This window comes from Oncorhynchus tshawytscha, linkage group LG30, assembly GCF_018296145.1.
Source record: "Oncorhynchus tshawytscha isolate Ot180627B linkage group LG30, Otsh_v2.0, whole genome shotgun sequence".
NCBI classification, from domain to species: domain Eukaryota; kingdom Metazoa; phylum Chordata; class Actinopteri; order Salmoniformes; family Salmonidae; genus Oncorhynchus; species Oncorhynchus tshawytscha.
Genome location: NC_056458.1, coordinates 6,204,578 through 6,342,364, shown reverse-complemented (window position 1 = coordinate 6,342,364; position 137,787 = coordinate 6,204,578). Strand labels below are relative to the sequence as shown.

The 137,787-nt window shown below is 41.3% G+C and overlaps 2 protein-coding genes and 2 long non-coding RNA genes across 7 annotated transcripts; 2 read left to right on the top strand and 2 right to left on the bottom strand.

Annotated features, from left to right (window-relative positions):
• The first annotated feature begins 12,061 nt into the window (after positions 1-12,061).
• LOC112228924 (zinc finger and BTB domain-containing protein 20) lies at positions 12,062-60,705 on the top strand. Of its 3 annotated transcripts, XM_024394704.2 has the most exons (7): positions 12,062-12,309; positions 14,934-15,040; positions 16,319-16,469; positions 16,638-16,792; positions 41,672-41,852; positions 43,825-45,369; positions 46,635-60,705. In XM_024394704.2, the coding sequence occupies exons 6-7, from the start codon at positions 43,845-43,847 to the stop codon at positions 47,162-47,164; spliced, it is 2,055 nt and encodes a 684-aa protein (XP_024250472.1). In that variant the 5' UTR covers positions 12,062-12,309; positions 14,934-15,040; positions 16,319-16,469; positions 16,638-16,792; positions 41,672-41,852; positions 43,825-43,844; the 3' UTR covers positions 47,165-60,705. The 3 variants fall into 3 exon arrangements, with proteins under 3 accessions (XP_024250472.1, XP_024250473.1, XP_024250471.1); XM_024394705.2 differs by having other exon boundaries at positions 16,319-16,792; XM_024394703.2 differs by lacking the exons at positions 16,319-16,469; positions 16,638-16,792 and having other exon boundaries at positions 12,067-12,309.
• Positions 60,706-72,344: 11,639 nt separating this feature from the next.
• Positions 72,345-79,896, top strand: LOC112228925. 2 transcript variants are annotated; one of them, XR_002950108.2, is made up of 4 exons: positions 72,345-73,039; positions 77,757-77,815; positions 77,983-78,136; positions 78,212-79,896. It is a non-coding gene; the product is annotated as an uncharacterized LOC112228925 (long non-coding RNA). The 2 variants fall into 2 exon arrangements; XR_002950107.2 differs by lacking the exon at positions 72,345-73,039 and adding an exon at positions 77,117-77,663.
• Positions 79,897-82,987: 3,091 nt separating this feature from the next.
• LOC112228151 (ADP/ATP translocase 2-like) lies at positions 82,988-115,283 on the bottom strand. Its single transcript, XM_024393275.2, has 4 exons — positions 115,089-115,283; positions 85,542-86,025; positions 85,308-85,448; positions 82,988-84,337 (listed from the first exon to the last, which is right to left on the bottom strand). Exons 1-4 carry the CDS (start codon positions 115,197-115,199, stop codon positions 84,180-84,182), a joined length of 894 nt encoding a protein of 297 aa, XP_024249043.1. The 5' UTR covers positions 115,200-115,283; the 3' UTR covers positions 82,988-84,179.
• A 3,865-nt stretch (positions 115,284-119,148) lies between these two features.
• Positions 119,149-119,653, bottom strand: LOC121841425. The gene is made up of 2 exons (XR_006080451.1): positions 119,386-119,653; positions 119,149-119,264 (listed from the first exon to the last, which is right to left on the bottom strand). It is a non-coding gene; the product is annotated as an uncharacterized LOC121841425 (long non-coding RNA).
• Between the last annotated feature and the right edge of the window lie 18,134 nt (positions 119,654-137,787).

The window sequence follows — 137,787 nt, the reverse complement described above, 5'->3', positions numbered from 1 at the left end:
GGTTTCCAGCATTATCAGGGACTCAAGGTCCTCTCACAGTTCCTAACCGGGCCAGTTCATCTTTGATGGAGTTAGACAGACCCTGGTGGAAAGTGGTCATCAGTGCCTCTGTATTCCACTCACTCTCGGGAGCTAGGGTGCAGAAACTCAATGGCGAAGTCAGCCACTGGTCTGGCCCCTTGGCAAAGGTTGAACAGTCGGCGGACCACTTCTCGTCCGCCTACTGGGTGGTCGAAGACTCGTCGCAGCTCATTGCAGACTTGTCGCAGCAGTAATATGGAGCTACAGGACGGTGGCTGCTGTTCCCACACCGCATTTGCTCACGTCAAGGCCTTGCCCGAGAGTAGAGAGATGATGTAGGCAATTATGACCTGATCGGTGTGGAACGAAGAAGACTGTAGCTCGAACACCAGAGAACACTGAGTGAAGAACCCCTTGCATCCTCCCGGGTAGCCGTCATACCGCTCGGGGGCTGGGATCTTGGGTTCCCGGTGCAGGTTCCCGGGAGGAACCACTATGACATCTGTAGCTCTGGGCGATGAGACCTGGGCATTTGCTCCTCCTGGGTTGGGGGCGTGCCGTGGTTGGAGGGACTCGGCAAACACCAGAAGGGTCCCGGAGATTTGGGAGAGCTGTCCTTGCTGCCGTCCTAAGAGTGCTCCTTGATGGGCTACCACATTCCGGATCTGGGTGATATCTGCTGGGTTCATGTTGTGGCAGAAGCTTGTTGTAACGTGGTAAGGTTGGACCCAGGTGCAGAGAAGAGACCAGATGAAGAATCAGTGGTTAAGGATAAACATAATACTTTACTGAGAAACAGTAGTCATAGGATCGCAGTACACTTAAAAAAAAAAACACTAAGTCTCGAAAACTCACTCAGGAAACGCACACGGTATACAATTCAAGCTTCTGCAAAGGACCACAGAAAACACATCTCAAAACACAACAGGGACACAATCATGAAATAATAAGATACACCTGAGGCCTATAAAAGTCTCTATGGTGGTCTCTGCCACCCTCTGGTCTCATGAGGAACCATGACAGTCCCTATGAGTGACAGAACATTGAGCCAATCACAACGCAACTAGAGAACATTACCAAACCCTACGCTCTATTTTCCAATGGCTTCCTCACCACCACAGAAAACACTGAGCTAGGCTGAAACACCTGCATTTTGAAGCTGCCTTACTCAATTAAGCAAAACAGAGACCATGTTTGTATGCAGCTTTATGAACTCAATGATTTGTATTTTTTTTTACATTGTTTGCAAACTGATTGTGACATGCAAAACAGGCATCCCCCCTCAAAAACAATAAAAATATATGTATGTACACTACTGTTCAAATGTTTGGGGTCACTTAGAAATGTCCTTGTTTTTGAAAGAAAAGCACATTTTTGGTCCATTAAAATAACATCAAATTGATCAGAAATACAGTGTAGACATGGTTACTGTTGTAAATGACTATTGTAGCTGGAAATGGCTGATTTTGAATGGAATATCTATATAGGTGTACAGAGGCCCATTATCAGCAACCTTATATCCAATGGCATGTTGTGTTAGCTAATCCAAGTTTATAATTTTAAAAGGCTAATTGATCAATAGAAAACCCTTTTGCAATTATGTTAGCACAGCTGAAAACTGTTGTCCTGTTTAAAAAAATAAATAAAACTGGCCTTCTTTAGACTAGTTGAGTATCTGGAGCATCAGCATTTGTGGGTTCGATTACAGAATCAAAAGGCCCAGAAACAAATAACTTTATTCTGAAACTCGTCAGTCTATTCTTGTTCTGAGAAATGCGAAAATTGCCAAGAAATTGAAGATCTCGTACAACGCTGTGTACTACTCCCTTCACAGAACAGCACAAACTGGCGCTAACCAGAATAGAAAAAGGAGTGCGAGGCCCCGGTGCATAACTGAGCAAGAGGACAAGTACATTAGAGTGTCTAGTTTGAGAAACAGACGCCTCACAAGTCCTCAACTGGCAGCTTCATTAAATAGTACCTGCAAACACCAGTCTCAACGTCAACAGTGAAGAGGTGACTCCGGGATGCTGGCCTTCTAGGCAGAGTTGCAAAGAAAAAGCCATATCTCAGACTGGCCAATAAAAAGAGAAGATTAAGATGGGCAAAATAACACAGACACTGGACAGAGAAAGATTGGAATAAAGTGTTATGGACAGACAAATCTAAGTTTGAGGTGTTCAGATCACAAAGAAGAACATTCGTGAGACGCTGAAAAGATGATGGAGGAGTGCTTGACGCCATCTGTCAAGCATGGTGGAGGCAATGTAATGGTCTGGGGGTGCTTTGGTGGTGGTAAAGTGGGAGATTTGTACAGGGTAAAAGGGATCTTGAAGAAGGAAGGCTATCACCCCATTTTGCAACGCCATGCCATACCCCGTGGAAGGCGTTAAATTGGAGCCAATTTCCTCCTGCGAGAGGACAATGACCCAAAGTACAGCTCCAAACGATGCAAGAACTATTTAGGGAACAAGCAGTCAGCTGGTATTGTGTCTATAATGGAGAGGCAAGCACAGTCATCAGATCTCAATTCTATTGAGCTGTTGTGGGAGCAGCTTTACCATATGCTATGTAAGAAGGGCCCATCAAGCCAATCCAATTTGTGGGAGGTGCTTCAGGAAGCATGGGGTGAAATCTCTTCAGATTACCTCAGCAAATTGACAACTACAATGCCAAAGGTCTGCAAGGCTGTAATTGCTGCAAATGGAGGATTCATTGACGAATGCAAAAAATCATTATTATTAACCTTGTCAAGGTCTTGACTATATTTCCTATTCATCTTGCAACTCATTTCATGTATGTTTTCATGGAAAACAAGGACGTTTCTATGTGACCCCAAACCCTTTTGAACGGTAGTGTATATATTTATTTATTTTGCTAGAAAGGTTCTGCCCCACCTGCCCTGAATGACGGGTCACCACTGTAGATACACCACAATGCTAACCTAATTGACAGAGTCAAAATAAAATATTTCAAAATATGCATCCTGTTTGCAACAAGGCCCTAAAGTAATACTGCAAAAAATGTGGCTAAGCAATTCACTTTTTGTCCTGAATACAAAGTGTTATGTTTAGGGCAAATTCAATACAACACATTACTGAGTCATGTTATGGGTATGCTTGTAATCGTTAAGGATTGAGGAGTTTTTCAGTATAAAAAAGAAACAGAATGGAGCTAACCGCAGGCAAAATCCTAGAGGAAAACCTGGTCCAGTCTGCTTTCCACCAAACACTGGGAGATGAAATCACCTTTCAGCAGGGCAATAACCTAAAACACAAGGCCAAATCTACACTGGAGTTCGTTACCAAGAAGACAGTGAATGTTCCTGAGTGAACGAGTTACAGTTTTGACTTAAATCTGCTTCAAAATCTATGCAAACTTCAAAATGGTTGTCTAGCAATGATCAACAACCAATTTTATAGAGCTTGAAGACTTTTCAAAAGAATAATGGGAAAATATTGTACCATCCAGCTCTTAGAGACTTACCCAGAAAAACTCACTGCTGTAATTGCTGCCAAATGTGACTCTAACATGTATTGACTCAGGGGCGTGAATACTTATTTAAATGAGATATTTCTGTATTTCATTTTCATTTTTTTTTTTCAATAAACAGGTTTTCACTTTGTCATTAAGGGGTATTGTGTGAGAGATATGTTTTTTATCCGTTTTGAATTCAGGCTGTGGAACTGTCGGGTTCACCTTTGGGTCATAATAGTAGCTATTCCAAATGTTTGATGTATTATAATAATTGACTATGCTTATGTTGTATTAATATAAGGGGAGGGGTTATAAGACCCCTCCCTCCTTACATTTATAGGGTCCTAGACTACAGATTAACAATATATATATATTCATTATAAAGGTTTAGTATTGTTCCAGTTTTTTCTAGTCTCTGCCTCTTATAAAGAAACGGTCTGAGAAATGTGTGACTGTGAGACAGAATTCTGCAGGGGAGTGTAAGTGATAAGAGACTAGTCAGACATTCCACTATAAATCAACTTGGGGAGTGGACATTTACTGCTGAGCTTTTAAATATCACTGAAACTCTTGTTTATATAGCTGTGTAGGCATGGGTTTGTTCTCATGAGTAGAAGGTAGTGACGTAGGCAGTGACATCACTAAGATATATGACTGTAGGCATAATAAAACACCTAGGACCCTTTTCTTTTTTGCAGAACTTACTCGGAAACATGTGTGCTATGTTCCTGTTGTCAACTTCTGTCTGCAATTGCATTAATAAAGGTTTTTGAATTATTTAATTAAAGATATTGTCTGAATGCTAATTTCACCAATGAGCCAATGATTGACAAGGAACAAGGAACGAACCCCAACATAACGAAAATTCAGGGAGTCAGGAAGCAGGTGCAGATGGTGAGTTTAATAATAACGAACATGGAGCGTTTACAAAACAAGAGAAGTGTTTGGACATGAAAACAGAACCAATACTGCCTGGCGACTGTTTTTTTCTTCTTCGATGAGGTTTAACGGCGGTTGGCATCCAATAAATGTTGCATTACTGCCACCTACTAGACTGGAGTACAACTCCATTATATTTTGCTTGACAGAAATAATTAATAAACATATACCCTATCATCTAACACAACACACACACACACACACACACACACACACACACACACAAATACTTCTAATAATAAAAAAGAACACCACCCTCTCTCGCACAGGACATTTATGATCCCCAGCCCCATGGGCACCCCTACAATTAACACATACCACTACTTTCCCCAATGGTACACATTCCTTTGTCTCATGCCCTTCTGCACACATCTCACACCTAGGAGCCTCCCTCCTACACACTGCTGCCAAATAACCATAAGCTTGACACCTGTAACAATGTAATGTATTCGGGTCAAAGGCTCGTACAGGTTAACTTATATATCCTAACATCACTTTGTCGGGCAAAGAATCAACACTAAAACTCAACAGAACAATGACTTTTCCGTTTCACCACTAACGCCGCCCTGTCTGCGTCGCACCAAACGACGAGCATCACAAACACCAGGAATCTTCCCTTCAGTTGGTCAACTTTTACTGGTACCCCAGTAATCACTCCTTTCAATGGCACCCTTTTCTTGAGAGCAAAACAATTCACATGTCTTGTCCCTATTTGTTTAACGCAGAGTGCCTTCTCCCTCTGTCCAGCAGAGAAACAAACAATTATCACAAGACCACTTCTGGTTACCCTCACCGATTCCACAGCACCCAACTCTGTTTTCACCCACCCCGAATCCACAAATGGATCAGACAATAGGCAAGGGTCCACTTTTCCAAAAACTTCACTCCTACTGTCACAGACTCCTGACCGTCAGTGCAAGCCTTGGACTCCGAGAACTTCACCACACCTACCACCACCGATAGCTTTTCTTTAACGAAACGCGGAGGAAGAAACTGGGGGGAAAAAATAGAATATTAGGCATATACAGTGCATTCAGAAAGTATTCAGATCCCTCACTTTTTCCACATTTTGTTACGTAACAGCCTTATTTTAAAATGTATTAAATAATTTTTATTCCTCATCAATCCACATACAATACCCCATAATGACAAAGTGAAAACAGTTTTTTTTTTTTTTAAATTTGGGAAAATGTATTTAAAAGAATCCCAGACATACCTTAGTTACACAAGTAATTCAGACCCTTTGCTATGAGACTTGAAATTGAGCTCAGGTGTATCCTGTTTCCATTGATCATCCTTGAGATGTTTCTACAACTTGATTGGAGTCCACCTGTGGTAAATTCAACTGGACCCTGTTTAGAAAGGCACACACCTGTCTATATAGTTGACAGTGCTTGTCAGAGCAAAAACCAAGCCATGAGGTTGAAGGAATTGTCTGTAGAGCTCAGAGACAGGCTCAGATCTGGGGAAGATTACCAAAAAATTGCTACAGCATTGAAGGTCCTGAAGAACACAGTGGCCTCCATCATTCTTAAATGGAAGAAGTTTGGAACCACCAATACTCTTCTGAGAGCTAGCTGCCTGGCCAAACTGAGCAATTGGGGGGAAAGGGCTGTGGTCAGGGAGGTGAACAAGAACCCGATGGTCATTCTGACAGTGCTCTAGAGTTCCTTCCAGAAGTATAACCATCTCTGCCGCACTCCACCATTCAGGCCTTTATGGAAGAGTGGCCAGATGGAAGCCACTCCTCATTAAAAGGCACATGACAGCCTGCACCTATAAACTCTCAGACCATGAGAAACAAGATTCACTGGTCTGATGAAACTAAAACTGAACTCTCTGGCCTGAATGCCAAGCGTCATGTCTGGAGGAAACCTGGCACCATCCCTACAGTGAAGCATGGGGTTGGCAGCATCATTCTGTGGGGATGTTTTTCAGCAGCAAGGACTGGGAGACTAGTCAGGATCGAGGGAAAGATAAACGGAACAAATTACAGAGAGATCCTTGATGAAAACTTGCTCCAGAGCGCTCAGGACCTAACACTGGGGCGAAGGTTCACCTTCTAACAGGACAATGACCCTAAGCACACAGCCAAGACAATGCAGGAGTGGCTTCGGGACAAATCTATGAATGTCCTTGAGTGGCCCAGCCAGAGCCTTGAATTGAACCAGATCAAACATCACTGGAGAGACATGAAAATAGCATTGCAGCGATGCTCCCCATCCAACATGACAGAGCTTGAGAAGATCTGCTGAGAAGAATGGGAGAAACTCCCCAAATACAGGTGTGCCAAGCTTGTAGCATCATACCCAAGAAGATTCAAGCCTGTAATCGCTGCCAAAGGTGCTTCAACAAAGTACTGAGTTAAGGGTCTGAACAATTACGTAAATGTGATATATACGTTTTTTATTTTTAATACATTTTCTAAAAAACAGTTTTTGCTTTGTCATTATGCGGTATTGTGTGTAGATGGATGAGGGAAAAAAACAATTTAATACATTTTTGAATAAGGCTGTAACGTAACAAAATGTGGAATAAGTCAAGGGGTCTGAATACTTTCCGAATGCACTTTATGTGTTAATACACACAGGGTAAAAAATAGTGATGAAAGGACTCAAGAAGGTTCAGATTACTGTGACAGTATTGTGGCCTTGATGCCCAGAAGCTAGGCGAAACATGCAATAGGCCTAGTTATTCTACCTGTATGGTCTCTAGGCCTATATCTAAAAACATAAAGGAGTCTAACCTGTTCAAACATGAACTGAAGTGGCTCCTCTGGCCTGTCAAAAAACAGGTTTTTAATAATCTCCTGTAGAGAGATCACAAAAAAAGACTGCAATCACTGCATGCCTATGTTTCATGATCACCAACTTTTGTTTCACCTCAGAAGGTGCTTATTTTTCTCACCTGAAAGATCTGAAGAAAGTTATGGCTTTCCATGTATTTTACAGAGCGCTCAGATGGGTTCATGTAGGATGGCACAGAACGAAAAGACAGATCAGCAGTATCGATTATAAGCACTTTGTTGTTCCTGGATCTGCCATCTGAGCAGAGAAGTTATTAAATTTCCATTTTGCAATACTGCATATGACACTCCAAAAAGTGTATAGGTTACAGTGATGCAATTGGCACGAACAATGACCTCTGGGGAATGAAAGAGTAAAATGGTCTGGCAAATTGTCCATAACCTATTTTTCCACTGGTGGTTGATATGCATTTGAAAGTGACAGGTTCTGGAAGAAAAAAATAATGGGTCTATAATTTTGTCTTCTCTCATTAGCCTACCTGCCGAACACCTGCCCTCACCTTCGTTAACAGAACTGCAGGAAAACAGTGCCCGACAGGCGGGGGTGAAGGACACTGTCTACTGGTCACCCCCGCCTCCCACTAGCACAGTAGGCGGAAGGTTGGGGTGACACCATGTGCTAGCTAACTAGCTTGTTTTTTTCCGACACCGTGTCATGTGCTAGCTTGCTAGTTAGCCTATACTACTGCTGGCACAGCAGGTGGAAGGAGGGGGGAGCATGTGCTAGCTTGCTATTGTGCATTAACCCCACCTACTGTACTGGTGTGCCACCGCCTCCCGCCTGTCCTAACTTAAAAAGTTACAAATAGAAGTATAAAGAGGGCTTCCCAAATTCAGGAATGTCCACATGCAGGAACTCCCCAAATTGCACTCTTCGCGACACCGAGCAAGTGTGGGTAGCTGCAGCCCAACATGGCGACCAGAGTAAGAGTGAGTGGGTGTATCGAAAGGAGTGGGTTTATGGAAAGCGAATCAGCTAATTGGGCAAATCTGTTGGCACTCCAGACTATTTTGCGTGGCGGATTGGACTGCACAAGTCGACATGAAGTGCTTCCTACTCTCTATCACAGTCCTGTCACCGGCGGTAACTAACGTGGCATTTTTTCACTCACATGATTTTATTTTGAGTAGGACAGCTGCCTACACAAGAAATAACTAATATTGATAACCATCTAGATGTCACCTTGATGCATACAGTACCAGTCAAATGTTTGGACACACCTACACATTCCAACTCATCCCAAACCATCTCAATTGGGTTGAGGTCAGGTGTTTGTGGAGGCCAGGTCATCAGATGCAGCACTCCATCACTCCTTGGTCAAATATCTCTTACACAGCCTAGAGGTGGGTTTTGGGTCTTTGTCCTGTTGAAAAACATATGATAGTCCCACTAAGCAAAAACCAGATGAGATGGCGTATCGCTGCTGAATGCTGTGGTAACCATGCTGTTTAAGTGTGCCTTGAGTTCTAAATAAATCACAGACAGTGTCACCAGCAAAGCACCATCACACCTCCTCTTCCATGCTTCATGGTGGGAACCATACATGCAGAGATAATCCGTTCACCTACTCTCACAAAGACACGGAGGTTGGAACCAAAATTCTCACATTTGGACTCATAGGACCATAGGACAGATTTCCACCGGTCTAATGTCCATTGTTTGTGTGTTTTGGCCCAGGCACGTCTCTTCTTCTTATTGGTGTCCTTTATTAGTGGTTTCTTTGCGGCAATTAGACCATGATTCACACAGTCTCCTCTGAACAGTTGAGGTTGAGATGTGTCTGTTACTTGAACTCTGTGAAGCATTTAATTGCGCTTCAATCTGAGGTGCAGTTAACTCTAATGAACTTATCCTCTGCAGCAGAGGTAACTCTGGGCCTTCCTTTCCTGCGGCGGTCCTCCTGATAACCAGTTTCATCATAGCGCTTGATGGTTTTTGCAACTGCACTTGAAGAAACTTTCAAAGTTGTTACCGAGTGACTGACCTTCATGTCTTAAAATAATGTTGAATTGTCATTTCTCTTTGCTTATTTGAGCTGTTATTTTTTAACAAGGCACACCTGTTAATTGAAATGCATTCCAGATGAAGCTGGTTGAGAGAATGCCAAGAGTGTGCACAACTGTCATCAAGGCAAAGGGTGGCTACTTTGAAGAATCTAAAATGTAAAATATATTCTGATTTGTTTAACACTTTTCTGGTTACTACATGATTCCATATGTGTTATTTCATAGTTTTGATGTCCTCCCTATTATTCTACAATGTAAAAAATAAATAAAAACCCTTGAATGAGTAGGTGTGTCTAAACTTTTGACTGGTACTGTATATTTCGTCTACTACTCAATTGGGAGGGCATGAACGGCAACAAGAATGGGACACAGTGCCCTTAGCTCTGCTTGACAAGCACTACTGTTCGGCCCTTGGGAAGTAGCTACCTAGTATCCAAGATCAGGGTGACAGCTGCACACGCATAGAACGCATTAAGTACACCCGCCATCAATACTTTTAATCAAAAATAAACAATTGCCAGTTTTATAACTTAAAATGAACAATTATTTGTGTAAACCAAACAGTGAAATACGACTCAGACTCATCCTCTGGCTTAAAAAAAAGTCCAAACTCTCACGGTAAGGTAGGTCAATGTAAGAGACTGAAGAAAAAAAACACTGATCAATGAAAACCATCAAACCTATAGCAGAGCACTTTTGACTCACACACTTTTTTCCACACGCCCACTAATTTCCTTTCGACACACCCACTCGCCCATAATCCAGTTGCCATATTGGGATGCAGCGTCCAAAGATTTTTATAACTAACCCAAGATACACCACAGCCTGTCGTTTCCAACGGGAACAAATGAGTCATAGTGGGCAGAACAAGCAAGAATAGAGGGAGGGGGGCAAGCACGGAGCTAGCGAGATCCTATTGGCTAGTTATATCATTGATTTGTGTATTTCCGTTAGGGAACATTTACTCTGTGAGGTGCGCTTGTGCATGAACCCAATTCAGCATTGCACTCCTGAACAACGCAATTTCTTAAAACTTTGGCAAAGGGTAAAATCTACAAAACGTAGTCCACTCGTGTTCGTATAGGAATGTAGTTTTGGGAACAGAAAACTGTATTGAGATTAAACTTTTACTCGATTAGAAAATGTGCATTATTTCGGCCAAAATCCATTTCGCTCTATCTTCTCCCACTGCCGGCCACTGAGCTTCCTCTCATCACCATATTTGTTGGTGAGCGGAAAAGCCCAACCCGATGCTTCACACGTATACATCTGGTGAAATGTTTGGCTCATTGTTCTATCTGTGGCTACCCCTTCTCACGCCGCGGGTGTCCTCCCTTTAACCCGCAATGAAATTACATTTAAAAAAATATATCCGCCAGATGGCGCTCATAATCAACCAAATGCATGTCTCACAAAATCCGGAAATCTACAATTCGGGATGAAAGTTTACCATGAGAAATGGCGATTGTTTGAGTACATTGTAGTTATGAGATGTGTCTTGCGGGACTAAGCAAAATAGGAAATACGCGTATTTAATGTTAATGAACTACGTTTGCTCAATGGTTCACGTCATGTTGTATTTTTTAGTCTAATTTCATAGTAGGCCGAAGCACGCGTATTATTTAGGCTACGAATCACACCTAATTATCCTACAACAGAGCATTATGCATGAAACAGAACCCCCTGATAAGCATCATTCCAAGAGAGAACGTGATAGCCTACTTCGGGTTCTGCAGATATGTTCGACATCTCATGGCGTTGCCGGTAACGAAAAGCCCATGATGTTCAGAATATACAATAAACATTAACTTCAGCTTTAATTAAGGCTGATTATTCAAGTCTAGACATCAGACAAGCGCGCTCGCACACACACACCTGTCACTGTCTAGACAGGGAGGGGGCATGAAGGCCGGAGGGGGGTGTGGGGACTTGAAAGATCCACTATTGCTATATTTTATGCCAGTCAGAACATATCTGTGAACGCATTGGAGAACAAAACAATTTAATATTGCATTACTCAATCTGATTGGCCAGCTAAACCGTCAGCATTTTTTTAAAATCTTGGCTTGAGGTCAGCTAGGGACGTTAAAAAATAAATAAATGAGAAAATAGAAATGCGTAGAAAGTAAAAGACACGGCAGCCAATCTAGCTTGTTGGTACTAAAAATGATAGGCAGCAACGTCATCCAATATGAAGCTGCAAACCAATCGGTAGCAGTTACTGACAACGACTTTGTCCAATGCAAAGTACAGACACATGATAGACATAATTCTTCAATTGACTGCCCTTTTGATCAATGGAATATTGAAACTAGAGTTATTCTCTTTACATTATAAACCAAGCGTCATGATTCCAATATAGGCCTATATAATTATATATATATATATATATATATATATATATATATATATATATATATATATATATATATATATATATATATATATGTATATATATTTGTATTTTTTTAATAAAAGCGTGTAAGAGGAAATGAACCCTTGATGACTTGAATGAAAATGATTTCCTTAAATAACATTCTGCGAAGACGTACATTCTGCATGGATGAACATTTCAAGACACAGAGAGTGGAATTTCATTAAAACTACGGTCTTCGGTTGTTCATATTGGATCAAACAACCCTGTCTGCGTAAGAGGACATGTACTATTTCGGAGCCACAATGCCATGGAGACAGTTTCACCGGCCCACTGCACTCCGTAGAGAGGGTGTACGGCTCAATGATTGGGGCAAAACCACGTTGACCGATTTATGTTCCAACCTACATCGCTCAAGAGAGGCTCTGTTCCAATCGTAAGTGAAAAGGCGTGCCTGTCCAAAATATTCAACGTATAGTTAAAAAATGGGAGGGCGCACTTGAACTCGTTGAAGTCCTTTATGAAGGTAGGCTGCAGCGTGTGTTTATTGATGAGATGAAAGAAGATGGAAGTGAGAAATGAAATAAAGTAAGGGAAAATATTAAACAATTCGAAGCCTTGCCGGGGAAAAACCGGGGAAGCTGTGAATCGCTGTCGCCATTGGAAAAAAAGCTTAGGACAGCAGGTAAGAAATAGGAAAAGTGAGGGAAGGGGCTGGTGTTAAAACGGTCTATGTTAGGCTATTTATACGAATATATTACAGTTATTCCCTATATATGATATATACTAAACTTAAGTAAGTGAAGTAAGTGAATCTTAAAACATACAGACAATTTTACGCTTAGTTCCATTGCCTCCATTTCTGGATTTCCCAACCAGATTTACAGCAGAATCAGTAAAACTTTATTTCCTTCCAGCATTCCAGAGCCTTATTGAATTAGACCGTAAATGCAGAATGATATATGATATTGTGGGGTCTATTGATTACAGATAGTATGGATTTACAATAGTCAGTTTACGTTACACCCGACAAAAAAGACGCTCTGCTCACTTTCATGACGTCCTAGGTTGCCCATCTGTCATTATTCTCAACATCAATGCTTATTTCCTTAGTTTTACTCCTTCCTATTCTGGACAGAGATATGAATTGTGTTGACTGTTCTACTTCGGACCGTCACGTTATTATGAATGGGGCTCCATGGTTAAGACTGTATAAAACAAATTAGACAACATAAGGATAATTTACAATGAACATCTGGAGTTTAGTGCATGCGGTGTGGTGCGTAAAGCGGAATAAACTGATATATAAGGGTCAATCATTTGGGAGAGAAGGAAAAGGAGCAGGCATACAATTTAAAACCACTATGTTGTATCTCCGTCTGTTGGCTGTTTTCTCGGACTATGTCCAAATGTGTCCAGCCCCCTACCAAGTCAACACTTGTTGGACCGAACAATGGGCGAAATAGAACTAAAATTGCAATAAACCCCTCAAATATTTTAGTTTGGCACATGCTGTACCTAAATTAAAATTAGGATGCAAGGTGTCAGACGTTTGTCAAATTAAATTATACATTAACATCTGCCTGACACAGAAAGGTAGCCTACATATTCAGCCAATATCCTAGGCTAAAACTATGAAAGACACTGCGGCTTTAGTTTCACCGATAGAATAAAAACTGTCCATCTGCTCTGGATTTTGGTGCCATGTTTTACAAAATGAATGCCCTCTTTTATTGTCACGATCTTTGTTGCGTAATTCCAGCTATATTGACGATGACCGTATAGGAAATTAGAAGAATATCATATAGAAATATGATATCATTAGGCATAGGTCTATAGTCCTATGGGAGACTGTCCGGTTAGTTTGATAAATGACGGCACAGGGGTGCTTGAAGCAGTGAATTGGCTCATCAAGATGTTTCATTAGTTTTAACAATTTTATTGACGGTTGATTTGACAGTTGATCAGTGGGGCAAAACGTCCTATCCATCTCTCAAAGTTGTTGAGACTATTGCCTCTGCACCGCATGTTGGATGTCAGCACCAGACTTGGTCAACAAGGTTAGGAGTAGCCACAGCCTATATAGTCTATTAGAATGAAACATTGTACAAATGTTGCAGGTTGAAGAGATTTATGGGTAAATAACAAACTTTATTGAATCAGTCAGAGATGGTTCACAATGTCCTTTTCGGATAATTACATTTTAAAATATAACTTTCGGTTTAGCTTGTTTCCCATTCACCCCCCTATAACAGTCTTCTAATGGTCATAGACTACTGTGGAGGCATGTCTGCCCTATATAGAATAGGCTTACTATATATAGCTGGAATATACCGGTAACTCCACAACAGAAACCTTGCTTGGCACTGTGAGTTGTAATGGATAACCAGCCGCACGTTTTTAAGCACATGTGCACTGGCTGCTGCAGGCATGAGTGTGTTGAGTTGCGCATCTTATCCTAAATGATCTCGTGAATCATAGGCTGTAGACATAATGAAGAATAGTGTTGAACTGTAGGATAGCAAACACGCATCGAATAATCCTTTTTTTCCCCCAAATGCCTGTTGACAAGTAGCCTACGTTTACTGTTCAATACACATCTTGAGCTAAGATAAAACTCATAACTGAAATGCACATTATGAAGTTTATAGCCTACAAGTATGTTCCCTCCCATTTTTGATATCCATTTCCCTTTTGATGACGAGATTGAGATATGCAGTTTTATGTTAAGTACACTGGTTTGATATGGAAAGTTTTCATTTAACACATCCACCATTGTAGTGATTGAGGCTGTATGGAGAGTGGGCCTATGCTATGATGGATGAAATTATAATTATTGTAATGAGTGCAGTATCACACATGAAGTATTGCAATTCAAGCCTGTTGGTTGGACATTTAGGCCTACTCTTTAGAGCGATTTTGGCATCCAACACAGCCTTTTCTGCTCTTCGGTTTCAAGTTAAATCCAATTTTCTTACAGAGTTCATTAATTCAACCACAACACATAGTAAACAGGCCCAGTTGTCCATAATTGTCACATTTTCATTGTAATCCCAATAATAGTGTAACTACATACACATCGTTACATAGTACTTACAACTATTACAACACATTTTCAGGTTGTGAAAGTGAAGAAAAACCTCACTGGTTATTCAGGCTACAATTCAGAGGGGCAAGCAGAGTTGAAGGAGTTTGTTTGTTAACTATGTCTTACAAGAACTCTTCATATGAGCAATCACAAAACAAATATTTTAAATGCAAAATGTCAAGTTTCGATTCATGATAATTGATTCAGTACTTTGTCCATAGCGATACGTCTGGATTGGCTCACGAAGACACTGCCAGGACATCAAATGTGATCTGTGATGTCATTGCAAGGTGGGGAGGTTTTGGAGGTGTCCAGTTTAAATTGAAAGGTAAGCCATGTGCCTATTTGTGCTCACAGAACAAAAGTTTGATGAAAATGTAATGGTATACCCTTCGGCTCTCACCTGATTGCTTTGTGTGGCTAATTCCATAATCATGCAATGATTAGATATATATTTTTTAAAGAATTGTAACTATCACAAAGCCAGAGGAAGACATTGTATTTGCCGTTTTAATATTGCTTCCTGTCCTCTTTTGCTCAAGCACATAGTAGAATGGTTTCAGCCTCTCAGTTTTTGTAGTTCCAGCTTCCAACCAACTTAGGCCTGCTGTTCAATCAAAGCTGCCCCCTATGCAAATACTGTAGTATGTTCTACAGTGTTAGCAAGCCCAGCTGTCAGCTCTCTGGCAAATGGTCACTAAAATATTGACATATTGAGACATTTGTAAATGCATCCTCTCCACAGAATTCATCCACAGAAGGCCTCCCTTTCTCTTCAACACAGCAAGCTTTTAAACTGAAGATGTAGAAAACTGTAAATTAGCTAAGCAACAGCTGTGTTGTTCTCATTTGCTGAATAAATCAGTAAGTGGCAAACTAATGCTCCCCGACACATTATGTAATGATATTTTAGCATTGGGCTATACTCAGAAACATATATTGGTGTGGTATCTAGGGCACAGATTACAATATTGTGCATTTTTTGAAAGCCCATTAAAGGCTTTTCAGGAGCACGCTGTAAGATGTCCTGCTGCTAATAGCTCCTTTTAGCCCTGAAATATATCCTGAAAATGTGATGAAGAGTTCACATTACTATGTCATGTCCTCTAGTCTACATGGGGGGGGCAAGCATAAGATATTCAGTAGTAATTGTCTGAGCATATATGTAACATGATTTAAGCTTAATAGTGCTATTGTGCCCAAATTGTGTAACAGATTTCTCTTACAGCTTTGAAAGGGATCTACTTCCCCAGAGTCAGATGAACTCATTGATGCAATTTGTATGGCTCTGTGTCCAGTATGAAGGAAGTTAGAGCTAGCAGATACCCATAGACGTCCAGTCATTATGCTAATGCTAGTTAGCATTGGTTCGTAAAAACAACTCTAACTTCCTTCATACTGGACACAGAGACATAAAAATGGTATCCACAAGTTCATCATTGACAACATCTCAAAGTATCCATTTAAGGCCGAGCCTACATGCAGAAATGTGGCCACACTGCTACATATGAGTTTGTGGATTGTTTATATGAGTTGTAATTATTTGGAAATTCATATTTTAGTATTTGCTGTTTAACATACTTCAACCTTACTTTGCGTATTGTAGCGACCTAGGCATTAGAAACCATTCATCGACTACTGCCAAGGACATATGCCTAGTAGGCCAAGGAGGTATTGAGGCCATGGAAAGAAAGTTGAGGAGGGGTAGAGTGCAGTGCGCCTTCCATTGCTAAGTGTACCACAATCACTGCTAAGAGGTGGGTTCTCTTTTAATTATTCGTTTTGACATCCCATTCACCAGAATTTCCTAAGTAACTCGAAGAACCGGAGACAGACAGGTCGAGTGGCGAATGAAGGAGCCCCTCCCCTGATATTAAAGAGCCACTCGCCTGACCTCTGATCATTCTCACTTCTTTTCCTCACAGAAGACTTCTACTTAGTTTTCTTCAGCACAACTTGATCTGTTTTCCTGCTTAACTGTTCACCGGTGTGCAGTCAAGGTTGCACCAACAAGCACAGGGTTATCAGATCTCATCTTTTGTCCTGGGTGACTTTCCTTAAAGGATACTTTCTACTTCGGGTAAGAATTAGCTTCACCGCTTTTCTTCCTTCATCTCCTGTTCTAGCTAGTGTCACACGGCTAGCTACGGAGACTTGGCTAGCTTAGCTGCAAGGCTTAGCTAACCTGGCTTTCTCACCGCAAGGCTAGCTATCCTACCGACTAGGTTTTATACCTGCAATGGTAGAATTACTAGTTCGCTCTCTTGTTTAGTTTAACCCACTACCGGCTGTGACTAGATCGACCGTCCTGCTTATCAGTCGAGAAGCCATGCTTTTCTCTGTCGCAAGACGAACATAGCGCTAGCTTCCTTTGGCTAACTTTGTGCTAATTAGTTAGGCTACTTGCCCACTTGGTGAACACTAGCTACGTTCACATTGTTATATGATTAGCTTCACCGACCAGCACTGTGTTAACTAGCTAGGCTACTAGCCCACACCTGTATTTGGGGAGTTTCTCCCATTCATTTCTGCTGATCCTCACAAGCTCTGTCAGGTTGGATGAGGAGCATCGCTGCACAGCTATTTTAAGGTCTCTCCAGAGATGTTGGATCGGGTTCAAGTCGGGCTCTGGCTGGGCCACTCAAGGACTAGTCAGAGACATGTCACAAACACCACTCCTGCGTTGTCTTGGCTGTGTGCTTAGGGTCGTTGTCCTGTTGGAAGGTGAACCTTCGTCCCAGTCTAAGGTCCTGAGCACTCTGGAGCAGGTTTTCATCAAGGATCTCTCTGTACTTTGTACTTTTCTGTACCATCGGGTTCTTGTTCACCTCCTTGACCAAGGCTCTTCTCCCCCGATTGCGCAGTTTGGCCAGGCGGCCAGCTATAGGAATAGGCTTGGTGGTTCCAAACTTATTCCACTTATTCCATTTTGGTACCCTTCCCCAGGTCTGTGCCTTGACACAATCCCGTCTCTGAGCTCTACAATTCCTTTGACCTCATGGCTTGGTTTCTGCTCTGACATGCAAGGTCAACTGTGGGACCTTACAGTATATAGACAGGTTTGTGCCTTTCCAAATCATGTCCAATCAATTGAATGTACCACAGGTGGACTCCAATCAAATTGTAGAAACATCTCAAGGATAATCAGTGGAAACAGGATGCACCTGAGCTCTACGGACAATTCCTTTGACCTCATGGCTTGATTTCTGCTCTGACATGCACTGTCAACTGTGGGACCTTAGAGATAGGTTTGTGCCTTTCCAAATCATGTCCAATCAATTGAATTTACCACAGGTGGACTCCAATCAAGTTGTAAAAACATCTCAAGGATGATCAATGGAAACAGGATGCACCTGAGCTCAATTGTAAAGCAAAGGGTCTGAATACTTATGTAGATTTTTTTACTTCTTTTATTTTACCTTTATTTAACTAGGCAAGTCAGTTAAGAACACATTCTTATTTTCAATGAAGGCCTACCAGAAGGCAAAAGGCCTCCTGTGGGGACAGAACAGTGGGTTAACTGCCTTGTTCAGGGGCAGAACAACAGATTTTTACCTTGTCAGCTCGGGGATTCGATCTTGCAATCTTTCAGTTACTAGTCCAACGCTCTAACTACTAGGCTACCCGCAGGGATTGCTTTTATTTAATACATTTGCAAAAATGTCTAAAAACCTGTTTTCACTTTGTCATTATGGTGGAATTGTGTATACATTAATGAGAACATTTTTTAAATATTTTTTTTAAAGAAGACTGTAACGTAACAAAATGCACCGTATTCCCGGTTCTTTGATATTATCTCACTTAGGGTTGCACATTTTGGGGAATATTCAGAGGTGGAGTCTTTCTGTGGGAATTAACGGGAATACATGGGAATTAACGGGAATATATGGGAATTAATGGTAATATATGCAAATTAATACAATTTAAATGTAGACGTTTTTTGCATTGGATATGTTTACCATATCTTATGGAGACAGAAATATAAACCTTTTACCTTATCATAAGTAGACATAATTGCAAATGGTTAAATCCTTCCAATAGAAATAAAAAAAAACACAATTTAGTTACGAATTGAACTTTAATTAAATTAGTTGACTCTTCACATGGGATGATTTCACTGAACAACAGAAGAAAGGGAATATTGAATTATCCCCAATGATCCATCGCATTTCCCAAAAACATTTTCAACATACATCTGTAAAAAGATAGTCTAGAAACTAAAGCTTTGGCTGTCTCCCTCTCAGGCTTCCATGTCTTCTCCCTGGACCTCCTCAAGGTCCACCTCTTGAACATCAGACTCTGAGGCCTCATCTTCACTGTCACTTTCTAACCTTGTTGAGGATGGCTCATTGTCAGGCTCAAAAAGCCTCAAATTTGCCCAGATGGCCACCATCTGCAAGCAGAGTCTGAATATCAGACAGGATGGCATTGTCTCCCTCAATACATGCAATGGATACTGCTATAGGTTTCAGGAGTTTCAGGCTGCTTACCACTCTCTCCCAAAATATATCATCCAGGAGGATCCTCTTGATGGGGCTGTCCATATTGGCAGACTGTGAAATGGCCATTTCTTGGGAGAGACTCCTTCCCCTCCAGGAGACTGTCACACATGATGACAACATCACCCCCAATGGGTGTTGCTGGCAGCTTCAATGTGGTGCTCTTATTCTTCTCACTTTGCTTGGTGAGGTAGATTTCTGCTATAACTTGATGACCCTTCACATACCTAACCATTTCTTGGCTCTCTTGTAGAGTGTATCCATTGTTTTCAGTGCCATGATGTCCTTGAGGAGCAGATTCAATGCACCCAGCAACGAATGGGTGTGATGTGAGGGTAGGACTCCTCCACTTTAGACCTTCATGTTTGCAGCATTGTCTGTCACCAGTGCAAATACCTTCTGTGGTCCAAGGTCATTGATGACTGCCTTCAGCTCATCTGCAATGTAGAGACCGGTGTGTCTGTTGTCCCTTGTGTCTGTGCTTGTAGAATACTGGTTGAGGTGTGGAGATGATTTAGTTAATTATTCTTGCCCACGAACATTCGACCACCCATCAGAGATGATTGCAATAGGGTCTGCTTTCTCTATGATTTGCTTGACCTTCACTTGAACTCTGTTGAACTCTGCATCTTGCAAATGAGTAGATAAAGCATGTCTGGTTGTATGCTGGGTGAAGAACATTCAGAAGTCTCTTCCAATACACATTGCATTTGAGCATCAGAGGTGAACCAGTTGCATACACAGCTCGAGCAAGACATTCCTCAGCATTTCTCTGACTACGTTCCTCCATTGAATCAACAAAAACGTATGATTCCTGAAGGACCATGAGCTGTTGCTATTGATAAGGTGTCTGACTCATCATTTTCCCCTCGAATAGAAGTAGAGGGACTTTTATCAGAGGTTGCTTGTTGTGAGCGCTGAGGGAACTTTATGCACTTGGCCAGATGATTCCGCATCTTTGTTGCATTCTTCACATTTGGCACAGTATTTGCAAATGTACACAGCTTTTCCATCTACATTAGCTGCAGTGAAATGTCTCCACACAATTCAGATAGTGCCCGTGGCATTTTCCTGTAAAGAGTAAGAAGCACCCAAGTACAATTCCATGTATGTACAGATAAATAGTTAAGCAGTTAGATTAAACAACTCCTTTGTAAGATATATGTTTTAAAATGAAACATGGATGGAAACAGGTGAATTAACACTCCTCAGTTAGCAGGCTAAAGCAAGCTAAAACCCATATGGTAGCCAAAACTAACTAGCAGAAATTGCTAACAAGTTAGCAATTATTTTAACACACTTTGCTGTAGGCTACTATTTACTAGTTAACAAAAAATCATGTATGTCGTATAAAATATATTCACCCCACCCAGTATTGTAATCAAAACTTACCAGAAAGCATGTGGTCCTTGGCTCAGACAGTGTAGTAGTGTGGGATCAATAGCATCTCATTAGTGTGCAATATCTTGAGAATCAGCTGTACATGTGATGGAAGAATGCACTGTGCATGCAGAGGGTTGCAATTCCATTGAATTGGGGAAAGTTTAACCAAAATATGCCACAAGATCTAGAATTGCCTTATGTGTATCCCCCCCCCAAAAAATCACTGTTATAAGCTAACTTTTTAAAAATGAATTTAAGAAAAATTCCCGGGCTTAACTTCCCATGGAAAAGTTTTCTGGAAAGTTTCCGACCCTTTGCAACCCTAATCTTACCACATTCCCATACTCGCAAGAATGTGAGGAAGTTTGGCATGCTTGAGAATGATCAAAGGGCAGGATCTTTAGTATGAGGGGAGGGTCTCACTCATTCGCCACTCTCTCACAGACAAACATTCGGAAAGTATTCAGACCCCTTGACTTTTTCCACATTTTGTTACATTACAGCCTAATTATAAAATGGATACACGTTTTCTCCCCCTCAATCTGCACACAATACCCCATAATTACAAAGTGAAAACAGGCTTTTAGAAATGTTTGTAAATTTATTTAAAAAATTAAAAACAGAAATACCTTATTTACATATGTATTCAGACTCTTTGCTATGACACTCAAAATTGATGTCAGCTGCATCCTGTTTCCATTGATCATCCTTGAGATGTTTCTGCAAGTTGACTGGAGTCCACCTGTGGTACATTCAATTGATTGGACATGATTTGGAAAGGCACACACTTGGAAAGGCACACACATTCACAGTTGACAGTGAATGTTAGAGCAAAAACCAAGCCATGAAGTGGAGGGAATTTTCCGTAGAGCTCCGAGACAGGATTCTGTCGAGGCACATATCTGGGGAAGAGTACCAAAACAGTTCTACAGCGTTGAAGGTCCCCAAGAACACAGTGGTCTCTATCATTCTTAAATGGAAGCAGTTTGGAACCACTAAGACTCTTCCTAGAGCTGGCTGCTGGTCCAAACTGAGCAATCGGTAGAGAAGGGCTTTGGTCAGGGAGGTGACCAAGAACCATATAGTCACTCTGACAGAGCTCAAGAGTTCCCCTGTGGAGATGGGAGAACCTTCCAGAAGGACAACCATCTCTGCAGCACTCCACCAATCAGGCCTTTATGGTAGAGTGGCCAGACAGAAGCCACTCCTCAGTAAAAGGCACATGACAGCCTGCACCTAAAAGACTCTCAGACTATGATAAACTAAATTCTCTGCTCTGATGAAACCAAGATTGAACTCGTTGGCCTGAATGCCCAGCCAGAGCCCGGACTTGAACCCAATCGAACATCTCTGGAGAGACCTGAAAAATGAAAATTGTAAAAATGTATAAAAAACGTTTTTTCCTTTGTCATTATGGGGTATTGTGTGTAGATTGACGAGGGGGGAAAACAATTTCATCCATTTTAGAATAAGGCTGTAACATAACAAAATGTGGAAAAAGTCAAGGGGTCTGAATATTTTCCCAATACACTGTGTTGCATTGGTTCTTCAAGCTACTTAGGAGAATCTCACAAATGAGATGTCGAAAACAAATAATTAAGAGAACCCACTTAACAGTGATTGTACTACAGAGAACTGGGGTTACGCAAGTAACCTTAAGTTACCCTATTATCAGATGAAGAAGAGTTGTTAACACATTTTACTACCAAAAGAATTTACAGTGTCAAACCACAATGATATTGATCACTAGGCTATATTGTTTATTTGATAAACTATCAAACTTCACAATAGTGATACGCTTGAAAACGACCAAACTCTGGCAGCTGACTCGCAAGTTGGAGAGCACGCTATCTGAACAGATCACTGGATAGTGTTAACATTCTTGCCCAGTGACAGTCACTTCTGACTTGTGAAATATGCATATAACTCAAGTAATGCTTGAGATGGCAAACCCGACTGGTTCACCAGGGCTATGTTTTAGCACAAAGGTACACAGTGTATGCTTATAGGCCTACCTCTAATAGTCATGAACCGTGTGAATAGATTGCCACTCCCTTTCCAATGTTTAGATTGCAGTTATTTAAAAAAAAGAACCAAAAGTCCAACAGGAGACTTTGTTGAAAGGCTTTTCTATATGGTGTCAAGCAGTAGGCCTATATTATCTCTCTTGTCTAGGCTTATTTCGTTGACAGTACTATGTAAGTCAGTTTTCTGTGCCAGATCTAACATGACTACTTCTTACAATGTAGAGTGAATCAGCTTGATCGTCAGATAATAAGGCTGAATTACAATCAAACCCACACCGCAGCCAAGGGGCACAATGGAAAATAATATTGTTACCATGTTTATGTATTTGGGATTTATTAGACAATGTTTGAGTTAAATAAAGTGAAACAAAGCCATTATTATTCAAACCATGCATTTTTCTCAGCACATTCAAAAGAAAATACCTCCGTGGGGGTATGATGGAGTAGAACAAGTAAGCACTAACACATATTTAGTGAACTTTATGGTAGATTGCCATTGATCTAAGGACTTTGTAACCTACAGTAGTTTATTGTTTTAGAATCTCTTTTAGCCTTTACAGTAGTGTCTGTATGTTCTTGCTGTGCTGTTCTTGAGTTCCTTAAAAACTGATTTGATTTAGGCAAAAGAGATGGTCATGTAATGACTTTTTTCTCCGTCTTACTCTTTAAACACATCCACGAGGACTCGGGCATTTCACTGATGTGAGAAATGTATCTTGGATTCTAATAGGGAAGTTGTATGTTTGCCAAGGTGCATGTGTGTCCTCAGCTAACCCCGCCAACCATATGGTTTTCTACAAGTCATGGTGAGATCACTGTGTATTCAAAAGGGAAAGTTTCTGAAGATGGTTTTTAGAAAATAAATAAAATGGTTTCTTCAGGAAAATGTGTGGATTATCCCATCGTAAGTTTAGAAGTTTATATTCTACTTGTTTACACCTAGACCTCCTGAAAAGCCTTTTAGACCCCATGCTAGTGAACAACACTTGTAGCCAAAGCTGTAAGACGGACTATATCCCATTAAAAAACACACAGTGACATTGGTGTGCAATGGAAAAACCGGAGACGTATAATCTGCACAACAGCATTTGTGTTATAAAACCAGAGTTGACCCACAAAGTAAATGCTACTTGGACTTTCTACACCTTGTTACTTTTTATTAATAGGGTAGCAATTATTTTTCAGGAAATAGTTGGCAGTCATATCTTTAGATGTTTTGCTTTGCCGATGAAAACAGTTAGGCCCTATTTCTTTTATGAAATAATTTTGGTTTATGCACAAACAAATCTATTTTTGCTTTATGAATATCCACTGAAGAAACAGACACTCCGCATTTGCATTCTTTCTTGCATGAAATGGATCAGGATTGTCAAATGATACTCATAATATACTCTTTACATAAGCTAGCTTCTCAGTATTATTTTTAGAAAGTGTGCTGACTGATTCAGAGTATTTAACAGCTAGGTAGCGAACCTTTTTTTTAGAGAGATTGTGGCAAGTGTGCTTTCTTGTAGGGGTAAGAGAAAACAGGTCACAATGGGGATATGACCTAGTGATCCAGACACATTGTTATTTTTCTTTCAAGAATTTCTAAGAATTTCTGCTCTCTACTTGCTTTTACATGTTGCAGCAGCTTGCATGTCAAGCATAGTAAAACTAGCTTGTCTCACGTGTTGTTTAATCTCTGTTCAATTGTTATACTGTGTGAGATAATACATGACTGTAACCTATGTTCATGCAAGCTTTGGTAGTCTACTGCAGGCCATTTTACATTCTAAAGGACAATTATCGAGGTATCACAATTACATTTTGACAAATTAAATATTTGCTAGAATGACTTGTACATTCTAGCAACTTTGCTGGTCGAGGTTTTTATTTGATTTGTCCTCGTACTATCTGTGTCTGCAACAGCCTTACACATTAGCCAGTAGTTGTGCAAATGATTGTTTTGTCCAAAGCCTAAATTGTGCCGTCAAAGAGGATATAGTTCACTCAAACGTATTGTCATGGAATGTATTGATTTAAGAAATATATTTTATGTAATCTGGTGAAGACGATAGCAGGCGTTTACCTATTTCATGATTTGGTTGTTGCACTTTCCTTGACAACGTTTCTGTTGAGCAACAACAAAATATTTGTTATCACGATTAGCTGACATAGCTCTTATTTAATTTTTTTTAAGAGTCCCTCTGTCATTACAAATTTAAATATTGAGACAATGCCAAATGGTTTATGGTTTTAATGGATTACTAAACTTTTAATACAACACCGTAGTCGTCACAGTTCACTCTAGCCTAAATCACATTGCTATTATTTTCTGAAACAGGAAAAACAACAGCGAGCTTCTGGCCCGTTGCTTCATTCTTGTGAAATGGCTGGCTTTCTTAACTAGTTCTCCTTGCAACACCATTATTAATCTATGGGTCAAGTTTATAAAGACCTTATATTTTCAGGTTGGCAGTTTGCGTCTACCCCTTCTGATTAACAACAAACAATACTTTGTGTAAGTGTTTGTGTGTGTGTGCGTGTGTGTGAGAGAGTGTGTTTGAAATGTTCTCTATCTCTGATGCAATGTGTAAGTTTTTGAAGCTAGTTACAGTAGCTGGATGAGAAGCTGGCCAGCAGGCCATTGGCACCGAACTAAGATGAGTCTGCCAGCATAACTATTATAGAGAGGTCAAAGGTTATAAGAGCTAACAAGACACAATATGACTGTATCTTTTATACAACATACCCTTATTCAGAAGTCTGTGTTGAGTTTGGCTTTGGAGTGTGGTATGGTATAATGCAATGACAGAACGCTTTGTTTGTAAAATCTATGACTGTTTTTTTTCAGAGATTCCTTATTACATCCTATAGGTCAAGTGTTTATATATATTTTTCTTCCTTTTTTTCTTCTTCCAAATGTGGCAGTTGCCATGGACACCTGCTGTGCCAAAATAATGAGACTGCAATTGTGCAAATATCTGCTTCAGGGTTAAAGCATTTTAAAGACGGTCACATGAGTGGTCAAATGGTTTGTTTTCTGAATGGCTTTGTGAAACACGAAACCCACTAAAATGCATATCAAAAGGCAACCAAGCCCGAGATTCAAACAGCATCCTGATATTGACTGCTTTTACAAGTACTGTTTGTAGTCTACTGCAAGATGAACTTGATCAATGGTTTGAGAATAATTTATGGTTGAGCCTCAACTTTGTTTTGAGTTCCTGTCTTGATTAATGTTAAGATATTCAAGATACTTTAGCCATTTGTACAGATGTAGGATTTTGAGCCAGTTTGAAATAATCCTGCAGCAACAGAAAATGTGAATTATTATTATTATGTTATAATTAATGGCCATTTTTGTAGGCGTTGATACATTTTTCATGAGGGAAAATCCAGTCTGAAATTTCTTTAGAAGCCATTTTAAACCTCAAATCCAAGTTTTAAATTGTTCTCCTGCAAGAGGGTGATCCAATTTAAATCCTACATCTGTAAGTATTTATGATAAACATCATGAATGCAAAGTAAATCATGCTAGGAATTAAGTAGAAGGGGTGTTGGCTGGGAGTTGTTGACATGCAATGAATTAAGTGAACAAGTTGTTCAGACAATTTTTTTGTTGTTGCCATCGTTAGTTAGTGCTATAGTTAGTTAGTGCTATAGTTAGTTAGTGCTATAGTTAGTGTTAGTGCTATAGTTAGTTAGTGCTATAGTTAGTTAGTGCTATAGTTAGTGTTAGTGCTATAGTTAGTTAGTGCTATAGTTAGTGTTAGTGCTATAGTTAGTTAGTGCTATAGTTAGTTAGTGCTATAGTTAGTTAGTGCTATAGTTAGTGTTAGTGCTATAGTTAGTTAGTGCTATAGTTAGTTAGTGCTATAGTTAGTGTTAGTGCTATAGTTAGTGTTAGTGCTATAGTTAGTGTTAGTGCTATAGTTAGTGTTAGTGCTATAGTTAGTGCTATAGTTAGTTAGTGCTATAGTTAGTGTTAGTGCTATAGTTAGTGTTAGTGCTATAGTTAGTTAGTGCTATAGTTAGTTAGTGCTATAGTTAGTGTTAGTGCTATAGTTAGTGTTAGTGCTATAGTTAGTTAGTGCTATAGTTAGTGTTAGTGCTATAGTTAGTGTTAGTGCTATAGTTAGTGTTAGTGCTATAGTTAGTGTTAGTGCTATAGTTAGTGTTAGTGCTATAGTTAGTTAGTGCTATAGTTAGTTAGTACTATAGTTTGTGTTAGTGCTATAGTTAGTTAGTGCTATAGTTAGTTAGTGCTATAGTTAGTGTTAGTGCTATATTTAGTTAGAGCTATAGTTAGTGTTAGTGCTATAGTTAGTGTTAGTGCTATAGTTAGTTAGTGCTATAGTTAGTGCTATAGTTAGTTAGTGCTATAGTTAGTTAGTGCTATAGTTAGTGTTAGTGCTATAGTTAGTGTTAGTGCTATAGTTAGTGTTAGTGCTATAGTTAGTTAGTGCTATAGTTAGTGTTAGTGCTATAGTTAGTTATAGTTAGTGCTAGTGCTATAGTTAGTGTTAGTGCTATAGTTAGTGTTAGTGCTATAGTTAGTGTTAGTGCTATAGTTAGTTAGTGCTATAGTTAGTGTTAGTGCTATAGTTTAGTTAGTGCTATAGTTAGTGTTAGTGCTATAGTTAGTTAGTGCTATAGTTAGTGTTAGTGCTATAGTTAGTTAGTGCTATAGTTAGTGTTAGTGCTATAGTTAGTTAGTGCTATAGTTAGTGTTAGTGCTATAGTTAGTTAGTGCTATAGTTAGTGTTAGTGCTATAGTTAGTTAGTGCTATAGTTAGTGTTAGTGCTATAGTTAGTGTTAGTGCTATAGTTAGTGTTAGTGCTATAGTTAGTTAGTGCTATAGTTAGTTAGTGCTATAGTTAGTGTTAGTGCTATAGTTAGTGTTAGTGCTATAGTTAGTGTTAGTGCTATAGTTAGTGTTAGTGCTATAGTTAGTTAGTGCTATAGTTAGTTAGTTAGTGTTAGTGCTATAGTTAGTTAGTGCTATAGTTAGTGTTAGTGCTATAGTTATAGTTAGTTAGTGCTATAGTTAGTGTTAGTGCTATAGTTAGTTAGTGCTATAGTTAGTGTTATAGTGCTATAGTTAGTTAGTTAGTGTTAGTGCTATAGTTAGTTAGTGCTATAGTTAGTGTTAGTGCTATAGTTAGTTAGTGCTATAGTTAGTGTTAGTGCTATAGTTAGTTAGTGCTATAGTTAGTTGTTAGTGCTATAGTTAGTTAGTGCTATAGTTAGTGTTAGTGCTATAGTTAGTTAGTGCTATAGTTAGTGTTAGTGCTATAGTTAGTGTTAGTGCTATAGTTAGTTAGTGCTATAGTTAGTGTTAGTGCTATAGTTAGTGTTAGTGCTATAGTTAGTGTTAGTGCTATAGTTAAGTTAGTGCTATAGTTAGTGTTAGTGCTATAGTTAGTGCTATAGTTAGTGTTAGTGCTATAGTTAGTGTTAGTGCTATAGTTAGTGTTAGTGCTATAGTTAGTGTTAGTGCTATAGTTAGTTAGTGCTATAGTTAGTGTTAGTGCTATAGTTAGTGTTAGTGCTATAGTTAGTGTTAGTGCTATAGTTAGTGTTAGTGCTATAGTTAGTTAGTGCTGTAGTTAGTGTTAGTGCTATAGTTAGTTAGTGCTATAGTTAGTGTTAGTGCTATAGTTAGTTAGTGCTATAGTTAGTGTTAGTGCTATAGTTAGTGTTAGTGCTATAGTTAGTGTTAGTGCTATAGTTAGTTAGTGCTATAGTTAGTGTTAGTGCTATAGTTAGTTAGTGCTATAGTTAGTGTTAGTGCTATAGTTAGTGTTAGTGCTATAGTTAGTTAGTGCTATAGTTAGTGTTAGTGCTATAGTTAGTGTTAGTGCTATAGTTAGTGTTAGTGCTATAGTTAGTTAGTGCTATAGTTAGTGTTAGTGCTATAGTTAGTTAGTGCTATAGTTAGTGTTAGTGCTATAGTTAGTGTTAGTGCTATAGTTAGTTAGTGCTATAGTTAGTGTTAGTGCTATAGTTAGTTAGTGCTATAGTTAGTGTTATTGCTATAGTTAGTGTTAGTGCTATAGTTAGTTAGTGCTGTAGTTAGTTAGTGCTATAGTTAGTGTTAGTGCTAGTTAGTTAGTTAGTTAGTGCTATAGTTAGTGTTTGTGCTATAGTTAGTTAGTGCTATAGTTAGTGTTAGTGCTATAGTTAGTTAGTGCTATAGTTAGTGTTAGTGCTATAGTTAGTGTTAGTGCTATAGTTAGTGTTAGTGCTATAGTTAGTTAGTGTTAGTTAGTTGCTATAGTTAGTTAGTGCTATAGTTAGTGCTATAGTTAGTGTTAGTGCTATAGTTAGTGTTAGTGCTATAGTTAGTGTTAGTGCTATAGTTAGTTAGTGCTATAGTTAGTGTTAGTGCTATAGTTAGTGTTAGTGCTATAGTTGTTAGTTAGTGCTATAGTTAGTTAGTGCTATAGTTAGTGTTAGTGCTATAGTTAGTTAGTGCTATAGTTAGTGTTAGTGTGCTATAGTTAGTGTTAGTGCTATAGTTAGTTAGTGCTATAGTTTGTATTAGTGCTATAGTTAGTGTTAGTGCTATAGTTAGTGCTATAGTTAGTGTTAGTGCTATAGTTAGTGTTAGTCCTATAGTTAGTGCTATAGTTAGTTAGTGCTATAGTTAGTGCTATAGTTAGTGTTAGTGCTATAGTTAGTTAGTGCTATAGTTAGTGTTAGTGCTATAGTTAGTTAGTGCTATAGTTAGTTAGTGCTATAGTTAGTGTTAGTGCTATAGTTAGTTAGTGCTATAGTTAGTGTTATTGCTATAGTTAGTTAGTGCTATAGTTAGTTAGTGCTATAGTTTGTGTTAGTGCTATAGTTAGTGTTAGTGCTATAGTTAGTGCTATAGTTAGTTAGTGCTATAGTAAGTTAGTGCTATAGTTAGTTAGTGCTATAGTTAGTGTTAGTGCTTTACTTAGTGATGGCATAATTGCCTCAAACTTTGATGAATTGTTACCTCATTGCATGTTTTCAAGTAGCTCTAGTCTTTACTTTTGTTATCTCAAGATCACGGGAAACTGTGTCATGTTCTGGTCACGTAATACATTTCTCGTAATCTCAAGAAACGTCTTGTGTGCCTACGCCAACGTCACACTCATTACCAAGACGCTGGACTGTTAGCATTTCCCATAGGAAAACATAGTCCTAATAGATTCAGTAGTGCCATCGAAAGAAAAAGAACGAGGAAAAACTGCCTTAACAAAGCATCTGGGCGCTCAGGGGTTTCCCCCCGCTCTGTAAACGTTACTTTCCTCACAATGATGGGATTCAAATGTTAGATCGAAGGACTAGCTCTATGAGCTCACCCACAAACCCCGGCCCAGCTACTGATCTCCTGGTATACCACAACGCAACAGTTTTTCCCATTACGGCTAATGCTAATGAGTCGATTCTATTGGTTTTACACCCTATTTGGCTACCTTGCATACTTGCATAACTCAGCAAGTCTCAGAAGAAGGTTCACAAAATGTTTACAGAAGAATGCAAATATACAGAACCTTATTTTGTCATGTTTCAAATAAAAATAAAAACTGAAGTACAATGGTTGAACAGACCATAATGTTCCCATTACACTGTGTAGGCTACTTGCAAATAAGCACTTGGTCACACAGCGTAAGCTGTAGTCCATTCAATAAGTTTTTATTTCACCTTTATTTAACCAGGCAAGTCAGTTAAGAACAAATTCTTATTTTCATTGACGGCCTAGGAACAGTGGCTTAACTGCTTCGTTGAGGGGCAGAACAACAGATTTGTACCTTGTCAGCTCGAGGGATTCGATCTAGCAACCTTTGCAATTACTGGCCCAATGCTCTAACCACTAGGCTACCTGCCGCCCCGATCGTTCTACCTATCATAAAATGTTCCCATTATATTTCCAGCTCATTCTGGAGATTTAAAAAAAAATTTTTTTTTAAAGCAATGCAGGCTACAGTTATGACAAAACCGACAACAACAAGCTTTTAACGCAACATCCCCTCTAATGTATTTGTTATAGATTGTTGCATAACGTTCAGTAGTGCTTTCATAACAATTCTGAGATGGTATGGCAACAGTGCTCTTACAGTCCCTAACCTAACATTTTGCTCTCATTTTACTGGAACCACAATGAGTAATTTCAACAGCCTGTGAGCCTGAAATGTAACCACTGTCAAATTCATCGATGTGGATACAAGGACTGATCCGTTTGATCATTTTTAAACTTTTTTTTTTTTAAGCTTATACATTGTTGGCAAAAACTCAAATGACCCCAAAACATTAAGAATAGAGAGAACTTAGATTTAGAACAGGGCAATGTTTATCATCTTATTTATCATTAATGAACTCATTCTGATGTGTTGAGTGGTGGTATTGCTTTGATTTCAATGGCCTGTAGTATTGGCACGTACCAATTACTGTACCTTTTTTAGAAACATGCCCACAGCGCATGTTTCAGCTTCGTTAAGTCCGACACATGTTTTGAAAATGAGAAAAAAGCTAGTAAGGAGGTGTAGACAACTCAGCACATCACGTCATGACAACATGACCTTTTTTTGTTGGAGGGATTTTTAGATATTTGTAGCAGTGTGTAGGTGTTTTGTTAATGTTGATTTTCAAACGTGATGGATTTTCTGCCAACAAAGTTCATTAGCAGAACAAAGGATAAATCTATTAAAACCTGAGATTGAGCTTCCAGTCATTCTACTAAAGAGTGTTTGTGCATTTTGGGTGCATTAAGCATGTTATCAGGTCATTTGTATGTTTATACTTAATAGCACAAGGGTTTGATTTTAAACCACTCAACTGTAATAAGAGATGTAGTCCTGTATATTGCTCATTAATTGAATTACCCAACAGAATGTTGATGGGAGAGAACTGAACAATCAATTGGCCAATAATGTATTCAGATCAGAGTGTCATTTGGAGTATTGTTCCATTTACCTTCTGTTTATTTATGCCGTATCCAGATTTAGTATACTTTTTGGTGAATTTATGTGCAATGTAGCTCCTTACTGTGAATGAATAGATGTGACCTATGTGTATTTGGTTATTCATGTTAGTCAAACAATTTAGAAAATTGTGTGAAATTATAGACATGCCTCGATGAAACCGTAGGGCAGCTGCTAATGGGTTTGATGTCTGTCTGACCAATACCTTAGTTTACATCAACAATACCGTGACAGGAAACAAATTAGGTTTGAATGACGTTTTCCACTCATGACATTTGTGTTTATAATTATTTTGTCTGGTGTAAAAATGTTTTTTTGTTGTTTTTTTTTCAATATCGTCAGTGTGCAAATACCATACAATTGTTGAACGCGGACCCATTGTCTTCGGCTTTATTTTCGGCACGGCAGTATGAATTACATGGCGATGAAATGGTTGAACCAGATTGATAGTACTCAGGTGTAACAACAAAAAAGAAGCAAAACACTATGTGCTGGCATTAATGGATAATAGCTATTAGCAGTAAATAAAATCAGAATAGGTCGGAATATTCTTGTAAATGGCACAGTATGCACAACACAATACACATCCCAGATTATTCATCGCCCAAGGAAGCAAATGGGTTGGTTCATTTCCATGAAACCCCTCCCCCCCATGTAGGCTCACATGTATCAAGGAGAAAATATACGCTTGTTGTGTGTATTGAAGTCACATTTGCATATTCAAGATGTATATTATTCACATGGCTGACATCGTCTCCTTTCACAAACCCGCCTCTCATCTCTGTCCTCAACCCCATCCCCCACCTTTTCACCCCCCCCTAGATGAAACTGATTTCCAAATTCAGCACAGTATTTGTCATGAGGTTGCCAACTAGTTAAAGCAGCTCTGATTAACCTGAAGTCAGACTGGTGATGCTGCTCTCTTCCCACCTTTTTTTTCTTTCCCTTGTGGTCTTTGTTGTGGCAGCAGGGCATGGCACTGGCAGTCTGGAGCATTGTGTCTGATTTCTAGCAGATGAACTGACCTCTGGGGACTTATTGACAGCTAACTACAGAGGGAAACACAGTGCAGGGAGAGAGATAGAGAGAGAAAGGGAGAGCTGTGGCGAAGATCGATATCAGACAAATAAATGCATTTTTGTTTTTAAGAACATATTTCGCAAGTATAGTTGGATTCCCCCTGGACGGGGATGAAAAGAAAAAGCTACAGATTTTGGCAGAGGCATAATGAGTGAAAGAAAATGGCTGCCTCCAAAAAGGATCTAATTAATTTTGAAGGATCATCAGCCCCTTTCGTCCAAGGCAGGGGAGGGAGGAGGGAAGGAGGCAGTGATACAGACCCCTGGACTGATTAGCATTCACTGCAGGTAGGAGCTGGCTGCTGCTCACCCACTGTGTCACAGCTAAAATGGAATCACTGTTGTGAGTGACAGTCTGAGCAGCTGAAGCCTTTGTTGCCTGTATTCACCTCACTTCACCCCTCAGGCAGGTGGCTTTACATGTCTAGATTGCAACTGAAGCCAGGGAGGAAATGTATATGCTCGTCTTGTCTAAATCTAGCCATGCAGAGGCCTTTGTCATCAGGTCATCATAGAATGTCCCTGACCGCACTATTACACCTGCATTGGCTGGCTTATTGTAAACTAGTGTAATTTCCCTCATGATTTCAGCACTTTGTCACTTTTCCAAAGCACTATGGTGAGAATAGAAAAAGGCCGCTTTATGTGCTTTCAAATGTGAGTGAGTGAGAGAGTGAGTGCATACCGTGTGTGCGCTTGCATATGCGTGCATGATGATATGTACATTTTATGACTCTCCTTAAATATAGAATGTACCATTGTACTTGAATTCAAATTCATACTGAGATATTTACCACAAATGATCTGATAGTAGGAATAGGAAGGTCTGACGTTTAGTCAGTGTTGGGCAATGGGCATACTGGATAGGCAATAGAGAAGTCAAAGAGTGACTACTGTCCTGGCAAGTGTGCTTACACATTCAACTTCATCAGGGGTCCGCAAGTGTAGCTGCTGGGACCTTATTGTGATTGTATGGATTATAAGGGGTCACTAGACAATTGAGGATGTCCTATTGGTATTGGTGTGTTTCAGCTGTTGCCATGCATCACTCAACATCTTTTCAGCTGCATAGCAATGGCTTGAGACTTGGTTCATGGCTTCAGGCTTGGTTCATGGCTTCAGGCTTGGTTCATGGCTTCAGGCTTGGTTCATGGCTTCAGGCTTGGTTCATGGCTTCAGGCTTGGTTCATGGCTTCAGGCTTGGTTCATGGCTTCAGACTTGGTTCATGGCTTCAGACTTGGTTCATGGCTTCAGACTTGGTTCATGGCTTCAGACTTGGTTCATGGCATCATTGGAAGGTCTTTTGTAAAGTCCCTATATCCAAATAATATGGCTGCCATGAGAGAATCATCAACATCTTAGCTGTGATTTTAACACAAAAAAATGGCCATAATGTGTCTGAGCAATTGAATTATGATGTAATTTCTTGGATGGCTTAGTTGGCGAGGCTTTCCAAGCTCGTTTCCTTTGAGCTGTTTGACCTAAAACCCTGTGATTTAGTACAAAGCAATGGCTTGTTATGGAACCATGGTGCCATTTTGTCCAACATAGAAAACAAACAACACAAGCTCACAGCTTTATTTACTGTGCCGCAAACTATAATTCAGTAAGACAATGGAGGTAAACATTATTAATGTTGTGGCACACAGCTATCGACTTAGAGGTGATGTTGCATGTCAATCTGCTGTATTGTAACCACCACAGGCATTTGGTTGTTAGGAAACAGGTTAATGAGGTCCACATGTATTCAGTAAAGTCATATTTTCAAGGAAATTAAAGCTTAATTAAGCCTACTATCTCTCTATTTCTTTCAAACATCACACTAACAATCCTACTCCAAACCATGCCTTCTAAAATAAAAAATGATAAACAATGACTCTCTTCTGTAAAATAAAAAAAAAAAGTGTTATCTAGGATCTAAAAAGGTTCTTCAGCTGTCCCCGTTGGAGAACAGGATAACCCTTTGAAGAACCCTATTTGGTTCCAGGTGCAACCCTTTTGGTTTCAGGAAGAACCCTCTTGGTTTCCTTGTAGAACCCTTTACCCGGAAGGTTCCACAAGGAACGGAAAAGAGTTCTACCTGGAACCGAAATGGGTTCTCCTATGGGGACACCCGAAGAACCCTTTTTGTACCCCTTTTTTGTGTTTTAACTAGTCGGGCATCACATTGTGTTCTCTTGGTTTATGATATTTTACTGTATGTCAATTTCTTTGTTTTTCCCAAAGGTTGTCTTTGACTGCTGCTGTGCATCTACAAATCAGTGTTTAATCCTGTTCATCTGGCTGGTCTGCCAGGGGCATAGGCCTACTAATACAATGGAAAGTATGCAAGGATAAATAAAGCCCCCTTTTTTTTTTGGAAAAATAAATATCTCAGCTCAGAGCAGACTGGGTAAGATAACCAAAAGCAGGAAATAAAATCGGATGAAAAGATAAATTACATAAAGTATTTATGGAGACAATTCCGTATTCATTGCCGTCACATGTTATGTCTTCTTTGTCTGTTGCAGTCAGGAACGGAAGTTAATACAAGTTGTGTAACTTTGATGTGAGTACATTTTCCCAGTCAAATAAATGTAAGGATTGTTGGCGCCTTAGAATATTAAAACTGTTGTTGGTTACCCACATACACATCTACTGAAATGTAAGGGTTTTAATCAAGCTCAGTGTTTAACATAATACTCCTACTGTATACTGTATGATCCTATTCATGAAGACCATTCAGCAAAATAGATTGCAATAGATGAAGGACACATATGGACAGAAATATTATTACATTTTTTGAATGGGAAGACATTGACACATTTGGCTGAGTTGACGAGAATACATTTGCTTGTGTTGTACTATAAGCATATCAGTCGCAGCATCTAAACAAGAAGACCACCACAGAACGGTTCAAATTAAATATGAGTATTTATTTATCCATCAGCGAACTTCATGATATGAATAGGTTTATTTTGAGTTTGACATATGGACATTTCCTCCATTTCCTCCAACAGTAAAAACCCGAGGAGGCATAAATTGGCCGTAGTTGGACTCTTACAGTTTGTGGTCGTGCACATAGAGTATGATCCAAAATGATTGACACCCTTGATAAAAGATGAGCAGAAATGACTGTATAAAATAAATAATTGAAACACTGAGCTATATTGTATGGTCAAATGTGTTTCTGCTAGCACAATTGCTCAGATAAATATTTTGTTTAACAAGTAACAATGTCTCTAAACGCTAGGGTTATTTCTTCTTCGTGTCACCCAACAAATGTACATCCCTCGAGTTGGCACTTGGATTGGAACCAGTGCTTTGGTCAGATGACATGAAAATAAAGGGCTTTGGCCACTAACACCACTGGTGGGTTTGGCATCCAAATGAGAATTTATGAGCAGAAAAGAACCCCAATACCTACTGTAAAATATGGGTGTGGATCCTTGATGTTACGGTCAACGGCATCATGAACTTTACCCAGTACGTGGACATTTTAGCCCAAAAAACCTGGTTGCCTCTGCTAGGAGGCTGAAACGTGGCCACAAGTGGATCCACAAAGAAATGCTTAATTTGGCCACAAAATCGGCATTTTGCAATTGCCATTTTAGTCTCCAGACTTGAAACCCATTAAAAGCCTGTGGATTGATATGAAGAGGGCAGTCCCTAAGCGCAGACGAAGGAGATCAAGGATCTGGAAAAATTCTGTATGGAAGAATTGTCTACGATCCCACTCAATGTGACCAATACTTTCTCTTTTAGAAAAAGGCTCAGTGTCGTTATGCTCGCAAGGTGAGCTATTGAAAGGTATGGAAAACAGCGGTGTCAATCATTTTGACACGTACTTTATTTTCATTAAAAAAAAGTGTAATTTCTTGTTAACTCGTGGGAATTGGCCTATATGGATAGGGCTAAATTGAAATGTTTCTTACAGAATAAATATAAAAGTTATAACCATGGTAGCAATTGAAAGGGAACAGTTTGGAGATTATGGGAATTATTAGACCAAAGGTGAGGACACAACAGTTCACCTGACACAAGACTGAACACAATCATTACACTGTTGATTTTATGTGCATTTGACATTTACTGTACTTTTTGCCACATTTGTTGATAACGAAATCTGAAAATACTCTGGGATACATTCAGTATCATGGTAAGAACATTCCTGAAAAATGTGTTGTAGGTGCAACATAAGACAAAATAATTACAAGAGCTTGAGTGAGAGGACTAACTGGTGTCTCCAAGTGGCCACACACCTCTCCAAAGTGTGCACATTTCCCAAGTAATCTCAAAAAAAGAGTCTTCACATGTAATGTGTTTGTTTTTTTGAGCTCTCCTAGCTGTGCCGTTGAGGAACTCGAGCAAGAACACTTGTAGTCGTTTTGTTTGGAACACAACCCTGCATCTCCGCCGTCACACAACGGTCCACTATAAAACACAATATTGCGGTCTTAAGCTTTCACAATGCAATTGAGGGGAACAGATATAGGTGCTCATAGAAAGGAGTTATGAAGGCGTTCAAGTGCGTGTGTCGCTGCAAATGTTCATCACAGTAGACAAACATAGGCTAATTCTGTTCAGCATAACCCCGGGTATAATAACATGTCATCGAACATAGTGATCATAAACGTGGACACTGTATATGACATGAGTTTTATGACATGAAAATGTGAAGTGCACATTTGGACTTCCTTGTATGACATCAAAGCAGTATTTCCTTTTTAATCCTCAACGTCTAATCTTTCAAACATTACATCGAGTCCTCTTAATTTACAGAATTTCCCTCACTCGGTCAGTCCAATTTTTTTTTTGCGACAGTTGCCCAATTAGCTGGAGGGATGGGGGCAGTTTCTTGTTGCGCGCAATGCTCACGTTTAGAGCGTCTTGTCAGTCAAAACCCTACAGAGCTGTGAAGCACAGAGGCCGAGCTCGGACGTTATGTAGAGCATGTTACTGTACCAATTTAGGCATTTATCAGTGCCCATGCCATTTTCAACTTCTATACAGAGACGAGTGTAAAGGGTTAAACAAAATATATTTCTGAGCAAATTGTATTAGTATAAAATAATATCATTTCCAAAAATGTTTTGCGTGCAATATAGCTCAGTATTTCAATTATGTATTTTATACAGTCATTTTTGCTCATCATTTTCAAGGGTGTCAATAATTTCGTACCCCACTGTAAACTTGTATAGCTTAGAGTCTCTGTAAACCTCAGAATCACATGCTGGGTGTAGCTGAATGCCTTTTTGTGTTTCTCCATGAATGCCTTATGTGTTATGGTATATATGATTTGACTGTTTATTTTTTATTTAACCTTTATTTAACTAGTCAAGTCAGTTGAGAACAAATTATTATTGACAATGAATGCCTACCAGAAGGCAAAAGGCCTCCTGCGGGGACAGGGGCTCGGATTAAAAATAAACTAACAATAAAATAAAATATAGAACTAAACACACATCACGACAAGACAGACAACACAACACTACATAAAGAGAGACCTAAGACAACATCATAGCATGGCAGCAACACATGACAACACAGCATGGTAGCAACACAACATGACAACAACATGGTAGCAGCACAAAACATGGTACAAACATTATTGGGCACAGACAACAGCACAAAGGGCAAGAAGGTAGAGACAACAATACATCACGCAAAGCAGCCACAACTGTCAGTAAGAGTGTCCATGATTGAGTCTTTGAATGAAGAGATAGAACTGTTCAGTTTGAGTGTTTGTTGCAGCTTGTTCCAGTCGCTAGCTACAGCGAACTGAAAAGACGAGCGACCCAGGGATGTGTGTGCTTTGGGGACCTTTAACAGAATGTGACTGGCAGGACAGGTGTTGTATGTGGAGGATGAGGGCTGCAGTAAATATCTCAGATATGGGGGAGTGAGGCCTAAGAGGGTTTTATAAATAAGCATCAACCAGTGAGTCTTGCGACGGGTATACAGACATGACCAGTTTACAGAGGAGTATAGAGTGCAGTGATGTGTCCTATAAGGAGCATTGGTGGCAAATCTGATGGCGGAATGGTAAAGAACATCTAGCCGCTTGTGATCACCCTTACCATCCGAAAGTTTTGTCAAGTGGTACTGATCATAAGCTCCTAATATGGTACGCCATAGTAACACCACTTTTGATATTTACAGTTGAAGTCGGAAGTTTAGCCAAATACATTTAAACTCATCTTTTCATAATTCCTGACATTTAATCCTCGTAAAAATTCCCCGTTTTAGGTCAGTTAGGATCACCACTTTATTTTAAGAATGTGAAATGTCAGAAAAATAGTTGAGAGAATGTTTTATTTCAGCTTTTATTTATTTCATCACATTCCCAGTGGGTCAGAAGTTTACATACACTCAATTAGTATTTGGTAGCATTGCCTTTAAATTGTTTAACTTGGGTCAAACGTTTCGGATAGCCTTCCACAAGCTTCCCACAATAAGTTGGGTGAATTTTGGCCTCTTCCTCCTGACAGAGCTGGTGTAACTGAGTCAGGTTTGTAGGCTTCCTTGCAGTTCTGCCCACATATTTTCCTTCCTCGTGATGCCATATATTTTGTGAAGTGCACCAGTCCCTCCTGCAGCTAAGCACCCCCACAACATGATGCTGCCACCCCGTGCTTCATGGTTGGGATGGTGTTCTTCGGCTTGCAAGTCTCCATCTTTTTCCACCTAGCACAACGATGGTCATTATGGCCAAACAGTTCTATTTTTGTTTCATCAGACAAGCGGACATTTCTCCAAAAAGTACGATCTTTATCCCCATGTGCAGTTGCAAACCGTAGTCTGGCTTTTTTATGGTGGTTTGGAGCAGTGGCTTCTTCCTTGCTGAGCTGCCTTTCAGGTTATGTCGATATAGGACTCGTTTTACTGTGGATATAGATACTTTTCTACCTGTTTCCTCCAGCATCTTCACAAGGTCGTTTGCTGTTGTTCTGGGATTGATTTGCACTTTTCGCACCAAAGTACGTGCATCTCTATGAGACATAGCGTGTCTCCTTCCTGAGTGGTAGGGCAGCTGCGTGCTCCCATGGTGTTTATACTTGCGTACTATTGTTTGTACAGATGAACGTGGTACCTACAGGCATTTGGAAATTGCTCCCAAGGGTGAACCAGACTTGTGGAGGTCTACAATTTGTTTTCTGAGGTCTTGGCTGATTTCTTTTCATTTTCCCATGATGTCAAGCAAAGAAGCACTGAGTTCGAAGGTAGGCCTTGAAATACATCCATAGGTACACCTCCTATTGACTCAAATTATGTAAATTAGACATCAGAAGCTTTTAAAGCCATGACATAATTTTCTGGAATTTTCCAAGCTGTTTAAAGGCACAACTTAGTGTGTGTAAACTTCTGGCCCATTGGAATTGCGATACAGTGAATTATAAGTTAAATAATCTGTCTGTAAACAATTGTTGGAAAAATTACTTGTGTCATGCACAAAGTAGATGTCCTAACCGACTTGCCAAAACTACAGTTTGTTATAACAAGAAATTTGTGAGTGGTTGACTTCAACTATATATATATATATATATATATATATATATATATATATATATATATATATATATATATATATATATACTGCATCACCAAAAGTATTTAGACACCTTCTTGTCGAACATCTAATTCCAAAATCATGGGCATTAATATGGATTTGGTTCCCCCCTTTGCTGCTATAACAGCCTCCACTTTTCTGGGAAGGCTTTCCCCTAGATGTTGGAACTTTGCTATGGTGACTTGCTTCGATTCAGCCACGAGTATTAATGATGTTGGGTGATTAGGCCTGGCTCGCAGTCAGTAGTGTTCCAATTCATCCTAAAGGTATTCAATGAGGTTGAGATCAGGGCTCTGTGCAGGCCAGTCAAGTTCTTCCACACCGACCTCAACAAAGCATTTCTGTATGGACCTTGCTTTGTGCCACAGGGGACATTGTCATGCTGAAACAGGAAAGGGCCTTCCCCAAACTGTTGCCACAAAGTTGGAAGCACAGAATCATCTAGAATGTCATTGTGTGCTGTAGCATTAAGATTTCCCTTTACTAGCCCAAATGATTCCTCTTTACAGTTGGCACTATGCATTGGGGCAGGTAGCTTTCTCCTGGCAACCGCCAAACCCAAATTCGTCCGTCGGACTGCCAGATGGTGAAGCATGATTCATCACTCCAGAGAACGTGTTTCCACTGAGTCCAATGGCGGCGAGCTTTACACCACTTCAGCCGACGCTTGGCATTGCGCATGGAAACCCATTTCATGAAGCTCCCGATGAACAGTTCTTGTTCTGACATTGCTTCCAGGGGCAGTTTGGAACTTGGTAATGAGTGTTGCAACCTAGAGAGACGCAATACATAGGGACTGGGAAAACCAGGGATTTGAAAACACGTTCAGTACGGCCTTGGAATGCACGCACGACACACACGCACGCACACACACACACACACACACACAATCCAGTTGGAGACTTTTATATTGGAGAGCAATCCTTTTGCGATTGCTGCAACCTTTTATTAAATTGATTCAAGCTCCTGTGTCCTCTGTAGGTCCGCTCGAGGCAGGTTGTAGACATTTCTGGACTCTAAATGCTTTTCTGATAACGATCGGACTGTGAGCATAACAGTATGTCTATAGCCTTTGACATTTTATTCAGAACTGACAAATATGATATGAGGAGATATAATATAATTGTGGGTACGTCAGACCGAAAGGTGGATGGATCTCCTTTGGCTGTGTGTGGTTCACTGACCAGTGGTTTAGATAACGGCTGAAAAGAGATTTGGCCACGTGATTTCCAACCTTGACGTATAGTTGGCGGTTAACTGTCCACTAGAGTATTAGTCTAGAAGGTCCACTCACTCTTTACGTTGGAAATTTGAACACATCCATTGCATTGCATCCAACGTCGCCACTTCAAAGTTTCCCCAGTCGTCTTTTGTAAGTTACGAATACATTCGCTGGAGTCGGTCTCTACGTATCAAGGTCAGACACTTCTGCCTCAGAATGAGCATGTTGATTTCTGAATTGTTTCTTGTTCCCTCTATAGGGCGGTATTGAAGAGACCACTGTGGCAGAGCGACCTGTGATAGAGGCAAGCAGAGAGGACGGAAGGTATTGCCTAGCACTGGTCTTCTCTCAGCCACCTCCACCAGGAACCTGTAGCAGTGTGTCCCGTGCCTCATCACCAGCCTCACACACATCTTCCCAACCAAGCGTCATCTGACTGTGTGAGTATATTTCTGTGGTCAGTCGGAGAGTGCCCCTCATAGTTAGGCTACACTAGCAGCATGGGTGTGTTTCGCATGTATTAAAACAGACATTGAATATGGTTTTATTCATATATGCCAAATCTGGCCTGCATGTTGCAATCATTAACATTTTCTGTTTCTGATTGTAGTAAGCCTAATTGATGTGATTTGGTTTGTTCTTTGAATTCGTTATTTTCTGTTTCATTTATTTATATAGATTTACGATCATATGTGGTTTCCCAGGAACTAATAATAATAAGTAGTATTCATTAGTCCTTCCCTTGGTTTTTGATAGAATGTCTTCGACAATACCTTTAATAGTAAATAGTCACCTAGATACAAGGCTTTCACCTTCACTGACAGGTGGTCAAAGGTAATCACTTGAGAGCTCTCCTTTTGTTGACCTAAAAGCAAGGCGTGGCCATGAATATACATTATCTAGATAGATCTTGATGATCGTGTTTAACATCAAGGGGAGGTGTGTTTTTTTTTCTGTCACCATGGTTCCATAGTAAAGTAGCCTAATTTCATTGTGGTTTTACTGCTAAGCATAAGATAATTACAAGGGTGATAGTAGTGAAAAGGGGTCAGGTGCTATATGAATAAACGTGTGTGTGTGTGTGTGTGTGTGTGTGTGTGTGTGTGTGTGTGTGATGTACAGTACGTACCCAGTGAGTAAAGGGAGAGGCGTTGTATTATAGCAGTGGTTTTAAGAACCCTTGTGCTCCGGGTGTGGGTTATGTGGATGAATGAAAATATGTAAAACGTATACAGATTGTAGGAACAGGTGTTCAGTCTCACAGAGGAGCCATTCGTTTTTGTTGTTGTTGAGGAGAGTAATAATGAGGCTGTTTGCTGGAGGACTAATGCAAAATCATATTTAGTGGTTTGATACAGATGAGGTTAAGAAAAATCGATGATGTTATGTTGAGATGTAATGGTAAAATAGTAGAACGCCCCATTTACACCACTCAATGAATCTAGCTTCCACGTGTGGAGGGACAAAGCGATTGGATGCCATTGATTGTCATTGTCATATCCAGTCTTGTTAAACTGATCTACAAATGTCCGGGGTAACAGTAAAACATTCAACAAGTAAGTCGCGTGTTGTTTTGTAGCAATTTGTTAATTCTACATGTAGATATCTAAGAAGAGCTTTTAACAACGCGTGAATTGAGAGCAATACTGTAACGGGGGAAATATGAAGCCTATAGCTGAGCCATTTTTTTTTAGATTTGTAGTTTATTATGTACAATTTGTGTTTAGGGCAGTCACCACTCCATTCGTGAGTTTGGCTTCTACATTTTAGCAAAGGAGACAGGCGCAAATACAAACTTAAACACGGCTTAAGCCTAGCTGTGTAACGTCCTGACATCCGGAGAGTAGGGTAGTTAGGAACCACGTCACAGTGCACGCTGACGGCTGATGAACAAGGCTTTATAGACTAAACCCACACCACCACCTACTGGGGGTTTGGAGTCTCATAGAAAATATATCACCAGACTTGTAAGACAGGAACAAAACTAATTGGATGGGAACCATCTTGGTTGTTTCGTTCTCGCTATTGCCCTACAGATCCTTTGTCGTGCTGTTTTGTGCAGACATTCATCCAACTACGAACCAGCCAGTTTACCTCGACTGATAGGATTGTTTCAATATCAAATGCCAACATAAGATGAAAGAACATAAAATAAGATGACCACCGAAATGTGAGGAAATCACATGGGGTGGATGGGAAAGGTCATATGTTGAAGTGGATTAAATTGGGCATATCTGTGCTAAATATCGTGATTATGTCCCTACAACAGTGCAGCTGTGTTGCTTCTCAAAATGTATTTGATAATCAATTTCACGTTTTTTTTTTATTAGATTGTTGCTCATCATGTGGCCCACATTTCTAAAGATTGAGTCATCATTTAAAACGTTTGGTGTTTTCTTCTTCTTTTTCCAGGTGACATCAGTTGCAAGGGGATGACCGAGCGCATTCATAACATCAATCTCCACAACTTCAGCAATTCTGTACTTGAGACCCTCAATGAGCAGCGCAACCGCGGGCACTTCTGTGACGTGACTGTTCGGATCCATGGAAGCATGCTGCGAGCCCACCGCTGCGTGCTGGCCGCTGGGAGCCCCTTCTTTCAGGACAAGCTGCTCCTGGGCTACAGTGACATTGAGGTCCCCTCGGTGGTCTCGGTGCAGTCCATCCAGAAGCTGATAGACTTCATGTACAGCGGGGTCCTGCGGGTTTCCCAATCGGAAGCTCTCCAGATCCTCACTGCTGCCAGCATCCTGCAGATCAAAACGGTCATCGATGAGTGCACCCGCATCGTGTCCCAGAATGTGGGCCTGGCCGGGCCAGGGGGGTTCCCTGTCAACCCAGGAGACTCTGGGCAGGAGACGCCCCGGGGCACACCTGAGTCAGGCACCTCTGGGCCCAGCAGCGATGCAGAGTCAGTGTACATGCAGGCCACGTCCCAGCAGAACCTAGAGCGTGCGTACACATCGCATTACTCCTACTCCGGCCTTTCACTGCAGAATGGAACCCGTGAGCGCTCCCACTACGTAACCAGTATGACAACAAGCTACGACCCAGCCCTCGGCACGCAGAAGGACCAGCATGACCAGGACCCGCCGTGGATCACCCGCATCCATGAGAGGTCACAGCAGATGGAACGCTTCCTATCCACTCCTGAGACCACCCACTGCCGCAAGCAGCCCCGACCGGTACGCATACAGACAGGAGGCGTTCACATAAAGCAGGAGGCAGAGGACGAGTACAGCAGCTATGGTATGGATGAGTGCACAGAAGACACAGAACACGTTGAGGGTGTGGAGAGTGAGCCGAAGGGTGAAAGCTTTGACTCAGGGGTAAGCTCTTCCATCGGTACTGAGCCAGACTCCGTGGATCAGCAGCAGTACCTGCTTGGCTTTGGGAGGGAAGGGGTTGGAGAGGGGCAACAGTGCGAGGGGACCCCAGTGCAGATCGATGTCAATGACTCCTCCCCAGAGCAAATGCATGAGACGGAGGACAGGGGCACATCCCACGGCACTAGCGACAGTAACATGTTGCAGGCCCTGCCCAACCCAATCATGGCCCAGTCCCTGCCAAGTGCCCCACTCTATATGCGCCAGGCCGAATCTCACACCAGCAACCTGAGGATGCCGCTCACCATGACCAGCAACACCCAGGTAATGGGCACGGCCAGCAACTCCTACCTGCCCAACCTCTTTGCCACACAGTCGGCCAGCAACAACAAGCCCTTCCTCTTCAGCCTGCCACAGTCCATGGGAGGCCAACAGACCCAGTTTGTGGCCGTGCCGCCCCCTTGTATGCCCCCATTCTCTCAGCAGTTGATGGTACAGCAGCAGGCAGCGCGGGAACAGCAACAGGCGGCCCAGATGGGACAGGGGGAGAAGAAGCCCTATGAGTGCACACTATGCACTAAAACCTTTACTGCTAAACAGAACTATGTCAAACACATGTTTGTGCACACTGGTGAGTACACTAGCTCCTCTTACCATTTTGCATGTAACACTAGTATATTGCCATGAGTGGTTTGTGGTTCAAATAATTTCCCTGTACATTTGCAAACATAAAATACACAAACGCAATGAATGGTTCTTTAAGTTAACATGTAGCAATGGATAAATATTTATTGTGTGTAATGGCTTGAAGTTTGTAGGATATTTCTTGATGGATGACTAATAGCAAACAAATATTTTACTAGCATAAGGAAAATGACATAGGTTTTCTGTGCATGAAAGAACTATTCATTTTAGGGATTGACATCAAGGGTGCCCCTACTGGCCGGGCAAGTGAACTCTGGTTTCTCCCCTTATTGAATTCATGGCAGTCGAGCAAGTTGAGCCTGCTCTGTGATTTCCCCATTGGTCAGGTAGTTTAAAAAAAACTGAAAACAACCAAACTGCAAATAATTCCAGTAGCTTAAATATGATTCTTTTTGATTCCTCCCTATGTTTTAAGTGAAAGACAGAACATTTCTGCCATTTTATGGCCCTATTTTTTTTACACAAAGAAATGCCATCAATTGTCTTCACTTAAACAATGGGGAGGAACCAGAAATATCAGTTTTAGGCTACCTTAATGTCAATCCCTGATTTTGATTCAGCTGAGCGGTAACAAATGAGTTCTAAGGCTCTGTCACATTGAAAAATGAACTTTGGCAGCCTGCATCATAGCTGATATTTCTGTATTTGATTAATACAGTGAGTGATACTTAAGGTCCTGTATGGTTGCCAATGAAGCTAGTCCTGTAAAATATGACACATTGATTACTATTTGTAATTTAGAGTTTTATCAGTGGGTGGTGGTTGGTGCATAAATATGAAAAATGTAAAAAAAGAGGGATGGCAGCTACCACTGAGCAGGACGTTGGAAGGGGTTCTAATTCTACCAGAATTCATAAACGGGCTCTTTATATTCCAGTTAAGAGCAGAATTATGTTATTTTAAATATTTTCTAAAATATATTCAAGCCGAGATACTTATTTGTAAACAGATGGAGGACGAGTGTGCAGATCAACAATGGCTGCTTGGCAGTGAGGTCAAACTTTGTTAGGGCATTGGTTTTAACTTGTTTTGTGACGGGCACAGTCCTCGTTCATTTTCAAAATGACATTTTCAAGGCTACATTGGAAGAATCGAGTTGCGCTGTCGGTGTCCTTCGTTGTTTAGCACGGTTTTGTGTTTTCCTGTCTCCCATTTTTCCTCCTAATGACTGTGACTTCTGTGTATATCCAGGTGAGAAACCACATCAGTGCAGCATCTGCTGGCGCTCGTTCTCCCTGAAGGATTACCTAATCAAACACATGGTCACACACACAGGGGTGCGTGCCTACCAGTGCAGCATCTGCAACAAACGCTTCACCCAAAAGAGCTCCCTCAACGTCCACATGCGGCTGCACCGTGGAGAGAAGTCTTACGAGTGCTACATCTGCAAGAAGAAGTTCTCGCACAAGACCCTGCTGGAGAGACACATGGCTCTGCACAGCACAGCGGGCACCGTCACAGGGCTGTCGGGGGCAGCAGGCGCCGGTGGTCCCGTCACCATTCCCATGGCCGTGCCCGAACCCGGCGCCGGAGTGGTGGCCCTCGCCATGCCCGTCAGCGGAGGCGCCGGAATAGGGGGTGGGGTCGGAACAGGAGTGGGTGTGGCTGCGGAGGCAAGCTGCCAAGAAGGGACCACCTACGTGTGCTCCGTCTGTCCTGCCAAGTTCGACCAAATTGAGCACTTCAATGACCACATGCGAATGCATGTCTCCGATGGATAAGTACAAATAGATGCACTTCTTTAAAAAAAGAATGAAAAAGAAAAATGGCACTAGATTTTTTTATTTTGGGGCATGAAGAGTAATGAGTATAGACACTGGCACATTAAGTTTCCCAGAAAGGAGTTTTTTTTGTTGTTATTCTAAAAGAAAAACAAGATGGTGGCCTTAAGGCTTTGTAGTTTGATATTGATCCACTGGATGGATCCTTACTACAGGCCTCTAAATGTATGCTTTCCTAAAATTACTGATTTATGTGTTGAACACTACCGAAAGGCCTACGAAAGAAACACACACATACACAAATTCAAACTTACACACCTATATACAGTATAGATATATGTTTGTATGAGTGTATGCGTTCATGTGTGTATGTGTGTGCTTGTGTATTTGTATGTGTGCGTGACTGCTTGTGTGTGTGTGTGTGTGTGTGTGTGTGTGTGTGTGTGCGCGCGTGTGCAAACATTGCCATGGAATTTCTAACATGGTAAATGTGATCCCATATTGACCGTTTTGGGCACTATAGGCGTCCAAGCTTACTGTGGTATGATTTTCAAATAAACAAAAAAAAAATATCTGGCTTGGGCTAAAGATTCCCTCTTAAAAAATATTGTTGGTCACAAGTTTGCCTTCTTATGTCGGATAAGAAAAGGAGAGTAATTCATTTGACACTGGGTTTTTATTTATTATTATGGTATCGAGGGATTAAAATGCAGCTGTTGTGGAGGTACAAGTTGATTTGACTAATTGTACTGAAATGTAACTTCCTGTGAGTGGGTATAGGAATGGTTATTTGGTTAATGTTTTACTGTCCATGCAGTTTAATGGTTCAGGTTAAAGTTGACGAAATTAGGGTTGTTGATAAGACAGTATTTGAGCAAACAAACAAACAAAAAGTAATATTGTTAGGAGTTTATTTCGTTTGCATACACTGCCACTAATATCTTAGAAGACTGTTCAGGCTATAACTTATTAACAGAAGACAGAAGAAAGTTCTTCTTGACTTAATCTGTTTCTAAATGATTGTTTAGTTCTATGAAGAGGATTTGACATGTGCAGTTGTGGCAGGCTTGAGTATGTCACCAGACTTATCATGATTGCTGCTCCCACAACGTGTACCAGACTGTTATCAGCTGTAGATTACGACGCGATTCGTCATTATTACTATTATCGTTCAAATGATTCAAACAAAAAATATATATATTATTTGATAATGGAATGATTTACCAAGGAAGTTTAAGACAGCCGTCAAATGGATTACCGGTGAATTGAGAATGATTCTGTGAACTTGCATTGGACAGAAATATCATCCTATGACCTAAAACTCTTGTCTACCCTGTTCCTAAGGATATGACCCAGCTATTTGAGCAGGTGGAGAAAATGAAATGCACTACTCCTGAAATCTTAGCTCCACCTGGTGGCCCAAATGGCATGCCAAGTCCGGACATGACATGTAGACAAGAGAGACACGAGGCAAAATAAAGCATGATAACATATACCCGGGTCAATAATTGGCCTACTTCATAATATACCACAATTTGCAGATGGACTTTCCAGACAATAAGATACATTCCTGTTTTCACCGGATACCTAGACACAAGTGTGTACAGAATAGATTTGGGAGTAGGGAGCGGGGATACCGTTCAAGTGTCACGTCACTCAAAGGCTCTGCTCTGATATTTGTCTTGTTGTTCTTGCATTTTATCCAAAATAAGACAGCCACGTCTGCCTGCAACTGCAATCTGACGTTTTTGCTAATTTCTTTGAGTAGACACTTTTTTTTTTAGTTACAACAATGAGATCGTAACTAACCACAATTACAGTACAGTCTGAAAACAATATGTTGTAGATAAAAACAAAGTGCTGCATTGCAAATTTTCTTCAAATGCCTGTGCTTAATATTGAATTGTTTTACTTAAGAAATTAAATTCTATGATTTTCGTTTTTTTTTTTTCATTTTCTAAAAGGACATTTTTTTTTTCTTAAAAGCTTGATAAGAGGACTGCATTATTTTCTTGCATAAATGTTGCACTGCTTAAACCGATAAGTGCACTACTGTTACCAGAGATATTTTAGTTTTCGAGAATAATAATCATTTTTTATTGAATGTTTGGTTGTAGAATTCACGTGTTAGAATAGCTTTTGTTCTATTTTTCGATAAGGTAATTCAGCGTTTCTTGGCTTTTGTTATTGCTTGCTACTATATGTATTGACTTGTGCTGTGTTTGTGCAAGCATTTATTTTTTATTCAAATCCGAACCATCGTGTGAGCTTCTCTCTGTTTTTACCCTTTTTAAATGTATTCTTTTCAGGAGTTAATCCCTTCTAACAGCAGTTATCGCACTGCATACATTAGAACAGATGCTGAATTTTCATACAAAAAGCATTCATGCCAAATGATACCCCCCCCCAAAAAAAAAAACCTAACTTTTTTTATATATAGTGTGCGTGGACATAAATGATACACATAAATCATAGGTGTGTTTTAGACATTTCTTTGGGAATAAGAGGGTGGGTGGGAGATTGTACGAAGCTTATTTGCTATTTGTAAATTGTTTCACAAGTGTGTGTCTCTTGTGTTTTGTATGTCTGTGTGAGTGTTTGTGTGTGTTGTATAATCAAACTGTTGGTGTCCCAAGTGGATGTGTAATACCTGAACTGTAGGGCTTCCTTTGCAATATGCAGTGCAGGTACTATGAGAAGCAGCTTTTGCTAACCCTCATGGGCTAATAAACACATTTGTGATGCACATTTACGAAGACATCTATTGATCAAACATTGATACTGGTAAATACATTGCCCCTATTGGAAGAAGTATATGGCATTTTGTGCCTAGTGCTTCAGTTACCTTCATTCAGCTGGTTGCAATTTGAAAAGGCAAGGTGTACCTGAGAAAAGTCTCACAGCTTCACTGTGTTCTATCTTTGTCTCTTTCAAATGGGAAAAACAAGGACGTGATGATGAGGACTGTAATTAACATAGATCACAAAGTTCGGATATCCTCGTATTTGAAACAACGGACCTACTGCATGCATCAGAGCGGTGTCTTCATATTATGTCATAGTCTCCATCTGGTCACTGAATAGCATGTGGTTGTCAAAGCGAAGGAAACAATATACACTCCCCTACGTGTTTTGTGGGAACAGTGAATCTACATGTTTAATTTGTCTCTGTACCCCAGCATATTTTCATACATATCTGTTTTAACGTTTAGAAATGAAAGCATGTTATGTATGTAGTCCCCCCATTTGAACGTATTAGAAGTATTTGGGCGAATTCACTTATAGTGTATTATATTTAGTCAAAAGTTTATTATTTGGTCCCATATTCCTAACACGCAATGAGTACATCAAGCTTGTGACTACAAACTAGTTGGATGAATTTGCAGTTTATATTGGTTGTGCTGTTGTGCTATGCCCACTAGAAATGAATGGTAAATAATGTGTAGTGTATTTTGGAGTCACTTTCATTGTAAATTAGAATATCATATTTCTGAACGATTATAAATTAAGGTGGATGCTACCATGATTATGGATAATTATGAAAGAATCGTCAATAATGATGTGTGATAAAGTTACAGAGACATAAATATCATGCCCCTCATGAGAGGATAGCATGTTTTGAGGGATCTTTGTGCATCTGTAACTTGGTACATTCATGTAAAAGTGTCCAAAAACATATTATTTTCTTATTTACAATAAAAGCGACACCAAGTATTCACTATAAGTGAATTTGTCCAATATTTAAAATGGGGAGGACGAGATACATAAAGTGCTTTCATTTCTAAGCGGTAAATATTCTGTACTGGCGCTACATAAGACAATATTAAACGTTTTAGCTTCGCTGTCCAAATAAATACGTAGGTGAGTGTATGTGACGTGTGATTGGCCAGCAGTTTGTTATCCTCTGCTGCAGAGATCTCTAGGGTGAACATAAGCCTATACCTGCTTCTACTCTATAGCTTCAATTGCCACACTAAGTCAAGGAACACTGAATGCAATGTTAATTTGTCTCTATTTTTGGAGGACTCTCTGTAGGCGTAGGTTTGCTGAGGCAATGTCCTTAACAGATGGCTACAGTATGTAAGGGACTGCTGTGATCTATTTTGATCACATGTTATTGCTCTGCCATACAGTTGTTGTTGGTGTTGGTGGTAGTGTTCAGGGCCGTAAAACCAGGGTCTTAGTCCAGACTGTTTTAAGAAAGTTGAAGCTCATTTACTGCATTTCGATACAGATTTTTTAAATGTTTATCTAAAATGCTATTTGGAGAACAGCAAAACGTGACCCCAGCCATTATCACACTGGTCGCTGTAGCTTCATTCACCTCAGTCCATCTCCAAACACACAGCCTACTGGCTATACAATTAGCCGCTACACATGAACTCAGAACTGGGATTAAAAACTATGATTGAATACGTACAGAGGGATATGTTGGCAGAAAAAAAGTATTTCATTAACGAAAAAGTAAACAAATGAGTTTGTTTTACAGAACAATTGTTTTTGCAGTTTTACAGCTAATTTCCTGTCGTTCTCCACATGTTGCCATGACTTATTCCATGTGAATGATATCTGAGTGAGAGGGACTAACTAAATCAATTGAAATCCCCCTGGGGTGCCCAGACGGTAATTCAGCCACGATTACTACAAGTTTAGATAGCTGGCTAGACTAACTAGACTCATTTACCAATCTAAAAATGTGTTACTGACATGGGCTAATTGAGTGACTGTCAGTGAGTGACATATAACAACAGGAAAACTACTGATGCACAACTACGCTTTGAAATTGCACCTTGTGTATTCTACTATTCTAGAACAGTAAGTTGAGACCCTGACGGAGTTCCATCTTTTGAATTTTTGTCCAACTATGTGGTTTACAGCCCTGGTGGTTGTCTGCTGTATGGAATAATATAGAACTGGTCAACCGTCTAGGCAGAGCAGTACAGTCACCAAATGAGTCCCAGTAAACACAGTGAACCGTGCACCGTGAAAGCAAGTCCAACCTTCAGTTTCGCAAAACCAGAATAATGAATGCACTCTATGATAGCCATGGAGCCATCACTTATTTATAATGAAACCAAGACCAGACAATAGTTGCTTCCAAGTGTATTACCAGTGAGATAATCTAGCATTATTTTGTGATGATCAAGATTATCAAGTGATATCAAGTGATTGTTTGGACCACTTGGCAGTCTTATACAGTCAGCCTAAATGATATTTATGTAACACATGAATCAAATGCACTATTGACTGTAGATGTCTTTCTTAAAGTGCGTCATTTTCTCGTTGTCACAGGTTGTTTAAAAAGACAATAGCGATGTAGATATTGTTTTTTTAATAGACAGCGTTTTCGAGAGCGGATTTGGGCTATAAATCATCCATATTATTCCACGGCTGATGAGAGGTTCAATGGATATACGACATGACATTGACAGTACTGAGGTATAGGCCTGTTGGTTACCCATAGACGGTTGACCTCACTCATACGTGTGTTGTTAAGGCAAACTTGACTTACAAGTAGAAGATTAGCATTAGTGTCATCTTATGATACCATACATTGACATGGCTGATGAACTACCTAGGATTTGTTTTCCAACGGCGCCATTTTCCCCTCTCCCTGGCCTTACTTATAACAGCTCTCTTTTTGTTTCATTCACTTATTGTACCCGTGGCTGATGTCCCATTATTGTGTTCAATGAATAGTCAGAAAGTTGTGAAAACATGCAATGCAACCCTGAAATACACCCCTGTCGTAATTGTCCCATTTATGTTTGTAAGATTGCTGTAACGTAATGTGTTTTTTCAACTATACAATATACTCACAGGTATAGAGTTACGCAGAATTAAGCCTATAGCTCTTCGTTCGGTGTTTTATAACGGTCACTTTCTTATATTTCACATTTTTACTTAAGGGTAGAGACACAGGATCAGTTTTTCAGTGTTTGAATCATCTGTGTGCTTGTGTGTTTCAGGGCTTTACTTTGACCTTTTATCTGGCAACCATTGTGTACCGGTGTATTTGTAATTCATTTTTAGTTAGTGGGCAAACAGGATAGACAGCCATTGAAGACATCACAGCTTGCCAGAAGCACATATCTTCTGGGTGGACACAAACCTCTTTTCAAATGAGAGAGAGAGAGAGGGGGGGGGGAATATAAGAACTAAAGTAGTGATATGCTTGAATGCCACAGCACATGTGATATACACTCCTAGAAAAAAAAGGTGCTATGTAGACCCCCCAAAAAAGAGTTGGTCAGCTGTCCACATAGAATAACTGTTTGAAGAACCCTTTTTGGTTCCAGGTACAACCCTATTGGGTTGCAGGTAGAGCTGTTTCTACAGAGGGTTCTATATGGAACCCAAAAGGGTTCTGCCCGGAACCAAAAAGGGCTCTACCCGAGTGTGCTTCTTGTTCTAGAAGGCTTAGAAATACTCATGCTATTTGTCTAACAGCTTACATCAGTGTCCTCACATTCATTTCATGTGCTTCCACAGTATCTTGCATAGTAACTCAGATAGTAACGAACAGTTACTCTGACAGTAAACCTGCTGGCATACATTATATAGATCAATTCCAACTACATGGTATCAGTTGAATCTAATGGATATACAGTACATGCACCTCTTCATCAACAACACGTATAATATAAACTTTTTGAGATACAGACAGAACTGCAGCTAAATGAATGTGCTTTGAGGGATATAAGGAGTGTGCCTATCTATCAAGTGCCTATTTGTACAGTACTATACGAAATCTTCATAAAGTAGTTTTGCTCTCCTACAGTACATTTTCCAAATATATACAGTATATACACATGATAATCTATACACAAATGATAACAATATTTATACTACTACAACAACAATGTTGGTCATAGTCATAACACAGTGCATCCTAAGAAAGCCTTTTAAAATATCTTTATCCGCCTCAAATCTTCTATTTATATACAGATAGATTTGTGTTTTTATTTCCTGCTGTCATACATAGCTTTGTAACTAATACATAAAGACAAAACCGCTATGGTAAACAACTGGAGTTAATTTACTGTAAAACAGTAAGGGTCATAGCCCACCCAACTCTTCTTCATTAAAACAATGAGTAAGCATGTACAATAATATGATATAGTAGCTGGTCCCTATCTTCATATTTGCCATTACACACACACACAGAATTGTTTTGTTTGTCTAAAACAATGTAATCTCAAAGAGTTTGCCCAGGTTTGTAACCACACCTAAATTGTCATGACTTCTGGCTTATCAGCTTTAGCTATCATTCTTCTGCCATTCTGAACGTCCATAATTACATTTGGGGGGGGTGCTCTTAGTAGTAGCTCTATAGTGGTCACTAAAACCCTTTTCACATTTTCTTTTGATGCAAAATTCCTACCGCAATCAAATGTTGTCCTTAGACATAGCCTAGCTGTTCTCTCAGAATTCAATGATCACGATCTCACTTCAGACCTCCCAGTCAGTTGAGCACATACCGTGTGTTTGTTCCCTGCTTGTAGTTCATATCGATGGATTGCGTGTATACTTGTGTCTTTGTGCTGGTTCGGGCGATGATAGGCAGTCGAAATCCGTTTCTGACCTAGCAATCAACTATGCTTATCTGTCCCTGCACATAGCTACACGTGCACCTGCATTTCTGTGCATGATCAGTCACACAGATGCAGTACTATATTTGATTCAGCTACTCCAGTCCACAACACCACAGCAATACCAGTTAGAAGTGCAAACGCGTTTTACGCGAAGAGTAGCAAGCCTTTGTCCGAGTGTCGACTGTAATAAGTGTCCTTACGAACCAGAATCGGACAGCTGTCCCATATATCAGCCTCTCTTCAGCATTCTTCTCTTTACTATCATTGTATAAGAGTGTTACTCTCTAGAATATGATTTGGAGATCAATCGTCATCTTTTCTTGTTTGCGTATCTCTAACTTGAATTGATAGGGAAAAGTTCATGCTATACATTATCCGAGCCCAATACCCGCCGCATATTTGAAAGATTGACATTCCTGTATTGTCCAGAACATTCCTAACTAGTCTGGCATCACTTTACGTGACTATGTTGTCACAGACAACGTGACCCCCAACAGCCTTACTAGGACACCAGATCATTTACTTTCTTTTCACTATTCGCTGGTCTGCTGGTTATTCTGTCCTGGGACATTTTCCCCTCTAAGTTGGTTTATGTTTAGCTGAATATCCGCAATAAATCCCACTCGTATTGATGTTTCATTTAAATGTCACTGGCTAGCTCAAATTTAGATGATTTACAGGTCAGTCTCAGAAAAGCAGTGCTTAGCATCTCTTGCATTGATGATTCCATCATTGTATTTGCTATAGCTTCTAAACCCAGGGCAAAATATGCCCCTGCGTACACGACAATGGTTTGCTTGCTACCATGGCGTGCTCTTCTGGACCATGGTGTGCTCTGGTGCCTGTCTGATTGGGTTTCATATGCAATATCTCAACCCCCCAGTAAATGTTGTCTTTTAGTTATAGAGAATACTGAGTCATCCAGAAGCTGTGGCGTTTGAAAGGTGCTGAATAAAAGAGCCTCAACAGTAGCTTGCTTAGCACCTTTGGATTGTCTTGGGGCTTTCGGCAGGTCTCTTGAACTTCTAACATGTCCAGAAGATAGTTTATGTCTATGGTAAGATTAAGCAACATGCACTGCACTGTGTTACCCATATGTTTTTCTAAGTTGGTCCCTCTTTCACCTAATAGGTTCGGTTAACACTTTCTGTCCACTTTCGGCTGTGTTCCCCTTCCCCCCCATACTTGTGGTCTCGCTCAGCATGCAATCATATATAATTAGTTTGAACATGCAGAACGTCCATGACAATACGTTGCTTTGTGTTGTTGTTGAAGGTGTGTTGTTGTTGAAGGTGTGTTGTTGTTGAGCCATTAGGGGGTTATTGAACATGTTGGATGACATGTTTTTTTGTTCTTGCCGTAAACACCAAAGAATCATAAGAATATCACAGTGTCTTGAGTTTCAAGCAGAAAGAACATAATCTGTTGTGTAATCGATAACAAAGACTACCAAGGTGTACGTTCCTGTACATTTGTGCGCGTTCAAATCTGGCTAGATGGCTACTGTTCTATTTTATTTTGATACTAAAGACAGGGTGCTTGTGAAAATGCGTTACTGCGTTTTATACTCTGATCACGATCGGTAGACTGTAGTTGAATAGTTGTGTTGATGTGCCTACTGTAGACCAAAATAGCTTTTCTAAAGAAATTCAGCAAAACAGAAAAAATAAATCTGACACGTAGTAGCTGGGATGTAAAACTATAGCATGTTATTACATGAATAAGATTTTTAAATGTTGCATTGTTCCTCTGCTTAAAAGTAATACCCAATATCTATTAGTTATTTTTCTCTCCATACTCTCAGCTAATTGATTTAGGCCTTTCCAATACGCATTTGATTTGGTTTGATTCATCTGTTTGTCTTTGTTTGATCCGTTCATCTGCTATTCCAGTTTTCAGCAGTTGATTTCTTCCTGCCGTATTGTTGATTTCAAAAGCTTTTATTCTCTAATAAACAAAATGCACTGGATTGGTGGAAAACTGATACTCAACTGAAGTGCCATGCACAATTGATCAATTGGCCTGACTAATATTCAAAAGACACAAGTTTCAAAATGTTTTTCAAACATATAGTGGAAGATCCATAGCAAATTTATACCGTTTTTTTTTTCATACTTTGAGATGGACCAAGATGCTAGTTGCTTTTGCACATATTTGTTTATTGGTTTTGCAATGTGTTGATGCCATTGAGTAAAAGATTAGGAAGATTAAATTTACCGCTGCCCATAACAACCAATCCAAGTAACGCAAAGAGGCCTAAATCTGATTTAAAGGCCTTTAAAAAAAAAAAATGTCCCACAATACGATATTAGTACATTTTGATGGCTACCCTAGAGCCTGCTACAGATACATTCTTCCCAGAGAGCATGAAGCCCAATAGCCAGCAGACATTTGATGAATAATCACTGCAAAAACAACAATACAGTGTAATAATATTCACATGAATTGAGTTGTATTAACATCTTAAAGATGTGGACCAAATTTTTTATCAGTTGGTGGCATACGTGATATCGATTACTACATGATATATTTTCTGTCATATTAATTGTTCATATCAAAGAAGAATGTAACCCCTTGGGATTTTTTTGTGGTTGTTCATATTTCACGTATTGATGAGGTATGGCCTTTTGAAGCTTTTTTTCAAGCTGGATGTTCGAAATAGGATTCGTAACTCGTGTCATGCTTCTTTAGTGTAGTAGTGTCATAACGTCAGCGTCTCCCATAGGACATTGTAAGATCCCCCTCAGTGATAAATCGGACATTCAGTGTGCTCTCGAAGTGTAGCTAGCTGTATGTTACAGAAAGCGTAGGTTTTTTAATCAGACAGTCAAGCTTTTTTGGAAAAAAATGCACCTGCAGTCAAATGTGAGGGGCATTTATATATACACATGTATTTAATTAAGAATATTTTGTTTAGGTTTTGTTGCCTGCTTTGGCTTGCGATTTCTTTATCTTCCTGATCAAATACTCCTTATATATAAAAATAATGAACTTGGAGCTGTTGTAGTACAGGTAGTTAACATCACAATTAAGGAACCCTGACTTATATGCTGCAGTAATGTTGTTTTGTCAGTTTTGTTTTCTTTTATGTGTGCTCCTAGTTGGTTTTTATTTTTATTATTGTTATGAAACAACCTTGTTTGAATTGTATGACTGCTGTTTTGAAATAGGTGATACGTTTAAAAAAAAATTTTTTTTTAATGTATGTACAAGGAAGTTTTATAATTTGACTTGTCAAACACTGGACTGAGTTTTCCAACATTTCCAAGTTGAGAGCTATTATATGAGAGACATTAACCGACTGCACAGAATAAAGCCTTATCACACCCATTAACTGACAGATGAAGCATGTCCACACTGCTGGAGAAGGAATAGTGACACCATTTTTAAAAATGGAAATTGCTAATTATATTTGCACCATTTTAATTAAGTTCAATAAGGTGCTGAATATATCTGCTAAATTGTTGCATTTGTCAGGCTTATTCAAATTTGTCCGTCATTATTATACAATAACAATTTCAAAATTCTCTGTTCTAACAAAAGACTGTTCTAATAAGTATATGCTGAAATATCAAAAGGGATACCACTTAATAGCAATTCAATAATCAAACTAAACCACTCAGTATATGTCGTCTTAATGTTAAAGTCTTTTGCAGAGTCAACTACCACTTATCAAACCAGAAAAGAGATTTGCACTAATCATATTTTGGTCTTTGTTGATGGAAAGCAATACAACACAGAACATTTGACACATTCTTCAAGCCACAGTATTTGAAATAAAAGCGCTGTCTGTGTACAGGTGTAATGCTGTGTAAAAGGTTATGTTTTAAAAGTTTTTTTTTTATTTAAAAAAAAAAAGATTTTTGTTTAAAGGTACAGAATGGAAACCTGTTGTCTTTGAGACACATTATGAACTTGGACACGCACATATTGTTGTTTAGAGTTGACATGTTTGACCAATCAGACATTCTGTTTCCTCTTGTGATTGTTTTGGACTAAATGAAATTGCTCTTACAAGCCCTAAGTGAGGGACAGGAAGGAGTTGAGAGTCACAAGATGTCCCATAAACATGCACTCAATTGTAAAATGTCCTCATCAGAAAAAGATGGTGGTAACGGAACCAAAGGTAATAAAAGTTTATGTTATGTAGACAATATTTTCTTTCAAATGATGCCAACATAACACATTAAACTTCCTCCATGTTAAAACATTCAATTTCTTCACTGATTTACTTATTTTTCTGTTTTAAAACACTCATATGTAAAGATCTGAGGTCAGGTCGGAGTACATCTTTCTGGGACATTATTGATAACATTTTTGAAAATGGGAGAAAAAAAAGACTACAACATTTCTGTAGAAAAACACTGATGGATGGGAAATGCCTCTTTCCTTGTCAATTTTAACATCAGTTTAGTCATCCAAAGAATCAAAGTCCACCCAAACATATTAGAATTCATAATTATCCGTAAGGAAATAGACATCAAGAGTAGTGGGGTGAAATATTGTTGAAGTCGAAATGTTCTGAATTGATAATTATAAACCATCAATCATTTATGATAGCAATCATGATAATTATAATTTTTGGTATCTGGGAATAGTAGCTTTCCTGTTATAACCGCTTTGTGGTGTTATTGAAAGGTGTTGCAGTTTGTCTAAATATGAAGCATAAGTATGTGCCTTCTTGTAATCTCCTTGGTGAGCTTGTTATTATTGAGAAGCTGAAGCCAGCCAATAGTGTTTGCACTAAAACCAAATTGCTTTTGTGATGTAGGCTATTTAAGCAAGCTTGTTGCATCACTTTAACCGTACAGTATGCATGAGGGTGAAATTGGTAAATTCTACGGCTAGCGCTCCCATCTGTTGATCTGTTAACTAGTGCAGCTTAGTGAATACCCCGACTATATATCAGCTTTGTACTGCGTTCCGTTTCTGATTCCATCTCATTCATTACTCTTCTAATTTCTCAAGACGCATGTTCCACATGAAATAACCTCTGTGGAATATCCATACTCTAAAAGACAAAGCAAATGACATAACAAATCAAACACAGCTCTCCTTTTTCTTTTCATATGCCACAGCTGAAGAGCTGCAATACTAGTTGTAAGAGATATTCAACCATTCTCTCAACCCACGGGGATGCATGAGTACAAGAGGCTACTTCGAGACTTGGTCAACTTTATTTTGATTGTTTTTAAAAAAAGTTTGTGTTTCTAAGTTATTTTAGTCAGTTTGAAATCATAAGAGAAATAAATAGCTACATGCTTTGAGTCTTACAAATGCACCTTTATTCATGTCAGTCTGAGTGGAAAAGGCTGGTTATGTAATATGTCTGATTTAGCACCTTACTACACAGCATGTTTTCACTATATGCCAGTTTTGCTACTCTTCCGTGCATATGATTTCCAAAACAAACCTTATATATTTTGTGAAAATGTTTAAAGGGATGTGCCAAAGTTAGGAGGCGATCTCCCGAGTGTTTAAAGCTTATAATCTTTTTCTTTCTTCCTCCTTCAGTTATCACAATGGTATGTCAGACCTTTCCTATCAATGTGTGAAAGCAAGTTATTTCAGCAAACAGTATCATTACCTGCCATTTTACAGTAAGCCCTGTATTTCACGTATATTTACCAGTGATGTGTATTTGTTATTATAAAGAAAAATAGCCGTAAAGCTTCATTATGTTACATAATATTGTGACTTTTTTCGAAAAACTGTGAAGACTTATCTTGCATATACTTTATACAGAAGTATTAAGCCTTAATACAAAATACTAAAAAAAGTGTGGAAGAATAAACTGATTGTTGCTAAGTAAGGATGATTTTTTGTAAATGTTACCAGCACTTTTTTTGTAATTTTCACTCTCTGAGGTATTGTACAAGTTCACGCTGTTTGTGAAGTTTGATTATGAAGGAATAAAAAACTAGTACTTTCCTGTACTTCACAGAAAGTAATGTTTTGTGTTTTTATTTCATTAAAGGATTTGACTAGTAGATCAGACATACGGAAAGTATTCAGACCCCACTTTTTCCACATTTTGTTACGTTACAGCCTTATTCTAAAACGGATTAAATTGTTTTTTTCCCCTCAATCTACAAACAATACCCCATAATGACAAAGCAAAAACAGGTTGAGAAATATTTGCAAATGTTACGACTTCTAGGAGTAGTGGGTGCGGAGTCAGGCGCAGAGAGACTTCTAGGAGTAGTGGGGGCGGAGTCAGGTGCAGAGAGCAGAGGGTAAAGGACAACTGTATTTATTCCGGAGAAAAGTAGGTCACGCCAAAACACCAGGTGCATACAATGACAGGCCCAAAACAGGACACAAACAGTCAGGACAAATACAGAAAATATCACATCCACAAAACGAACAGAGAAACAAGCCTGCACAAAAGCCAGCGGGCTTACTGGGTTTAAATAGCCCACAATCATAACCTAAACACAAAACAGGTGCAACTAATCAGACACAACTAAATGAAACAGAAAAGGGGATCGGTGGCAGCTAGTAGGCCGGCGACGACGACCGCCGAGCGCCGCCCGAACAGTAAGAGGCACCATCTTCGGCGGGATTCGTGACAGCAAATCTATTTAATTTTTTTTTAATTAAAAAAAAACTTTTAATAAGTATTCAGACCCTTTACTAAGTACTTTGTTCAGGCACCTTTGTATAACCTTTATTTAAAAGTAACCTTAATTTAACTAGGCGAGTCAGTTAAGAACAAATTCTTATTTACAATGACGGCCAAAGCCGGACGACGCGGGGCCAATTGTGCGCCGCCCTATGGGACTCCCAATCACGGCCGGGTGTGATACAGCCTGGAATCGAACCAGGGGATCTGTAGTGACGCTTCTAGCACTGAGATGCAGTGCCATAGACTGCTGCGCAACTCGGGAGCGATTACAACCTCGAGTCTTCTTGGGTATGACGCTACAAGCTTGGCACACCTGTATTTGGGAAGGTTCCCCCATTCTCCCAAGCAGATTCTCTCAAGCTTTGTCAGGTTGGATGGGGAGTGTCACTGGACAGCTATTTTTAGGTCTCTGCAGAGACCTTAGATTGGGTTCAAGTCCGGGCTCTGGCTGGGCCACTCAAGGACATTTAGAGACTTGTCCGTTCATCTTTCCCTCGATCCTGACTAGTCTCCCAGTCTGAAAAACATCCCCACAGCATGATGCTGCCACCACCATGCTTCACCGTAGGGATGGTGCCAGGTTTCCTCCAGATGTGACGCTTGGCATTCAGGCCAAAGTGTTACATTTTGGTTTCATCAGACCAGAGAATCTTGTTCCTCATGGTCTGAGTCCTTTAGGTGCCTTTTGCCAAACTCCAAGCAGGCTATCTGGCTGCTCTACAATAAATGACTGATTGGTGGAGTGCTGCAGAGATGGTTGTCCTTCTAGAAGGTTCTTCCATCTCCACAGAGGAACTCTGGAGCTCTGTCAGATTGACCATCGGGTTCTTGGTAACCACCCTGACCAAGGCCCTTCTACCCCGATTGCTCAGTTTGGCGACCAGCTCTAGGAAGAGTCTTGGTGGTTCCTTCTTCCATTTAAGAATTATGGAGGCCGCTGTGTTCTTGAGGACCTTCAATGCTGTAGCAATTTTTTTGGTACCCTTCCCCAGATCTGTGCCTCGATTCAACCATGTCTCGGAGCTCTATGGATAATTCCTTTGACCTCATGGTTTGGTTTTTGCTCTGACATGCACTGTCAACTGTGGGACTTTATACAGACAGGTGTATGCCTTTCCAAATAAGGTCAAATCAACTGAATTTACCACAGGTAGACTGAGAAACATCTCAAGGATGGAAATAGGATGCACCAGAGCTCAATTTGGAGTCTCATAGCAAAAGGTCTGAATACTTACAGTTGAAGTCGGAAATTTACATACACTTAGGTTGGAGTCATTAAAACTTGTTTTTCAACCACTCCACACATTTCATGTTAACAGACTATAGTTTTGGCAAGTCGGTTAGTGAGAACATCTAATTTGTGCATGACACAAGTAATTTTTCCAACAATTGTTTACAGACAGATTATTTCACTTATAATTCACTGTATCACAATTCCAGTGGGTCAAAAGTTTACATACACTAAGTTGGCTGCCTTTAAACAGCTTGGGAAATTCCAGAAAATGATGACATGGCTTTAGAAGCTTCTAAATTACATCATTTGAGTCAATTGGAGGTGTAGCTGTGGATGTATTTCAAGGCCTACCTTCAAACTCAGTGTCTCTTTGCTTGACATCATGGGAAAATCAAAAGAAATCAGCCAAGACCTCTGTCACGCCCTGACCATAGAGAGCCTTTTTATTCTCTTTGTTGGTTAGGTTGGGGTGTGACTAGGGTGGGTAATCTAGGTTATTTTATTTCTATGTTGGCCTGGTATGGTTTCCAATCAGAGGCAGCTGTTTATCGTTGTCTCTGATTGGGGATCATATTTAGGCAGCCATTTCCCCACTGTGTTTTGTGGGATCTTGTTTTTGTGTTGTTGCCTGTGAGCACTCCAGAATGTCACGTTTCATGTATTCTTTATTGTTTTTTGTGTGGTTCACTTCAAATAAAAATGTCGAACCGATTTCACGCTGGTCTTTGGTCTGAATGTTATTACGACGATCGTGACAACATCAGAAAAAAACTCCAGAACTCCACAAGTCTGGTTCATCCTTGGGAGCAATTTCCAAACGCCTGAAGGTACCACGTTCATCTGTACAAACAAAAGTACACAAGCATGAACACGGGACCACGCAGCCGTCATACCACTCAGGAAGGAGACGCGTTCTGTCTCCTAGAGATGAAAGTAATTTGGTGTGAAAAATGCAAATCAATCCCAGAACAACAGCAAAGGACCTTGTGAAGATGCTGGAGGAAACAGGTACAAAAGAATCTATATCCACAGTAAAACGAGTCCTATATTGACATAACCTGAAAGGCCGCTCAGCAAGGAAGAAGCCACTGCTCCAAAACCGCCATAAAAAAGCCAGACTACGGTTTGCAACTGCACATGGGGAGAAAGATCGATCCTCTGGTCTGATGAAACAAAAATAGAACTGTTTGGCCATAATGACAATCGTTATGTTTGGAGGAAAAAGGGGGAGGCTTGCAAGCCGAAGAACACCATCCCTACCGTGAAGCACGGCGGTGGCAGCATCATGTTGTGGGGGTGCTTTACTGCAGGAGGGACTGGTGCACTTCACAAAATAGATGGCATCATGAGGAGGACAATTTTGTGGATATATTGAAACAACATCTCAAGACATCAGTCAGGAAGTTAAATCTTGGTTGCAAAATGGGTCTTCCAAATGGACAATGCATACTTCCTAAGTTGTGGCAAAATGGCTTAAGGACAACAAAGTCAAGGTATTGGAGTGGCCATCACAACGCCCTGACCTCAATACCATAGAAATTGTGTGGGCAGAACTGAAAAGGCGTGTGTGAGCAAGGAGGCCTGCAAATTCACCCAACTAATTGTGGGAAGCTTGTGGAAGGCTACACGAAACGTTTGACCCAAGTTAAACATTTTAAAGTCAATGCTCCCAAATACTAATTGAGTGTATGTAAACTTCTGACCCACTGGGAATGTGATGAAAGAAATAAAAGCTGAAATAAATTACTCTCTCTACTATTATTCTGACTTTTCACATTCTTAAAATAAAGTGGTGATCCCAACGGACCTAAGACAGGCCATTTTTACTTGGATTAAATGTCAGGAATGATGAAAAACTGAGTTTAAATGTATTTGGCTAAGGTTTATGTAAACTTCGACTTCAACTGTAGATAGATAGATAGATAGATAGATAGATAGATAGATAGATAGATATCACAAGAAGATAAGACTCACTCATTCGTTATGGACTGGATGGTCATGATTAGAGAGCCAGGAGGTTTTCTAACGTGAATGTTAGAGCCGGGCAAGGGGTCAATTTCATCAGATCTGGGCAGAGAGGAAGAGAAAAAGCGAAAGGGTCTACTCTGGAAAAATATGTCCGTGCAGATTAAAACTTCTTAGGGCTTGGGTCTAGTTTCCTGAATTTCCGCCTGACTGACGTGCCCAAAGTCAACTGCCTGTTACTCAGGCCTAGAAGTCAGGATATGCAAATAATTGGTAGATTGAGATAGAAAACACCTTGAGTTTCTAAAACTGTTAAAATAATGTCTGAGACTATAAGAGAATTTATATGGCAGGCGAAAATCTGAAGAAAATCCCACCAGAAATCTTTTTTGGAGCTCCCAGGCTCTTACTTTGGAAACCTATTGTTTCTTTGTAACTGCATCGCCCATATTGCAATTCCTATGGCTTCCCCTAGATGTCAACAGTCTTTTTTCAAGGTTTCAGGGTTCTTTTTTGAAAAACGAAGTATTTGGAGCTTTTGTTAAGGGACCACCTGAAGCAAATCAGTCTTTCGGCGTGCGCTTACGAATTTTCGTTTCCTATTGAACATACTACTTTCCGTGTAAAATATTATAGTTTATTTACATTTTAGAGTACCTGAGGATTAAATAGAAACGTTGTTTGACTTGTTTGGATGAAGTTTAGCGGTTGCTTTTTGTACTCCTTTGTCTGAGTGGATTACTGAAATCAATGGCGCCAACTAAAGAGACTTTTTGGGATATTAAAGAAGGATTTTATCGAACAAAATGACCATTCATGTTGTAGCTGGGACCCTTGGGATTGCAGAGGAAGATCTTCAAATGTAAGTGATTTATTTCATTGCTATTTGGGATTTTGTGAAGCCTGTGCTGGTTGAAAAATATGCTGATGTAGGGCGCTGTCCTCAGAAAATCGCATGGTATGCTTTCGCCGTAAAGCCATTTTGAAATCTGACAACACAGTTAGATTAACATGAAGTTAAGCTTTTAAATTATATAAGACACTTGTATGTTCATGAATGTTTAATATTATGAATATTTATTTGAATTGCGCGCCCTCCAATTTCACCGGATGTTGTCAGCAGGTGTCCCGCTCACGGAACATCTAGCCCTAAGAAGTTTGAACTTCTTTGAGATAGGGGGCAGCATTTTCACTTTTCGATGAATAGCATGCCCAGAGTAAACTGCCTCCTACTCAGTCCCAGATGCTAATATATGCATATTATTATTAGCATTGGATAGAAAACATTCTGTTTGAATGATGTCTGTGAGTATAACAGAACTCATATGGCAGGAAAAAAACTGAGGAAAAATCCAAACAGGAAGTGGGAAATCTAAGGTTTGTAGTTTTTGAACTCAGCCCCTACCGAATTCACAGTGGGATATGGGTTATTTTGCACTACCTAAGGCTTCCACTAGATGTCAACCGTCTTTGGAACGTTGTTTCAGGCTTCTACTGTGAAGTGGGAACTAATGAGAGCTGTTTGACTAAGGGGTCTGGCAGCAGCTTCGTTTTCAGTCACGCGTGTTCACATGAGAGGTATCTCTCGTTCCATTGCTTTTCTACAGACAATGGAATTCTTCAGTTGGAACATTATTGAACATTTATGATAAAAATATCCTAAAGATTGATTCTATACTTAGTTTGACAAGTTTCTTCGACCTGTAATATAACTTTTTGAACTTTTCGTCCGACTGGACATGAACGTGCGTTTGGATTTGTTTACCTAACGCCCTAACAAAAGAAGCTATTTGGACATAAATGATGGACATTATCGAACAAATCAAACATTTATTGTGGAACTGGGATTCCTGGGAGTGCATTCTGATGAAGATCATCAAAGGTAAGTGAATATTTATAATGCTATTTATGACTAATGTTGACTGCGCAACATGGCAGATATTTATTTTGGCTGGTTTGGGCTCTGAGCGCCATACGCAGATTATTCTTTTTCAGCGGTTGCATTAAGGAGAAGTTTATCTATATTTCCATGTATAACTCATGTATTTTCATCAACATTTATAATGAGTATTTCTGTAAATTCATGTGGCTCTCTGCAAAAACACTGCATGTTTTGGAACTACTGAACATAACACGCCAATGTAAAATAAGATTTTTGGATATAAATATGCTAGTGGAACGCTAGCGGAACCCCAGTCCTAGACAGGTTAAGACTCAGTTGTATTTATGTAAATTGTGCATGGGGTCATTGCATATACTCAAATGTAACACAGAAGATAGTGTGTGTGTGTGTGAGTGAGTGAGTTAATCATAATAATACATTTGCTATTCCCTTGTTTACAGAGTGGGCGTGCAGCAGGCAAACCCAGTGATGCTACTGGTCCCTCATCTACAGTTGGGACACAGACACTCCAGCAAGCATTTAAAAGGCAGGCTGCTTATGCACCAACATTTAAAAAATGCTCAAGACCTCACTGCAGGCCTTTCATATTACATTGCAAAGGACATGATGCCATTTCAAATTGTTGAGAGGCCTGGCTTTCTGAGGCAGATGAAGGTTGCCGTGCCTGACTACAAAGTGCCATCGCGAACATTCTTTTCCAAGACTGAAATCCCAAACCTGTACAACTAGGGTAAAGCTGATGTTGGAAAAAGTTTGGCTCAAGGCACATGGTTTGCTGCACCTACTGACCTCTTGACCAGTAAAAGCAGGGTGGTCAACCCTACATCAGCTTCACTATCCATTACCTCACCCCAGACTGGCAACTGGAATCAAACTGCCTGGAAATACAGTTCTTCCCAGAAGATCACTCGGCTCACATCATCAGAGTGTTTTTTGAGAATATGCTGGAAGAGTGGGGGATCAACGAGAAAGACCTGGTCTGCATAACCACAGAACGCATCAAACATGATCAAGGCGTCCCAGATCTGTGGCTTTGGTGCTTTGGCCATAATTTAAACCTGGCCATCTCAAAGGCTCTGAAAATTCAGAGCTGACACAGCAGTCAAGGCCTGCCGTCATCTGGTCCAAGGCTTCTCACGGAGCTGGAAGAGGAGAGAACTTGAGAGAAAAGCAAGCTGCCCTCAACATGCCACTGAAGGCTTTGATACATGATGTGGTGACCCGATGGGGATCTACACACAAGATGCTTGAGCGTTTCCTCAGCCAACAGCAGCCAGTCTGTGTGACCCTGGCGGGAGAAAGAGGAACATGGCATCAAGGATGAGGAACAAGGAACAAGGATGCCGACATAGGTGTCATGGAGCAACTGTGCCAGATCCTTGAACCTCTGAGAAAGTTTACAGATGCACTTGCCTCAGAGACACGAGTGACACTGTCAGCCATCAAGCCTGTCCTGGACCACATCACCCGTGACGTTCTGGAGGAAAAGGACTACGGAGCCATCCCTGAACAAGGAGATGAAAAGGGTAATGAGTGAAGACATTAACAACAGATACACCGAGAAGGCAAAGGGAGTCATGCACATGGCTTGTTTCATTGACCCCCACTTCAAAAGGAGCCTTTTAGATGCGCCTGAGGCTGCACAAGTTGACACTGACAGCTGTGTCCAGAGGCCTTGAAGCTGGCAGCTGCACAAGTCAGGGAAGAACCACAAAGCACCAGCAGCACCTCCACCACCAACACCCCCACAGAGGCATCAGAGGGGAAAGTCCTGGCTGGGTTACTGAGAAAGAGGCAGCAGAGAGGCGAAGAGGGTCAGATTCCGACCACCCCAGAAGACAGAGTGAAAGAAGAGATCCGGGTCTACCTGTCTCTGCCACCCATTCCAGCAGAAGAGGATCCACTGGTGTGGTGGAGGGGCCATGCATCAGAGCTGCCTCGACCTTGCCAGGGTTGCCAAGAAGCTTTTGTGCATCCCAGCAACCAGCGTGCCATCAGAGAGTGTTCAGTGCCAGCGGGCACATTGCCTCCCCTCGCAGATCACTACTTAAACCGGACAAAGTAAATATGCTGACATTTTTACATTTCAATCTCAAGTGAACAAAGATGCATATATACAGAATGTTAGAGGCCCAGCAGGCCCTCGTTTTTTTATGAAGGAGAGAACGGACATACAATCAGTGCTGACCATTTGATTTAAGCATATTTTGTGTTGTTATTTTAATGTCAACACCTGCACATTGGATGTGTTTACATATGGTTGTATTGTTCTTACATGCACATTGGATGTGTTTACATATGGTTGTATTGTTCTTACATGCACATTGGATGTGTTTACATATGGTTGTATTGTTCTTACATGCACATTGGATGTGTTTACATATGGTTGTATTGTTCTTACATGCACATTGGATGTGTTTACATATGGTTGTATTGTTCTTACATGCACATTGGATGTGTTTACATATGGTTGTATTGTTCTTACATGCACATTGGATGTGTTTACATATGGTTGTATCGTTCTTACATGCACATCGGATGTGTTTACATATGGTTGTATCGTTCTTACATGCACATTGGATGTGTTTACATATTGTTGTATTGTTCTTACATGCACATCGGATGTGTTTACATATGGTTGTATTGTTCTTACATGCACATTGCTTTACTTGTGTGTTGCTTTTATATGCACATTTGATTTGCTTACTTGAGGTTGTGTTCATTTAAACCTGCACTAGGGAAACTTTTACCTCTCATGGCCACATGGTGCCATCTTTAATGTTCATGTTTAATGTTATTATTTGAATGTTTATGCACACAAAGTGGTTTTCAATATAAAACTTGGTGTAATGATTTCAGTGTGTGTATCAGTACTTTTTGAACATTTCCAGCACGTTTTAACAATACCACGATAATACCGTGATCATTTTGGTCACTATAATTGTGATATGAAATTTTCATACCATTTCATCTCTAGTTCTGAGCATGTCAAATTGGGTGTCAAATGAAAGCTAAGAGTCAATATTAAAAATATATATATGTACATTTATCAAAGTTTCAAACCTTAAAATTAGGAATAAGCAAAGGCTTTTATTTCTGGGCAAACAGATGGATTAGAAATGCATCACTCTGCCCAGAGTGGGTGAATATGCGCTTTGGTGATGAATTTCACCTCCCTATGTTATAAAATATATATATATATATATATATTTGTTTTTAAATACGTTTGACCAAGACACATTTGATTCTTCTGAATCGTTCACTGGGTTTTGTCTCAAAATATTTCATTAACATTATATCCCAAAAGTCAGAATTCGTAATCTAATACATCCGATAATAAGCAGCGAGCTCTGTCAACTGAGGGGTGCAGCTTTCTCGTAGCAACTCGATTTTACATGTGGTGGTGGTCATTTCTGCAGGTTGCAAAAGGAAACATTTTCATGATGAGCGGAATGAAGTGTGAAAGGCTTTGAAAAAAAAAACTTGTGGTACACACAGTGCCCTGACGCTGTTGACATTTCAGAGATACACTTGTTTTTGTGAGAAATAGATATTAAAAGTGTATGCTAAATATGAAAATACTACATGTCATGTCTCAAAATCGATATCTATCTTACCTCTATTGTTTTATGTCCTGTGGCTCCCGAGTGGCGCAGCGGTCTAGGCACTGCATCTCAGTGCAAGAGGTGTCCCGACAGTCCCTGGTTTGAATCCAGGCTGAATCACATCTGACCATGATTGGAAGTCCCATAGGGTGGCGCACAATTGGCCCAGGGTCGTCTGGGGTAGGCCGTCATTGTAAATAAGAATTTGTTGTTAACCGACTTTCCTAGTTAAATACAAATAAATTAGAGAAGAAATATGACGAGTTCAACGGGAAAGGGAATCCTGTTAGCTAGCCTTCATTCTTGCACAGCATCCAGCCAAGCTATTTCGATGCTGTGCAAATTTCCTTTACTTTTTTTGTGGACTCCATTGATTTAGTCACCCTAATTTTGACCATCCAACAAGGGTAAACAGATTATGATAGACAGTACTTTAGGAGATTATCTACACAATTAACATATTATTTTACCCATTTGTCAAAATAGGCGTTTTTGCTTGGACACCCTAAATAATGTTGAAGTAAGAACTCCTGCCAACTAATAGCAACACTTGTATTTAGTTTTGGAGAAATGATTTGCCTTCTGTAAGTTTAAGAAACATTGCTTTGTGCTTTGTAATTCCATTACCAAAAAATCTAAACATCTTTAAAATATTCTAATTTCTCTCCCTCATGTGGAGGGAGGATAATGAAAGCTCCCAGAAGTAACAATTAAGGTAGACCTACCAATTAGTTTGTGTTTTTACTGATATCAAGGTTGTTTATGAATTATTACGTGATTAAAACTAATTCTGTTACCAAATTGTTAATTACTGCAATTGAATTGGCTACAATGGGAAATCATTGTAGTCTCAAACCACAGTTGGGTCACCTGCTACTGTCCTACCTTCCACTGACTGTTAAGTTCAGCTCATGACAGTTTTTCTTCTCTTTCTGTCATTTGGTGGACAAAGCAAGACTATGAAAAGTCTGGACGACCCCTCATTCTCCCTCTCGCTGCCGCTCTTCTCACTCGCCCAGTTAATGTCACATCTCATGGCTCTTACTGACACCTACCATGACACCTACCACCTACTGTAACAAGCATCCTCCCCCCTGAGCGACCGGCCAACAAGGGGCGTCCATGGACGTTGAAAAGTAGTTGAAGGAAAAAAGGAAACCGCACACTGCTCTTGATAGGATCGCAAGTTTGGACAGCACAGTACAGTAGAGAACAGTACAGTAAAGTAGAGATCAGTACAGTAGAGCACACTAGAATACAGTGTAATGTACCATACTGCAGTGTGGGGTCATTTTCTCAGTGGGGTCATTTTATTTATAAATATTTCTAACAGACGAAAATAATTTTGTCCAAGGAATTCGGGAATAACTTTAGAGGGTGTAATGCATTACAATGTAACATTATTCATTTATGTTCTTAATCCTGGGCAACATGGGCTGGGGAGGCTCACAGGGATATTGGTATCCACAGTGCTCCACCAATTAAAAATCTTTAAACTCAAAAGTATTTTTTTTTCTTTTCATAAATGCACTGTAATTTAAAGCTAGAATCCTTAGTTGCTATATACATTTTAGGTATGGAATACCATTATATACCCATTGATTCTTGTAGAATATAACTTATAAATGCTTCATGAGCTTAGTTCAGCTGTCGTACCCCATCAGAACCCAAAATATAAGCTTGTCTTACTCCAATGTTTACAAACATTGTAAATGTAAACAAACAATGTATAGCCTCAAAACATTGTTAAAACTATAATGTTCATATCATGGATGGTCAGTCCTTGCATCCATAGCTCCAGTCTTTCTGTTGTACTCATTTAACTGTGGTGTTGCGCCATGGCAAAATCATTGTTGCCAAGCCCAAAAAATATGAAACATGAACAAATGTTTCTGTCGAGGCCCACTTTGAAGATGCTAGAACTGTCCACATTTACTTTTCCTCTGCAAATAAAGTAACAAGTAATGATTTGAAAAATTGGACAAGCCCATAGTAGAATAGTTTATCAATTTACATTGTCTGCTTGTTGTGCGTTCTATATGAGATAAATATTCATCTCGAGTCGCATTCAAGTTACGAGTCAGAGGGAAACCTGCATTCTGACAAGCAGTCAATACCCAACAATTCTTCCAATTGAGCAGGAAACAACAGTTTAAAAGAGGAAGTTCCTAGCTTTCCGTTCCTACTTTATTTATTTCTCAACTCCTAAATATGCACGAACTGTACCATTTTAAACCCAGAGTTTTTTAGCAGCGTCATAGTTAAGCACGTAACCAGTCCGCAATTCGCTGTGAGTGCATAGGGGAGAGTGGGCAAAATGCCACCCTACCTCAATCTGACCATGACTACTCTCCTGCTCAAACAGGAAGTACCAGTGATAGGAACGTATCCAAACCAAAAAAATATGGATTACAGGCAACATCCGTGCTGGACTAAAGGCTAGAGCTACCCCTTACAAGGAACAGGATATGGACATGGGCACATACAAGAAATCCCGCTACGACATCAGACGAGACAACAAATATGCAAAAGGCCAGTATAGGACTAAGGTGGAATCCTATTACATATCTCCGACACTCGTCGAATGTGGCAGGGCTTGCAGACGTTAACGGATTACAAAAGGGAAACCCAACCATGAGTTGCCCAGTGATGCAGAACTCCCAAACGAGCTAAATGGCTTTTATGCTTGCTTCGAGGAATATAACACTGTGTCTTGCGTGAAAGCCTCTGTTTTTCAGAATGACTGTGTAATCTCGCTCTCCGTGGCCGATATGAGCAAAACGTTTAAAAAAGCTTAACAGTCACAAGGCCACCGTCATTCTCAAAGCATGCGAAGACCAGCTGGCAAGTGTCTTCAGACATTTTCAATCTCTCCTCGTCTCAGTCTGTAATCCCAACATGTTTCAAGATGACCATCATTTTGTCCCTGTTCCCAAGAGCCCCAAGGTAACTTGCCTAAATGACATCTGTAATTATGAAGTGCTTTGACAGGCTGGTCATGACACACATCACCACCATCATCCCAGACACCCTAGAGCCGGGGGTATCCAACCTTTTCTAGCATTAAACATTTCGCAATCACATTCTTCTCTTCTCTCCCCAGGAAATATTCCCCGGGTCTCAATATGCACTATATATACAAAATAATGGCCTTACTGAATGGCCTTACTCAAGTGCTCAGTGGTTTTCAACGTGGCACCGTCATAGGATGCCACCTTTCTAACAAGTCAGTTTGTCAAATTTCTGCCCCGGTCAACTGTATGTGCCGTTATCATGAAGTGGAAATGTCTAGGAGCAACAACGGCTCAGCTGCAAAGTGGTAGGCCACACAAGCTCACTGCTTGTTGAACATCTCATTCCAAAATCATGAGCATTATTATGGAGTTGGTCCCCCCTTTGCTGCTATAACAGCCTACACTCTTCTGGGAAGGCTTTCCACTAGATTTTAGAACATAGCTGTGGGGACTTGCTTCTATTCAGCCACGAGCATTAGTTAGGTTGGGCGATTAGGCCTTGCTTGCAGTCGGCCTTCCAATTCATCCCAAAGGTGTTTGATGGGGTTGAGGTTAGGGCTCTGTGCAGGCCAGTCAAGTTCTTCCACGCCGATCTCAACAAACCATTTCTGTATGGACTTCGCTTTGTGCACAGGAGCATTGTCATGCAGGAAAGGGCCTTCCCCAAAGTTGGAAGCACAGAATCGTCTAGAATGTCATTGTATGCTGTAGCATTAAGATTTCCCTTCACTGGTACTAAGGGGCCTAGCCCGAACCATGAAAAACAGACCCAGACCATTAATTCCTCCTCCACCACCAAACTGTACAGTTGGCACTATGCATTGGGGCAGGTAGTGTTCTCCTGGCATCCACCAAACCCAGATCAGTCCGTCAGACTGCCAGATGGTGAAGCGTGATTCATCACTCCAGAAAACATGTTTCCACTGCTCCAGAGTCCAATGGCGGCGAGCTTTACACCTCTCCAGCCGACGCTTGGCATAGCACATGGTGATCTTAGGCTTGAGTGCGGCTGTTCTGCCATGGAAACCCATTTCATGAAGCTCCCGACGAACAGTTCTTATGCTGACAATGCTTTAAGAGGTAGTTTGGAACTCGGTAGTGAGTGTTGCAATCTAGGACAGATGATTTTTACACGCTTCAGCACTCTTTGGCCCTGTTCTGTGAGCTTGTGTGGCCTACCACTTCGTGGCTGAGCCATTGTTTTTCCTAGATGTTTCCACTTTACAATAACAGCACTTACAGTTGACCGGGGAAGATCTAGCAGGACAGAAATTTGACAAACTGACTTGTTGTGAAGGTGGCATCCTATGACGGTGCCACGTTGAAAGTCACTGAGCTTTTCAGGAAGGTCATTCTACTGCCAATGTTTGTCTATGGAGATTGCATGGCTGTGTGCTCGATTTATACACCTGTCAGCAACAGGTGTGGCTGAAATAGCCAAATCTACTAATTTGAAGGGGTGTCCACATACACTATCTATACAAAAGTATCTCTCAGATATAGGAGAGGCACTTCAGAACAAACTTCCCCTGGCTTAGACTCTGATGGGTTAATTGAGAAGGCTTTAGGGAAAGTACCTCTAATCAACACACAACACAGTTATCACATCAACTGACCACACAGAGTGATAGAAATACACACGCACCCCACAGACAGACAGGGACAATATTGCTGGAAATTAATTGCCAGATATTGTTAGATTTGGATTTTTAAGCCAATAGTGGATAACCAGGGGTGTGATAATGTCGATGTTGCAGTGATTAGATTGTAGCTGGGAGTTTGCGCTGTCTGATGTGTGAGATTTGTTTGAAAGTTTTCGGTGGAACACTTGAAAATTGCATGCACTTTCAGAATTGTTTGGCAAGCTACTTAAAATTGTTGGGCTGCGAGCTACTCACAATCGACCTGTTGGAGACCCCTGCCCTAGATTCACTCCAATTCACATATCACCCCAATAGATCCACAGATGACGCAATCTCAATTGCACTTCATACTGCACTCTCCCACCTGGACAAGAGGGGAAATTCAGTGCATTCAGAAAGTATTCAGACCCCTTTTTCCACCTTTTGTTACTTTACAGCCTGATTAAATTGTTTTCCTCCCCTCATCAATCTACACATAATACCCCATAATGACAAAGCAAATACAGGTTTTTAGAAATGTTAGCAAATGTATTTAAAAAATATGACATTTACATAAGTATTCAGACCCTTTACTCTGTACTTTGTTGAAGCACCTTCGGCAGCGATTACAGCCTCGATTCTTCATGGATATGACGCTACAAGCTTGGCACACCTGTATTTGTGGAGTTTTTCCCATTCTCCTCTGCAGATCTTCTCAAGCTCTGTCAGGTTAGATGGGGAGCGTCTCTGCACAGCTATTTTCAGGTCTCTCTAATGATGTTAAATCGGGTTCAAGTCCGGGCTCTGGCTGGGCCACTCAAGGACATTCAGAGACTTGTCCCGAAGCCACTCCTGCGTTGTCTTGGCTGTGTGCTTAGGGTCGTTGTCCTGTTGGAAGGTGAACCTTCGTCCCAGTCTGAGGTCCTGAGTGCTCTGGAGCAGGTTTTCTTCAAAGGATCTCTCTGTACTTTTCTCCATTCATATTTCCCTCCATCCTGACCAGTCTCCCAGTCCCTGCCTCTGAAAAACATCCCCAGAGCATGATGCTGCCACCAACATGCTTCACTGTAGGGATGTTGCCAGGTTTCCTCCAGACTTGATGCTTGGCATTCAGACCAAAGGGTTCAATCTTGGTTTCATCAGACCAGAAAATCTTGTTTCTCGTGGTCTGAAAGTGCACTAGGAGCATTTTGGCAAACTCCAAGCGGGCTGTCGTGCCTTTTACTGAGAAGTGCTTCCGTCTGGCCACTCTACCATAAAGGTCTGATTGGTGGTGTGCTGCAGAGATGGTTGTTCTTCTTGAAGGTTCTCCCATCTCCACAGAGGAACTCTGGAGCTCTGTCAGAGTGACCATCGGGTTCTTGGTCACCTCCCTGACCAAGGACCTTCTCCCCTGATTGCTCAGTTCTGCCCAGGCGGCCAGCTCTTGGAAGAGTCTTCCATGTAAGAATTATGGAGGCCTATGTGTTCTTGGGGACCTTCATTGCTTCAGAATATTTGGGGGACCCTTCCTCAAATCTGTGCCTTGACACAATACTGTCTCGGAGCTCTACAGACAATTCCTTCGACCTCATGGCTTGGCTTTTGCTCTGACATTCTCTGTCAACTGTAGGACCTTATATAGACAGTTGTGTGCCTTTCCAAATCACGTCCAATGAATTGAATTTACCACAGGTGGACTCCAATCAAGTTGTAAGAAAATCTCAAGGATGATCAATGGAAACAGGATGCACCTGAGCTCAATTTCAAGTCTCATAGCAAAGGGTCTGAATACTTATGTATATGTGATATCTGTTTTTATTTTGTATACATTTGTAAAAATGTCTAAACCTGTCTTTGTGTTGTCATTATGGAGTATTGTGTGTAGATTGAGGAAAAATAATAATTTAGTAATTCTAATAATAATTTTGTAATTTTTGAATAAGGCTGTAACGTAACAAAATGTGGAAATAGGGAAAGGGTCTGAATACTTTCCGAATGCGTTGTATGTGAGAATGCTGTTCATTGAGTACAGCTCAGCAGAGGTAGAGAGAATGGTGACATGAAGTGGTTTCTGTCTTTTTTCATAGTTGTATAATTTGTAAATGTTGAAATCAATGGTTTTTGTTTGGCATACATTTTAATGTGAATAATCTGAGTCAAAACGTAATTCCGTTAACCTGGAATTGCTCATATCTGTCTATTTAGGATTTTAGAAACATGTAGAAGGAGATCCCTATATTGAATCTAACTTTTCCAAGCAAATCGATTGGTCAGTCAACTTTGGTACTGTGTGTCTTGTTTGATACAGGGAGGCAGTGATGATGAGAGGAAACACTGCAAGCTACTGGAGGCTATCAGCTCACTTGGGGGAGGGGGGAGAAAAGGTCAGAACTGATCATATTTTAATGGTACATTCCTAGATAAGTGGGGCTTCTGGAATTGTACAAGATGTTAGATTCTAAATGAACAGAGTAAAACTCACAGACAACTAGTAAAGCTCAAACCAAGTTTATTCAACCACTGGGTCATTCAGCTGTACAAGACAAAGACATGTTTACACAAGCACAAGTATTTATACCCCCCTTTAGGCTTTTGTCTCCTCCTTTTCTCTAAACACTACATCTCTGTTGCTAGGCAGGAAGTTATGTGATGTGGGTAATAAAACTGTTCCTTCTCCTTTCCTGGGACTTGACCTGACCTGACCTCGGCCCACATTCCTCACTAATCTTCAGCTATCCACCCTTATCAGTGACCACAACCACGTGATTGCCTTTTTCCTTACTTAGTAACTTTCCAAACCCCTGGATCTTATCCACCCTCAATTAAACCCACCATATACATTCCTCCTACATATAACCATTAACTTCTGGTGTAGCAAGTATTTCAAATTACAACCTAACAAAGAGAAATGCAGACCGGAGGACTTAGCCTACCAATTGAATGAAATCAACAGTATGTAATGTAACATTTTTTTATTTGTGTTGTTTTTGTGGTCAGGTATGTTTGATCAGTTTTTGTGTCAATGTGCATTATTCATACTATTAGGAAGAAGCTTACTGAACGGTCTGAAGCAAGCATTGAGGTGTCAGAATTCACAGTCAAAGGTAAATTAAACTAAATGTACCCGGTTTACTTTTTTCAAAATCCCTTGTGCTTTTATCAAGATAGTTTGACAGTTCAAGTAGTGAAAAGTGTAGCTAAATGTCTGACAAAATCCAGGAACATGTGATTTGACAGTCTGAACTGTATGTCTGTCTGCGTGTCATGACAGACAGGTAAAAGAGACAAAAATCAATTTGTCTAACCTCATTGGAACATTGGGTAAGACCCCCAGTGCCTTAATGAAGACGAAGAAGCAGCCGAAGAACCTTCAACACAACCAGAGCACCCTGGAAACACCCCTGACCAGGAAGTAGACAGAACGGGTAAGACCATCAAAGGGTAGTCTTGAATGCAGGCCTCTGTTTACAACTGAGGATTTAACAAATATCCTTTTACAGATCCAAAGAGAAGTGGCTTTTGAGAAAACGTCAAAAGAGGTGTCCTGCTGGCAGAGTGTAGTCCTACAGAACCAGAAGGCATAGCAGCTGGTCTTCCCACTGAACCAGGAGCCCTCTGGCCCAAAACGCATAGAGCAGGTGGTGGCTGGATGGACGGTTGGTGTAAAAAGTTCCTTTGTTTTATTTCTGTTTGTGTTCCATGATTGTAAACAAATTTCAGATATTATGTGCTCCAGGACCCAAACCTTCCTAGAACAAGAGATATTCAGCCTCCTGCACATGAACAAGCAGCCTCTCCATGACCCTGTTCTGACACCCACTGAGGAGGCTTCTCTGAGGGCCATGAGTCTGGAGGGAGTCCCACCTCAAGTATCCAGCATGGGGTCATATGCATAGGATAAGCTACATCTGGTGTGTTAGTGCTGGGCAAGGGCAAAGACCTGCACACACTACTGCCCTTGACTTTATTTTGTAAGTGCACTAAAAGGACAATGTACTGGAAAAACAACAATGAACAAAGGTTTTTCTAGATGGTTATTGATGGTCTCACTTACCTACAACCAATATATAAAACTAGATTTTTTTTTTGTCAGGCTAAGATCCGCCATGCAGATCTCCAAAAAGCCAGAGCTCTATAGTTTTATCATGAAGCGAAAGTCAAAAGGGAAATAAAAATTAAAAACCGGGGCATATCCTTCCAATATAGTGTACAGTTGACCAGGGCATATCCTTGCATGAGTGACTCAGCAGTAATCCGCTTCCAAAGATCATCTCTTTATTCAAGGCTCCCAATTCACTCTCTTCCTCCATCTGCCCTCTTTGTACATGGTGCCGGATTATTATTTTAAGCCCCTTTTCTCCCCAATTTCGTGATTACGATCTTGTCTCATCGCTGCAGCTCCTCAACGACCAAACTACAGAGGCATGCTTTTGGCGGCCCGATCGGCAGCCAGCAGCCATGCTTTAGGAAGTTGGCAACTTGTCCTACAGATTCCAAATTCCTGCAGGTACGTTATTTGCTTCCTGTGTGAACTCAGCCCAAATGTTCAGGGAATGCGCAAGGTGTCATCACCCATGCCCCAATACTAACTTGAAGGACAACACTACTGTGTTTACCTGGATGCATGCCACCCAACACCACCAGCACAGTTTAATTTATGTCAGAACTTAAGAACACCAAATCTAATATTTCAACCTTTGTGAATCTATGAAAATAGATGATCCATTTTTGTCTGCACTTATTACACAAATGATATGAAATGTCATTGAATGTAATGTATGATAAGAATTCAAAGAAAATAAATACATTTACCATTAAATGATAATGATATGACAAATTATAACAAGTGTGTATATAAATCTGTTTCCCCTCACACAGCTTGAATAACAGCACTGAAAGGCAAGCTTTCATTAATCTGCATTGCCCTTTTTTCAGAGCCAGTGGAGGCTCCTCAGAGGAGGAAGGGGAGGATCATCCTCCTCAGTGAAATTTCATAAAAATAGCGAAACATTAAAAACTAACCTATATTCATATACATATATTCATATGTCACCAAATAATTGGTTAAAATAGAACAGCAGTGTCTGGGCTAGCACCATGGTGTGGCTGTAGGACAGCTAGCTTCCGTCCTCCTCTGGCGACATTGACTTCAATACAAAACCTAGGAGGCTGGTAGGCCTCACCCCCTTCCGTAGACATACAGTGGGGAAAACAAGTATTTGATACACTGCCGATTTTGCAGGCTTTAATACTTACAAAGCATGTAGAGGTCTGTAATTTTTTATCATAGGTACACTTCACCTGTGAGAGACGGAATCAAAAACAAAAATCCAGAAAATCACTTTGTATGATTTTTAAGTAATAATTTGCATTTTATTGCATGACATAAGTATTTGATACAACAGAAAAGCAGAACTTAATATTTGGTACAGAAACCTTTGTTTGCAATTACAGAGATCATATGTTTCCTGTAGTTCTTGAGCAGGTTTGCACACACTGCAGCAGGGATTTTGGCCCACTCCTCCATACAGACCTTCTCCAGATCCTTCAGGTTTCGGGGCTGTCGCTGGGCAATACGGACTTTCAGCTCCCTCCAAAGTTTTTCTATTGGGTTCAGGTCTGGAGACTGGCTAGGCCACTCCAGGACCTTGAGATGCTTCTTACGGAGCCACTCCTTAGTTGCCCTGGCTGTGTGTTTCAGGTCGTTGTCATGCTGGAAGACCCAGCCACGACCCATCTTCAATGCTCTTACTGAGGGAAGGAGGTTGTTGGCCAAGATCTCGCGATACATGTCCCCATCCATCCTCCCCTCAATACGGTGCAGTCTTCCTGTGCCCTTTGCAGAAAAGCATCCCAAAAGAATGATGTTTCCACCTCCATGCTTCACGGTTGGGATGGTGTTCTTGGGGTTGTACTCATCCTTCTTCTTCCTCCAAACACGGTGATTGGAGTTTAGACCAAAAAGCTCTATTTTTGTCTCATCAGACCACATGACCTTCTCCCATTCCTCCTCTGGATCATCCAGATGGTCATTGGCGAACTTCAGATGGGCCTGGACATGCGCTGGCTTGAGCAGGGGGACCTTGCGTGCGCTGCAGGATTTTAATCCATGACGGCGTAGTGTGTTACTAATGGTTTTCTTTGAGACTGTGGTCCCAGCTCTCTTCAGGTTATTAACCAGGTCCTGCCGTGTAGTTCGGGGCTGATCCCTCACCTTCCTCATGATCATTGATGCCCCACGAGGTGAGATCTTGCATGGAGCCCCAGACCGAGGGTGATTGCCGTCATCTTGAACTTCTTCCATTTTCTAATAATTGCGCCAACAGTTGTTGCCTACTCACCAAGATGCTTGCCTATTGTCCTGTAGCCCATCCCAGCCTTGTGCAGGTCTACAATTTTATCCCTAATGTCCTTACACAGCTCTCTGGTCTTGGCCATTGTGGAGAGGTTGGAGTCTGTTTGATTGAGTGTGTGGACAGGTGTCTTTTATACAGGTAACGAGTTCAAACAGGTGCAGTTAATACAGGTAATGAGTGGAGAACAGGAGGGCTTCTTAAAGAAAAACTAACAGGTCTGTGAGAGCTGGAATTCTTACTGGTTGGTAGGTGATCAAATACTTATGTCATGCAATAAAATGCAAATTAATTACTTAAAAATCATACAATGTGATTTTCTGGATTTTTGTTTTAGATTCCATCTCTCACTGTTGAAGTGTACCTATGATAAAAATTACAGACCTCTACATGCTTTGTAAGTAGGAAAACCTGCCAAATCTGCAGTGTATCAAATACTTGTTCTCCCCACTGTACATGGTAATTATGACCACTTCCGGAGGACGTCCTCCAAACAATCAAAGCTTTTGCAGTATGTACTGACATGTCCATCCAACCATAGATGTAGGATCAGAGAACGAACCTAGTGTGTTGTATTGGGATTGTGCCACAGAGCATTATGGGGGTTGAGAAGCTTGGTGACATTGTTGGATAGAGATTAAGAGTGATAGTTGAGCATTTTTGGGACATTATTCAATTCAAATTAGTTTTTTTCAAATGACAGGAGATGGAGGAGGTATATGTTACGTTCCCCAGATTATGTGTTGTAGTTTGTGTATTTGCATGTGTTTATTTCAGGAAATTGGCTTCCTGAAATCCCTCAAGCAGCTGATTGGTCGACTCCAGGGCTAATTGGAGAGCTGACCCCGCCCCCTCGTCAAGACACAGCTGTCTCCAATTACCCATTCCTTCTGACGCTATATAAAAGCCAGTGTTCTGTTCAGGAGGAAGATCTTTTTGTAGAGGATTTTGCTGGAGGTAGATTTGCTAGAGAGATTTGCTAGAGAGATTTGCTAGAGAGATTTGCTAGAGAGATTTGCTAGAGAGATTTGCTAGAGAGATTTGCTAGAGAGATTTGCTAGAGAGATTTGCTAGAGAGATTTGCTAGAGAGATTTGCTAGAGAGATTTGCTAGAGAGATTTGCTAGAGAGATTTGCTAGAGAGATTTGCTAGAGAGATTTGCTAGAGAGATTTGCTAGAGAGATTTGCTAGAGAGATTTGCTAGAGAGATTTGCTAGAGAGATTTGCTGGGAGGTCATTGTAGAGATTTTGCTAGAGGTTGATTTTGCTGGGAATTCATTGCTGAGAGTTGGTATGTTTTGTGAGTTTGTTGCTCAGAACTTATTTGATGTCCTTTGTCTCTTAGTTTGTTTGTGAAATTGTTTAATATTCTGTTTCATTTGTTCCCAGGGGGGAAGGGGAAGGCACCTAGGGAGTGCTTAGGCAAGAGGCCCGCGGGCATACATATACCCGTAGCATATTCGCTGTCTAGGCACACTAGGTAAGACCTGGGCGGACCACCCCTTGTATTTTGGTTAGGGCACCAGGTGGTGCTAAATTAGGTAAGTAGTGGGTAGGCAGGTAAGATAGGAGAGGGGGCTTTGAGATTTACTTTCTTTGCTTTGGTTCCGTCCAGCCCCTTTTCCCCATATTACCGTGTAAAGGAATAAAGTCCTTGTAAACGGTACCACATTCTGCCTGTTGTCATTCTTACTTGCACCTACAGTCCATACCTTTTTCGCTTCACAGAGTTTAGTTGTAGCAGGGTGTTGCGTTCCCTCTTCATAGAGGCATGCGTAACAGTATATTATAAATTGTTTTCTTGGGTTTTAACTTAATTTTTGTGTCCAGATAGCAAGGCAACTTTAAATAAGTTGCACTAACTTCAGTAGCTAACTAACTTCAGTAGCTAGCTAGCTACCAGCGCGAGTGTGCAGTTTTCTCCGCCAGAATGGTAGAATGGCCAACACTGCTGAAAATGTGGAGTTTGTTGAAGAGCTCCTTTCATTCGCTGGGGTACAAGGAAAAGGTGTGACTTAAAAGCGAGGGTAAACCTCTGCCTGAGATCAGTTTCATAAAGAAGTATGAAAAGGTGAGAGCGTTCAATAGCAAATGGTATCAAAAGTATAGCTGGTTAACAGGGAGCCTATCATCAAGCCACCTGTAATTGCACGTTACGATGCTTAACATGCTTTACTGGGATGTCAAACAATTCTGAATGATTTGATAGCTTCCATCGCATCATCCATTAAACGTTAGATTAAAGAGAGAGGTTGACGCAGCACATTTTTTTCACTTGCGCTCAAGTAGGCTTTGCACTTTCCTCCTGTATTTATTTAGCAAAGGACACATAATCACTCTGGACAGACACAAGCAAAAACTCATGACAAATGTTGTCGCAGCCTAGGCTACACCTAAACATTAGAAATCTGACATGCTGTATGGGATGAAAACGAGACAATATTTCCGTCTGGTCAACTGTAGGCTACTAATAAGAGCAGGTGCATACAGCCTATGCGCCCTGTCCATCTGGTCAGGGTAAACTAATTGGTAACGTTATGTATTTATAGTCCATTTGTGTGTCAGGAGAAAATGTGAATGTGATCAAATTTAGATTATATTCAAAATTGGACTGGCTAGGTTTGTTCAAAAGAAGACTTCATTGGATCTTTTTATTCCCTGACGAAGGCCATGCAGTCAAAAGGCTTTCGTTTTAAAATCTTTGTTCCATGTTAGAAGTATTAGAAAATACAAATTAGTTATAGCCTTGAGTGGGAAAAATGGTGAGAGTTGGAGAGGAACACATTTTATAGCACACAAGATGGCAGCAAACATGGACCACAGTAGTCAAAACATAGCGATAGGGCAATTATGTCCACTAAATGTCATCAAAGGGACCACTAAGACTCTACAGGAATGGTGAGAAATCCATATCTTAATTTAAACCAGTGTACTTAGTGGCCTGTAGTTTGTAAACCTTTGGTTTAGCTTCAAGGCGGCCCCTTTATCTGAGGCCGGCGCATAATCACTACCCATAGACTGTAGGAAGGCAGGGTTCAAATAAATAAGGCAGAATGCAGTCCATAGGCATGAAAAATTGTGTTACACTTAGCCAGTGATGTTTTAAAAAAGGAATTTAGAGGACTTTCTTGAGCTCATCGTAAAAAACCAGCACAAAGGCACTACCCATGCCTCGGAGAACATTGGCCGAGCCTCCCTTGAAGAAGGCCTTTCCACCCTCATCACGAGCAATCTTCATCCAGCAGTCAATGGTCCCAAGATACATGATATCAGCTTTAAAAATGTAAGACGAGACAAGTTAGGATGTTATGCCAATTAAGTAGTATTTGAAATAGCATGCTGCTACTAGTCCTCCCGATTCATTTAAACGTGGTAACACTAAAGCCCTGTTTCCACTGGCACTTAAAATTAGGGCCGAATTTGAGCTAGTTCGAATGGAATACTCAAATTCGAGGGAAACCAGGACCAGTACAGCCCAGTTTCACAACTGGTGCCAGCTCGATTGGAATTCGGACTGGTGACGCTATGACTATGCAACCACCAAGCTGATCACTGCTGGATGCTGACACAACGTTAGATAACTTGCCTGGCTTGTTGCTGTTAGCTAGCACATGGACAAGCAGTACTGCAGTACAGACATGACACGAATTACCACCATAGCTGGATCCTTCATTCATTTTTGCACTACACAAACTTTTATGAGAACAGTCGACCAACGAATGCTAGCTACCTGACATTAGCGAGCAAATCAGAGTTGAAACAAGCTACCTAGCTAGCTAACGTGAGCTAGCAGGAATTTTAGCTGGCCAGGTCGTATTGAAAGCTTGAAATGAACCTGTCGTCTGGTTTGCTTGGTTAGCTAGCTAATAGCCAATACGATGGCAAGCAAGGTAGAAATTAAGCTAGCTAGCCTGTTATGCTGGAGACGACGCTATGTTTAGCTTGCTAGCTAACGCCAGCAATACATGGCTCTGAGTCTCGCTGGCACTGGCAGGAGTATGGGGTAACTTTAGTTACAGTATGGCCAAGGTGAATAAAATTATTTAACATCTTTCTCGCTAGCTAGCAACATTAGCGAAGCCAGCTGCAGTCACACATACCTAGCAACATGACATCATTTCTCATTTCTGGAGGCAGTGGAAACGCAATTTGAGATAGCCCACCAAGGCCAGCCCAACCTGGGTGGACTTCAAAGTGCCAATGGAAACGGGGCTTAAATGGTTTGGGTCACAGGTAAACTCACCGCTTTTATGGCCAGACTGCATCATCATACGACGACGGACGGTGTCGAAGGGGTAGGCGGTCAGGCCGGCCACAGTAGTTACAGACTGAGCGATTGCCCAGCTCACTAAGATGGAAGTGTTCTTGGGGTCTGGCAACATTCCTGCAAGCACACCAAATAGTACATATCCACACGCATATCTATAAAATGTCCAGACACCAATAACTTTCTGTGAAAATGTTATCAGTTATATACCTTTAGCTGTGTCATACATGCCGAAGTAGGAACCTCTGTAGATGATGATGCCTTGTACAGACACTGCGAAGCCCTGGTACAGACCCCTCAGACCGTCACACCTGAACGTCTTCACCAAGCAGTCTGCTAGACCATTGTACTCCCTCATTCTGGCCTTTCCGACATCAGCTCCCAGACGGGTTCTGGTGAAATCAAGAGGGTAGACGAAGCAAAGGGAGGTGGCTCCTGCAGCGCCACCAGAGGCCAGGTTGCCAGCGAAGTACCTCCAGAACCGCTTGCGCTTGTCTACACCGTCAAGGAAGAAACTCTTGTACTTGTCTTTGAAGGCGAAGTTGAGGGCCTGGGAGGGAAAGGCTCGGATGACATTGGCCAGGTTACCTCTCCAGAAGGCAAGGAAGCCCTCTTCCTTGGGAATGCGGGTAATGCAATCGACGATACCCTTGTACTGCATTTCTTTTGTGATCCGCTTGCTGGCATGTTGGACCTGTTAAAAAATAGGAGAAAACTGTGCAATACAACCCTTAACATGGCAAGACGGTAAAGCTCTGAAGCTGTAAGCCCTGTAGCTTGCTGGAAGATACTGACCCTACCATTACAATTGTTTACACTGAGCTGCTCTCCCTTACGAAAAAAGATTGCAGAGTGCATTATAACTGCAGTACACTGCAGTATAACTACAGTTAGAGTGCAGTATGCTGCAATTACTGCATCTAAAATACCACAGTCGACAGCAGTTACTGCACTTTTACTGCAGTTTCAAAACTGCAATCTTTTTTTATGAGGGCTGGGGTCAAAACAAAATCATGGTTACATTAAGACAACGTGGAACCGGCGCGAGATAATGGTTGGAAAACAGACCTCAATGCAGGGATGGGATATGTTACTGTACTCCAAATTTGACCTTTATCCACACTGGTCCATCGAGAAGATTGAAATACTTCTAGTTTTACCGGGAAACACAGGGTTGTAGTACTAGTCTGGTCTCGAGACCCCATATTGAGTGTCTCTATTTTGTCTCGGTATCGGATACATTTGTACTAGGTATTGACTCTGTCTCAGACAGTGAGGACTTGTAATTTCTTCCCCAGACCAGCAGATAAAAAACCTAATTATTATCCGCTTCCATTCAGTCAGGCCGAACATATACACTCCTTTCTTGAAACTTTAATATGGTATCTTAACAGCCTTCATATCTATTATATACATGTTTGCGCAGTGGCAAACCTATAGGCCTTCAGTGTGTGACAGGTTCGGGATTCTGAAAGGACAGCAACCGTAATAGTAACGCACTCGCACTCGTGTAAGAGAGTGCACTTTTTGTTGTGTAGTGGAGGATATACACAGGTATAAGCCATACGCCTCGATCACACCAACAGAGAGTTAGCATTTTGGTACACTAGAAGTACATTCATTTCCAATGGAACGGTGCGTTTGCCTTGAAGCATTGCGTTGCAGAGGCAGTTGCAGTGCGTTCCGTGTGGTGCATACGTAGACGGCTTCACAGAAATGGTAGCAGAAGATGAATGTTGAACTTTTGTTGCACACATAACCAGATGATGCCGCATACTATTTTGCACAATGACAACATCGGTTTGATCAAGGCAGTATAACCACTTCTTTTCTGTGGGCATTGGGTATACTCACTTCTTAATCCCTACTGATGCCTATCAAAGTAGTGTAGTGGAGGTATATGATTTATCAATTATGTAGTACCATAGAGAAGTCATGCACAAAGTAGCCTACACAATCGCAAAGCACATGAGATATATTCACATGCACACCACATACAGTGGGGCAAAAAAGTATTTAGTCAGCCACCAATTGTGCAAGTTCTCCCACTTAAAAAGACGAGAGAGGCCTGTAATTTTCATCGTAGGTACACTTCAACTATGACAGACAAAATGAGAGAAAAAAATCCAGAAAATCACATTGTAGGATTTGTTATGAATTTATTTGCAAATTATGGTGGAAAATAAGTATTTGGTCACCTACAAACAAGCAAGATTTCTGGCTCTCACAGACCTGTAACTTCTTCTTTAAGAGGCTCCTCTGTCCTCCACTCGTTACCAGTATTAATGGCACCTGTTTGAACTTGTTATCAGTATAAAAGGGTTTAAAAAGGTCACACTCCAAACTCCACTATGGCCAAGATCAAAGAGCTGTCAAAGGACACCAGAAACAAAATTGTAGACCTGCACCAGGCTGGGAAGACTGAATCTGCAATAGGTAAGCAGCTTGGTTTGAGGAAATCAACTGTGGGAGCAATTATTAGGAAATGGAAGACATGATAATCTTCCTCGATCTGGGGCTCCACTCAAGATCTCACCCTGTGGGGTTAAAATGATCATAAGAACGGTGAGCAAAAATCCCAGAACCACACGGGGGGACCTAGTGAATGACCTGCAGAGAACTGGGACCAAAGTAACAAAGCCTACCATCAGTAACACACTATGCCGCCAGGGACTCAAATCCTGCAGTGCCAGATGTGTCCCCCTGCTTTAGCCAGTACATGTCCAGGCCCGTCTGAAGTTTGCTAGAGAGCATTTGGATGATCCAGAAGAAGATTGGGAGAATGTCATATGGTCAGATGAAACCAAAATAGAACTTTTTGGTAAAAACTCAACTCGTCGTGTTTGGAGGACAAAGAATGCTGAGTTACATCCAAAGAACACCATACCTACTGTGAAGCATGGGGGTGGAAACATCATGCTTTGGGGCTGTTTTTCTGCAAAGGGACCAGGACGACTGATCCGTGTAAAGGAAAGAATGAATGGGGCCATGTATCGTGAGATTTTGAGTGAAAACCTCCTTCCATCAGCAAGGGCATTGAAGATGAAACGTGGCTGGGTCTTTCAGCATGACAATGATCCCAAACACACCGCCCGGGCAACGAAGGAGTGGCTTCGTAAGAAGCATTTCAAGGTCCTGGAGTGGCCTAGCCAGTCTCCAGATCTCAACCCCATAGAAAATCTTTGGAGGGAGTTGAAAGTCCATGTTGCCCAGCAACAGCCCCAAAACATCACTGCTCTAGAGGAGATCTGCATGGAGGAATGGGCCAAAATACCAGCAACAGTGTGTGAAAACCTTGTGAAGACTTACAGAAAACGTTTGACCTCTGTCATTGCCCACAAAGAGTATATAACAAAGTATTGAAATAAACTTTTGTTATTGACCAAATACTTATTTTCCACCATAATTTGCAAATAAATAAATTAAAAATACTACAATGTGATTTTCTGGAATTTTTTTTCTCATTTTGTCTGTCATAGTTGAAGTGTACCTATGATGAAAATTATGGGCCTCTCTCATCTTTTTAAGTGGGAGAACTTGCACAATTGGTGGCTGACTAAATACTTTTTTGCCCCACTGTATAATCTGCAAGCAGCACGTGTGCAGCTCTCAACTGGGTTTGAGCAGCTCGCATAAGAATGACATCAGTAGCCGGTAGGTTAGGAAAGACTTATCTACCACTAAATACTAACTAATGCAACAATGGCTATGTAAACCAGGTATTGAAAAACCTTTGTCTGAAGTGTTGGTTAGTAGGTGTAACAATATTCGAGGGAATAAATACACAACACAGAAGACGAAAGGTCAAGAAGGAATTAACAATCAATGGGAATAGTGTTTTTTTCCGTAATAGGGAATTAATGATGAATGGAAATGGTTGTTTTTAATGATTAATGGGTCAGAGACATGGGAGGAATTTGAGTCCAGGACTCATAGCTACACGTGGCAAGATCTCATTGGTCTGAAACGTCTATACATTGAGCCTGAAACAGGATACTTGTTATTGGCCATTGGCCCAGTTTTATTGCAAGGAATTCTAATTTGTCCACCACATGCTAGGGTTGGGTTATAAATTACATCCTGTCACTTTGTTTTGTGGATAATCATTGAGGACAGGGAAGAATGAACATCTACCATCTACTTCTCAGCATAACAACTATGATTTATTCAATTTGAATAAACCTATTTTTCTCCCCAATTTGCTTTGGGGTCTGTGTTAATGAAAAATCATATTGATGTGGTTTAAGCAATCTTGCGAAAGTATTCGGCCCCCTTGAACTTTGCGACCTTTTGCCACATTTCAGGCTTCAAACATAAAGATATAAAACTGTATTTTTTTGTGAAGAATCAACAACAAGTGGGACACAATCATGAAGTGGAATGACATTTATTGGATATTTCAAACTTTTTTAACAAATCAAAAACTGAAAAATTGGGCGTGCAAAACTATTCAGCCCCCTTAAGTTAATACTTTGTAGCGTAATACTTTGCATCTTTATGTTTGAAGCCTGAAATGTGGCAAAAGGTCGCAAAGTTCAAGGGGGCCGAATACTTTCGCAAGGCACTGTATATATACACACACACATACACACAGTTGAAGTTTATATACACCATAGCCAAATAAATTGAAACTCAGTTTTTCACAATTCCTGATATTTAATCCTAGCAAAAACTCCCAGTCTTAGGTCAGTTAGTATCACCACTTTATTTTAAGAATGTGAAATGTCAGAATAATAGTAGAGAGAATGATTTATTTAAGCTTTTATTTATTTCATCACATTCCCAGTGGGTCAAAAGTTTACATACACTCAATTAGCATTTGGTAGCATTGCCTTTAAATTGTTTAACTTTGGTCAAACGTTTCTTGTAGCCTTCCACAAGCTTCCCACAATAAGTTGGGTGAATTTTGGCCCATTCCTCCTGACAGAGCTGGTGTAACTGAGTTAGGTTTGTAGGCCTCCTTGCTCGCAGCGCTTTTTCAGTTCTGCCCACAAATTTTCTATAGGATTGAGGTCAGGGCTTTGTGATGTGCAGTTGCAAACCGTAGTCTGGCTTTTTTATGGCGGTTTTGGAGCAGTGTATTCTTCCTTGCTGAGCGGCCTTTCAGGTTATGTTGATATGTGACTCGTTTTACTGTGGATATAGATACTTTTGTACCTGTTTCCTCCAGCATCTTCACAAGGTCCTTTGCTGTTGTTCTGGGATTGATTTGCACTTTTCGCACCAAATTACATTCATCTCTAGGAGACAGATCGCATCTCCTTCCTGAGCGGTATGATGGCTGAGTGGCTGAGTGGTCCCATGGTGTTTATACTTGGGTACTATTGTTTGTACAGATGAACGTGGTACCTTCAGGCGTTTGGAAAATGCTCACAAGGATGAACCAGACTTGTGGAGGTCTACAATTTGTTTTCTGAGGTCTTGGCTAATTTCTTTGGATTCTCCCATGATGTCAAGCAAAGAGGCACTGAGTTTGAACGTAGGCCTTGAAATACATCCACAGGTACACCTCCAATTGACTCAAATGATGTCATTTAGCCTATCAGAAGCTTCTAAAGCCATGACATCATTTTCTGGAATTTTCCAAGCTGTTTAAAGGCACAGTCAACTTAGTGTATGTAAACTTCTGACCCACTGGAATTGTGATACATTGAATTATAAGTTAAATAATCTGTCTGGAAACAATTGTTGGAAAATTACTTATGTCATGCACAAAGTAGATGTCCTAACCGACTTGCCAAAACTATAGTTTGTTAGCAAGAAATTTGTGTAGTGGTTGAAAAACGAGTTTTAATGACTCCAACCTAAGTGTATGTAAACTTCTGACTTCAACTCATATATATATATATATATATATGCATGCAACAAGATTTTACTTAGTTACAGTTCATATAAGGAAATCAGTCAATTGAAATAAAATCATTAGGCCCTAATCTATTGATTTCCAGTGGTGTAAAGTACTTAAGTAAAAATACTTTAAAGTACTTATAGTTTTTTGGAGTATCTGTACTTTACTTTTTATATTTTTTACAACTTTTACTTCACTACATTCCTCAAGAAAATAATGTAATTTTTACTCCAAACAGTACCTGTACATTTTGAATGCATAGCATGACTGGAAAATGGCCATGGACTTCAGGAAACAGCAGAGGGAGCAGCCCCCTATCCACATTGACGGGACAGTAATGGAGAGGGTGGAAAGTTTTAAGTTCCTCTGCGTACACATCACGGACTAACTGAAATGTTCCACCCACACAGACAGCGTGGTGAAGAAGGCGCAGCAGCGCCTCTTCAACCTCAGGAGGCTGAAGAAATTCGGCTTGTCACCAAAAACACTCACAAACTTTTACAGAAGCACAATCGAGAGCATCCCGTCGGGCTGTATCACCGCCTGGTACGGCAAATGCTCCGCCCATAACCGTAAGGCTCTCCAGAGGGTAGTGAGGTCTGCACAACGCATCACCGGGGGCAAACTACCTGCCCTCCAGGACACCTACACCAACCGATGTCAGAGGAAGGCCAAAAAGATCATCAAGGACAACAACCACCCGAGCCACTGCCTGTTCACCCCGCTATCATCCAGAAGGCGAGGTCAGTACAGGTGCATCAAAGCAGGGACCGAGAGACTGAAAAACAGCTTCTATCTCAAGGCCATCAGACTGTTAAACAGCCATCACTAACATTGAGTGGCTGCTGCCAACATACAGACTCAACTCTAGCCACTTTAATAATGGAAAATATGATGTAATAAATGTATCACTAGCCACTTTAAACAATGCCACTAATGTTTACATGCCCTACATTACTCATCTCATATGTATATACTGTACTCTATACCATCTACTGCATCTTGCCTATGCCGTTCGGCCATCACTCATTCATATATTGTTATGTACATATTCTTATTCATTCCTTTACACTTGTGTGTGTATAAGGTAGTTTTTGTGAAATTGTTAGGTTAGATTACTTGTTAGATATTACTGCATGGTCGAAACTAGAAGCAGAAGCATTTCGCTACACTCGCAACCATGTGTATGTGACAAATACAATTTGATTTGATTTGATCAAGAGAACATACCTGGTCCTCTACTGCCTCTGATCTGGTGGACTCACTAAACACAAATGCTTCATTTGAAAATTATGTCTGAGTGTTGCAGTGTGCCCCTGGCTATCTGTACATTTTTTTGTAAATACAAAAACTGTGCTGTCTGGTTTGCTTAATATAAGTAATTTGAAATTATTTATACTTTTACTTTTGATACTTAAGTATATTTAAAACCAAATAATTTTTTACTTTTACTCAAGCAGTCCTTTACTGGGTGACTTTCACTTTTACTTGAGTCATTTTCTATTAAGGTATCTTTACTCAAGTATGATAATTGAGTACTTTATCTCTGTTGATTTCATCTGACTGGGTATACGCATATGCATCCGTTGGTCACATTTACCTTAAATAAAGGTAGGGGTATAGATCAGAAAACCAGTCAGTATCTGGTGAGACCACCATTTGCCTCATGCAGGGTTGCCAGGTCTAGCAAACATTTCTAGCCCAATGACCCCTGAAAACACACTCACAAGGCCTGAAAACTAGCCCAAAAAGAGTTTTTGCAGCAAGAGAGGAGTTGCTACATTTATCCAATAAATTTTTTTCCATAACGTTAGAGTGAATAAACACGTCAATTTTAACAAAGTAGGCTAAGAAGCAAAATTTGGTTTTCCATCAAAATAATAATTCTTGCGAGTTTAAGAATGTCGCAAGAGAAAATAGAAATCGCCTGAAAACTCTGCAGATAATTATCCATCAATGGATGTTGAGTTAACTTGTTTTGACTGCTATGATTAAGCAATAAGACCAGAGAAGGTGTGGTATATTGCCAATATACCACGGCTAAGGGCTGTTCTTAGGATATAGCCCTTAGCCATGGTATATATGTGACCCGATTCAGGAAACTAGGCATATGTCGCAAGTCACGACTTCACAGGAGCTGTGAACGTAGTTTCTTGGCAGGAATGCCTTCTCGAACATGTGAACTGTCATGTGCCTTAATATCAAACTTGTTTGCCATCTGTAAATACGATTAAAATTACGAGCCTGGTTGGTTTAGCCACAGAAAAAGTGAGCAACCTTCCCTCTAGCCATGATTGGCTGAGATAATGAGTGGGGTCGGACATGCCGAGAGATGAGTTTGGATTGGTCTACAATACAGCACGCGTCTGTCTATTGGAGCTGGTCAGTATGTTTAGGTAATCATGTCGAACGCGGCTTTTAACAAAAAACATGTATCGCGTAGTAAACCTAATGTCAAGCTAAAGTGTACTGTTAGCTAGCTAACATTATGTGTATGCTCTCCACTTTCTGGAGGACCAGGTTTTGAAATCAGTGGAATTCGAGTATGATAGCTAAGGAGATGGAGAAAACACCAGTCTGGATTACATCGTCAAACTAAGGCAACCATGCATGGCATCAGACAGGAGACGCGTCCAACCATGATGTATACTGGTAAGATATTCAGATTTGACATGTTTCTAATTTTGACAGAAAGTTGTTTCATTTCAAGTGTACTGTTAGCTAGCTAACGTTAGCTGGGTGGGTCGCTATCTAACGTTATGTGTATGATCTTATTCTTTGTATCTCAGACACATTTGATTGACTAGTTATAGCCATAGAACCTGGTTGGTTAGCTACCTGCAGATTCATGCAGGGTAGTAACGTCATGAGTTGTGATTGTGGTCCATTGTTTAGCTAGCTACATGTCTTAACAAAAGACTCCACTCTCATTTTGACAAAGTATTTTCACTTCAAGTTAAAGTGTACTGTTAGCTAGCTAGCAAACGTTTTTATAATTATTTTTAATATAACATTTCAAATGACAATACAACCATAAGACATCACTACATGTATATTTTTTTCTGAATAAACATAAAATAACATTAAAAGCAAATGAAAAAAATAAAAGGCAGGAGTTACAGTTGTATAAACTTGATAGAGTTGTAAGAATACAGTGTTTTTGTTGTTGTTATTGACTAATTCTAGAGATTTTATAGCATATTGGATTTCAAGAAAAAATATATTGCATTTAGGGACAGATCTCAAATATTTGTTTTTGTGTGTATAAAATTGACCATGGATCGTTGCCGGAGAAACCGGACCGTGGATCATCGCCGGAGGCTCTGGACTGTTGACCGCCGCCGGAGGCTCTGGACTGCAGACCATCGCCGGAGACTCTGGACTGCAGACCGTCTCAGGAGGTTCCGGACTGCGGATCGTCGTTGGAGGTTCCGGACTGTGGATCGTCGGAGGTTCTGGACTGTGGACCGTCGTTGGAGGTTCCATACTGTGGACCGTCTCAGGAGGTTCCGGCCTGTGGACCATCACTGCAGGTTTCGTGCCGTGGATCATCACTGGAGGCTTCGGGCCATGGATCATCATTGGAGGCTTCGGGCCATGGATCATCATTGGAGGCTTCGGGCCATGGATCATCACTGGAGGCTCCGGGCCATGGATCATCACTGCAGGCTTCGGGCCATGGATCATCACTGCAGGCTTCGGGCCATGGATCATCACTGGAGGCTTTGGGCCACGGATCACCTCATGAGGCCGGGTGCGTAGAGCTGGCACAGGGCTTACCGGGCTGGGGAGACGCACTGGAGGCCTGGTGCATAGAGCTGGCACAGGGCTTACCGGGCTGGGGAGACGCACTGGAGGCCTGGTGCGTAGAGCTGGCACAGGGCTTAACAGGCTGGGGAGACGCACTGGAGGCCTGGTGCGTAGAGCTGGCACAGGGATTACCAGGCTGGGCAGACGCACATGAGACCGGGTGCATGGAGCTGGCCCAGGAAATACTGGGCCGTGGAGACGCACCGGAGGTCTGGCATGCAGAGCCGGCACAACCCGTCCTGGCTGGATACTCACCGTAGACCCGGCAAATGCGGGGCACTGGCACAGGATGTTCTGGGCTGTGAAGGCGCACTGGAGACCAGGAGCGCTGAGCCGGCACAACCCGTCCTGGCTGGATGCTCACTTTAGCAAGGCAAGTGCTAGGAGCTGGCACCGAGCGCACCGGGCTGTGAATGCGCACTGGAGACACAGTGCGTATCACCGCATAACATGGTGCCTGAACGGTCACACGCTCCCTAAAGCGAGTGCAGGGAGTTGGCTCTGGTCTAAAACCTGGCTCAGCCAACCACCCAGTGTGCCCCCACACTCGCTTTAGGGAGCATTGCCGCTCGTGCTTGCGTCTTGGTTGCGTCCCCCGGAGTCGTCGTTGATCTTCCGTCGCTGCCTCCGCTTGCTTCCATGACAGGGTCTTGTCCCCTGCCATAATCTCCTCCCCGGTCCAGCTCGTCTTCCAAGTTGGCGCACGCTGCTTGGTCTTTTTGTGGTGGGATCTTCTGTTACATTAGAAGGAGACCAAGGTGCAGCGTTGTAGGCGTACATTATACTTTTATTTTAAATGACACCAAAAAACAACAAAATGCATAACGAACGTAAAGCTATATGCAGTGCAGAGAGCAACCACACACAAACACACACAAAATAAATAATTACCCACCAACACAGGTGGGAAAAAGGCTGCCTAAGTATGATCCCCAATCAGAGACAACGATAGACAGCTGCCTCTGATTGGGAACCATACCAGGCCAAACAACGAAATAAGAAAACTAGATTGCCCACTCCGACTTAACCAAATAGAGAAATAAAAAGGCTCTCTAAGGTCAGGGCGTGACACTAGGATAGATCTTGTTCTTGGAGTGAAAAAGTTATCTTATGAATGTATTATTACATTTCTTATCCAGCAGGGGGAAATCTAATAACAAATATTGTGCATCTACCCTATGTTCGCCAAAACACAAATGAGATATAATTAATTGAGTAAGTCCTGAAGGTATTGCTTTACATATAGAATTGCATACTTTATAATCTATTGGAAAGTTATATGTTTCTAAGAACTTTCTATAAGAGAGTATATTTCCTTCTTGATCAAATAAATCAAGCACATATATAATATTTATTTCGAATCACTTAGGAAAGAACAAAGACTTGTTTTTAACAATATCTTTGTTGTTCCACAGAAGTACCTTGTGTGGGGAGAAGTTGTGGACATAACAGTGTCCAAGCTAAAAGGGCTTGTTCATGAAATTTGGACACTTTGATGGGTAACGTTGCTGGACAATAATTGCACTTCACACAAAAATTGAAGACCACCCAATTTCATAAAAATATGACAGGGAATAACGTTAGCTGGATGGCTCGCTAACTAACGTTATGTCATGCGTTGGGATTCATTGTTTACCTAGCTAGCTATCTAGCAACATTTCTTTACAAAAGACTCTTGTCTTAGTGTGCCAGAGCGCAGAATAACTGATACATTTTTGAACGCTCCAACACACGTTGAATATGTCCTGTGTCAGTAAACGTCGGCAACAAAGCTTAATTAAATTGTTGCCAGCAGCACAGTTACAGTCACCAACGCTCTGGATAACATGAAAAAATGCCTAACCAGCTCTGCTAGGGCGAGTAAAATGGTCAGAGTGGGGTGTTCTCTCATTATGTGTCTGGAAGTAGCTAGCCAATGTTAGCCACTTAGCTTGGGTGCTTGATTGTAGAGGTGAGGTCAGAGCTTTCGGGAACAACCCTACTTATTGGCCAGAGCGTCCAGTGTGCACTCTGAACACAAAACCACAGATAGAGCAATAGGGCGAGTAATGTTCAGTGAGCTGTTCTCTCTCAGATGTCTGGAAGTAGCTGGCAAGTTAGTACAAAACGAGTTGGATCAACCCATAAAGAGTGTGGGGCTAAGACTTAAGAGGGTGGGAACAATGCTGAATGGATGTAGACAAAGAAGGGCTCTCCAATAGTAGTACCAAAACATTGAAAGACGGTTTTCTCAAATGTGAGTTTAAGTTATCAACTTTCAAAGCATAATTACTTTCCCATTGTTTCCTCAAATGCAGTGTATGATATACAATTTTGTAGCTCTGAGTCTCTACTTGTATCCAATGTATAAAAAAACGAATCCAGGTGCTGAGTCACATATTGGCCATATACCACAACCCCCTGAAGTGCCTTATTGGTATTATAAACTGGTTACCAATGTAATTAGAACAGTAAAAATGTACGTTTTTTGTAATTTCAGTGGTACACTTCTGATTAACCATGGCTTTCAACCAATGAGCATTCAAGGCTCAAACCACCCCGTTAATAATTGTGAATAAATCCCGTTTGCGCATGTGCATAACCATAAATACATCGGACAGGAGTTTGAGCGATGAAAGCTGGACAGAGGATCTTGAAATCTCTGTGCAAGAAACACTTGTTCGAACTTTCCGGTAATTGTGCCATTATTATGTGCCAGATGTTAAGACTACAAACCGTTGACCTGTTATTTCAATAGACATTAGCTACTGACTAAAATCTGGGTTTATAATTGCAATTCAAAATGCCAACATCTAATTTTAGGGAAAAGTTCACAATGAAACTGTCATTAAATGTGGAGAATAATACACTGCATCTGGAAAGTATTCAAACCCCTTCCCTTTTTCCACATTTTGTTATGTTACAGCCTTATTCTAAAATTTATTAAATAAGTAAAAATGTCATCAATCTACACATAATATCCCATAATGAGCAAAAACAGGTTTTAAAAACCTGGTTTAAAAACAGGTTTTAAAAAAACAGAAATACCCTATTTTGCATAAATATTCAGACTCGAAATTAGGTTCAGGTGCATTCTGTTTCCATTGATCATCCTTGAGATGTTTCTACAACTTGGAGTCCACCTGTGTGGTAAATTCAGTCGATTGGACATGATTTGGAAAGGCACACACTGGTCTATATAAGGTCCCACAGAGCAAAAACCAAGTAATGAGATCGAAGGGTTTTACTCTGTGGAAATGGGATAACCTTCCAGAAGGACAATCATCACTGCTGCACTCCACCAATCAGGCCTTCATGGTAGAGTGGCCAGATGGAAACCACTCCTCTGTAAAAGGCACATGACAGCCTGCTTGGAGTTTGCCAAGGACTCTCAGACCATGAGAAACAAGATGCTCTGGTCTGATGAAACCAAGATTGAACTCTTTGGCCTGAATGCATAGCGGCACGTCCTGTGAAAACCTTGCATCATCCCTACGGTGAAGCATGGTCGTGGCATCATCATGTTTTTAAGCGGCAGGGACTGGGAAACTAGTCAGGATCGAGGGAAAGATGAACGGAGCAAAGTACAGAGAGATCCTTGATGAAAACCTGCTCCAGAGCACTCAGAACCTCAGACTGGGGTGAAGGTTCATCTTCCAACAGGACAACAAACGTAAGCACACAGCCAAGACAACGCAGGAGTGGCTTCAGGACAAGCCTCAATGTCCTTGAGTGGCCCAGCCAGAGCCCGGACTTGAACCTGATTGAACATCTCTGGTGAGACCTGAAAATAGAGCAGAGATGCTCCACATCCAACCTGACAGAGCTTGAAAGGATCTGCACAATGGGAGAAACTCCCCAAATACTGGTGTGCCAAGCTTGTAGTGTCATACCCAAGAAAACTCGAGGCTGTAATCGCGGCCAAAGGTGCTTCAACAAAGTACTAGGTAAAGGGTCTGAATACTTATGTAAATGTGATATTTCAGTTTTTTATTTTGAATACATTTACAAAAAGTAAATACAAAGTAAAGGGTTGATTACTTATGTAAATGTATACTTCTGTCTATATATATATATATATACACACACACACTTGCAAACATTCTAAAAACCTGTTTTTGCTTTGTCATTATGGGGTAGTCTGTGTACTGTAGATTGATGAAGAAAAAAACAATTTAATCCATTTTAATCAAAGGCTGTAAACGTAACAAAATGTGGAAAAATCAAGGGATCTGAATAATTTCCGAATGCACTGGACATTTACAATAGGGCTGTGACCATGTTCACAATAGATAACTTCCAATTTAATTAACTACATTTGGTCATTAATAATTGCATAATAACACAAGGCTACAACAACAGACTGAGTTATAGACTATTTATTATATCCGTTTGCCAGCTCCAGGTAGGCTACACAATTGGCACAAGAAGATTTGCAATGACTCCAGTGATATAGTCATTTCAATATTTTTATTGTATCAAATGGTAGGCTACAGTAGTCTGCAATGGCATGAGTGGCGATTTTAGCATGTCAATCTTTGTGGAAAATACATTTTATTTTGGGGGGGGTGCATTAATTGCACTATAATGGCTATAAACGGTGCCCACAAACTGTTAGGGCCTACATAAAGCAGTACCAACACCTTACCACTGCTACACCTGGCTATCAGCGGAGCCTTGTCTGGCAGCGAAACAGTTCATTCAGCCTTATTTACTGCCTTTTAAAAAACATAGCTAACATGGCTGACTTTCTTAAACAAATGTGGTTTCTACTGTTGATCGACATTTACAGCTACTCGCCCAAGCCTCCCCAGCTTCTCCTTTACCCAAATCCAGATAGCAGATGTTCTGAAAGAGCTGCAAAACCTGGACCCGTACAAATCAGCTGGTCTTGACAATCTGGACCCTCTATTTCTGAAACTATCCGCCGCCATTGTCGCAACCCCTATTACCAGCCTGTTCAACCTCTCTTTCATATCGTCTGAGATCCCCAAGGATTGGAAAGCTGCCACAGTAATCCTCCTCTTCAAAGGGGGAGACACCCTGGACCCAAACTGTTACAGACCTATATCCATCCTGCCCTGCCAATCAAAGGTCTTCGAAAGCCTGGTCAACAAACAGATCACTGACCATCTCGAATCCCACCGTACCTTCTCCGCTGTGCAATCTGGTTTCCGAGCCGGTCACAGGTGCACCTCAGCCACGCTCGAGGTACTAAACGATATCATAACCGCCATCGACAAAAGACAGTACTGTGCAGCCGTCTTCGTCGACCTGGCCAAGGCTTTCGACTCTGTCAATCACCATATTCTTATCGGCAGACTCAGTAGCCTCGGTTTTTCATATGACTGCCTTGCCTGGTTCACCAACTACTTTGCAGACAGAGTTCAGTGTGTCAAATCGGAGGGCATGTTGTCCGGTCCTCTGACAGTCTCTATGGGGGTGCCACAGGGTTCAATTCTCGGGCCGACTCTTTTCTCTGTATATATCAATGATGTTGCTCTTGCTGCAGGCGATTCCATGATTCACCTCTACGCAGACGACACCATTCTGTATACTTCTGTCCCTTCCTTGCCTTGGACTGTATTATCTCACCTTTAAACAAGCTTCAATGCCATACAACACTCCTTCCGTGGCCTCCAACTGCTCTTAAACGCTAGTAAAACCAAATGCATGCTTTTCAACCGTTCGCTGCCTGCTCCCGCACGCCCGACTAGCATCACCACCCTGGATGGTTCCGACCTAGAATATGTGGACATCTATAAGTACCTAGGTGTCTGGCTAGACTGTAAACTCTCCTTCCAGACTCATATCGAACATCTCCAATCTAAAATCAAATCTAGAGTCGGCTTTCTATTCCGCAACAAAGTCTCCTTCACTCACGCCGCCAAACTTACCCTAGTAAACCTGACTATCCTACCGATCCTCGACTTCGGCGATGTCATCTAAAAATAGCTTCCAATACTCTACTCAGCAAACTGGATGCAGTTTATCACAGTGCCATCCGTTTTGTTACTAAAGCACCTTATACCACCCACCACTACGACCTGTATGCTCTAGTCGGCTAGTCCTCGCTACATATTCGCCGCCAGACCCACTGGCTCCAGGTCATCTACAAGTCCATGCTAGGTAAAGCTCCACCTTATCTCAGTTCACTGGTCACGATGGCAACACCCACCCGTAGCATGCGCTCCAGCAGGTGTATCTCACTGATCACCCCTAAAGCCAACACCTCATTTGGCCGCCTTTCCTTCCAGTTCTCTGCTGCCTGTGACTGGAACGAATTGCAAAAATCGCTGAAGTTGGAGACTTTTATCTCCCTCACCAACTTTAAACATCTGCTATCTGAGCAGCTAACCGATCGCTGCAGCTGTACATAGTCTATCGGTAAATAGCCCACCCAATTTACCTACCTCATCCCCATACTGTTTTTATTTATTTACTTTTCTGCTCTTTTGCAGACCAGTATATCTTCCTGCACATGACCATCTGATAATTTATCACTCCAGTGTTAATCTGCTAAATTGTAATTAATCGCCTACCTCCTCATGCCTTTTGCACACAATGTATATAGACTCTTTTTTTTCTACTGTGTTATTGACTTGTTTATTGTTTACTCCATGTGTAACTCTGTGTTGTCTTTTCACACTGCTATGCTTTATCTTGGCCAGGTCGCAGTTGTAAATGAGAACTTGTTCTCAACTAGCCTACCTGGTTAAATAAACCTGTTGTGACTCTGGGGCAGTATTTTCATTTTTGGGAAAAAACATTCCCGTAGTAAACAGGATATTTTGTCAGGACAAGATGCTAGAATATGCATATAATTGACAGCTTAGGATAGAAAACACTCTTACGTTTCCAAAACTGTAAAGATATTTTCTGTGAGTGTAACAGAACTGATGTTACAGGCGAAAGCCTGAGAAAAATCCAATCCGGAAGTGCCCCATGTTTTGAAAGCGCTGCGTACTATTGAGCTGTGAATGGGCTATCAACCAGATTACACTTTCTACTATTTTAATTTTAATTTTAATTTTATTTTTAATTTTATTTTTTATTATTCATAATACAGAAATCAACTTACATTGCTACATCAAACATGTCTAGCAAACCAAACACAGGTATTAACAATGCTCAAACATACAAAAAATATAAATAAAATACAAAAAAGAAACTATTTAAGTGCAATTATATTCACTCTGAAAATATCTTATTGTAATGATTCATGAAGATGTTATTCTTTTTGTTATTCACTAGGGTTAGTGTTTTAATAAGAATTAAATTCAATCAGAAAAATTTGTAATTTTGGTATAGAATTTTTGAATTTTTGTTTGCGTATAAAGTATTTGGCAAGTACTTTGGCAGTATTTCTCAGTATTTTACAATTTCTACTATTCCCCAAGGTGTCTACAGCATTGTGACGTAGTTTTACGCATTTATGTTGAAGAATAGCCGTAGGCGGCTACATTGCGCAAGTGGTCACCTGATGCCCCCAGAGAGATTCTCGCGTAAAATACAGAGGTAGCCATTACTCCAATCGGTCCTACTGAAAAACGAATTGTCCCGATGGATATATTATCGAATAGATATTTGAAAAACACCTTTAGGATTGATTGTAAACAACGTTTGCCATGTTTCTGTCGATATTATGGAGCTAATTTGGAATATTTTTTGCCGTTTTCGTGACTGCAATTTCGGGGCGATTTCTCAGCCAAACCTGAAGTACAAACGGAGCTATTTCGCCTACAAAAATAATATTTTTGGAAAAAAGGAACATTTGCTATCTAACTGGGAGTCTCGTGAGTGAAAACATCCGAAGCTCATCAAAGGTAAACAATTTAATTTGATTGCTTTTCTGATTTCCGTGACCAAGTTACCTGCTGCTAGCTGGACAAAATGCTATGCTAGGCTATCGATAAACTTACACAAATGCTTGTCTAGCTTTGGCTGTAAAGCACATTTTGAAAATCTGAGATGACAGAGTGATTAACAAAAGGCTAAGCTGTGTCTCAATATATTTCATTTGTGATTTTCATGAATAGGAATATTTTCTAGGGATATTTATGTCCGTTGCGTTATGCTAATTAGTGTCAGGCGATGATTACGCTCCCACATGCGGGATGGGGAGTCAGTAGAGGTTTTAAATAAAGGTGAAATAAAATTTAAAAAATAAAAATACCATCTATGGTATAAGGGGACGACAAGCGGATAAGAGGCAATAAGTAAATTAAGATATTAATGAGCGAGCTAGGAAGGACATAGTCAATATAACTATTTGCTCAGCACTTTTGAAATGTACAGTGACAGAATTCAGAACATGGGCCATTCTTACAGTGTTCTCGCCGTACACCAAGTCAGAACCGTAGGATAAATAAAGGGGGCATATAAGCAGACAATGAAAGCTCTTACAATATTCGATGAATACATTTCTCTGAAACAGGTTGCATATGCCATGCTATCAATCCAGCAGGATTTCTGCCGTGCTCAAAACAACTTTTAACTCAGAACTGGGAAATCTGACAAGAATTCGTGAATTCTAGACGTGAATTCTAGACAACTGGAAACTCAGGAAGAAACAAGCTCCGACTGGGGAAATGTGTTTTGAACAGTCATCCAACTTGGAATTGTAAGTCGGGAACTCTGGCCTCTTTCTAGAGCTTCAACGATTGATTCAACCTTCATCATGATTCAACCTTGTTTCTTCACGGGTTCTCAATTGTCTTGAAAGCACCATAAATCCAGGGAATGCCAGACTTTGATGACAAAATTTGCCCTCGAAGGACCGCTGCGCCACCTTCCTGTTCAAGTGAGCACAGCACAAAAAGGTGAATCCATAGATATTTTGTATGCTGCTGCATAAATTATGTAATATTATGTAATATGCCATGTGCCTCACCCTAATAATTTGGTCTACTTTTCCCACTTAATTTTGCCTACTGTTCTGACTTGGTGGAATGTTGAATATTTATAATTATAAACTTGGAAAAGTGACCCTTAAACTTATACCCTGACAACACGCTCGCGTCGCGTGCTCGAGCATTGCAAAATAAATGTAGAAATCTGTTATTCAATTATTGCACTCACACTGCTCGCGTGCGTCAACGAGCGTCTGCGTTGCCAAGGGCTAAAATAGAAGTAATTCCTATTTCTGACGCAGATCGCGCTGCAAGTCCTGCCTCTCCCATCTCCTCATTGGTTATAGAAGCAGGTACCCACGTGCCATCTCCTCATTTGCTATACCCACGTGGGTGATTGAAAGACGAACTGTGTTGCCGGTTGTCATGGTAATACTATGAAAGTTTAGATGCCAATCACCATATAAGTTGAAAGATGAAAAAGCCTGAAAGGAGGAGAGATGACTAGTGGATTAATTGTTGGAGTAGAGGACCTTGTGTGTTTCAGGTAAAATAACAACCTAATGTTTATATCCCAGGACAAATTAGCTAGCAACAGCAAGCTAGCTAAATAGGACAAATTAGCTAGCAAGTGCAAGCTAACTAGCTAAATTGCCATAAATGTTTAATGCTTTTCGACCTTTCCCCAAATTAATGTCATTGGTTTAGTGTTTGTTTAGATATTTTAACCTGCGTGTAGTGATCGCGTTTGGTGTAGGGGGACAAAATACATTTATGCACAATGTCGCACGATGGCGCACGAGCGCAGGCGGTTTGGGTTCCGTGTTAAACCAATCATTGGGACCACACACCCACTCCACCGGCTAGTGATAGCTTTACAATGCTTGCAGTTAGCCACTGATTCCTTCCAAACCACTCATTGTTGAATTCTCGATTTCCAACTTGTTGTGTAACGGTTATGTCTGATGGCCGATGAGCACCAATACGTTTTATCTATAATTTGTCTTCATTTGTCACCCTGACCTGAGATATCTCTGTTTTCTTTATATTTTGGTTAGGTCAGGGTGTGACTAGGGTGGGTATGCTAGTTTTTGTATTGTCTAGGGTTTTTGTATGTCTATGGTGGCCTGATATGGTTATCAATCAGAGGCAGCTGTTTACCGTGGTCTCTGATTGGGGATCATATTTAGGTAGCCATTTCCTTTTTGTGTTCGTGGGATCTTGTCTATGTAGTTTCCTGTCAGCACTCATTTGTATAGCTTCACGTTTTGTTATTTTGTTAGTTTGTTCAGTGTTCATTCTTTAAATAAATAAGAATGTACGAATACTACGCTGCGCCTTGGTCCGATCCTTATAACGAACGTGACAGAAGATCCCACCACAAACGGACCAAGCAGCGTGGCCAGGAGGAGCAGACATCATGGACATGGGACAAGATTTTGGACGGTAAAGGATCCTGGACGTGGGAGGAAATCATGGCTGGAAAGGATCACCTACCATGAAAGCAGGTGGAGATAGCGCAGGAGGAACGACAAAAATACGAGGGGACACGGCTAGCACAGAAGCCCGAGAGGCAAGAGGACTGCAAGGAGGCATGAGGACTGCAGATGTGGCCAGGGCAATAAATTGCAATGTCCGTACTGTGAGACACCTAAGACAGACCTACAGGGAGACAGGACGGACAGCTGATCGTCCTCTCAGTGGCAGACCACGTGTAACAACACATGCACAGGATCTGTACATCCGAACATCACACCTGCGGGACAGGTACAGGATGGCAACAACAACTGCCCGAGTTACACCAGGAACGCACAATCCCTCCATCAGCGCTCAGACTGTATGCAATAAGCTGAGAGAGGCTGGTCCTCACTAGACATCACTGGCAACAACGTCGCCTATGGGCACAAACCCACCGTCGTAGGACCAGACAGGACTGGCAAAAAGTGCTCTTCACTGACGAGTCACGGTTTTGTCTCACCAGGGGTGATGGTCGGATTCGCGTTTATCTTCGAAGGATTGAGCATTACACCGAGGCCTGTACTCTGGAGCGGGATCGATTTGGAGGTGGAGGGTCCATCATGGTCTGGGGCGGTGTGTCACAGCATCATCGGACTGAGCTTGTTGTCATTGCAGGCAATCTCAACACTGTGTGTTACAGGGAAGACATCCTCCTCTCTCATGTGGTACCCTTCCTGCAAGCTCATCCTGACATGACCCTCCAGCATGACAATGCCACCAGCCATACTGCTCGTTCTGTGCGTGGATTCCTGCAAGACAGGAATGTCAGTGTTCTGCCATGGCCAGCAAAGAGCCCGGATCTCAATCCTATTGAGCACGTCTGGGACCTGTTGGATCTGAGGGTGAGGGCTAGGGACATTCCCCCCAGAAATGTCCGGGAACTTGCAGGTACCTTGGTGGAAGAGTGGGGTAACATCTGACAGCAAGAACTGGCAAATCTGGTGCAATGTCTGTGGAACTTGTTCAGTTTATGTCTCAGTTGTTGAGTTTTGTTATGTTCATACAAATGTTTACACATGTTAAATTTGCTGAAAATAAACACAGTTGACAGTGAGAGGACATTTCTTTTTTTGCTGAGTTTATATATTTTTATTTTTTATCCAGAACATTAACCATGTGTGTTCTCTTGTTTTGTACTGTTCTGTAGTTTCGACCCAATGATTAGTCTGACAAACAAAGAACTTTGCGTGCTGCAGTCATGGATCAAAGCTGGTGAGACATTCAATGACAGCATCAAGAGATATGCAGTATGTAAGAGAGGTGTTTTTGGGACCAAATCGTGACTCTTGTCCTGCTAGTAGCCCGTGTGAAAAACAAGTGTTTGAAAACATGTTATCTAACATCTAAGGGGATTTTATATACAGTGCCTTGCGAAAGTATTTGGCCCCCTTGAACTTTGCGACCTTTTGCCACATTTCAGGCTTCAAACATAAAGATATAAAACTGTATTTTTTGTGAAGAATCAACAACAAGTGGGGCACAATCATGAAGTGGAACGACATTTATTGGATATTTCAAACTTTTTTAACAAATCAAAAACTGAAAAATTGGGCGTGCAAAATTATTCAGCCCCCTTAAGTTAATACTTTGTAGCGCCATCTTTTGCTGCGATTACAGCTGTAAGTCGCTTGGGGTATGTCTCTATCAGTTTTGCACATCGAGAGACTGAACTTTTTTTCCCATTCCTCCTTGCAAAACAGCTCGAGCTCAGTGAGGTTGGATGGAGAGCATTTGTGAACAGCAGTTTTCAGTTCTTTCCACAGATTCTCGATTGGATTCAGGTCTGGACTTTGACTTGGCCATTCTAACACCTGGATATGTTTATTTTTGAACCATTCCATTGTAGATTTTGCTTTATGTTTTGGATCATTGTCTTGTTGGAAGACAAATCTCCGTCCCAGTCTCAGGTCTTTTGCAGACTCCATCAGGTTTTCTTCCAGAATGGTCCTGTATTTGGCCCCATCCATCTTCCCATCAATTTTAACCATCTTCCCTGTCCCTGCTGAAGAAAAGCAGGCCCAAACCATGATGCTGCCACCACCATGTTTGACAGTGGGGATAGGGTGTTCAGGGTGATGCGCTGTGTTGCTTTTACGCCAAACATAACGTTTTGCATTGTTGCCAAAAAGTTCAATTTTGGTTTCATCTGACCAGAGCACCTTCTTCCACATGTTTGGTGTGTCTCCCAGGTGGCTTGTGGCAAACTTTAAACGACACTTTTTATGGATATCTTTAAGAAATGGCTTTCTTCTTGCCACTCTTCCATAAAGGCCAGATTTGTGCAATATACGACTGATTGTTGTCCTATGGACAGAGTCTCCCACCTCAGCTGTAGATCTCTGCAGTTCATCCAGAGTGATCATGGGCCTCTTGGCTGCATCTCTGATCAGTCTTCTCCTTGTATGAGCTGAAAGTTTAGAGGGACGGCCAGGTCTTGGTAGATTTGCAGTGGTCTGATACTCCTTCCATTTCAAGATTATCGCTTGCACAGTGCTCCTTGGGATGTTTAAAGCTTGGGAAATCTTTTTGTATCCAAATCCGGCTTTAAACTTCTTCACAACAGTATCTCGGACCTGCCTGGTGTGTTCCTTGTTCTTCATGATGCTCTCTGCTCTTTTAACGGACCTCTGAGACTATCACAGTGCAGGTGCATTTATACGGAGACTTGATTACACACAGGTGGATTGTATTTATCATCATTAGTCATTTAGGTCAACATTGGATCATTCAGAGATCCTCACTGAACTTCTGGAGAGAGTTTGCTGCACTGAAAGTAAAGGGGCTGAATAATTTTGCACGCCCAATTTTTCAGTTTTTGATTTGTTAAAAAAGTTTGAAATATCCAATAAATGTCGTTCCACTTCATGATTGTGTCCCACTTGTTGTTGATTCTTCACAAAAAAATACTGTTTTATATCTTTATGTTTGAAGCCTGAAATGTGTCAAAAGGTCGCAAAGTTCAAGGGGGCCGAATACTTTCGCAAGGCACTGTAATTATAATGCAGGGATAATAATAATAATAATAATAATCGTTGGATAACAGATCGGCTCTCTGAACTCATTATCTTCAATGTAATCAAAAATTCAAAAAGGTTAAACCCTTAGGTTTTAGGCCTGCCATATGTCATGGAAACATTGTTTTAAAGTTCTATGGTGGTTACAGTCCTAACCCTGGAACGGGTAGCACCATAGAAAGAAGCTGGCTTGATGAAAACTATGTCCATTTCGTTTGTTCTCTTTTTATTTAGTTTATTTATTTAACTAGGCAAGTCAGTTAAGAACACATTCTTATTTACAATGACGGCCTACTCCGGCCAAACCCGGACGATGCTGGGCCAATTGTGCGCTGCCCTATGGGACTCCCAATCACGGCCGGATGTGATACAGCCTGGATTCGAACTGTAGTGACGCCTCTTGCACTGGCTCTTTGGGTCTTTGGTCGCCATGTCATTTTTTGAAATAAACAGCTAGTTTTTTAATGGTAACTGTTTTAAGGGTGGAGTTTAGGGCAGGGTGAGGAGTACTGAAAAGGTGTGACTCCAGATTATAATAGGCCTTAAGTATACAGCAGATCGCCGATTGTCCTATGCTGTAACAACATACTGTAGCACCATGACCAGGATCTCTATTAATTTAAGTGAGCAGATTATGGCTCTCAGGAGGAACGGAAAATTGCGTATCAATTCATAAATCATGTGCCATGAAATCGGTACATTGAAAATCTCTTCCCAACTAAAAAGATGAGAGATGCCTGTAATTTTCATCATAGGTACACTTCAACTATGACAGACAAAATGAGAAAAAAATCCAGAAAATCACATTTTTTTATGAATTTATTTGCAAATTATGGTGGAAAATAAGTATTTGGTCAATAACAAAAGTTTATTTCAATACTTTGTTATATACCCTTTGTGGGCAATGACAGAGGTCAAACGTTTTCTGTCAGTCTTCACAAGGTTTTCACACACTGTTGCTGGTATTTTGGCCCATTCCTCCATGCAGATCTCCTCTAGAGCAGTGATGTTTTGGGGCTGTTGCTGGGCAACACGGACTTTCAACTCCCTCCAAAGATTTTTTCTGGGGTTGAGATCTGGAGACTGGCTAGGCCACTCCAGGACCTTGAAATGCTTCTTAATGAAGCCACTCCTTTGTTGCCCGGGCGGTGTGTTTGGGATCATTGTCATGCTGAAAGACCCAGCCACGTTTCATCTTCAATGCCCTTGCTGATGGAAGGAGATTTTCACTCAAAATCTCACGATACATGGCCCCATTCATACTTTCCTTTACACGGATCAGTCGTCCTGGTCCCTTTGCATAAAAACAGCCCCAAAGCATGATGTTTCCACCCCCATGCTTCACAGTAGGTATGGTGTTCTTTGGATGCAACTCAGCATTCTTTGTCCTCCAAACACGACGAGTTGAGTTTTTACCAAAAAGTTCTATTTTGGTTTCATCTGACCATATGTCATTCTCCCAAACTTCTTCTGGGTCATCCAAATGCTTTCTAGCCAACTTCAGACGGGGCTGGACATGTACTGGCTTAAGCAAGGGACACGTCTGGCACTGCAGGATTTGAGTCCCTGGCGGCGTAGTGTGTTACTGATGGTAGGCTTTGTTACTTTGGTCCCAGCTCTCTGCAGGTCATTCACTAGGTCCCACCGTGTGGTTCTGGGATTTTTGCTCACCGTTCTTGTGATCATTTTGACCCCACGGGGTGAGATCTTGCGTGGAGCCCCAGATCGAGGGAGATTATCAGTGGTCTTGTATGTCTTCCATTTCCTAATAATTGCTCCCACAGTTGATTTCTTCAAACCAAGCTGCTTACTTATTGCAGATTCAGTCTTCCCAGCCTGGTGCAGGTCTACAATTTTGTTTCTGGTGTCCTTTGACAGCTCTTTGGTCTTGGCCATAGTGGAGTTTGGAGTGTGACTGTTTGAGGTTGTGGACAGGTGTCTTTTATACTGATAACAAGTTCAAACAGGTGCCATTAATACAGGTAACGAGTGGAGGACAGAGGAGCCTCTTAAAGAAGAAGTTACAGGTCTGTGAGAGCCAGAAATCTTGCTTGTTTGTAGGTGACCAAATACTTATTTTCCACCATAATTTGCAAATAAATTCATTAAAAATCCAGGATTTTCCCCCCTCATTTTGTCTGTCATAGTTGAAGTGTACCTATGATGAAAATTACAGGCCTCTCATCTTTTAAGTGGGAGAACTTGCACAATTGGTGGCTGACTAAATACTTTTTGCCCCACTGTATATATTTTTATATATTTTTTAACTGGTATATATTTTTATTTATCACAATTTTCTTTAACCAATTTTGGTCTTTAATGCAGGGCCGACAGACAAGTTCCTTACCTTTCCCCCCTTCCACTTGATAAAGGTTCCAATTAATAATTTTTTTTAATCAATTAGTATATTTGAGTTTAACCACAATGTTTATTGTATTATTTGTTCTGTATTTTCTAGTGGATTAAACTGAAATTGCAACCAACTTTCTATGGCTTGTTTAAAAAATAACAATATTTTGGAGATTATTTTGTTTTCATATAACCAAAAGTGAGCGGTTGTAATCTGAATAAAGGGGAAAAGACCATTCTTGAACATGGGGTGAGACATTCTTACTAATTTGTAAATAAAGCCAGTTTGTTATTTTGAATGATTTATTTCTGTTTTTAGAGGTCTGAGAAACCAAAAGCCCACCGTACCTATTTTAAGTATAATTCCCCCATATTTACCAAAGTTCTCTCTTATTTTGTTGTTGCCTGATGCAGGACTCTATTGCCAGAGAAGAGCGACTCTCAGACTGAAAACGGCTCCTTTAATTTATGAAAAGATAATCCATTTGTGCCACAGTTTAGACTACCGATAGATCAGCGTTCTAACTCCCCCTTCTGATAGTGTGGTGTAATGACAGAATGCCACCATCTACCACTAACGGTCGCGGCATAAAGCTTGTAACTTTTAAAGGAAGAACCACTGTAGCATCTAACAATTGGATTTAATTATTTCCTGCACACCGCTTGATGATGCCAACAACTAATTTATTTTCAGAACCATCCACTGACCACGGATATACCCTCCGACGTGGTAAAAGCGTAGCAAAACAGTCCCAGACACAAGTCGGTAAGTAAGTCACACGTGGGTTTTTACGAAAGATTGCCTCTCTCGAGCTGTTCTCACTCTTGGTGTGACGAATCATTCCTTTAGTAAACGTTATTACTGCAGTGGGTTTGTAACATGTGCAGCCCATCTGTGGTATTCATTTATTATTGGATGATGGGACGCGGTCATACCAGTCATTTCAGTTAGAAGAGTGCTCTTACACTCTGTGTATTATATATTATATATGCATACCGAGTATTGTAGCACGTTAATGTGCCTTTTCAGTGCATTTGGCCTGTCAAGAGAGTTAGTAATTATTAGTTGGACAAGCCTAAGATGGCGCCGGAGCACGTTACGTTGGAAATTGTATTAGGTCCCACTCTTTCCGGGGTCCTTATAGGAATTAATCATATTCCATCCATTCAATCCTTCATAATGCCCTAGGCATTAATGTGTTAATACTTCCACCTAGTGGTGCTTTAGTTTCAGCCCTTTATATGTAGTAACATGGTTATAGTGATGCCTTTATAGTTTACACAAGCAGTCGAAAGTTTTAGAACACCTACTCATTCAAGGGTTTCTTAACTTTTACTATTTTCTACATTGTAGATTAATAGTGAATACATCAAAACTATGAAATAACACATATGGAATCATGTAGTAACCAAAAAAGTAACCTAATATTTTTATTTGACATTCTTCAAATAGCCACCCTTTGCCTTGATGACAGTTTTGCACACTATTGGCATTCTCTCCAAAGTCTGTACCAGAGTTGCAGTGATGGGACACGACTGTAACTACCAATTGGATATCACAAAATTGTGGAGAAAAAGGGGTAAAAACTACCACAAAACATTTAGAGGTGAAGAGGACATAAGGAATCGAAGAAAGACAAATTGAGAAAGAGCTTATCCCTGAATCCCAAATCAACCCTAGCCCTTACACCATATACACTTGTGTAGACCTGAGCAGATTGGATAGGTGCAATATGGGGAACAATTAAACTTGGCCTGGATCAATTCTAATTTTATTTATCACGTGCCGAATACAACAGGCCTTACCATGAAATGCTTACTTCCAAGCCTATAACCAACAATGCAGTTCAAGAAAGAGTTAAGAAAATATTTACTGAATAAACTAAAGTAAAAAATACAAATTAACACAATAAAATAACAATAATGGGGCTATATACAGGGTGTACCGGTACCGAGCCAATGTGCGGGGTACAGATTAGTCGAGGTAATTTGTACATGTAGGTAGTGGTGATATGACAATGTATAGGTAATAAACAGTGAGTAGCAGCAGTGTAAAAACAAAGTGGGGGGGTGTCAATGTAAAAAGTCTGGGTGGCCATTTGATTAATTGTTCAGGTGTCTTATGGCTTGGGGGTAGAAGCTGTTAAGGAGCCTTTTGGACCTAGACTTGGCCCTCCGTAACCGTTTGCCGTGCGGTAGCAGAGAGAACAGTCTATGACTTGGGTGACTGGAGTCTTTGAACATTTTTTGGGCCTTCCTCTGACACTGCCTAGTATATAGGTCCTGGATGGCAGGAAGCTTGGCCCCAGTGATGAACTGGGCCGTATGCAATACCCTCTGTAGCGCCTTACAGTCAGATGCCGAGCAGCTGCCATACCAGGCGGTGATGCAACCGGTCAGGATGCTCTCGATGGTGAAGCTGTAGAATATTTTGAGCATCTGGGGACCCATGCCAAATCTTTGCAGTCTCCTGAGTGGGAACGGTGTTGTTGTGCCCTCTTCACAAGTTTCCTGGTGTGTTTGGACCATGATAGTTTGTTGGTGACATGAACACTAAGGAACTTGAAACTCTCGACCCGCTCCACTACAGCCATGTCAATGTTAATGGGGGCCTGTTCGGCCCTCCTTTTCCTGTAGTCAACGATAAGCTCCTTTGTCTTGCTCACATTGAGGATGAGGTCGTGGATGAACAGGGAGTACAGGAGGGGACTAAGCACGCACCCCTGATGTGCCCCAGTGTTGAGGATCAGCGTGGCAAATGTGTTGTTGCCTACCCTTACCACCTAGGGTCAGCCCGTCAGGAAGTCCAGGATCCAGTTGCAGAGGGAGGTGTTTAGTCCCAGTGATGAGCTTTGTGGGCACTATGGTGTTGAACGCTGAGCTGAAGTCAATGAACAGCATTCTCACATAGGTGTTCCTGTTCTCCAGACGAGCAAGGGCAGTGTGGAGTGCGATTGAGATTGCGTCATCTGTGCATCTGTTGGGGCAGTACACGAATTGGAGTGGGTCTAGGGTCTACCTGTAACCTGTGTGTTTTCTTTCTGCATCCTTCTATGCCTCTATATCTTTCCCTTTTATTCTGCTCTTGTTCTTCAGGATCTAGGGTTTCTGCCATACTCTGAGACGTGTACCGTATCCCTTCCCCAGACCTGGATCCACCTGATGTCCTCCATGATCAACCACCCTCCAAGATCCCACTGTTCATTACATTATCTACAGCTACTATTAATGTCATGTGGTTTCATCTAATCTGCTAAGGACCTGGGCTTGACATATCATCCTGGGAACAGTGAGATACACAGATGGACTACACTGCGAACACTCCAAGAGCAAAGTGAACAGCTGTGCCTGGACTTTACCGTCTCCCTCTTCAAGTCCACCTTCTGAGACTGGCTGCCTGTGGAGGGAAAGTGACTGGCAGAACCACCTGTAGCATCCACCTCTTCTCTATACCACACGCCAGCACGGGGAAAAAAAATAAACACCCAAACCCTACTTCTGACAAGACTGCCCCCCTCTCATATGTACTTTTCTTCTTCTTTTTTTTTAAATACATGATTTAACCATTACTTAACTAGGCAAGTCAGTTAAGAACAAATTCTTATTCACAATGAGGGCCTACCCAGGCCAAACCCGGACGACGCTGGGCCAATTGTGCGCAGCCCTATGGGACTCCCAATCACGGCCGGCTGTGATACAGCCTGGATTCATACATTCAAACAACTTTTTCATATTATAATCTTAAAATATTGGCAGGTAGTTTTTTTCCACAGGCTGTTCATTTAATTCATTTGTTGTAAATCCCTTTTGGTATGTGTGAGTTCAACATTATTCACCTGTCTGACCTGCGTTATATTCCACCACAAGTGTACTGCTGTATTACTGAGATATGTCTATGCCATGTGGTGGAGTAAGGAAGGTAGGGGAAAATAATTACAATAGGACTAATAGCATACTTGAGTAAGACAAGGGAAGATGAAAAAAAAAGCCAGAGGGACCAGTGTACGACTTGAACTTATTTGCACATGAATTAATGTTAATAGCTTCATGGGAGCTCACTTCCCGTTCTGAGAGAGGAGGGGGGTAGCAGCGGCCTGGTGCCCAAAGCGAGACAGTCATGCGAGACTTCATACCACTTTCCACACAGCAGGTGTATGGTGCAGTTGGGACAAAAGTTGGCATTCAGACATTTAATTGATAGTGAGGGACACATTCAACTTTACATCTGGTAAGTAGAGTTCCTAGAGATTATACGTTTTTTTTTGTGATCCGGCAATATTGTGGTAGGGTTATTTTCCGTCGCCATAACGATGCACAGCTCAGGGAGTCCAACCAATGCACATACTCCCGACGTTGTGTCTCAAAGCTACTACGGAAACATAGCTACCTGAAGGAGAAGCTTGACTCTCTCGATGGGAGCAACCGCCGTTTCGGAGATGGCAGCGGAGATTCCACCAGCCAAGAAATCCTTTGCGAATGAAACTGCGGTCTCATTCATTGTGAGATGTTGGAAGATGACTTGCAGACGGAACTCCCAGATATCCCGTCTGCCCTCCAACAGCGGGTGGCAGGTATAACATACACCGACTTTCCCGGCACCACCTGTTAAAGGGGCAATCTGCAGTTGCTACATACATTTTTATGACAGAATTGAATATGCACCCACTGATGCTTGAAGAATAACGTAGAAATGCCTCAATGAGCTGTCGTACCCCATCAGAACCCAAAATATAAGCTTGTTTTATTCCAATGTTTGTAAACAAAGTAAATGTAAACAAACACAATATAGCCTCAAAACATGGTTAGAGCTATCATGTTGATGTCATGGATGGTCAGTCCTTGCATCCATAGCTCTGTATATACATTTGAGAGTGGTTACAGTTTTCCAGCCCCATCCCTCAGTTTATTTAAAAAAAATATATTTTAACCGAAATAGGGGTGAGGCATGGTTATTGTATGAATAGCTGATTGCCGCTTTAAGCGAAACACGACAATCTGCTTGCGCATGTCCAACGAAGAAGCCCATTTGGCATGGCTGCAGGTTAAGTTACAAGGTTCGGTATGGGTTAAGGTTAGGGACTAGAGCTCTTCACGGATCCACCTGTACCCAAGACCCGAGTAGGTCCAGATTCAGAATTCTAAATAATGTCACGGGTCTTGGTCAGATCTGATATGATTGTCATGGGTATGTGTACTTTACACTGACTTGACCGGAAGGGCCGGTACAGATCCTAACGCGACTGCTGCAGTAGAGAGAGGGAGATACATTTTTATAATGTATGCTGCTGCTCTTGCTTTTCACAAGAGGTAGCTTGTTGTTGTTGGCCAATCATAAGTCAGCAAAAGCTTCCGTGTGTGGCAAAAGTTAGGAAGTATCTTATGGAAGATGGAATTAAAATGACAGAATTAAAAGTTCAAGGAGAAAAATAGGCTACAAAGACCAAGAGCTAACAGGTAGACTGCTACTTAACATTTCAATGGAGTAAAGCGCGTGCCGTGTAGCCTCAATTACCCTAGTTAGCTAATGCTTACTAATTCTCCTGGTTTGATGCAGTCAAGACAGGTACTATGTAATCATATTTGATGATAAATAACCCAGCTATTGCAGGCAGTCTATTATAGGGCGAGTTGGCTTGATTGTTTGCCGTCTCTCCCTCCTGCCTGTTCATCCCCTTCCCCCTCTCCTCCTCCCTGCTCCTCCTGCTCCTCCCTGCCCCCTGTGTCACTCACTCACAGTACAACCCACCCCGCCTGCTAGAGCATCATATCTCTCTTCCACCTCTCACGCGGTATCATCTCCGTTTGATAAAGTAGCTTAAACAATGAGTTTTTTTTGCTGCTTCCCTCACTCGGATCCGACCGGGTCTGCATCTGAACAGGTCTGTCGATATGGAACGGGTCAAGTTGTCCTCTGATCCGTTTGGAACGGGTCTCTAATTTAAAAAAATGTGTTTATGCGTATTGGGTCTTGGTGGGAAAGCCCCAGCTGGGTCTGTGGAGACCTCTATAGGGATGTCAGCAATGACTGGAGGCAAAGCATCAACACAGTCAGCTTGCCTCAAAGTATCTCTTCAGGTCATCCCATACAGAACAAGTCAGTCCATAAAGTCAATATTTTTGGCATCTTCATTTATTTTTTGGGGTGTTTGGCAGCATCTTATTTATCTTTCTCTGGCTGCTTCCCCATTCTCTGGATGCATCTTAATTCTCCACACTTATCCCAAAGTGTGCACTAGTACACTTTCGCCCATTGATTTAAACGCACTCTAGCCAATGTTTACACAATTTCTATACTTTTAAATCCATGTCAGGATGCAGTTTATGTCCTTAAGCCTGAAGTGTGCTCTTGATCACTTGTTTTAATTAATCTGAAATAAAATGACTGGTATGCGCATTATGGTGGGAAATCCCCCTATCTCTTGTTTACACCAATCAAATCAAATGACAGTTGGGATGAAAGGCACAGGTATGTACAGTTGAAGTCGGAAGTTTACATACACCTTAGCCAAATAATTTAAACTCAGTTTTTCACAATTCCTGACATTTAATCCTTGTAAAAATTCCCTGTCTTAGGTCAGTTAGGATCACCACTTTATTTTAAGAATGTGAAAAGTCAATAATAGTTGAGTGATTTATTTCAGCTTTATTTCTTTCATCACATTCCCAGTGGGTCAGAAGTTTACATACACTCAATTAGTATTTGGTAGCATTGCCTTTAAACTGTTTAACTTGGGTCAAATGTTTTGGGTAGCCTTCCTCCTGACAGAGCTGGTGTAACTGAGTCAGGTTTGTAGGCCTCCTTGCTCGCACATGCTTTTTCAGTTCTGCCCACAAATGTTCTATTGGATTGAGGTCAGGGCTTTGTGATGGCCACTCCAATACCTTGACTTTGTTGTCCTTAAGCCATTTTGCCACAACTTTGGAAGTATGCTTGGGGTTATTGTCCATTTGGAAGACCCATTTGCAACCAAGCTTTAACTTCCTGACTGATGTCTTGAGATGTTGCTTCAATATATCCACATAATTTTCCTCCTCATGATGCCATCTATTTTGTGAAGTGCACCAGTCCCTCCTGCAGCTAAGCACCCCCACAACATGACGATGCCACCCCCTTGCTTCACGGTTGGGATGGTGTTCTTCGGCTTGCAAGCCTCCCCCTTTTCCTCCAAGCATAACGATGGTCATTATGGCCAAACAGTTCTATTTTTGTTCCATCAGACCAGAGGACATTTCTCCAAAAAGTACGATCTTTGTCCCCATGTGCAGTTGCAAACCGTAGTCTGGCTTTTTTTATGGCGGTTTTGGAGCAGTGGCTTCTTCCTTGCTGAGCGGCCTTTCAGGTTATGTCGATATAGGACTCGTTTTACTGTGGATAAAGATACTTTTGTACCTGTTTCCTCCAGCATCGTCATAACGTCCTTTGCTGTTGTTCTGGGATTGATTTGCACTTTTCGCACCAAAGTACGTTCATCTCTAGGGGACAGAACGCGTCTCCTTCCTGAGCAGTATGACGGCTGTGTGGTCCCATGGTGTTTAAACTTGTGTACTATTGTTTGTAGAGATGAATATGGTACCTTCAGGCATTTGGAAATGGCTCCCAAGGATGAACCAGACTTGTGGAGGTCTACAATTTTTTTCTGAGGTCCTGGCTGATTTCTTTTGATTTTCCTATGATGTCAAGCAAAAAGGCACTGAGTTTGAAGGTAGGCCTTGAAATACATCCACGGGTACACCTCCAATTGACTCAAATGATGTCAATTAGCCTATCAGAAGCTTTTAAAGCCATGACTTCGTTTTCTGGAATTTTACAAGCTGTTTAAAGGCACAGTCAACTTAGTGTATGTAAACTTCTGACCCACTGGAATTGTGATAAGTGAAATAATCTGTCTGGAAACAATTGTCGGAAAAATTACTTGTGTCATGCACAAAGTAGATGTCCTAACCGACTTGCAAAAACTATAGTTTGTTAACAATAAATTTGTGTACCTAAGTGTATGTAAACTTCTGACTTCAACTGTATATTGCTTATCTATCGCTATCATATATATATATATATACTGTATATATATATATATATATATATATATATATGTATTTATTTTGTATTTTTATATATATAATCCAACCCATACTTGTGTCTATGCGAAGCACAACTTCCTACCCATAACAGATTCCCTATAAGAAAACATTTGAGAGTTTAAGAAATGTACCTACACTCGTCATGCATGATGATGGATAACTGTGTCCTGTGTATCAGATCATTTAAATGTAATTAATATTATATCTGCATTTAGAATTAATCAAACTTAGTTGTCATTGTCTTGTTTTTCTTTACAGATGTCATCTTTTAGAAGAAAACAAGCTACGCTGTTTACAGAGACCTGACCAGAGGCATGATAGCATGTACACTCCTGGAAAACAGAATGGAAAATGCTGCACACTGCTGCTCATGCTCCCAGGTGATATTTATTTACAACTTTTCAACCCTTAGGTCTTCATCAGGCATCCATATCCCAGGATGGAAGGTCCTATTTATATGGGCAGTACTCAGTGACATCACTTCCTGAAACAGGAGGTAAAAAAATGTATAAACTAGTTTCACAATATGAATATTCAATGTATCAAAATATATGATGGTACACAGAGAATGTGATCAATATTTATAGTAATATACATACACATACAATATTCAATTAGGATAATTTAAAAACGGTTTCAAGTCAAACTCCTCGTTAAGGCCAAGAGGAGACCGTGTTCAGTCTGTGGATCCAGAAAGAAGTTTCCTCTCAATATCCCCTCCCCCGCGTGACATCTTGACCCTTTGTATTCCAATGTATCTCCGAGAACTAATAGGATGTCCAGCTTGTACAAAATGAGCAGCAACCTGATTTTTTGTTGTCTCACCTGTCCGTATGTTGCTGCGGTGCTCACTGATCTGTGTCTTTAGGCTTCTACAGGGTTTCCCTATGTAAGACAACACCCAAAGTCGCCGCCCCACACACAGAGCAAGACATGGTAATAAACCTGTCCAACAGGTCTATATCTGATACATGTTCATCTGCCCTAGGTAAGGCACGATCATTTGTCCCAACATCACAGGCCAATGACTTTGATACAGTTACAGACTTTCAAACGTTTTTTTTTGCGTAGTTTGAGATTGACTACACTTCTTTGGTAATGGGGTTGCTCCCTATGCACCTGCCAATATTAATCTATTGAACGATATTGGCAACCAGACAGGAAACTGAAACAAGTGCTAATGTTTTTCCAATTGATAACCTCAAATGACAATGAACTTGACTCTCGCCCTGAGGACATGACGAGGGAAAATACATATTTCAAGAGGAAAATAACATTTTTTGACCACCCAAAAGAAATCCCTCTCTTGAAACATATTGCCGCCTAGTTGAGAAAGATGTACATAATCTCCTGGCTAAGAAAAAATAATACAAGGTATTCCACAATATGTCCAAAGCAGAGAAATAATCTCTTATGTGACTGAAAAATGACTCCAGTATCCTTATAAAACCTGCCGACAAAGGAGGTGCAATAGTGATCCTAAATGTAGCAGACTATGCAAAGGACATTCTGAGACAAATTCTGAGACAACTTAGTGATGCTGACTCCCAAAGTACCCTACTAATCAATTAAAGTCTCTGATCCATGATATATTGTCAACCTTTTTGAATGAAGGGGAAATTACAAAGACAGAATATGACTAGATTGAAGTTGACTGTCCAACCGCACCTGTCATAGACGCTCTACCCAAAATTCACAAGATCATGACACCACCTATACCAGGCAGGCCCATTGTGAGCAGTAATGGATCTCTGACAGAGAATATCTCTCCCTTTTGTAGACCATTTTGTGAAACCCTGGGCGATCTCCCTCCCCACGTATACTAGAGACTCTATTGATTTTATAAATTTTTTGAAATCTGTGGACTATATACCTGAAAATTCTATTTTGTGTATTTTTGATGTTACCAGGTCTATATACACCCCCATCAGGGCGGCCTAGAGGCCCTCATGTTCTACCTCAATGAAAGTCCCCCTAATGCTCTACCCAGCACCAATTGTATTGTGGACATGGCTGAACTGGTACTAACCTCAAACTATTTTCTCTTCAGAGGAGACTTCTTCCTCCAGACCAAAAGGACAGTGATGGGGAGCACTATGGCTCCTAATTATACTAACCTATATCTAGGAATGTTTGAAAAACAGGTGGTGCTGAATCCAGACCTTAACCCTTTTCTCTCCAATATTCTCCAAATTCTGAGAAATTTGAATGACATTTTCATAATCTATACTGGGACCCAGGAAGAACTTTTGGAGTTCCATGCTTAGCTAAACTCTATGAATGAACACCTTCACTTCAGCATTAACTATGACCTATCACAAATCAATTTTCTTCATGTGATGGTTAATTAAGGGCAAAACACCCCTCTCTACAGTTCTCTATGGGAAACCTACGGACAAGAATACCCTCCTTAGAGGTGTCAGCTTTCATCCACGTCAACATAAAGAAATGTAGCCTAATTATTAATTCATATATTTAGTTAACATTAGACAGTTAATCCAGAGATTCTTACCTACGCATCGATTCGGCAGTCTCGCACCAGATCATCATGGCATTTGTAGTTCTTTATGATAGCCACATTAGCAGCTAATTAGCATTTCATTTTTGGGGGGTAAATACATGCGAATATATTGATAAAAGTCAGCTTGTCCTAGAGAGATTTACACAGTTATCAAAACGTCACGTTAGGGTAACCCTACATGAAACACAGCCCTTATTTTAAGTGTTTCTAAAATCTATGGGGAAAATGAATGGTGGAAAAACTACTATTGGAACCATTTCCCTGTTTGACCTCTGAGTTTTATGGGTATTATGACTCACACTGTGGTACTCTATAGTCCACTCAGTAACAGTAAAAGGGCTCTCCAAACCTTTTCCTGGAGAGATACCCTTCTGTAGGTCTTCGCTACAACCCCAGTTGTAACGATTCAGTTTATCAACCAGCTAATTATTAGAATCATGTGTACTAGATTAGGGTGGCTGCAGTTCTGCAGCTGTGAGCTGGAACCTGGGGCTGACTATATTCAACCTGTTTGAAAATGATCAGGACACCGCAAGTGCCCGTGAGAGCCAATAACCTCAAATCGGTATGTGATTACACTTTACGAGCTGCGGCGTTACATTTTACTCCGGGTTTGCTCTGATTTCCTCCGACTTGGAAAAATACGCCAAGAGCTGATCGGGAGCCATAGATCGGAAGTGCCGGGAAGTCGGGAAAGAACAAGTTCAGACTAGGATACATTTGAAAGGTCATCGAACTCGGAATTCAAAATCTTTCTCTTTGATAACAACATTTATCCACAAAGAATTGTTGCGCCACCCTGTTCAAGTGAGCACATCACAACAAGGTGAGTCCAAAAAGGTCTTATATGCTGCTGCATAAATTATGTAATATGCCAGGGAGATATGTATACAGTAGCTAAGAAACGAATACTAAGTGTATGTTGTGTAGGAAGCTGTTAGTAGCCCATGTGCCTCATCCTAATAATTTGGCCTATTTTCACCTCTTAATTTTGCTTAACGTTACTGTTTCTGACTCGGTGGTGCACATGTAGCCTATAACCTGTTTTTTGAGCAATGTCATCATCTAATATTGTAAGAGCTTTCATTGACAGCTTATATGCCCCCTTTATTTATCCTATGATTCTGACTTGGTGTACAGGGAATGTTCTGCATTCTGTCACTGTACATTTCAAAAGTGCTGAACACATAGTTATATTGACTATGTCTTAGTTCGCTCATTAATGTCTTAATTGAAATTACGGAATGCCTCTTATCCACTCATCGTTCCCTTATGCCATCTCAATTGTCAGTAGAAACCATATTTGTTTAAACAAGTCAGCCATATCAGCTACGTTTTTTAAAAAGGCAGTAAATGAGGCTAAATGAACTGTTTCACTGCCAGACAAGGCTCTGCTGACAGCCAGGTGTAGCGGTGGTAAGGATTCACTCCATTGTGCTGGAAAGAAAGCTCTGCTGTTGGGACAGCTTTATGTAGGCCCTAAGAGTTTTGTGGGCACCACTTGTCACCATTATAGTGCAATTAATGTATTGTTTAGTGTTGTGTTGTGTAGTGGTCTTTGCTGCCATATACACCTAAAAAAATGTCTTTGAGTTTACCCCACCAAGATTTACATGCTAAAATCGCCACTGTGTACAGTCATTGTTTAAAGTCTCAGTAAGCTAATTTGTGATACAGTGAAGGTTAATACACATATAGGTGAATTTGTCCCAATACTTTTGGTCCTCTAAAATGGGGGGACTATGTACATAAAGTTCTGTAATTTCTAAACAGTTCACCCGATATGGATGAAAATACCCTCAAATGAAAGCTGACAGTCTGCTCTTCAATTATATCATTGTATCATTTCAAATCCAAAGTGCTGGAGTACAGAGCCAAAACAACAACAAAAAGTGCCACTGTTCCAATGCTTTTGGAGCGCACTGTATGTTAGCTCTAATGATACATTAGATCATGTATTGAATATTTAACCACCCTGTAGTGACATTCATGAATGGCTTGATACAGTTTTATGAATGGCTTGATACAGTTTTATGAATGGCTTGATACAGTTTTATGAATGACTTGATACGGATTTCTCCATACCCACTTTGAAGTAATGGTTTACACAAAAATGCATGAAATAAATGTTCTTTACACTGAATTGTTTTGACATTTACAAAAACAGTCCCAATCTGATGGTGGACACCACATTTGCAGTGCCAGCCTTTCATGATTATGCTTACAATGGTGACTGGCAGATAATTACAACTTGGGTTTTTTTCTTGATAATTTATTCTGTTAAACACTGCTTCTTTGTATAGTTGCAGACCGTTGCCCTGACGGTATTCATTAACAGCTAGTTGTAATCTGTCCTAGTTCCTTAATTAAACATCACCCATTGTAATGCTCATTATGGTTTCTGATTTTACTTTACATTTCAGGTCACAGATGGTACCAGATATGTGACTGGTAGCAGGCTTGCTGACAGAGAACAAATTAAGTTTGTGGTCTTACCTGCAAAAGTTTGGGAAGATCACAAAAGAGATGACACCAGCTCATCGTGTTGACACCCTCATTGATTCCCTCCTCTATTACTTAGCCAGGGTCAGGGCAAGGTAGGAATTTAAAACTAGGAATCAGTTAAGTATTGAGAGGGCCCATTTTTCAGGATTGTGTTGATATCCCATCATTTTGCACAGAGTATAACGGCAATGTATTTTAAAGTATCTATGACGTGTATGTTCCCCTTCCTGTTTTAGCACTGGAAACACAACTCTGGCGGCAGAAAGTCCTGGAGGAGGAAACCGAGGCAAAGGAGGAGTTGATGGTGCTGCTATAGGCAGCATTCCAGGTTAGATTCCATGTGTTTTGCTCATATCTTTTGTTTATATGTAATGATCCCTTTCTCCCAATTCAATCAGTTGAATATGTCATAGGCAGCACACTGTCGGACGTAGAAGTTTGAACCCGTCAGATAAAGGAGACCCTCACAGGCAAGAGGATGTTGTCCCTGATACGTGGAAACTCTTGCCCAGCAAGTAGTTGCTACATCGCTGACCTAAGGTTTTATCCCAATCTATAGACACCCCTTTCTGTCTGACTTAGCCCTGCCATTCATGACAGACACGTTCCTATAGCCTACTGTGCGCTGTGTCTTGGGACCATCATCTCTTGGATCTGCATAGCTACTCCCTGTTGCTTTATACTCTGATCACCACCTCCTGCTATCACCTGGCATTTTCCACTACATATCCCAGAAACTTAAGTGCTCCCTCCCCTGCTTAGTAATTTCGTACCTGTAAACAGGTTGAAAATAGCAGATTTGGGCACTAATAAGAGCCTAAATTGTAATGTAGTGGCTATACAGTAACATGCTATATATGATGTCAGAGCTCAGGCTCTGCGATTCATAGCTCTGTATGGGTTTTGACTGACAGTTGTTCTGAACTTGAGCACTGCACGCGGCAAGCAGTCCCCCCGGTAATTAGGCAACTTTTGCACATTTCTTGTTGTCTGAGTGGGAGAATGCTTTAAATGAAAATGACTCAATGTATTTTGAAAGATAAGACGTGGATGATATAATAAATACCACTTCATACAAGCATGCCAAACACCCGTGAGTCCAAAATTGCACTTCACATTTCCAAATCTTAAAACTCATGTCATATACAGTGTCAAGATGACATGGCATCATACCCTGGGTGGTTCTGAACAAAATGAACCTACGTTTGTTTATTGTGAAGGAAATTCGCCGTGGCACACGCACCTGCAACTCATGACTCCTTTCGATGCGCGGAAATACAACTATGTTGTATTTCTGTGTTTGGCCTGGTATGGTTCTCAATCAGAGGCAGCCGTCGATCGGTGTCTCTGATTGAGAATCATACTTAGGTAGTGTCACGTTCTGACCTTAGTTCCTTTGTTTTGTCTTTGTTTGAGTATGGTCAGGGCGTGAGTTGGGTGGGCAGTCTATGTGTGTTTTTCTCTATGTTGGCGTTTTGAGTTCGGCCTAGTATGGTTCTCAATCAGAGGCAGCTGTCAATCGTTGTCCCTGATTGAGAATCATACTTAGGTAGCCTGGGTTTCACTTTTGGTTGGTGAGTGTTTGTTTCCGTGTGAGTGTTTGGGCCACACGGTACTGTTTCGGTTTTCGTTTTGTTCACATCGTTTATTGTTTTGTATTTCAGTGTTCAGTTCATTTTGAATAAATCATCATGAACACTTACCACGCTGTGCTTTGGTCCGATCCTTCTTCCACCCAAGACAACCGTTACAGGTAGCCTGGTTGTGGGTGATTATTTTCCGTGTCAGTGTTTGCTCCATACGGGACTGTGTCGGTTTCCATTTATTCTCTTATTCTTTAGTTTTCTGTGTTCAGTTATATTTCATTAAAATTATATTATGGACAATTACCACGCTGCGTATTGGTCCGATCCTTCCTACTCTTCCTCAGAAGAGGACGAAAACCGTTACCAAGTTATTTTTATGGAAATGGTATTGTTTGAGTTAGATTATATTATTATATTGTATTCCAGTTATGAACTATACTGAACTAAAATATAAACGCAACATGTAAAGTGTTGGTCCCATGTTTCATGAGCTGAAATAAAATATTTCCCATATCCACAAAAAAGCTTATTTCTTTGCACAACTGAAGAATTTCTGCACAAACTGTCAGAAACTGTCTCAGGGAAGCTCATCTGCGTGCTTGTCGTCCTCATCGGGAGTGACTGCAGTTTGGTGTCAGAAAAATAAGTGTTAAGTAAAAAATAGATATGTAAAAAAGAAAAGCAACATAATTAAAGAGCAGTAGCGAGGCTTTAAAGAGTAACAATAGTGAGGCTATAAACAGGGGATACCGGTACAGAGTCAATGTGCAGGGGCATCGGTTAGTTGACGTAATATGTACATGTAGGTAGAGTTAAAGTGACTATGCATAGATAATAAACAGAGAGTAGTAGCAGCGGCCTTATGCTGTTAAGAAGTCTTTTGGACCTAGACTTGGCGCTCCGGTACTGCTTGCCGTGCGGTAGTTGAGAGAACAGTCTACAATTTTTAGGGCCTTCCTCTGACACCGCCTGGTATAGAGGTCCTGGATGGCAGAAAGCTTGGCCCCAGTGATGTACTGGGCTGTACGTGTAGCAGTGTGATGTTGATTCCCTAGATTATGCACCAAGTTGCACACAATGACCAATTCAAATAGGTCAGGTCAAGAGGGGATGTTAATAATTTGATAATAATAATAATAATTTAGTGTATTTTTACATTTTTTATTACAGCTGCATAGCTAATGTTTTTCTTTGGCGTACAAACACTTTTTCATATCAATATTGTACATACATGTGATTGTAAAAGTTTTGTATATTTTGGTTTGGACCATCGCGGATTATCTGTATTTCCGTACCCCCTTGGTGTTCTCTTTTGCCTGACCTTCGGCTAGAAAGGTATGTTGTCCTTGGCTCCGAAATTGTTTAATATAAAACCGTCATAATGTTACACAATGTACTGTTATGCTACCATAAGTTTGTTACAATGTGGATAATATATTTATGTTAACAAGTTTCACAAAGCTCGCTAACTAGGGTATCTATTGTAACTTGTGAGTACTTAAGATAGTGTTTGAGTGAGTGTCCATGTGCTTGCGCAGGTGCCTGAGAGCTAGGACTGCGCCAAGGGTTAACATAATGTGTGTTGTCTCTTCGTGTGCAGGGCAAATAAAAATATTTCAACTAGCAGACCTTCAGTTGTGGCAGCGTCCTAATTAAAAGTACGCAACCCAGAATGAACTACGCTACATACGCACTACCTTCTGTAATGCGTTGCGGATGGAGGCCGAGCAGTTGCCATAACAGGCAGTGATGCCCTCGATGGTGCAGCTGTAGAACTTTTTAGGATCTGAGGACCCATGCCAAATCTTTTCAGTCTCCTGAGGGGGAATAGGCTTTGTTGTTCCCTCTTCACGACTGTCTTGGTGTGTTTGGACCATGATAGTTTGTTGGTCATATGGACACCAAGAAACTTGAAGCTCTCAACCTGCTCCACTACAGCCCCCGTCGATGAGGGGCGTGCTCGGTCCTCCTTTTCCTGTAGTCCACAATCATCTCCTTTGTCTTGAGCATGTTGAGGGAGAGGTGGTTGTCCTGGCTCCGTACGACCAGGTCTTTGACCTCCCTAGCACAGCCATTGAAGAGGAGTGGAACAACATCCACAGATCAACTCTATGCTAAGGAGATGTCTAGCTGCATGAGGCAAATGGTTGTCACACCAGATACTGACTGGTTTTCTGATCCACGCCCCTACCCTTTTTAAGGTATCTGTGACCCACAGATGCATAACTTTATTCCCAGTCATGTGAAATCCATTGATTAGGGCCTCATGTATTTATTTAAAATGACTGATTTCCTTATATGAACTGTAACTCAGTAAAATCTTTGAAATTGTTGCATGTTGCATTTATATTTTTGTTCAGTGTAATTTGCTCATCCGTATTGACATAGATGTTATTTTATGTAAATATGTTGTGCTATGGTCCATATTCTAGCATTTACTTGCTGACTGTAGCGGTTTTCTAGTGGTGATGAAGGAGAGTCGGACCAAACTGCAGCGTGTCGATTGCGATCCATATTTATTAAACAAAAACGTAAACACGACTAAACACTAAACACTACAAAACAATAAACATAAGGAAAACCGAAAACAGCCTATCTAGTGCAAACTAACAGAGAGTACAAGTAAGACACTAAGGACAATCACCCACGACAAACTCAAAGAATATGGCTGCCTAAATATGGTTCCCAATCAGAGACAACGATAAGCACCTGCCTCTGATTGAGAACCACTCCAGACAGCCATAGACCTTGCTAGACAACCCACTAAGCTACAATCCCAATACCACCACCAAAACCCCAAGACAAACACACCACAATTACAAAAACCCCATGCCACACCCTGGCCTGACCAAATACATAAAGATAAACACAAAATACTTTGACCAGGGCGTGACAGAACCCCCCTAAGGTGCGGACTCCCGAACGCACCTCAAAACAATAGGGAGGGTCCGGGTGGGCGTCTGTCCATGGTGGCGGCTCCGGCGCGGGACGTGGACCCCACTCCTTTAATGTCTTAGTCCCCTCTCCCTTCGTCCCTGGATAGTCCACCCTCGCCGCCGACCATGGCCTAGTAGTCCTCACCCAGAACCCCACTGGACTGAGGAACAGATCGGGACTGAAGGACAGCTCGGGACCGAGGCAGCTCGGGACTGAGGGGAAGCTCGGGAGTGAGAGAAAGCTCAGGAGTGAGAGAAAGCTCAGGAGTGAGAGAAAGCTCAGGAGTGAGAGAAAGCTCAGGAGTGAGAGGAAGCTCAGGAGTGAGAGGAAGCTCAGGAGTGAGAGGAAGCTCAGGAGTGAGAGGAAGCTCAGGAGTGAGAGGAAGCTCAGGCAGGTAGATAGATCTACCAGCTCCTGGCTGGCTGGTGGTTTCAGCAGATCCTGGCTGACTGGCAGATCCTGGCTGACTGGCAGATCTGGAAGAGTCTGGTTGACTGGCAGATCTGGAAGAGTCTGGTTGACTGGCAGATCTGGAAGAGTCTGGTTGACTGGCAGATCTGGAAGAGTCTGGTTGACTGGCAGATCTGGAAGAGTCTGGTTGACTGGCAGATCTGGAAGAGTCTGGTTGACTGGCAGATCTGGAAGAGTCTGGCTGACTGGCAGATCTGGAAGAGTCTGGCAGACTGGCGATGCTGGGCAGACCGGCGACGCTGGGCAGACTGGCGGTGCTGGGCAGACTGGCGATGCTGGGCAGACTGGCGATGCTGGGCAGACTGGCGGTGCTGGGCAGACTGGCGATGCTGGGCAGACTGACGACGCTGGGCAGACTGACGACGCTGGGCAGACTGGCGGTGCTGGGCAGACTGGCGATGCTGGGCAGACTGGCGGCGCTGGGCAGACTGGCGACGCTGGGCAGACTGGGGGCACTGGCGGCGCTGGGCAGACTGGCGGCACTAGCTGCTCCATATAGGCTGACAGCTCTGGCGGCTTCTTACAGACTGACCGCTCTGGCGGCTCCGTGCTGACTGGCAGCTCCTTGCAGACTGGCAGCTCCTTACAGACTGACAGCTCCGTGCAGACTGACAGCTCCGTGCAGACTGACAGCTCCTTGCAGACTGGCAGCTCCATGCAGACTGGCAGCTCCATGCAGACTGGCGGCTCCATGCAGACTGACTGCTCTATGCAGACTGACAGCTCTGGCTGCTTCATGCAGACTGACATCTCTGGCTGCTCCATGTAGACTGGCTGCTTCATGCAGACTGGCAGCTCGGGCTGCTTCATGTAGACTGACAGCTCTGGCTGCTCCATGCGGACTGACAGCTCTGGCTGCTCCATGTAGACTGACTGCTTCATGCAGACTGACAGCTCGGGCTGCTTCATGTAGACTGACAGCTCTGGCTGCTCCATGCAGACTGACAGCTCTGACTGTTCCATGCAGACTGACAGCTCTGGCTGCTTCATGCAGACTGGCAGCTCTGGCTGCTCCATGTAGACTGGCTGCTTCATGCAGACTGGCAGCTCGGGCTGCTTCATGTAGACTGACAGCTCTGACTGCTCCATGCGGACTGACAGCTCTGGCTGCTCCATGTAGACTGGCTGCTTCATGCAGACTGGCAGCTCGGGCTGCTTCATGTAGACTGACAGCTCTGACTGCTCCATGCAGACTGACAGCTCTGGCTGCTTCATGCAGACTGGCAGCTCTGGCTGCTCCATGCAGACTGGCAGCTCTGGCTGCTCCATGCAGACTGACAGCTCTGGCTGCTCCATGCAGACTGGCTGCTTCATGCAGACTGGCAGCTCTGGCTGCTCCATGCAGACTGACAGCTCCATGCAGACTGACAGCTCTGGCTGCTCCATGCAGACTGACAGCTCTGGCTGCTCCTTGCAGACTGGCAGTTCTGGCTGCGCTGAAACAGGCGGGAGACTCCGGCAGCGTAGGAGAGGAGAAAGGCTCTGGCTGCGCTAAACAGGCGGGAGACTCCGGCAGCGCAGGAGAGGAGAAAGGCTCTGGCTGCGCTAAACAGGCGGGAGGCTCCGGCAGCGCTGTAGAGGAGGAAGGCTCTGGCTGCGCTGGTGCTGGAACTGGTGGTACTGGATCGAGGACACGCACAGGAAGCCTGGTGCGGGAGCTGCTACCGGAGGGCTGGGGTGTGGAGGTGGTACTGGATAGACCGGACCGTGCAGGCGCACTGGGGCTCTTGAGCACCGAGCCTGCCCAACCTTACCTGGCTGAATGCTCTCGGTTGCCCTGCCAGTGTGGCGAGGTGGAATAGCCCGCACTGGGCTATGCAGGCGAACCGGAGACACCGAGCGCAAGGCTGGTGCCATGTAAGCCGGCCCAAGGAGACGCACTGGGGACCAGATGCGTAGAGCCGGCTTCATGGCATTTGGCTCGACGCTCAATCTAGCCCGGCCGATACGCGGAGCTGGAATATACCGAACCGGGCTGTGCACCTGCACTGGAGACACCGTACGCTCCACAGCATAACACGGTGCCTGCCCGGTCTCTCCAGCCCCCCGGTAAGCACAGGGAGTTTGCGCAGGTCTCCTACCTGGCATAGCCATACTCCCTGTAAGCCCCCAAGAAATTTTTGGGGCTGACTCTCGGGCTTGCTCTGCGCCGCCGTGTTTTCCTTTTCGACTCCATTTATAGCCTTCTTCGCACTGCTCAAGCGAATCCCATGCGGGCTCCTGCACTCTCTCTGGGTCGGCCGCCCACCTGTCGATCTCTTCCCACGTCGTATACTCCATGCCATTGCTGTCCATAACGTCCTCCTTTCGCTTCTCCTGTTGCACCTTTGGGCGGCTACACTCCCCCTGGTTTAGCCCAGGGTCCTCTCCCGTCGAAGATCTCCTCCCATGACCAGAAATCCTTGGTGAGCATCTCCTTTTTCGGCTGCTCCTGCCTGTTGACACGCCGCTTGGTCCGTTGGTGGTGGGTGATTCTGTAGCGGTTTTCTAGTGGTGATGAAGGAGAGTCGGACCAAACTGCAGCGTGTCGATTGCGATCCATATTTATTAAACAAAAACGTAAACACGACTAAACACTAAACACTACAAAACAATAAACATAAGGAAAACCGAAAACAGCCTATCTAGTGCAAACTAACAGAGAGTACAAGTAAGACACTAAGGACAATCATCCACGACAAACTCAAAGAATATGGCTGCCTAAATATGGTTCCCAATCAGAGACAACGATAAGCACCTGCCTCTGATTGAGAACCACTCCAGACAGCCATAGACCTTGCTAGACAACCCACTAAGCTACAATCCCAATACCACCACCAAAACCCCAAGACAAACACACCACAATTACAAAAACCCCATGCCACACCCTGGCCTGACCAAATACATAAAGATAAACACAAAATACTTTGACCAGGGCGTGACACTGACTGTGTTACACTACTGTTGCTAACAGTTGTTATGGAATTAGTGTATGGTTTACATTGGGAATCTAGAACTTTACCGGTAACTATTGCGTAATAAGATCCATTACAAATGTATAGTCCTTGTAATACTGGAGTCTTGATTTGTGTGGGGCTGGACAGGGTCCGAATCAGAGGTGACACACACATTCCCTGTCCACTGACTTGTCTGTCCACCGCACCATAATACGCACACTCACACGCTTACACTCCCACATACACACACACACACTCACTTTGTTTGTAATCATGTTACAGCCAACTCTTGTATTAATTGTTTTTAATACAATATTTCTTATGTAGTTCACTGTCATTTATTCATGATCTTTAACTGGTTAAATGTTTGTAGTTTGAATGTTTCAGTGATGATTAACATGTGTAAATAGTTGTAAACCTCTCCTTGATTTAGCTTTCGGTATATTTGCACTTTTTAAGACCGCAATAGTTAATCAACACACAATTATTGTAAATAAATGGACACAACCTGTTATGAAATGGAAATCGCTGTCCGTAAATAAATGCTGAGAAATGATCTGTCTGGACTCCGAAGCCATTCGGCTATGGGTTTCAGAGCCCCGTGATAATTATACAATTTATATTCGCTTAAAAGGGCTTTATTTACACCTCTGGGGTATAACATGTTTGGCAAAGTGGTATAGGAGATTCTGCCATGAAATATAACCCTTGAACCCTAACTTGAGTTCAGTCTAAGCCAATGAGAACCAAGAGGGGTCTAAGCTTCGTGCCTGCCTCCACTGAGTGACAACAGCTGCAACCTGTCCTAGTAGGCCCCTTGCGTGGTACTAACACTATATCTTACCCCAATACAGTAGTGGTCGTCAGTGAGGTGCACAGCTGCAGGTTTCTGTCCGTCATGACTGGGAAAGGCCTAGATTCTAGGCCGTAGAAGATCCTACAGCGATCTCGTTAGATCAGAACTGGATTGATCAACAGTGATTCGTAATACTGGTTTGCATCCTAAAAAAAAAAGGATAGTTGTGTTTTGCTGCATAACACATTCTTTTTTCTACCCATATGATGTGGATCATTGTCAGGTTATTGGATGTGTCCGTTTCAGTAACAACAGAACACCATGGTTGTAATAACTCTTTTAACAGGTAGTTTGTAAATGTGTAGAATGTGTTTGTTTTGGGTCATCACTGGTAAATGAATTTGATGTAAATTAGACAGTCAGAGGATTTTCTGAGTAACTGGTCAGGGCATAGCACTTTCCATTTAGCTTCAGGCAACTTTGATGTAAGGTTTGATCACACCTGTAGTGACTACTTTACCAGTCTGGCCCATTGATTGTGAACAATGGATAAGCAACAATGTAATTACACCCAACACAATGTTGACAAAAATGTTTTTATTCAAAAACTATTAATTGTGATATGTTTGTTTGTTTATGTATGACTGAAAAAAAAAATAAGATACACAATAATAAAGTGATAATTGTGAGGAAATACTGTATGTTCTTCATAATTAAAGAAAAAATACAGGTTGACTTGTTGTCTACATTCACAGTACACTTTGATGTGTTTTGAATATGGGGTCTGCATTGAAACACCTCCAGTTCACACATTTACCCAATTTTCGAATTCAGGATTTACATTGTACAACTTTCTACGCCAGCAAAAATTCTGGTTATTAACCAAGTTTCCATTCAAACTTTTTATGCAAGTAATGTACATGTTGGATAGAAAAAATGTCATGACCTGATGGAAACAACGCTTGGCATTCAAGGAGTTCAATATAGGTTTCATCAGACCAGAGAATCTTGTTTATCATAGTCTGAGAGTCCTTTAGATATCCTTTTGACAAACTCCAAGCAGGCTGTCATGTGCCTTTTACTAAGGAGTGGCTTCTGTCTGGCCAATCTACCATAAAGGTCTGATTGGTGGAGTGCTGCAGAGATGGTTGTCCTTCTGGAAGTTTCTCCCATCTCCACAGAGGAACTCTAGAGCACTGTCAGAGTGACCACCGGGTTCTTGGTCACCTCCCTGTCCAAGGCCCTTCTCCACCGATTGTTTGGCCGACCGGCCAGCTCTAGGAAGAGTCTTGGTGGAACCAAATAGAGGTTGACCGATTGATTAGGGCCGATTTCAAGTTTTCATAACAATCGGTAATCAGCCTTTTTGGGTGCCGATTATGGCTGATTACAGCGATCTCATTAGGCAGGGTAGCCTAGTGATTAGAGCGTTGGACTAGTAACCGAAAGGTTGCAAGTTCGAATCCCCGAGCTGACAAGGTATAAATCTGTCATTCTGCCCCTGAACAGGCAGTTAACCCACTGTTCCTAGGCCATCATTGAAAATAAGAATTTGTTCTTAACTGACTTGCCTAGTAAAATAAAGGTGAAATAAATTACATTGCACTCCATGAGGAGACTGTGTGGCAGGCTGACCACCTGTTATGCGAGTGCAGCAAGGAGCCAAGGTAAGTAGCTAGCTAGCATTAAACTTATTTTATTAAAAACAATCTTATTATAGTCACTATGGTTGATGATGTTACTAATTTAACTAGCTTGTCCTGTGTTGCATATAATCAATGCGGTGCCTGATAATTATCATCGAATCATAGCCTACTTTGCCAAACGGGTGATGATTTAACAAAAGCACATTCGCAAAAAAAGCACAATCGTAGCACCAATGGACCTAACCATAAGCATCAATGCCTTTCTTAAAATCAATACACAAGTATATATTTTTAAACCTGCATATTTAGTTAAAAGAAATTAATGTTAGCAGGCAATATTAACAAGGGAAATTGTGTTACTTCTCTTGCATTCCGTGTAAGCAGAGTCGGGGTATATGCAGTAGTTTGGGCCGTCTGGCTCGTTGTGAGCTGTGTGAAGACCATATCTTCCTAACAAAGACAGTAATTAATTTGCCAGAATTTTACATAATTATGATATAACATTGAAGGATGTAACAGCAATATTTAGACTTAGGGTTGCCACCCGTTTGATAAAATACGTAACGGAAAGTTTTGTTTTCGAAATGATAGTTTCCGGATTAGACCGAAGACTCGTATTTCTGTGTGTTTATTGTATTATAATTGAGCCTATGATTTGATATGATAGAGCAGTCTGACGTAAGCATTAATTCAAACAGCACTTTCCTGCGTTTGCCAGCAGCTCATCGCAGCAACGCTTGAAGTATAACTTCCCTCGACCTCATGGCTTGACATGCACTGTCAACTGTGGGACCAGATATAGACAGGCGTGTGCCTTTCCAGATCATGTCCATTCATTTTAATGTACCACAGGTGGACTCCAGTCAAGTTGTGGAAACATCTCAAGGATGATCAATGGAAACAGGATGCACCTGAGCTAAATTTCAAGTCTCATAACAAAGGGTCTGAATACTTATGTTTTTAATTTTAAATACATTTGCAAACATTTCTAAAAACTGTTTTCGCTTTGCCATTATGGGATAGTGTGTAGATTGCTGAGGATTTGTATTAATTTCATCAATTTTGTAATGTAACAAAATGTGGAAAAAGTCAAGGGGTCTGAATACTTTCCCGAAAGGCACTGTATATACCGTCAGAGTCATCCCCCCCACCCCAGTCCCAATCTTTGTTGCATTTGTTGACCTCCAGAAGGATGTCAAAGGAGGGGGTAGGAGGAAGTTTGTTTTCCATTGACCTTCCCCAGGCTCCATTTTTAGCTCTGCTGATGCTGGCTTCGGAGGTAAATGTGCTGATGTTGGCAGTAAAGGTGCTGATTCTACATTCTTTAGCTGACCGCAACTGTAACGTCGACGCAGGGAGTCAAGAAGCAGGTGCAGTTTGTGAGTTTTAATAATAATGAACGTAGAAAGATACAAAACAAGAGAACCGGCTGACAAGGAAACATAACCAATACTACCTGAAGAGTGATGCTAGGGAGTGCTAGATAAAGGGGGAGTAGTCAGGGAAGTGATTGAGTCCAGGTGTGCCTCTTGATGGGGTGCAGGTGTGCCTCATGATGGGGTGCAGGTGTGCGTAATGAGGGTTGCCAGGTGTGCATAATGATGGGTTGCCAGGACCGGTGGTTAGTAGACCTGTAACGTCGAACGCCGGATAGGGAGAGCGGGAGTAGATGTTACAGTTACGCTGCTCAGATCTCTCCTTCCTGTATTTCTATATTTTAAGTGTAGCTCAGCAGTAGTGAGCGTTATATCCATCCCCTGGGTCATTAAAATAGTCAACACAAAACTACCATCTTCCAGGGACTAGTGCTCTCGTGGACGACACCTTTTTCTAGCTAGCAGATTGTAACGGGTAAATGTGATGCTCCATTAGCCTTTACAGGTTAGCTTATACAAGACAGCACTATATAGATTTTTCAACTAACCTGCCGTTGGTGATATTGTCTTTGATAAGGGATTTGTTTTCTTATTAATATCTGTGTCCAGTCATAGATGGCCACATCCTTCCCCGCTCCTCAGTGATCACTAATTTGGGTGTGAAATTCGAACCCTGCTCTCTTCTTCATATTCCACACACACTCATATTTGACTTGACCTTATGTTGACAGCACTCTACTCACAGATACCCCCTCTCCCTTTCCCTCCCATTCATCTCCCCCTGTCTCCACCCTAGATGCTACGTGGTCTCCCATCTCCTACATAGTGGCACCAGTTGAAGCCTACCGCATAACCTCTTGGTTTAGCCAGGTGAATTAAGAGCTTTACCAGAGACGGAAGAAGAAGCGAGACATCCAACTCTCTCATTTTTTCTGTTTCAATTGAAGTCAATGACCTAAAACTGCGTTCACAATGGCAGTTTGAAGTTCAAATTCTATTTATTTGTATATCCAATTAGAATATGTTCTTTTCCCTGCAGTCTGAACAGCCAAAAAGCACATGGAATTGGATACGTCAAGCAACATTTCAACCCCCCAACAAATAGTGTACTTTTTACTTCATATGTTTTCCCTGACACCCAAAAGTGCTCGTTACATTTTGAATGCTTAGGAGAACAGAAAATGGTCCAATTCACGCACTTATCAGGAGAACATTCCTATTGTTTCTGATCTGGCGAACTCATTAAACACAAATTCTTTGTTTGTAAATTATGTCTGAGTGTTGGGGTGTGGCTATCCATAAATAAAAAATTGTGCCACCTGGTTTGCTTAATAGAAGGAATTTGAAATGACTCATACTTTTACTTTTGATATTTAAGTATATTTTTGCAAATTACATTAACTTTTGATACGTGTATTTAAAGCCAAATACTTTTAGACTTTTACTCAAGTAGTATTTTACTGGGTGACAAACTTTAACTTGAGTCCTTTTCTATTAAGGTATCTGCATTGTTGTCACCTTAGCTTGCGACGTAACTTCTGAGGAAGCACAAACACCACCACCGATCAGCTTACAACACTGCACACAAACCTGTCGTTACTATGACAACTAGCGTTGCCTTGCCAGCAAATTACTGCTGTCTGAACACACACAAATACGATTTGGTCACTTGTAACTTTCTGTTTAGACTGTCAATAGTCCAAAATGGATTTGAAAAACAAAACTGATTTGAGCATTAAGGCCTGCATTGTGAACGAGGCTTAAGTAGACCCAGCTGCTATCGCATTGCATGTCTATGGGAGAGCCATAGTTGAAACAATAACAAAGTATTCTACCTGAGTCGGCCTTAACTGTTTTTTTGAGTATCCATTTCACAGCCACCAGAAAAATGGAAGTCAAATCCAGTTTAGGCCAGCTTGGATGTGTATATCTGTGGAGCATTTCAGAAGGACTCGGCTGATCCAGAGTGCTGGTTGTGTATTGGTCTTGTACTGCCATACTTTGTTTTCTTAATTGGGAGTAAAATATTGCCTTTTGTCAAGATTGAAGTGTTTCCCAACTCCAGTCCCCCCAACACACATTTTTGTTGTTACCCAAGACAATCTCAACTGATTCAACTAATTGACGGCTTTATGATTAGTTGACAAGTTGAATCAGGTGTGCTTGTCTGTGGCTAGAACAAAAATGTTGGGGTTTCTTGAGGACTGGATTTGGAAAACACAGCCTTACACAC

Excerpts from the sequence above, each read along its gene's own strand:
- LOC112228924 (XM_024394704.2), top strand. The coding sequence starts at position 43,845 with ATGACCGAGCGCATTCATAACATCAATCTCCACAACTTCAGCAATTCT. Across the intron at positions 45,370-46,634 it reads ACACATGTTTGTGCACACTG|GTGAGAAACCACATCAGTGC; the intron begins GTGAGTACACTA and ends GTGTATATCCAG.
- LOC112228151 (XM_024393275.2), bottom strand. The coding sequence starts at position 115,199 with ATGAATGAGACCGCAGTTTCATTCGCAAAGGATTTCTTGGCTGGTGGA. Across the intron at positions 85,449-85,541 it reads CATGTATGACACAGCTAAAG|GAATGTTGCCAGACCCCAAG; the intron begins GTATATAACTGA and ends GTGTGCTTGCAG. Across the intron at positions 84,338-85,307 it reads GCAGTCTGGCCATAAAAGCG|CTGATATCATGTATCTTGGG; the intron begins GTGAGTTTACCT and ends ACATTTTTAAAG.